A 116,905-nucleotide genomic window follows, 5' to 3' on the forward strand; every position below is an offset into this window, starting at 1 on the left:
CGCGTGTGATGCATCGTGCGCCATCTGACGCAGCGCCTCCGCTCGCCGTGAGCGTGCACCTGTTGTTTTGCTCAGCGCGCACAACAAGCGCCGGGAGCTTCACCTGGTGGTGACGGTGAGGGCGGAGGGCCGGTCTAGGTAGCTTTGCTCCTACAAACGCAAGAAATAATAAACTCGCGAGAACAGCTAAGAGAGTGAAGCTCTTGAGCTGCTGGCTAAAGTTTCCTTTGTCTGTTAAGAGACCAGTCAACTCAAGTATAACTCGGAAGTACAGCATGACAAGATGTGCAATCACGACTGCCTTCGAATTACGTACCTGCGTTGACCATAGCTTGTAAGTCGTGCTGGTTACAGTCATCAATATAGCACACTCCCAATCGACCAAGGGGATCCCCTGGAACAGCGCCATATTTGCCGAAATAGAGTAGCTGGAAGAAACGTCAATGATGCAGCGGATGAAGCGGTCACGTAAAGAACGCTGACCGTAAGAAAACTGGAATGCATTGAGTAGGAAAATTGGCATAGATAGGTAAAATTCACGAGCAAGTGATGCGGATGTTAACACTCCCAGTAGGTCGGGTTATTCGATGGCAATAACATCGACTACTAACATGTCTGCTGCGAAACAATTGCTATGTAATATTACAGGAAATAAAGAGCTACTTTCAGTTGAAATCGCGAAATAGATTTTAGAAGCAAGAAATAGTCGGTCCATGTGGTCGTTCCAGGGAATGACCAGGAAACTAAAATGATGCGACGAAAATATTCAAATGCCTACTTAGGGCAGCTGTAAAAATGAGGAACCCTCGTCATGTGGTGAATCATTCTTGGGACGCTTGTTTTTATCTTTACCTTGAATGGGAAGTCTTTGTAATCGTAACCATTAGTTAACTGTCGGAGGATTTAAAGGGAATCACCTTGCCCGACGAGTACGAGAACTCAACACACACTAGGTGACTAGGGGACGCTACACTGAGTAGCTTGGCTAGAAGCGTAATAAATACTTAGCATTAGACAGTTATGACTGTACGCTGCCGCTAAGTACACACCATGTGAACGTCCCCAAACGATGCAACTAGATTTTTTAAATAAAAACAGCTCCTCCATTAACTCGACGAGATACACATAAAACTAAGAACCACGTAAATCTTCATCGCTTGTTCTCGGGTGTGTTCTGCAATGGAATGCAGCGGGCATCTCTATACATTCGTGAAGAAATCACAGTGGCTCAAGACTTATGCATGATGAAAGACAAAAATAAAAACTTGTCATCGAGTTGACCAACTTGTGATGCACAATATCTTATGTACCCGTTTTCAGCAGGTAATTTCATACGTTCACTCACATTTATTCGTTAGATTGTCTTAGAAATATCCAAAGAAAGATACATACATCTACTTTAAACTATAGGGCAACTGAAGGAACCATCCAGCCGTCATCCAATGCTTTGCGTTGGCATCACGCTGATCCCACTTTTGATACACTAAGCCAAGTCAACCATTCCTAATAAAAATTAGAAGGCTTTACGAATGCCGCACTGCTAAAACACCAGAGATCATTTGTCACTGAACGCTGACGTCGTTGAAGGGCTGCTTCATCTATGGGAGCCACCGCAATGACAGAAAAACACCTACAGTATCCACAGCAAAGGGAGGCGAAGGCGAAGTGCCTGTGACGGAAATTAGACGCACCACGCCGGAAGGAGCAAACAGTAGAAAATATTAGAAAGCACATCACAGAACTCAAAATATGTAATCGCGAAGTAAATCAGGTGTTTGCCAGAACAGATAACCAAAATAGATGAAAGACATCGCATAATCCCGTGAAAAAAGCATGAAAAATCTCGAAAGAGCTGATAAACACAACACAGAGACAACAGAAACGAAAAATATTCACTGCACCAATAATTGTGTAGCTCCTACTTGAGCTGTGAATATATGCGAATAAACGTACCCTAGGGGATAGCGTATCCGAAATGGAGTTCAAAATCGCTTGCTGTGCCGTGGCACTGTCAACGTAGATGAGCAAGTTGCAGTACTGGCCCCGTGAAAGTACGTCCCCGTTGCGGTCTCGCACAGTGGTTTCGAGGCACTCGTCGAATGCTCCCAGGTCGACGCGGGAAACCTCGAAGGCTCCGGAAGGGTACTTTCCTGTAGCGTCAATAACTGCAACACACAGTTACCAAAAAGTGTATCTTAGAATATAGGAAATGAGTGGCCAAGCGATGCTGTTTCACGCTATATTGCCTATGATAAAAAGCAAAAGTATACCGCGCCTACAAGTGTCGAGAGTTGCAGTTGCACTTAATTTACGCCGTATTACTCATTATCGAGAACGTTCGTGGCAGTGGAACACTGGTTATGTTGCGTGCCTAATTGCTGACCCAAAAGATGCAGGTTTGCTCCAGCCAGGTCACGATTGTCTCATTTCTACATACCCGAAATGCTAGAGGTTCGTGTACTGGGCGCTGTCTATTTAGGTTAACGAAACCCCCACGCTTGTAATCATCCGTAGCCCTACAGTACGGCGTCTTATGACCTGAGTCACTTCAGGACCATAAAGGGCCCACATATACATCAACAGACGCAGGAGTTCTCCTTTTTCATATCTTTCCAATATAATTAGCTGTCGACGTCACGTCATATGCCCGGTTAAGTCTTGTCGTGCGCTAAATATGGTGTCGAATAGGCGCACACGAACATCCTTGTCTACTATGAAAGACGATCAAGAAGTGTAGCAACTTTGTTTTAACCACTTATCTTCAGTGAAATCTCTCCACCTTTTCTTCAGTTCAACTCTGAAGCAAGGTCTGAATATGAAGACTTATGGTTCCCTACTTGGTCTGCATCAGTCAGCTAAGTATAACTTCCTTCTTATACTTGGAGATGCAGTTGCCAGACCATATGCAGTTTTTGTGCAAAGAAGGAAGTTCTACAGGAGAAATCGACGGTAAAGCGGTCAAAGTATATCGCTGTGAATGTCCTTCATACTATAGAGCACCTTCGCTCTAACGAAACCCTGCTAAAGGGCCTCAGTCACGCAATTCAGTTGCGTGGCTGAATTTTGCAGCTTCAAAAACTTGTAGACTTCTGCGTGAGGCAGCTTAAGATGCTCGTTTTTACAGCACGCGTATATGCAGCTATGTATGAAGACTTTCATATTTGTACTACTCTATAGGGTAGGACAGTGTGCAGTGGTTTACCATAGTCACCTCTCTTCCTGCCTCCCTTTCTTTCTCTTTCCATTACCCCTAAAGCATGTGAACAGTGGCAGGCTACAAACCCCCTTTTGAGGCTAAGATTTCCTTCTTATTCTCATTAAACATCTTAGTCTTTTTCTTGAATAAAAGTTTTTCCAATTTATCGAATACAGATTATTACTAGTAGAGATCTGGCGAAACATGTCAAAATCATCGCCAAAATGGCTAAATCTGGACGGCCAATCTGAAACACACTTTCTGCTTAAAGGTTGTGGTTCAACACAGGTTGACCGCATCGGGCGCCTCACGAAAAAAAAAAATGCTTTAGACTAGTAATGCCTGTCTAGTTCGTGGCATACTTGTTAAAAAATCACACAAACTTGATATGGGATAGATACAGCTCTAAGTGCTTCTCATTCAAAAATTTTGGTAAAAAAATTGCACAATTTAGTAACGCAAGAATTGAAAGCAACTTTGGGTAGTCAGAGTAAGAAGAGACAGGTGTAACATTGTGACAGTGGAAAACATTGTGAAATGTCATCCCTGAGCTGTCATCACTGAAGGCACTGAAGGTGGTGCCTCAACTTCTTACACTCATCAGACTTGTACCGGCGATTGTAGACTGACGTAGTTATAAAGTTGGTGAGCTGTGCGACAGTGTGTGCATGTTCTTCTTTCTCTATTTCTCCATGTTCAAAAATCCGTCATCATTTTTTCAAGTGTAGGGTACCATGCCGATCCTTCTAGGCTGGTTGACATACCTGCCTTTTCTTTTTCTCCCATTCTTTATTTGAAATGAATGAGTGCATGAACAGGGATATAGGATATTCTACCTAACAATGCGCAGACCACATGAAGCGTAGAATAGACAACCAGGGTAGAGCAAAGGAGTCGTTGCCAAGAGATGGGGAACAGAAGCAGTGAGCCGGAGGGGGGGGGGGGTACGAAATATTTGAACAGGGATTGCGTTGAATCATTTCATACAGTACAGAGCAAAATTTAGATTGTTGAGACAGACTTCGTTCATCGTTGGACATAAAACAGGCATCATGATATGTTGAACAGGGAACAGAAAGTGTGGAGAAGCAAATACTCAGACAAAATTATCGGATACTGCTAATAATGTCATCAGCGGTTTAACATCCCAAAACTGTGATCATATTATCGAAGACGCCACTACAGGGCTCCGGAAATTTCGACCATCTGATGTTCCTTACTTGAACTGGCGTTGTACGGTGCCTGGGCTTATACTATTTAAACTCTATCGTAATGTGACCAGCACGGGCGGGATTGAATTCACGGCCTTCGGATCACCAGCCGAGTAACGTAATTGCTACACCTCCGCGGTAGACTATCAGATACTAAGTCTATCCTACAGCAATTTAAGGGTGTCTATAACGACCACTTTGAAATTTACTGAAGCGATTGTTACTACACTGACCGACGCCGAGCTGATATGGGCTTAACAGATCATACCCTACAGCGATTATATTACTACCGCAAGTAAGTGCAAAGACTATACGCCTTTCAGTCGAAGACATGGTTTGCTACGCTATATTTTTAATTATGCAATGGTTAAAAATATATAGCCAGGGAAGTAAACCACCTTCGTCAAGTCTCTTGGCTACTGCCCGCTCTCAATCCTGAATCTGATCGAACGTACACTGGGGAAAGTAAATAAGGGGCAAAAAAGAAAGAAAGAAGATGCTAGAAGGTGTTGTCAGGATGGAAGGCCCGTGCATATGCTATGCATGCTATATACAACCTACTGAGCCCAGTCAAATGAAAAAAAAATGCTACCAATAGCCATCTGGAGTTCATAGCTTTGTGACACGTATGGCCATTGTTCAAGGATGTGCTATTCGGAAAAAAGCTGGTAGTTGAGTAGATTCGCCGCAGTGTGGAAAGCATCGCCTTTGCTGGCAAAGCCACCTCAAAGAAAAATAGGTATGTGTTCTATTCTCTTGTGCGGGCTGCAGGATTACCCTTTAGATGTGTTTACCATCGTAATTAAAGAAAAGTGAGCCTTCATGGAAGTCTATGATAGGCACGGGCGGAGAAGTATAGATGATTAGTCCGAAGTGTCCATAGTAAAAAAAAGCTTTGAAAGAGAAAGGAAACATGGCTTAAATTTCTTGGACGCTGTTTGTCCTGTATAACAGGTTTGCACCGTTCTCAAATGTAAATGTTTTACTGAGTTCTGAACGGTGTTCTATTTTTTTCATTGAACCTATCTACAAATAGTAATTTTAGATGAGGTCGAAAAGCCCTCCAGAAAATTTACTGTTACGAAAAATTGCATTCGATATACCATAAAGAAATGTCCACACGCTGTAGTATTTACAACCTACAGGGACTATGTTGTAACAAGACTGTTTGCTGGCCTGTTTGGTATTTGACTGCGCATGTGTGTATGTTGTATATTGGTTTCTAGGTTTGTGTTCAGTGTTTTTTGGCTGGAAGTGTTGCCTACCCTTGTCGTCATGTGTTTCTTCACTTTGTGTTTTTGTTATTTTGCGGATATTATATGCCATGCAACTCCCACAAAGCCTGGGTTACGTACTATTAATAAAGGCGACACATGTTTGGACTAGAAAAAAAACAACTAACCATCTTCTTCGCGCCCACACATATGGCTACAAAGAGATTGTTTGTTGTTACAGTAGCCTCACTGGTCGTACGTGCCTACCTGGTGTCGTGGACTGCTCCACTACATACCTTCTTACCCTGCCCCGCCGCGGTGGTCAAGTGGCTAAGGTATTCGGCTGCTGACCCGCAGGTCGCGGGTTCAAATCCCGGCTGCGGCGGCTGCATTTACGATGGAGGCGTAAATGCTGTAGGCCGTGTGATCAGATTTGGGTGTACGTTAAAGAATTCCGGGTGGTCGAAATCTCCGGAGCCCTCCACTACGGCGTCTCTCATAATTATATGGTGACTTTGGGACGTGAAACCGCACATATCAGTCATCAATTACCTTCTCACCCTAAACATGTGTTATGTATATATACCAACAGGGATAACATTGAATTCACATTTGGTCCAGAATTAAGCTCCACCGTTTACGCTTGAGTAAAAAAAATCATTTAGGAACATTACTCTGTTTGACTATGAATGCTGAAGAATTGTTCCAGGAACATAATGAGATGTGACCACATATGAAGTATTTGAGCGTACGCAAACATTAGAGAAACTGTAATCTGCGTACCTGCATATGGCGGACGCATTTATGATCTTCTCTGAAGTAATCATAGCGCATAAAATAAGCCGACCCTTCTATACAAAACTTAGCAGCGCATGCAAATACTCACTTCTTAGCGCCCATGGCTCCAGGTTCTGGAGGGCCTTCATGGTTCTCAACAGCGCCGTGCTGCACTCAAACCGCACGTCGGCTGCTAGGAGCTTCCGCACCAAAGAGCGCGGTACTTTGGAAAGTCCTGCGGCCACCACGTCTCTAAGGACTTGCTGGTAGTTTATCTCCTCCATCGCGCCGGCACTGCTGTTCAGACTTGCAGGCGCCACTGTATCCGATACATTGTGACCTAAAGTGATGGACACATTGTGAGCCGTCGCAGCATGGGCGAAAGATTCCAGCAGAATGCTCATTGACACGAATGCTTTCCAAACAGCGCCTATTCTACCCTGCTTTCCGAGCGCCATAATGTGACGTGCAGTTGACCTGAAGGTGCACTGACGAGAAAGTCCACGTTAGATAACCATAACTCGGAGCTGTTCGTACAAAACGAGATTGCTGGGCTAAAATAAAAAAAGCGGCTACAATAAAAAAAAGATATATGCTTCAAGTTTAGGTTTCGCAATAGCGGGGTCCCTTATTTGCATACCGGCAACGAATTACGCCCATTACTGGCAAAAAAGACCAATACTGACAAGCTTACACACACACACACACACACACACACACACACACACACACACACACACACACACACACACACACACACACACACACACACACACACACACACACACACACACACACAAAAGAAAAAAAAACGCTGAATAGAATTATTACGCAAAAACTTATAGGGAAAAAGTGTTTCGTAGCGTCGCACGAAAATTACGAAAGGAATCGAAGTGAGCTATTCGAGGAAAAAGAGAAGCTTATTCTGCAATGCGATATTCGCACGAGCAAGTAGACTCAAGGGGCCCTATTCATAGCAGTGACTTTATGCAATCCGCGTCCGTTTAGTGAATGGATGAAAAGACGGCCTGCGGCGGTGGTCGTGACGCATATGGATTTCCATTAAAACAGGTTAGGTACCGACTGCACGCCGTCAAAAGCAGAACCGAAATTGCAGCCTATAGAGGCACATACAACGAAGGTGAAAGTAGCTGCGGGATCGCGCTTTTAATCTGCTATTTCTTGCACTTGGGCGTGTTGACGCAAGCAAAGGTTACTGACTCACTCTTGCTCACCGCGACATTTTTGAATTTCACGGCTGAAGTTATTGTGAACTATAAACGGTATGGCGAAAATTATTGCGCTCCATCTTGGCGAGCTTACTTTCCCACATATAAACATTAACTGGGTCACAAATAAAAAGAAAAGCCTGTGCAGTATTTTGTGAAATTCATTTTCTCATAAAGGCAGCGTAAGGAAATCGATTGAGAGCAAAAAAAGCATTTTTTAAAATAAATAAACACTCGTTTCGATTCTGATGACAATTTTTCATCAAAGATGGCTGTTGTGAGTGAATGCATGGTTCTAATATGATACGTCCTCATTACCTTTGTTACCAAGATTTGGTGGGCCGAAACAATCCCTGCTGCGTGTTCCCATTTCAGTGTTTTAAATGATTTTTATCAGCCTGCAATGGGGGTAAGTTCACTGCGCGAATCATTCCTGCTGCGAAACTTCTCTCTGGTGGCCTGACTTCAGTAAAAATGAATTGTCATATTTTATTTTTGTCTAACGTCCACGGGAGTGGGCTGATTGTGTTATCAAAGCGCCTGTGCGTACACAGTTTGCATCCTGGCCGACAACGACGAGGAGAAAGATCAGTGCACTTCTTTAAAATATCGATCGCTTCTGCTTCTTAAAGAAATGCTTGGTCTACTCTATTGCGATTCTTTCTTACAGATGTAGACCAGTTTATTCCTCGAGGCACGTAAAAAATAGCACACCTCTCTGTGAACTGACAACTGTTTCTGTGAACAGTTTTTTTGAGACGCTTCACGCGTTCTACTTTTGTACTTTTGTTTACTTTTGTATTTGTGTACTTTTGTACTTTTGCTTACTTTTGTAGTTTTGTATTTGTGTACTTTTGTATTTTTTGCTTACTTCTGTATTTTTGTATTTGCTGTACTTTTGTCGTCTGCGCGTTTGTGCGTTCAAATATTAGTTTGTATGCCATGCGAGTGGCGTCCTCTTTCTGGGTTTCCAAACGGGCATATCTAACCCCATAGAGCACGCCTGCTGCCCGAACTATATCGCAACAACAATTTCGCATAGAAACATTGATTGATATTGTTACGTTTAAAAGAGACTGGTAGACGTTGAAACGGGCCGATTATTAGGTCGTGAGGGGCAGCTCAGAAGCGGCCGATTGGTTAAAGATCCTCCTGATCCTCTTCTTCTCTCGCTCTGGGCCACCAGTGCGTTCACTGTATACGCTTCTTTTTCTTCGTGTATGTACGCAACATTCCTCTCCGCGCAGACGAAGGCCGCTGGACGAGTCAGACGAGTTGTCGTGGCGTGTACAGTTTCAGGCGCGCAACATGAACCACTTGAGTTTAGGCAGCTCGTCGACCACTCGCCGTGAGACGAGCTATTACATAGTTGACCTCTGTAAGTCTGTCGACGATGACAAAAGGTCCATCGTAAGTGGCCAAAAACTTTTGGCATAACCCGCGCTTGCGTATCGGAGTCCACAACCACACCAGATCACCACGGTAATAAATCACTGGTCGATGGTGAATGTCATAGCGTGCCTTCGCTTTGTCTTACGATGCCAATGTGCGTAGTCGAGCTATTGTCACAGAATGAGCGCTCAAAATGGGCGCGCCGCCAAATTCTTGCGATAACGCGCTGGAGTGACGCCGCGAGGTCAACGGAAAAAAAAGAAAATAAACATCTAAAGGCTCCCCGGGCGCGCGCGCTCTCCCCTCGGAAGCGTTGCTTCGCCGACGAACCTCCTCACCCCACATCGGCGGCCGAGCAAGGCCGCGAAATTTCTAGAACGAAAGAGGCGTGGTCACGCCGGGTTGAGTCATCCATGGCGGAGAGCATTCGTACAGTCTCGCGCCTCTCCCCAGCCTTCGCTGCGTATCGCGCCGACGAAATGACGAGAACTTTCTGGAATGTCGTGTGGAAGGTATGTAACCGAGCAGCGGAGACGAGAGATCAGGAGAAGACGGAAGTTAGCGCCAGAGCGCGAGGGTATACCGCCGTGTAGTCGGCGAAGGTTTTGTCTGTAGAGACAAAGCGGGAGAAGAAGACGATTTCCACCTGAGGGGTGATGACTCGAGCTACAGGCAAGAGTGTGTGTTTACTGCTATCGAGCGAAGACGCGTGGCGGCAGCTGCGTGTGTGAAGCCGACGTGTTCGGGCGAAGAAGTTCGAAGCTTGGAGAGTGGCCAATTGAAGACGCGAAGTTTCCTGGAAGAGAAACTTCAGGGGCAGCGGAACGACAACAACACTGGACTTTGAGTGAGTGATTCTCGGAAGAGTATCATCCCGACTTTTGTTCCAAGAACTTTGGACTGGATAGGTTTTCTATCTCTTTAGTCTTTAAGTGTCTTGGTTGTTCAATGCATGCGACTGCATTGTAGTGCGTATCGTTGTATGTGTCCGTTGTTTTGAGTGTGGCTGATTGTACTGTGTAGTACGTCGTTTGATTGGTGACGTATTGTATGTAACTATTGTGGAGTGTGCATTCTTGTGTATTGTTTTCGATCTGCCATTTTTGAGAATATAATATTTGTTTTGTTTATCAACTCTCGGCTCTGACTTGTTCTTTGGGCCACAGCCGGCGTCCGCTGGCGCGCCAAAAAGGACCACTTCTAAATTGTCCACGCTTTCGTGGTGCGGTTCGGGGGGCTGATACTTCGGCCCTTGGAATTAGCCCGGCGATAGCCTCCCTAATTACCGGGACCGGTGTGACAATTAATCTGGCGTCCGTGACACAGGACCTTTTGGTGCACAGTGTGTCCAAAGTAGTGAGAAAGAGCCTCGAGTTGTTGAGAGTGCTATCGGAACGATTTTGTGTGTTGTTCAGTGTTCTCGTTAACGAGTGCAGGGGAGTGTTCCGATAGACTGATTTAGGCAGATAATTTTTACACGCGGCAAGACTTTATTTGCGAGACACCATGGATCTCGAAAAGTGAGTAGCTCTTGGTGAGAAGATGGGTCTTTCTGGCGCCGAACTACGGAAGTGGGTCACACAGAAGGAAAAAGAAAAAAAAGAGAGGGTCAAAGAAGAAAAGGCAGCTGAGCTGGAAAAAGAAAGGCTGGTGGTTGAAAGAGCCAAAGCGGAAAAAGAAGCTGAGTTGGAACGAGAGAGGTTGGCAGCTGAAATGGCGAGAGAAGAAAGAGAAGCAAAGGAGCGACAGCTGAAAGAAGAAAGAGAGCAGCAGTTGAAGTTGGAGCTGGAGAGAGAAAAGCTGGCCGCAGAGAGGGCGAGAGAAGAAAGAGAGGCAAAGGAGCGACAACTGAAAGAAGAAAGAGAGGAAAGGGAACGGCAGCGGCAGCATGAGATGGAACTCGAGCGGCTCCGGTTGCAACAGCGAAGTGAAACTCCCGTCCTATCTAGAGTTGAAAGCAGCGAACGGGAAGATCATGGCTTCCGCTTGAACCCAAGCAAGCTGCTCGTGGCGTTTGATGAAAGGAAGGACGACCTTGACGCGTACCTTCACCAATTCGGGACGATTGCGAAGAGCCAGAATTGGCCGGAACATCAATGGGCAACTGCTTTGAGTACTTGCTTGAGTGGTGAAGCGCTCAGTGTGTACGGCAGGCTGACGCCGACCGATGCAGCCAACTACGCAAAGGTGAAAGCTGCTTTGCTGAAGCGATTTAGATTTATCGTGGAAGGATTTAGGGACAGATTTAGGACAGGAAAGCCAGCTGATGGTGAGACGGCTATGCAGTATGCCGCCCGACTTTGTCATTATTTCGACAGATGGATTGAACTCTCAGGGACACCGCAGGAGTACGATGAGCTTAGAGAGCTCCTAATTAGAGAACAATTTCTTACTAGTTGCCACCCAAGCCTGTCGCTGTACTTGAAAGAGAGGAAGGCTGAGTCACTTGAAGAAATGCTTGAATTGGCTGATCAATTCTTGGAAGCGCAAGGTGGAACTAATTTGGCCAAGGTCAAGAAGGATTGTCCTGATGATTCGAAGAAATTGGCTCCCGATGAAAAGAAGCGTGCACCAGAGAGCATTCCGCGATGTTTTCTGTGCAACCGAGTGGGTCATCGCGCGAAAAACTGTCGAACGATCTTTACGAGCCCTACGGCAGTAAAATGTTTTAAGTGTGGTCAGACTGGACACAAAGCAGACGCATGTCGAAACGGAGCGAGTCAAACTCACCAGGTATCCTGTGTGCTAGCAGCACCGAAATCCGATGATAATGCCGTCACAGATGGATTCGTAGAGTTGAAAAGTGGGCAGAAAATTCCTATTGTGGGTGCGGTAATGGCAAAACAGCCAACCGGTGTTTCGAAGGGAATGCCAACGCTGCCTGGAAAAGTTGCGGGCAAAAAGATTACGGTGTTAAGAGATACCGGCAGCTCCACTGTTATCGTGTGGAGAAACCTGGTACGGGAAAGTGAGTTAACAGGCAAAACGAAACCGGTTTGCCTAATTGACCGTACAGTTGAGGATGCTTCCCGAAGCAGAAATTGAGGTTGAAACCCCGTACTTCAGCGGGAAGGTTACCGCTTTATGCATGACGACCCCCCTGTACGACCTTGTCATCGGAAACATCAACGGGGCGCGAGGGCCGAATGATCCAGAACGTTTGGGGTAAGACCCGAAGATAGAGCCCTCGCCAACCCAGCGGCCGCGAGATACAGTGGAGGGGCATCCCGTGACGGATCTCACTAGAGCCCAAGGTGAAGCCGCGGTGCAAGAGACAGTGAAGGAGAAAATGATCGTGTCGAACGAGTTCACGGGCAGGGCAACTGGACTTACGTCGGCACGACCTCAACCGACCGACAGTGCAAAGGAGACGGAGTTGGCCTGCCAGGCCAAATGTCGGGACGTGAATAAGCGGGTGAATAACCAGGCAGAATCGGTTGAGCGTCATGACCCGTTAACGGTGTCAGAAGTGACAACGATGGCTTAGACGCCGCCTCAGATACCGTCGTTGGAAAAGGCTCGCCGAAAAGGAACAAGGAAACACAAGAAGAGATCGAGCGAGCACCGCAAGAGAGGGCGCAAGCGCCGCTCGGAATGCACCGGATAGGTGTCGAGGTCGAATCTGAATGTGTTTGGCAGTGCTGAGTGCCATATGTTATGTTAATGTTGTGTTATCCTGTGTCACAAGTGTCGAAGTGTTTGTGCTGTGATGTATAGTGTTGTATATTTGTTGTAAAGCCAGAACCTTGTACGTTTGTATTGTTTGGAATGGGTGATGAAGCGTTGTACTCATGTACCTGCGGTTATATTTCATGTGTGTGAGATTGAATTGTAATGTCCAATCGTATTGAGTGATATATTGTGAATGTGACGTGTCATGAGCGACGGACTATGTTACAGTCTTTGAGAGTGTGGGGACTGTTCACGCTCGTTTGTGTGGTTTTGAATATTATGAGATAATATTCATAAAGTGGGGGGCAGTGTCACAGAACGAGCGCTCAAAATGGGCGCGCCGCCAAATTCTTGCGATAACGCGATGGAGTGACACCGCGAGGTCAACGGAAAAAAAAGAAAACAAACATCTAAATGCTCCCCGGGCGCGCGCACTCTCCCCTCGGAAGCGTGGCTTCGCCGACGAACCTCCTCACCCCACATCGGGGGCCGAGCAAGGCCGCGAAATTTCTAGAACGAAAGAGGCGTGGTCACGCCGGGTTGAGTCATCCATGGCGGAGGGCATTCGTACAGTCTCGCGCCTCTCCCCAGCCTTCGCTGCGTATCGCGCCGACGAAATGACGAGAACTTTCTGGAATGTCGTGTGGAAGGTATGTAACCGAGCAGCGGAGACGAGAGATCAGGAGAAGACGGAAGTTAGCGCCAGAGCGCGAGGGTATACCGCCGTGTAGTCGGCGAAGGTTTTGTCTGTAGAGACAAAGCGGGAGAAGAAGACGATTTCCACCTGAGGGGTGATGACTCGAGCTACAGGCAAGAGTGTGTGTTTACTGCTATCGAGCGAAGACGCGTGGCGGCAGCTGCGTGTGTGAAGCCGACGTGTTCGGGCGAAGAAGTTCGAAGCTTGGAGAGTGGCCAATTGAAGACGCGAAGTTTCCTGGAAGAGAAACTTCAGGGGCAGCGGAACGACAACAACGCTGGACTTTGAGTGAGTGATTCTCGGAAGAGTATCATCCCGACTTTTGTTCCAAGAACTTTGGACTGGATAGGTTTTCTATCTCTTTAGTCTTTAAGTGTCTTGGTTGTTCAATGCACGCGACTGCATTGTAGTGCGTATCGTTGTATGTGTCCGTTGTTTTGAGTGTGGCTGATTGTACTGTGTAGTACGTCGTTTGATTGGTGACGTATTGTATGTAACTATTGTGGAGTGTGCATTCTTGTGTATTGTTTTCGATCTGCCATTTTTGAGAATATAATATTTGTTTTGTTTATCAACTCTCGGCTCTGACTTGTTCTTTGGGCCACAGCCGGCGTCCGCTGGCGCGCCAAAAAGGACCACTTCTAAATTGTCCACGCTTTCGTGGTGCGGTTCGGGGGGCTGATACTTCGGCCCTTGGAATTAGCCCGGCGATAGCCTCCCTAATTAACGGGACCGGTGTGACAGCTATGCGACGCGCCTCTTCGGCGAGGCAGAGAGTCTCGGCGACAGTGACGTTGTCGTAATCACAGAAAGGCAATATTGTGTCGATTGTGTGCTGGGGCGAACGTGCATAAAGCAAAAAGAAAGGGCTATAGCCTGTAATCTCATGCTTCGCGGTGTTGAACGCGTAAGTAATGAACGGGAGTACGTCATCCCAGTTCTTGTGGTCGCATGAGACATACATCGACAACATGTTGATAATGGTGTGGTTGGTACGCTCCATCAGCCCATTAGTTTGGGGGTGGTATGGTGTCGAGTGACGCAGGCGGGATTCACATAAACGGAGTAGCTCCTCCACGACATCCGCTGTGAATTGTCGCCCACGATCACTGATGATCAGGCGAGGTGGGCCATGTCGGAAGATGACGTACTGTAACAAAAACGACGAGACTTCACTGGCAGTTGCGGAGGGAACGGCTGCCGTCTCGCAGTAGCGTGTGTGGTAGTCGACGCAAACAATTATCCATCGGTTGCCCTTAGCCAATTTTGGGAAGGGGCCCAGAGAGTCAATGCCCACTTGTTCGAAAGGTGCGCTTGGAGTAGGCATCGGCTGTAGAAGACCAGCTGGACCAGTTGATGGACGTTTGGGACGCTGACATTGCATGCAGCTTGCCACATAACTCTCAACAGACTTCTGCATACCAGGCCAATAAAAGCGCTCATTAGTTTGGTGAAGCGTCCGTGCCAAACCTAAATGTCCAGATGTAGGGTCATCGTGCATGACACTCATAATAACTGTTCGCAGGCTCTCCGGGACCACTAGAAGGAAACGCGCGCCACTTCTGGAGAGCTTCCTTTTGAACAACAGTCCATCATGCATACAGAAACGGCGTGCACTAGTGGAAGCGGATGCAGCGGCGAATAGTGGTGCTAGTTTAGCATCTTTCCGCTGTTCTGCTCTGAAACTGGGATAGTCCGGGAACGTAGGCGACACAGACGCTACAAGCTGGTCAAGGTCATCGGATTCACAATCTGTTGTGCTAAGTGGCATACGTGAAAGACAGTCCGCGTCAGCATGTCAACGACCACTCTTGTAAGCGACGGTAAAACTGTATTTTTGTAGCCGGAGTGCCCAGCGCGCAAGGCGGCCACAAGGGTCACGAAGGTTGACAAGCCAACACAACGAGTGGTGGACGGTTACGACTGTGAATGGGCGTCCGTACAGGTAAGACCTAAACGCTGCATTGCAAATAATACCGCCAGGCATTCTTGTTCGGTAACAGCGTAGTTTTGTTCCGGCCCGCTTAGGGAGCGACTTGCGTATGCGATGACGTGTTCGCGGTTGCCGTAACGTTGTACTAGGACGGCTGCAATACCTATGCCGCAAGCATACGTATGAAGCTCTGTCGGAGCAGAAGGACTGAAGTACTGAAGGACGGGTCGTGACATCAACAAAAACTTCAATTGACGGAATGAAGAATCGCACTCCGGAGTCCACTCAAAGGAATTGTACTTTCGTAAGAGGCATGTGAGAGGGTACGCAATGTCGGCAAACTTTGGAATAAAGCGGCGGAAGTATGAACAAAGCCCCAGGAAACTACGAAGCTCCTTGACGGAACGCGGCGCATTGAACGCCTCAACTGCTGCTGTCTTCTGGGGGTCAGGGCGGATGCCATCCTTGTCAACAAGATGCCCGAGCACAAGCGTCTGGCGGTCTCCGAAGTGGCATTTCTTCGAGTTTAAAATTAGGCCAGCGTTTCGGATGCAGTTCAAAACAGTATCCAGACGAGAGTTGTGTTCACTGAACGTGCGGCCAAAGATGACGACATCGTCGAGGTAGCACATGCAGATGTTCAACTTCAAGCCACGCAGGATGGTGTCCATAAATCTCTCGAACGTGGCCGGTGCATTGCACAGTCCAAATGGCACCACGTTGAATTCAAAGAGCCCATCAGGGGTTACAAAGGCAGTCTTTTCCTTGTCCTCTGGGTGCATCGGAATTTGCCAATAACCGTATCGTAAGTCTACGGAGGAAAAATAAGTAGCCGAATGTAAGCAGTCTATTGCGTCCTCTATACGTGGCAGCGGGTATACGTCCTTTTTTGTCACGGCATTTAGTCGGCGATAGTCGACGCAAAATGTCCAAGATCCATCTTTCTTCTTAACGAGGATTACCGGTGCTGCCCACGGACTGGCTGACTCTTGTACCACTCCCTTTTGCATCATTTCCTGCTCTTGGTCGTTGATACTTTGTCTTTCTGACGGGGAAACACGATATGGTTTTTGGTGAATCGGACTTGCCGCGCCAGTGTTGATGGTATGGCGCGTTCGAGACAGGGGGATAGGGATTACTTTGCCCTTCTGCGCAAAGTCAAATACCGAAACGTGCTTCAACAGCACATTCAATAAATTTCGGCGCTCGCTTGAGCTAAGCGACTTATTTATCGTTGCCATAAGCGCTCCATCCAAATTGTGACATTCAGTTCCGTCACGTTCTTCCGGCACGTCTGTGAGCTCGACCATTGATAAGGTCACGTGTTCTTTGCTGACCGAAGCTAATTTCAAACCGTTGGGTAGTGTCACGGGCTCAGAGGAACAGTTTACAGTCCATAGGCCAGTTCGTCCGCCATCAATCGACACCACACAATGGGGAACCAACACATTCTTCTTCACGCAGTTTATGTGCATTGGTTCTACGCTCGCATCGAAGCTGTCAGAATCCGCGCCGCGACAAACAACAGGAACACGTACGGTAGACAACGCAGGTATGAACGTATCGCCACAGACACACAGCGTAGTTTGGACATTTGCCGGAGTGTCCAGAACTTCTGAAGGCATCTGGCCACTCACAAAGACTTTCCCCGTGCGACAGTCTACAGTGGCACCACATTTTCGCAAGAAGTCCATGCCGAGAATGACATCATGTGTCCGCCGAGGAATAATCGCAAACTCTGTCGTTATCATAAGGCCTCCCAAAATACCTCAGCACTACACACACCAATAGCGCGCAATGGCTCTCCACTCACTCCACAAAACGTCGAGGTTTCATCCCAGGTAAAAACAACTTTCCGCCCTAACACGTCTTTAAAGGAAGCACTCGTCACGGAAATCGTTGCACCTGTGTCCAGCAAGGCCATCACAGGCACATGATCCACCAAAACACGCACTTTGTTTTTAAACATACGCACAGGAGGTATTTCTCTCAGTAGCACGTTTCCAGCGACCTCACCCCCATTGGCCGCGCTGGCTAGTTTTTCGGTGGCGAAGAGGGCGCTTTGCGACGCAGCGGTGAAGGAGAACGATGAGCACGAGGTCGTGGTGGGGGCGTTAAACTCCTGTCAGATGCCGGGGAGTGGTTGCGGAAGCTGCTGGGCCAATAGTTGTCATCAGGTGGTATGTTGGCCGGCCGCCGGACACCATGAGGCTGTTCGAAGGGTCGTTAAAAGTCAGATGGTTGGTGATACCGAGGAGTCACCCAACGGTTGCAAAATCGCGATATGTGGCCTCGCACACCGCAGAAATAGCACACCGGCTGAGGTCGAAACGTTGGTCGCTCGTCGATGAATAGAGCATCATCATTTGCTCTTGTGTGACGGATGTACTGGTTGGGTGAGTCGTACCGAGACGTCGGGTGTCGAGAAGGCATGCGCTGAGAGCGTCGGTCATACCGTGATGCGGGAAGTCTGGTTGTCATCCTTGACTGTGGGGCTGGGCTGTCTCCACAGTTGCCGCACTCATCGTCGGTTGCCATGGGGTCAAAGGAGGCACATCCATAGCCTCACGTGGCAGACACAACTCGCGATGGTCAGCTGTCGAACACGACACTTCTCGGTGGGACAGTTCCTCACGAACAATCTGTCGAATTGTAGAAAAAAGGTCGAGGCCAGGATTCGTGTCCACACTGGCAACAGTTGTAACGTTAGCCATCCGACCAAACTTGGTCGCAATTAGACGCATCTTGAGCGTTTCAAACGTTCGGCAATGCTGAATGACGTCGGACACAGAACTGAGGCTTTCTTTTCCAATTACAAAATTATACACGTCCTCAGCTATCCCTTTGAGCAGATGCCCAACTTTGTCCTCTTCCGACATGGTAGCACAGACCACATTGCACAGCCTTAACACTTCTTCTATGTAAGTGGTGCATGTCTCACCTGGTAGCTGTGCCCGTTGCGACAGTGTTTGCTCAGCCCGCTTCTTTCTAGCAACCGAGTCGCCGAAACACGCCCTGAGCTCTTCAACAAAAAGATCCCACGTCGTGAGTGCGTCCTCGTGGTTCTCGTACCATACCAGTGCGGTGTCGGTAAGGGAGAACACTACGTTGGCTAGCATAGCGGCTGCATCCCAACCGTTGGACTTGCCCACACGTTTGTACTTGGTGAGCCAGGCGTCGACATCTTCTTCGGCTTTTCCTCCGAAGGGCGGTGGAACTCGGTAGTACGGAAGCGGGCCAGATGGTGCCGTCCTGGAAACACCTGCTTCTTCGGGCATGTCGAAGTCACTCACGGCAGATGGTGGGAGACCGGCAAGTCGACGGCTTCGTCGAAGCTGTGGCAGCGATCGTTCCGTAGTTGAAGCGCTTACCCAGCTCCTCCACCACTCTGTTACGTTTGAAAGAGACTGGTAGACGCTGAAACGGGCCGTTTATTAGGTCGTGAGGGGCAGCTCAGAAGCGGCCGACTGGTTAAAGATCCTCCTGATCCTCTTCTTCTCTCGCTCTGGGCCACCAGTGCGTTCACCGTATACGCTTCTTTTTCTTCGTGCATGTACGCAACAATATGTAAGGTTTAACGTCCCGAAACCACCATATGTTATGGGAGACGCCGTAGTGGAGGGCTCCAGAAATTTTGATCACCTGGGGTTCTTTAACGTGCACCCAAATCTGAGCAAATGGGTCTACAACATGTCCGCCTCCATCAGAAATGCAGCCGCCGCAGCCGGGATTCGATCCCGCGACCTACGGATCAGCAGCCGAGTACCATAGCCACTAAACCACCGCGGCGAGGCTGCACAGAAACATTCATCATCTTGAACGAATTAGTGGTGCGAAAATTGGGTGAGTCCCACAACTTGACCCTGCTTCAATAAAATTGAAGATTGATATAGACCCCTTGTAAAAACGAGTGCAACACTAGGCGACGGCGTCCATGGTAAAGGAAGAAACTACCACAAAAGCGTGCAAAATATTCGGGTTCTTGGCCTTCACCTCACATCGTCCTTGGATCCCAAGGGCACAATAGCAGGCCTCAGATGCACCAGCGAACAGGTGAGCCGCATGATACGGCGAGTGTCTACCAAGCGCGGCGGCCTCCGCGGGTCTCAGTCCCTCCGATTGGCCCACGCGTTTGTGACCAGTCGCGTCCTCTACGCCTTGCCTTATCTTCGCCTGCGTCGTCGACACGAGCACCAGATGGACGTCCTTCTTCGTTCAGTGTACAAACGCGCTCTGGACCTACCTATTGCAACTTCCAACAGCCGATTCGCGGCTCTGGGGGTACACAACACCTTTGCAGAGGTGCGCGAAGCTCATCGCGTTAACCAAATCAACCGACTGCCGCAGACGCCTTCAGAACGCCGTCTTCTACACAGACTTGGCCTTAACCCGATATATTACCAAGACCCACTGCAGCCGGTACCAGAGCTCTGGCGTCAAAAGCTATGGCTGGAACCACTACCTCGTAATATGAACCCCGACCTTCATCCTGGCCGTAGACTAGCACGCGCCGCGGCCCTCCATACGTGACACTCCGATCGTCCTGGTGTTTTCTACGTAGACGTCTCGGGTCCCTCCTTCTCGGGTCACTTCACGGCTGCCGTGATTACAGAGGGCAAACACGTCGATGGCTTCTCCTTTCGAGCAGACCCAGTAACGCACGCTGAAGAGGTTGCCATAGCTTTGGCCGCCTCTCCCCCTGCCTCACGCACCATCATGACGGACTCGCGCTCGCCCTGTTCTCAGTACCTTCAGAGTTCCATTGCCCCGCTGGCGGCTAGCATACTACAGGCAGCCTCTTGGCGCTTTAACCCTCATCCCATTCGTATAGTCTGGACCCCAGGTCACTGGGGCCTGCCCGGCAACGAGGTGGCAAATGCCGCTGCCCGCGCTTCTCCTGTCCGGGCCGTTGTCCCTCAATGTCCCGAGACGGAATCTGGCAATACCAACGTGACGCGCTTTCGCGAAATTTTGGCTTATTACCGGGCTTCGCGCCGCCTCTACCCGGACCCCGCATGACGTGGTTTGGAGAAAGCGGACGAACGACTGCTACGCCACCTGCAGACGAACACCTTTATGAGTCCAGCGGTCGCCAGGCACTTTTTGCCGGAAATCAATGGCAAATGCTCGACCTGTCATGTCCTCGCCGACACATATCACGTCGTAGAATCGTGCCCAGTTAATCCCGTCCCTTTCTCATCCCCTTTTCCTATCCCAACTAGAGAGGCTTGGGAGGAGCACCTGCTCGGCTGCTCTACCTTGGCTGCACAACGCTCCTTGGTGGAGCGTGCACGGGCAGCTTCCAGCTCCACTGGCGTCCTGGAATAGGGTCTTGCCATTCTAGCACGCCGATGGGCCACGTCAGCACTCTCCAGTAGACTTCTGAAATAAATGTTTTTTATCACCACCACCACCACCAGGCTCTGTTTTTTTATATTCCGCCTTCGTTATGGCAGCGGCGTCCCAGGCAATTCTACGCTGAAGTTGTAGCTGCGTTCGCAGGAACGCTCTGTCGTCGACTTGATTTGGTAAAACTCAACTAGCCTGTCTGCATTTAGAGGCAGAAGGCAAAAATATTACTTTCTCACCCGTTCGTGGGGAAAATAGTCGCAAAAAACGCCGCTTGCATAACGAAGGCGGAATAGAAGAGGACGTAGCCCAGCGGACGCGCGCTTTTCGTGGTCGTTTCTTCCTTTACTATGGACGCCACCGCCCAGTGTTGCCGTAGTTTTTGCAAGGGGTCTAAGCATTCGCAAGAAGTGGTTCAATGGTGTGTACAACGATAGAATACTAGCTTGAACGGGTAGCGCAATGACGGCTGCAAAAAAAAACCCCGAAGCGACGAAAGATCTATCCAAACGATGATGTGTCCGTGCATCTATGGGAAAAGCAACTTTCAGTTTCAGCGCAAGTTTCTGTCTCTAAAGTATCAGAATCTGTGTCGTGTCTGTTACTGTATGTGGTTTTAATCGAACATCCTTGCACCGGAAAGCAACCTAGCATGACTTATAGCTTAAGTGGAGCAACAATCTAGTAACGATCAGATAGAACATCAGAATTGTCCGGATTTTCGGCCGGAAGCCTTGCGCGGCTCGCTGCAATATTTGACATTTAAGGCAGATTCACACGAGTGAATGGAGGAGGAATTTTCGCAGCGGACGGCGCAGTGACAGGCGCGTCATCGAAACGTGCCGTCCTCGCTACATGCGCTCTCCTTTACTCTCGGCAGGGAATAAAATGTGTCGACGCTATTTCAATCCCTCCGTTTGATGGTCGTGTGCTCTCAATCTAACGAATGCAGCGTGAAATCTGTCAACATTGGTCGGATTTTCGTGGCTAGGAAACATGCTGCCGGCTTAAAATCAACATGTTTTAGTTGTACGGCAACGGCCGAATGTTTTTCGCGTGACAGAGGAAGAGGCGAGTGGTTTTTGGTTGTTTTGGTGGTGGATTGGTGGCTTTTATTCACAGCACAGCGCGTGACCTGCATGACCACATGAGCGCGCTGCATAGGAGTGACAGTATGCACGAAAATTCCGTGAGAAATTCTCCGGCTTTGTGCGTGAGGCGTCTCCGCTGAAACTAATGACGTGACTATTCGGTCCACGGAGCAGCGGTATTTAGCTCTCGCATGTGAATATCGCTTTAAGCTTCTTTGCTGTATATCTCTCTCGATTTTTCACATTCGCGTACTACGCCAATTTTTTGTACTCTCGGCGTCAAATGAAACCCGAACAGCGGAGTGCCTGTTTCAAGCATTAAAAACAGTATAGTGTTGGTCGTCCAGTCATCACCATTGACAGGCGGGCACATCCAGTTTGACAGCGCTGCGCAATCTCCCTACAGTGCGTTATCTCCGTTTCTGCTCTAGTTTTTGTATGGTGGTAATGGTGGCCATCGTCGGCGTGCCAAGCACTTTTAATCGTATCACTCGCAATTCCTTGCTTTTACTTCAGCGTCGCAGTGCAATCGGCAACTTGGCACGATGAAAAAAAGAGAGAAATATAATCATTTTGCGGTTGATTTTCAAACGATCGTTGCATCTCATTCACCAGGGCTGCTTCACCTACATCCTTCTTTCAGAGACCGACTCGAAAATGCGTCACATTAACTGGAAACGCCGAGCGTTTCTTCGGAAGAGAGAGCGCAAATTGTTTCGCTTTACCGGCACGAAGTGAAACAGCCTGGAATTGCCAGCATTATGAACCGACTTTTGTCATAAATAGAATTAGCCAAGAATTCCATGATGATGAACTCCGTGATGACAAATCATGCTACAATACTTGTCTTCAGCTGCAGTAGTTTAACCTTTGTTTTTTTATTTTGTTCCTTTTAAATACCGTACCTGCAACACAAGTAGACATATTGCACTATAGGGAGATCGCACAGTGCTGCCACACCGGATGTGTAGGCCTGTCTGTGCCAATGACTGGTCGACGGCACGCGCTATGCCATTGATAAGGCTTGTGCCACGCGCTCCGCTGTACGCGTTTCATTTGATGCCAACAGTACGCAGCTAACGACACAAACCCTGACGCCGGAATTCCAACGAAGCAAGATCTTTACGCTGTCGCGCTAAAATTGCTGAAATTTCCAGAGTCAATAATGCGTCCTTTGTCAAAGCCTTTCACATGTGCGTCACAAGTCGCTTGATTGGCTTAAGCGCTGATAATATACATATCTTACGTAAGATATATAGTAAGATACAATTTGCGTCATTGTTATGTTGGTGGTTTTCTTTTTGTCTTCTGCTACACCTGAAGACGCGAATGCAAGTGCAAAATATCAAAATATACACATGCAGTGAACTAACTAAGATAAGAAGGCTGCACGACAAAAATGCACGGAGTTGCACAAAAACGCAAAAGAAAACAGTATGATAGCATGCTTTTTCTCAATGATTAACATGTGGAACGCACGCTAAAGATGTCAGTTTTGCGCAAGTTGTGTTCTGTGCAGACATTCGTGGACGTGCAGTATATTACGCTTAAGCAATGAACAGTTATTTTCCCACAAATACCGGTGTCTACAGGAGTTTGTTCTCCATTAAAAAAACAACAACAGGCCTGCGTGGACGGCACAGCACACAAACAGCGAAATCTATAAAAGCGGCCTTTAAGAGCCTTTTCTAAACATTCATTGAGTAACTGCAACAAGCACACTTGCTCGATACCCACTACGGCAATAAAATTAAAAGTTTTTGGGTAGTAGGCCGGCATTCGCTATGCTATTTTTTGTGGCTCTTTTGAGAAGCGTGATATCCGCTAAGTACTTGCAAGAAATTTGTTGCCAGTTGTTGATGCAGTGGCTGACGACGATGGGGAATCATGCCTGAAGTTAGTATGCGCCACAGTTAATAGCTGAACGAAAAAAGGGCTTTTGTGATGCTTTGGAGCGTTGCACGACCAACTCGTTACACTATTCGCATTGTGCTATGACTGCATGTTATTTCGCTGTTTTAAAACGCCTTATAGGTCCTATTACCGAGATTGCTTTCCCGACACCAAGCCTGCCTAAGGCAAGTTTGCCAACAAATCCGAAGCACCGGCGTGGCTCAGTGGTAGAATATTGGGTTGCCACCCAGCGGATCTGGTTTGAACCCCACTGTGTCATCTGTGCTAGGGATTTTCGTTTTTCCAATTTCGCGTGATGTAGTTACGGACACCGGCGGCGGCGGCGGACAACCGCACGTGACCCGAGGTGTGATCTCATTACAGCTTTCGCTGTAATACAGTTGAAGTGCAACTATCAGAGTTCAGAGTGAGTGAACAATTGAGGCAAGTGGAAATAAGCGAATAAAAACAGTCAGTTTTAGAGCTAATCGGGCCCATTTAAATCTTGTGTGAGGTATGCAAGTGTTCTACCATAGAGCGACACCACTGATTCCATCTATTCCAACGCGGGATAGGGGGCGTTCGAACAACATGCCATTGGCGTCTGGTGCAACGAGTCATCTCAACGAATGTGATTTTGTGAGGTAAATGTGTAGAATATGTACACGATGTGAACAATCTGCGCAACGAGCAGGTGGCTTCAAAGCTGACGTGTTACAGAGCGTTTTTCCACAATTTTTATAATGATCTACACATTATCAGTGAATTGCGCTGGTGCGCGTTTTGCCTTATGAACACGTAGTGGTTATGTGGTCAATACGCGAAAAGAAGAGTTACGAGTAGTGGGCACTCCTCAACTGTACCGGCAGTAAGAAGGGATAACTTGCAACTTGCAATGCTACACGGGGACAGACATCTTTTTCGTGATGGCTTGGTTGCAATGTCCACCAAAAAACGAAGCTAGTCTAAGAATTCATAAAAAATATTTGAACTGGCTGTGAATATGTTGTCGCATTCTACCATTGAAGGCGAATCTCAAGTGTCCTGAAGTTTTAGCCTTTGCGCACTTTTTATATAGAGCAAAAGCTCGGTAATCCTGATTCGGCGGAGCCGTGGAAGAACTGTCGAAATAAAGCGAATTCCGGTTTTAGAAATCGCCAGGATAACAACCTACAAAGTTGTGATCTTGATAACACTACATGATAAGAAAATGTTGTTTCTTGCCATAACATCAAGAATGTGCCATGAGTGCGCCTTTGTTGTCGAGTGAGATAGGGTGTACATATTTATTTTCGCATGATTCCTTCAGCCGAGATTGCATGTAGTATATCAGTTCCACTTCTGAATTGATTGATGATTGATATGTGGGGTTTAACGTCCCAAAACCACTATATGAATATGAGAGACGCCGTAGTGGAGGGCTCCGGAAATTCATACCTCCTGGGGTTCTTTAATGTGCACCCAAATCTGAGCACACGGGCCTACAACATTTCCGCCTCCATCGGAAATGCAGCCGCCGCAGCCGGGATTCGAACCCGCGCCCTGCGGGTTTCCACTTCTGAATTGAAAAGAATGTTAGTGGACAGTCAGAGCTTGTTTTCGTCAATTATTCTTGTGTGTCCGTCATGTTTTTTTTGGGCTGCTTGTTACCATAGGTATACAAGCCCCATACTCACTGCGAAAAGATGGCGTAAATATGGCAGCTAGTACTATACGGACGAGCCATCGATACTGATTTTCAGAAAGACTCAAACATGGATGGCCATTGTAAAACGTAATGATTTCGTTCCACGGTTATGTTCTGGTGCCTCACGTGCGGTAGATGGCAAATGTCATAAGCGTCTCTCTCTTCGTCTGTCTCTCCAATGCCTTCTAGAAAAACTATGCCTGGAACGTCGCTATCTTCTCAATTGGGAGCTTTCTGCCAGAGCGAAATCTCGGAGACTATGCCTCTTGCCGTGTGAGACCGCTCGCCTCCATACCGCTCAGTCACGTGAAATTACGGTAGCACTGTGTTACGTGACATCACAGCTGCTCGGAGGCAACTGTGATGTTGGCAACTGTGATGGAAACATCACAGTTGGTGGCAACTGTTGGTGGCATCTGTTGGTGGCACAGTTGGTGGCATCACTCGGTGGCAACTGTGATGGCAACTGTGATGCTCGGAGGCAACGTTCGCAAGGGGCGGCCGTCAAAGGCGTTGGCCTTGGTACTGAAGGGGAAGGTAAAATTCGAGGGTAGGGTGGTACGTTCGCGGCTCACGTTCCTGGCATAAATTTTTCTGGGAGGCTTTGGTCTGTCACTCGGTACAGCCACCCAGTGAAAGTTGAAGCCCTTTCGCAATGCCCAGCCATCGTGGTCCGGTGACTGCGTTCTGACTTGTGAACAATGTCGACGAAAAAGAAGATAATATGCCTATATTTATTTATTTATTTATTCAAAATACCTTACAGACCCAACAGGGCATTGTGTAAGGGGAGAATAAAGGGAATACATACATAAATTGGTACACTTTCCATACAAACAATAACAGGAACTAAATGTCCATTATTATACAAATCCTAACAGGAAAAAGAATGAGAAAATATTAATAATAATTTTAATAGGAATAGAACGGCAATGAACATCAGATGAGTATACGTGTGAGATAATGATTTAAAACAAGCTTAAAAAACAAGCACAAATTGTGAAAAGACTTTTCATTATTCAAAATAAAACATCACTGAATAAAACACAACAGAACTGAATGGCTTGTTTGTATTCAAACCATCAAACAAAATAAGTTTAAAGTAAGAGAAAAAAAGCGAGATACTAGTAGTGGATAAACGCGTAGGTCCTGATTTTGATATGAATAAAACGTGCAGTTAATCTTGTAAATGGGTGAGTAAAAGGTGCCGGAATTTTTCCCGATTGCGTTCTGCAACGATTTCATTTGGAAGGCTGTTCCACATGCGGATGACACGGGGGAGGGCAGATGAGTTAAAAATGTGCGTTTTACCGTATATGCGTGTGAATAAAAGATGATTATTTAGTCTCTTTGATGTGAATGCAGATGTTTGCAATGTCAATGATAATGGCCTTGTTTCATGTACGTATTCATGAGTTGCAATATCAATGCGTGAGGGTTAGAGGTGGAAAATGCGCTGACAAGTAATTATAAAGATTCTGGTGCTTCTTACTATGAGCTGACATTGCGACGCTATGCAGGGCAAAGCAGGTGTTTCCTATGCTTTGCTAAGACAATACGGTGCTGCCACCTACCACTGGCTTGGCATGCGTGTTTTTGGTTTCCTGACTTTACTGCGAAATGGCGCCCATATCTCACGCAGCACCTCCAGACAAAAGGTTATCGTTTTTCGATGACGTTTTCAGCTCAGCGCGCAAATGCATTGCTGATTTTTCTAGTCTTTTTGCTAATATATGCAGAATATTGGCGCAGGCGTACATCAGTGCGCGAAGAAACAAAACCAATGTGAATATCTATAACGTGCTCAAGTATTACACAAGAGAATCATTAAAAAATATAATGCAATTTCTTGTGACGCCTAGGAACGCTGCGAAGCACCCACGGGCCGTGCGTTTGATACAACTGACATTAGGCATCCCATCCTTGTAGCAGCTCCGTAAACGATCCCGCTACAAGCGGAGTTGCGCCAGGCTTTTGTGGCGCTGACCGCGCCACCAAAACATTTTGCAAAATGACATTAAATGTTCAACTGCATCGTAGCCAAGCCACCTTTACGGACGCCACGCCCATTCGTACTCTGCGTCAGTGCCATAAATATTACAAGCCCCCAAACCAAGGGGAGTGCGCTTCAACTATCGCCGTCGTATCGGTGCTCGCACTCGAGTATTACGGAGCCCAACGTGCCACGCTATACTATACACGCCACACGGTAGGAGGAAAGAGGATTCACACGGTTGCGGGCGTGCACCATTGCCCCAGAATGACTCCTCCGAATCGACCGAGAGCAGCCGCCCTTTGACAACGATTAGGATGTCCGAAGTTAGTTTCCCTTGTTTATAGAAAAACCAAAGTTTCATTTTCAGTTTCAGAATCAGTTTTTATTCATTCAAAAAGCAAATGTCACAGTTAAAATATGCAGACGAGGGTGCTGAAGTCAAGCGACTGCAGTGGGACCCTCGGTTAACAATAACAATAAAATGCTCGATTGCAATAGCATGTGATGTTACACAATTAAGGTGAAAGTGAACAGTGGAAGTACAAAAAAACTACAACAAAATAAGTGAAAGAGCAAAAAACATGGTCAAAGCAAGACAAGTACATAATACACAGTTATACAAGTGGATTAAGCAAACCAAAGAAGAAAACCCACACTAAAATTTCAAATTACTTACACTTTACATTATGAAATAGTATTGTTTTCAGGCAAGTTACGTAAAGTGAAATTTTTTAAGTGCATGTTTGAATGAATGTAATGATGACAATGATTTTACTGAGTACGGTAAATCATTTCAAAATTTATTCACCGCGAAACAGGAAGTAATTTTGCCATACTTGGTGTTACATTTAGGTAATAGAAAGTTATGACTATGGGTGAACCTGTAATGCTGTTGGTGTTAGTGAGTAACACTACAGAATGCGCCGAGACCCGTACGACTATAGCTTTGTGGACACTTGTTTTGGCAAATATGCACAGCCCAGCGCAGACGAGGGCGGAATAATGAAGAGAGCATCCGCATCGCGCTCCTCGTACACGCCAAGCACGTTAACCCATTAGCTCGCCAAGTTTGTTGTGCTGCTTTTACGGCTGTTCTGACTACGCGGGTGCGTTAAAAACAGAGCAAAAATAGTGTCCTGTCTTCCTACTACTTCCTACCCTCCCCACACAAATGTGCTCATGGAGCGCCTATATGGCACCCTCAAAGACATACTCTCGATGTATGTGTCCTTCGACGACCATTACTGAAACCTGGCGCTATCTCACGTGACCTTCACGTACTGTTATTCGTGACATGTCACCATTAGTTATTCAACTTTTTGTTTGCACTATGGCTGTGATCCGACGTTACCACTGGACATGCTACTTTCGACCACTGCATGCCCGCCTAGTGAATATGCACGCGACGCTATTGCTCGTGCCGACCACGCACGTCAGACTGACCGCTCTAGACTTTCGGATTAGCAAGCTACCCAGAAAGTACTCTACGACTGCCGACAGGTCAAGGTTCACTTCTTACTCGGATTATCTGAGAAATGGCTATCTCACTAGATGGGCCTTTACTGTATCGTCTGCCAGGTAATGACGTCACCTATCAGATCAATTCTGCTTCGGAGACCACCCGGCCTGCTACCACGCCCAGTGATGAATCGCACGCTGTGGTATATCCTTTACTGAAAAAAAAACTAAATCTGTTACTCGTTACTCCAACAAAAAGGAAAGTGTTACTACCACCTAAGTTACCAACAAACAAAGAGTAACGCGTTACCATTACCTCTACTGAAAAAAAAGTAATGAACGTTACCTCTGCCGCTACTACACGTGTCATCAACTTGAATGAATGTGTCTTTGGTACATGATTTCATATTATGAATTTGTTATATCTCAAGTTTGTGTTTCTTATAAAACTTCTAACCTAAAAAAGGATTGTATTCATTACGTTCACTTAAATATTTCGTTACCATGCCTATTGGAATCTATCCCCGGTGACCGACGCTTTTGATATAGAGTTTAGCATGTTCAATTTGTTTCTCGTGCACCCAGTACTTTCTAGTAGTAAGTACGCTTACTTACTTTTTGAATCAATCTGAATTTGTTAGTTTTGGCAACATAGTAATTTTTTACAGACCTTTGCGCGAACCAATGTTACAGAACTTTGCGCGAACTAAGAAGGGCGTGCCCCCTGTGGTTATGCTACACTAACATAAATGGTTTGTAATCAAAAGAACCTTTGCAGGTCAAATATCAAAGTAAGGTGTCAGCTTCACAATTTAGCAGATTTGAGCAGCAATATTTGCAGAAATTTATTGCAGCTATTCAATAGGAACCTGTTGCTAGGAGTCAACAGGGAAAATTTATTCAACAGAAATATTTCCGACGGTCTGCCGCATGTGTAAAGTATGGAGGTGGCCCTCTAAGCCAGTTTACAGTAGCTTTGGCTTCGGTTGTGTAATTACATCAGACACAGGGCCACATAAAGTGCCCCTATGGGTCCTATGGCATCGTCGTCACATGCATATGGGTGTACACCAGCGTGAAGAAAAAAAAAACACGCACCACTCAAAAATCTTTTCAACTGCACCTGAATTGAGGGAGGACGAGCTTGGGGTCGGAGGATTGCAGCACCTCAGCTTCAAGTTTTATGGAGATGATGTTTTGCATCGGCCTGAGAACTCCGCAGCCGTTCATGGTTTTGCTTTGTGTACGGCCTCAAGTTGTCTCCTCGGCTGCAAGTACGTAAGTAGCTGCTGATTTTTGTGCTCAGTATTACAGCTACTCTGGTTACGTGCGAGGTCCACACGTCGCTGAGGGGCGGTGTCCTGGTGCCAGCTGCAGAGCTTCTCCTCGCGAAAAAGAAGGCCACCGGACTATGTTTTGGCTCTGACTACGAAGCAGCGTGAAATGTTTTTAAAACTGCGAGCGATATTGTTGTTTTTAATACAATGTGAAAAAATACAAATATATACGCTTTGATGCGTATATTGACGGAAAAAGGGGACGCAAGACGAAATAGCGAGGTTCATTAGAAGTCTGAGTTGTAGAGAAATTGTTGACATTACGGGCACCCATTTTTATTGGAACACCTGCAGGCTCTTATCGAAAAAAAAAAAAGAAAGCACTGAGGAAATTGTACGAATTCGCTTGTCTCACGAAAAACAAACCAACGCTTTACCGCAAACCAGGAGCGATGAAGAAGTGACCCGGTATCTCTATGTGAATAGAAAAACTTTGTACAACATTTGTTATTTGTTATACTATTGGTGGGTCATTTATCTTTAGAATATATATTCAGATTTTTTGTTTCGACTATTTATGTATACATTGGGTTGGTTTTTGCACTGTTTACCATCTGGCAATTAAAAAATCACACTTTTTTCACATTTTTGTTTATTCCAAAATATTTTTGTTGCGCTACAAAATATATTTTTTTTGGCAACAGCATTGCATTGTACAAAGTTTGTTATGCTGCAATGCGTACTGGAGTACACTTCAAACTTGCAAAGACTATATTCTCGGGGCATATGAAAGAAAAATGCTATTTTTACGTGGTAACACAAGAGCTGAGTAGTCTTGCTTGAACAGATGTATCGGACTTCAGCAATGTTATAGTGGCTGAAAGGTTCTTGATACATCCGATGGCTCGTGACACAGTGGTGCATGGTTAACATTATGCAGTATGTCAGACGCAATCATCAGCGCTAGCCACAAAAAAAAAAGCATTTCTGAACTATAGAGAAATTTACAGTAATGGGCGTTTTCTGGCTCCGAACAGCCCCTCCAGTGGAAATCGTCGAAGTCGAAACTGGTGTTCCTTGTTTCATTTCGTTTCATTTTATTTGCTTAAAGACTCGAGAGGGGGTATTACATAAGGGGTGGAATTGTCATCTGGAATTGCCCACTATGTACCAGTAGGCAATCACGAAAGCCTGCATTCACTTCCTTTATGGGGGGGGGGGGGGCATTTCTACGTTTGTGACACCAAATGTTCTTCGATCCACTCCAGTCGTCTCGTTTGGGCCACCAACACTTATGCCTGCCTGCACAGAAAAGGCTTATTCTGACAGTGCGCTAAAGAAATGCTTTATGGCATCGTCACAGAAAAAAAAATTGCGCACAAACATTTCTTGTTTACTTTAGCCTGTATAATTGCCGCAAAAGTTTGGGAATGTTTTGTGAGCAGGTTCAAGAACGGCCTCGTTGGCTTAGGAGTTCGACAACCAAAAACGTAGCTGTCATTGTGGAGAGAAAGAAGCGAAACTTGTTTAACGAACTAAGTTGACAAGTCTTGTCAACTTAATAGCAACTATTAGGTAGCAAGTGTAATGAAACATCCTATATTTAGATGTTATTGAAAAGTAGCTTTTTTCACTCCGCAAGTTTCAAACAATGTTCTTTCACTGTTTGTTCCTCCACTGTTCATTCACAGTTCGATCCGAGTCTGCGTGACTCGACTTCCACATTGCTCTTGACTTCGGCAGCATCAGTGACATCACACTATCTTCGTAAACAAGGGCTCGAGATCACAAGCGGAAAGTGTGAAGTCATGGCTGTCACCAGAATGCCAATGTCGCTTACGGCATATCAATTATCGGGCAATTGGTGTCATCCAGCCAGAGTCACAGGTTCTTGAGTGTCCTAATCGACCGGGACCTGTCTCCACCACACACACGAAAGCTATGTGAAAAAGCGGCTGACTGCCATTTGCCACTTGTTGAGGTTTCTTGGCGTAAGAACTTGGGGGGTGTTCGTCCAATCTATGCAACAGCTGTACAAGGTATTCTTTGTTCGTTTCCAGTGGTACAGCCTACCTCTAATATCTAGCCCGTGCAAGACTGGCCTGCCCACACTCCAAAGCATTCAAGCTCTTAGGCTATGCCTTGGTTTACCCCTTTGTGCATCGACGGCTGAAACCGTTACCATGGCGCAGGACTACCCTATCATGACGCTCATCAATACAGGCTGGATTTTCGGGCACTAAAAGTGTGTTTTAGGCGCCAAATACAGGTAGGTAAAACACCATATTAAGCCTTTAGAATCATAAATATAGGCACAATAAATTTATACGAAAATTGAAATAATTTAAAACATAGACGTGGGTGACTTGCATTTACCACAGGCAGCAAAAATATGATATTGTATAAGATAGCCGAAAGGCACCAAAGTTTGAACGTAGGCATGCATTACCCGCGCGATTTACTGATTACAGTCTTTTGTTTTATTGTCTGGCATTGTGAGTCAAGTGTTCACCGTCAAATCAACGCTCTCCCATGTTTCTTTTGTTTTGTCGTGGCTGAGAAGAGAGAGAGAAATAAATAAAAGGAAGAAACAGGGAGGTTAACCTAGATGAACTGGTTTGCTACCCTGTACGTGGGTGGGGAAAAGGGTAGAAAAGAGGATAGATAGGGCAGTGTAAGAGAAAATAACCTGACCACTGACACCACATAAGGGAGGGATGCGAGGTACAATCACGTAGGATCAATTTTTCCGCAGTCGGTGAACACCTTAGAGGGCCCCTCACTAGGTTTGGGCATTTCTAGCTGACAAGCGTAATTGATGTACTGGGCACTCAGGATCATGCTTGATAAGACTCGCAACACTACGTATCTCAGAAAAACGCTAACTTTCTACTGAATACCACTTACCCTTCTCGCGGGCATGTACCCCAAGATGGAGGGGGTGACATACAGCAAGGAATGGTCCTGCTTTTACGTCGCTCGTTTACGTTGACATTGGTGCTGTCACGTCACTCACCGTACACTCTTCATCGAAACTTGGTTAAACGCTAGCTATTTAAAAAAACTGATGAAAAATGTCCCACTTCGTGATTATAACCTGCATTTTAAAGGGTGCCTTATTGAGAGCTTCGCCGAAGACAATATTTTACGTAGCTTGTCGCGTGTTATGTTATGAAGCATGAATGAGGTGTACTTTAATTTGGACTAGCTGCCTCTTATCATTTGGAAAGGAGCACGCAATGACAGAGGGAAAAGAAAGACAGCGCTCTTTATCTCTATGCCTTTCTTATTCCTGTGTTTTTGGCGCTGCCCTTTCAAAATATTGTGTTGAACTAAAGCTGAGGAAAATAATAAAATACACACAGAAAATGTCAGATAGTTATTATTTTTATTTTGTTTTAATGGCCGCAAAATGCTATACACTAATCGGCCCCCATTTCGCGTCTGCCTGCGTCAACTAGTGGCTAGGGTGCTCACTGGCCCGAGGGTCGCGGGTTCGATTCCAGTTGCGGCGGTCGCATCTAGATGGAGGCACTGAGGCGGGTGCCCACGTACTGCGAGATCTCGGTGCACGTTAAAGACCACCACATGGTATAAATGTCCGGAGACCTCCTCTATACGGCATCCCCATAATCATAGTGTGTTTTTCTCTCTCTCTTCTCCTTTAATCCCCGCACCCCTTCCCCCAGTGCAGGATAGCAAAGCGGACGTGTGTCTGGTTGACCTCCCTGCCTTTCATTTCTTCTCTTCCTCCTCCTCCTCCTTTTTCACGTAAAACCAATCATACTGCCACTACTACTACTACTATGTACTATTACGACTACTAGTACTACTACTACTGCTACTACTACTTCCACTGCTACTACTACTACCCCATTTTGCTTGCGTTCGTCTTCTCGTCGTTCCTGCATTGTGCCTTCGCCAACTCTGACAAAGCTTAGCTCGTGTTTGGTGCGCCGTCTCTGAGCACAGTTTGAGAAGAGCCACGCCGTGTATCCCGGTCACGATACATGATCCATGCCAGCCTCTCCAAAAGGGCGTGCACTGACTGATCCATCCCACACAAATGGGTAACACACAGACAAGAACGCCGAAACGACACAACATAGGCTGGGGCACGTCATGCACGCGTGACCTTGCATACGCATGATGTTGTTAGTGTTTATGCACCATGTGATGCTCCAGCCTCGATACCGAAGAGGGCGGGGATGGAATTAGGCTTGCGATGGCTACATGGGGCGAGAGACAAAGAATTCAAGCTTGCCTCTTCGCATCATTGGTTTGTGGCTCGTTGCGAACCAATTTCAAAAACCACCGTGGTAGTACACTCTTCGTTGGGCACGCAAGAACTTCTCATGTCTAACTACCACTTTTTATGTCACCTACAGATGGGTTCATAAGATGCTGCAGCAGATGGGTTACAATGTCAAAGAAAACGCGCCTTTACCAATACAGCCCATTTGCTCTCCTTATAAGCCATTTCATTCAGTCACAAAACAAACAAAAAACGTAATAATATAACAATGGATATAATACGACATTCTACAATCTTAATTACCAATGCGCAAAAAGCACTGTTTAGACACATTCTTCTCGAATGCGATCTTTACCATGAAATGCTTGAAATATGAGCTTTAATCGCAGTTTTGTTCGACGCAATGATAGCAATTTCCATCCTAGTTCATTTTTATTATTAGTACCACTGTCATTTTTTGAGCAATGATTTAAGACAAATGCTACAGCCCTGTTCTGTATTATTTTCATGTTTGTCACTTGAAGACATATGCCAATGGATCTCACACGGCACAAGCGTATTCAGGCATAGGGTGAAATGCTAAATACACCGTTGATTGTAAACATGCCACCGCATGTCTCAAGCCTCGCTGTATCAGGTGTGGCAATTAGGCGGCCTTCGTCACCACTGAAACATCATGAGCACTCCTTGAGTGGCCCTCCATGGTTTTTCATCCATTCTCCACCTGCCTGTGGCGCACAGAAAAACCTGTTGTTCCTTTCCAACCGCAACACCCAGGTTTCAAGGGCTGTTCCTCAGTTCCTCCAGGACACTGGACAGGTGTTTTTAGAAGACGGCCGCCGCGTTTTTGGCCATAGACGCCGCTCTCATTTGCTTATCCCATCTTTAATTCCCTCTCCTCGTTTCACTGCACAAGCTGAGACGTGCTTCCACTTAGGTCTGAAGAAAAAGCGCCTTTTGCACTCCTCATGCTCCTCCTCAGATCACTCGCAGCAAGCTAGCTCTGGGGCGTATGGTGGCCAGCGAGTGCTATTTCATTGCGGTTAGCGGTTGTTTTGCGGAGGTTTCCAGAACTAGAAGACTTCGTTGAACTTCATAGTGTTTGTAAATAATAATACTGATCTTTTCACACTAATAAAGGTTTCAAGATGCGCTTGAAAACAAAGTTTGCGCTCAAATAGCGCTCATTTAGGCGCTTCTTCGAAAAATAGGCATTTATAGGTACTCATACGGATTTGAACGCAGACACCAAAAATAGGCATTTATAAGCACTATAAAAACTCTATAAAATCCCTTTTTAAACTCTAATTTATGGTCATATATCAAAACGGCATGATAGGAACGCAAGGAACAAAATAGGCATTTGCCTATAATTTTGAAACGATGCGTGCGTACCTCAAGGAATATGCTAGGAACACTCCTTACCACTTGGCGAGCCTCGCTTCTGAGAGGCCCCACACGAAATTCAGTGCAGTTATCTGGCAGTTATCTGGCAGTTATTCAGTGCAGTTATCTGGCAGAGATCTTCAAAAACGAAGGCGTGCGCGACCGCGGAGAAAGATGCTCGGAGGCGATAATGAGTAGAACGCAAAGCGACGGGCAGGTGCCACCACCGTGTCGTCGTAGTAACTTCGTTGGAAACACCTTCTTGAGCATCGCGTCGCACTGTCAGCGCAGCGCGTAGAACGCTACAGTCCTTAGCGTTACTTGTGTGTGCCTCTTCTAGTTTGAAGACAGACATACAAAACATAGACATGTTGTTATGGTGCCTCAGATATCTGCAATATTTGCTTTTTTAATTGACAATCGCAGAACTATGAACGCTAAACCTTGAGCAATATTGGTGGGCGCTGCGGATGGGGTTGTCCGTTTGATGCCGTTTGAGGTATCGTTAGGGCGGACAAACAGACCATTACTTTTCAGATAGACAGCCCAAATTTTTTCCGTCGAAGGTCCTCAAGAAAGACTATCGTCTTTAAAAAGCAAACGCACCCTTGGAGCGCCGCTGTCCCGCCGCTGCTCCGATACTCTGAAAAAATTACGCTGGTGGCCGTAGGCGGCGTGACAGTCTACGGAGCTTGCGTATACCGACCGCACTTTGAATGCATTTTAATGGTTCACGTGTGTACATTTAGTATTATTGTTCTTCTGCGAGCGATTTTTTTCTGCAAACTTAAGGAGTGATCCGTAGGAGCAAATTTGTAAGCAGCAAACGACGCAAGAAGTAGGACTTAAAAAATAATTTCGTACAAATAAATGGACTCATATTATCTGCTGGCCATGTGGAAAAAGCTGCGGTTCTCGGAGAATGCTACGGCAGAGTTGAATGCATTTCGAAAAGCACATGACCTCCCTAATAGTAACAACATGTCCCTCTTATTTAATTGTTCACATCAAGACAGAAGACAGGAAATGCCCGTCTTCTCTGCTTTGAACACAACCGCGTAATCAGAACAGTCACGAAAGCAACACAGTAAGCTTGGCGAGTTGATAAGCTGCCGTCCTTGGCGTATACGTGGAACGTGACGCGAATGCTTTCTTTGTTACTTCTTGTTTCATGTCAGAGCCATTCTGCGGAGATTCGCCACAACAAGTGGCTGCTAATAGGCTTCCACGCCAGGCGTACCCATCTCGGCGTAAGCAGGCGTGTCACTTTCCGCAAATGCTGCTTTTCGCGTAAACACGGCGGACGAACCTCGCATTTGCTGATCGCTTTCCGAGTCGGCTGGTCTCAATCAATGGTGATGAGCCATTCTAAGATGCCGGCGCGCACACATAACTGCGTAAACATTCCCCCCCCCCCCCCCCCTTTCGTGTCGCCTGTTGTACAGTATGGCTTGCTGCGCAACGTACTACTGGAATGCAAGTGCCGAGACGTTGTGTGTCATGTAAATAGTTGAAACGCATTCTCAATGATCCGGTGATTACGATGTTTATGCTACCGACGCGAATGACGAATAAACGTGCAGTCCTTATTGTTGGTTTTGCCGCGACGCTGCTGACCGTTGAGCGCCATTTTACTCCACGTTATACAGTGTTGGGAGCGGTGCCAGGAAAGATTGGTACAATACTGCTTTTTTGTTTATGAGGTGCATAGAGAGGCGCTATGGCGACGCGATTTCTCATGTTTTATTGTATTATAATATATATGAACTACAACTCAAAGCCGCAGATCTTGTCGATTAGGCTGACGGACCGTTGATCTCTCCATGGTTAAATGCGACAAGAACAGAAAGCATTGACATAGCGAATGGCATTGTAGCCTATTAATAGCGTTTATGCTTGTTACGTTGGGTAGCCAACCGAGCCAAGCTTGGTTAACCTCCCTGCCTTTCCTCTCTATTTATCTCGCTTACTCTCTCTTATGCTTGTTTGCTATTACCACATTGTACTAAAATTTTGGTTTTATGTTGCTATAGGTATATGATATATGCTGTTATTCTGATTTTGTGTCCGATAAAAAGAAAATAAACTTTTATTTGAGCAAGTGCACTCTGCGCACAAGGCCGGCAGCCTCCTTTTTCCAGGTAGCGGGGGGTATTCTTCATCTCCCACGGCCGTTGAACAAGGATTCATTGGTTATACAGTATATAACAAGGACTCCTACTGCTATATATATAACAAGGACTCCTACTGCTCTTCGGTTAGTGTATCAGTCCCAGGCATTTGCGGCATCTGCATACCATGTCACATGGGTGTCCGGGACGTCACAGAACTAGAAATGTCAGTAACTATATGTAACCAAATAAATTCATCGCCCAACTTAATGCGCTTTATCCCAGGTTAATTTTTGTATTGCGAACTTTTTCAACACAAAACTGTTCTTTTCCGGGCCCACCAGAACTTCAGCAACCTAGTTCCGTCACGGAAGTGATGTAGAAAAATTTACACGATGAAATAGCAAAGAAAAAAGCTGCATCAACGGACATCAAACCCACGACTTCTTGGTCCTCAACAACACATCCCGTGCACGCTACCTCCTGCGTCATGGTCACCTACTTTGACGGGCTCTACAAGCACGGCTTTTGTATTTCACAATTTGCTCTCGCAGGACTCTTGGTCGGCATGTGGTGTCATACTTTGGGAGAGGTTACTACATGAAATTTTTCCTAGCAACGCGAAAACAATACCAAATCTTGCTGATTCTTGGAGGAGCGATTATTCAACGATCTCCATTGCGATCGGCACGAGCGTTGTGGCATTTTCGCGCAGTTCGGAGCCGTCAAGGTTAAAGGAGCACTAACATCAAATTTAAGAATCGAGACTACGTTGGTCTTCTTGGCCATACTTGAATCGTGTCTGTCGCGCGGAAGTCATTTTATTTAGACGGCAAACAGCGTACGAGAGCTTAATAAAAAACGGAGTGCCCTTGCGATATTTACAGTGGTGCTACGTGTTCGGTGTGACATATTTCACAAATACAATCCTGAGTCAAGATGCGCTAGCAGCGATGACGTCTACGATACGCGCGCGTACTACGCGGACGTGGCAATGTATCCCCACCGGTCAACCACGTATGCAGCAGCAGTCATTGCAGCAGACACCAGAGTACTCACAACGTCGGGAAGCATACGATGCAAGTCACCGACCAAAGGCGAGGAGTTTGCAATCGCACTGACACTGGCGATCTTGGATTGGCACGTGGTCCTCAGTGACTCAAAGCCGGCAATAGTCGATTTTGCTACAAACAATGTGCATGGAACCACCACACGAGTATGTTCAACAATAACAAAACTGAAAACCAACATTACCGTCAATTGGTTTCCTGCGCTTGCTGGGGAGCTGTACGCGGGTCCGAACCGCATCGAGGAGGCAGATACGGAGGCACACGCGCTAACTAGCCGAGGGTCTTCAACACATTCCTCGGAGCCGGAAGGAGCTTATGCCGAAGACCAAGAGTATTTCATCACAACCTACGGCGACGTTCTGCAATGGTACAGAACGAGCCGACACCTCTACCCACCGCCTCACCAGGACCTACAACGCAGCGAAGCAGCCACTTTACGGCAGTTGCAAGTACAGGCCATATGGACCCTCGTCTGGGCAAACCACGTCGGCCCGGAGGTGTATTCGAAAGATATATGCCAACACTGCAAGAAGGCGTGAGACACACAGAGACACCTTGTCTGGAACGGTTTGTCATCGCCAAGTAACCAAGAAGCAATGCCAACTAACATCAGCAGCAAAATCATGAGCTAAAAGCCAGGCAAACAAAGAGACGTGGTCCAGCATGTGCTTGACATCCTGGAACGCCAGCGACCGAAAGCGGCGCCGCCTCCCCCGGGTTTGACGCGAGTAGGTTGCTGCTCCAGGACGTCCAAGCACGCTGGAGTCTTGCTTTATTTCCCTTACCTCTTCCCCCTTTATACCGGATGAGCACTAAAATAATTTCACTCACTACGACCTCCAGTGTTTTTATCATAGAGCCTACAGGCGCCGAAGCCTAGAAACGCCGTCACTCGTCATGTCGGATCTTCGTCGCACCTTTCTGAATGATTTCATGAATTTACCAAAATCCAAACCACCTACAAAGAACAGCAAACGAAAAGAGCATGACTCAACATGTGCTCGTCAGTCAGCATGTTGGGGAACAGTTGTTACTGGCCATCGTCTAGTTCGAAGCGCCGGAAGAGCGCTATGAGGGTGTCTTATGCTATGAGGGTGCACGTATGTTTCACGCCAACACGACCACAAGCTATCGAAAGTCGAGTAGCGTAAAACAGACATCATTGCTAACAAGCCACACGGAGGTATCGTTAATAGTAAATTCTAATTTATTCGTAGGCTTCTTTGTGTCCGCGTAATACCGGGTTACTGGCGCCGCCACCGTGACAGGCCAGTTCGGTAGGCTTATCTGGAGGCGCAAAGAAAAACCTTGACAGCAGGAAACGATTTCTAATTATCTGCTGGTACCAATTCACTATACCGATATTCCATTTACTACTGTGCGCATACCTGAATGTTGTGTACACCAAAACACACCAATATAGAAAATTTAGGCGCACGAGTAAGCATGAAGGAAGCATGCATCCTCGAGCAGCCCCAGATTGCTGCTTGGAACCGCGTCCATTTTGGAATCGCTGTTCTGCAAAGCATTGATCAAAGCAAAAATAATTCGCGAGGTCATGAACCGAGGTGAATACGAAATACAGGCTGTCGTATTCAACTCTAGTCTACAATTTTCACAGCGATGATGAAAATGCAGCTTACAAGGCATAACTGAATGTGCGCGTCCAGCAGACTAGATGTTTGCGGAGCAGCTAATGTAGTGTAAGTGTAGGATAATGGACAAAGTTTTGCTGTAAAGTAGAGTAGTCGTTACAAGGAAGTAGGGTATTCTTCAAGCATTGATTATCAATGTCGGCTTGGTGCGCTTCATAAGTGCATATTGTCTCCAGCAGGTAAAAAAAAAACTCTTGCTATTATTAAGAAAAAGGAAGAAACATGTTATTTCGGCGGGGATGTCACATATTATGTTAATTATTACCTCTTACTTGCGGCATGAGCTACGGAGTAGATGAGGAATAATGGCAATGCTTCATTTTTACAGGTGCCCACTCGCTATGAAGAACGGGTGAAAAATTAGGTAGTAGATCGTATACGACCATAATATACTGAGCTAAACTGAAGAAAAAATAAAATTTAATTGATACATATAATAACAAAATATAGTGAAAAGGGTCACTTGTTGGTCTTTTGGCTAAGATTAAAGTAAAATGGCATATATAGACACACGAGAATGTATAGCAAGTATGCAAGAGATAGCACGTCAAGACGGTCGACCTTCGTCTTGAAGAGTAAAACGCGGTGGCTTAATTGCGCCCCGTTCACAGATCATTCAGAATTACAAATATGGCTTCGGTTCTGGGTGGACATGCCGACCGGACTCAGTGCGTGTACGCGCAAAAAAAAAAATGACGGCAAATCCACGAGGTGAATGATGATGATATTGGGCGAAGCTCCTGGAAGTAATACCGTGAAATTTTCTTCCGTTAATTCGCTTGGCGATATGCGCACTTCCTCGCCGCTTCCCATTGTCGAACGTTTTCAAGATCTGCTTCGCGACGTTAACGTGCTGCCTCGGCCTCTCGTTCCCGTACGGAAGGATTTTGCCGACGCTGACGTGCCGCTGCAGCTTCTTGTTAACGTACGGCGGGACCTTGCTGACGCTGCCTTGCTGATGTGGCTTCTTGTTCCCGTACAGCAGGATCTTGCCGACGCTGCCTTGCTCATGTGGCCACTCGTTCCCGTACGGAAGGACCTTGCCGACGCTGACGTGCCACTGCAGCTTCTTGTTAACGTACGGCGGGACCTTGCCGACGCTGCCTTGCTGATGTGGCTCCTTGTTCCCATACAGCAGGATCTTGCCGACGCTGCCTTGCTCATGTGGCCTCTCGTTCCCGTACGGAAGGACCTTGCCGACGCTGACGTGCCCCTGCAGCTTCTTGTTAACGTACGGCGGGACCTTGCCGACGCTGCCTTGCTGATGTGGCTTCTTGTTCCCATACAGCAGGATCTTGCCGACGCTGCCTTGCTCATGTGGCCTCTCGTTCCCGTACGGAAGGACCTTGCCGACGCTGACGTGCCACTGCAGCTTCTTGTTAACGTACGGCGGGACCTTGCCGACGCTGCCTTGCTGATGTGGCTTCTTGTTCCCATACAGCAGGATCTTGCCGACGCTGCCTTGCTCATGTGGCCTCTCGTTCCCGTACGGAAGGATCTTGCCGACGCTGACGTGCCACTGCAGCGACGCCGACGTGCCGCTGCAGACGACGCTGATCGCGCCACCGCTGCCCTGCGCGCCCGCCTTTCGGCATCCTTATCCATACGAGCACACACCGACGGCAACGAGCATCGGCAACTACAAACCTGTATCGATATGGTTTTGATTATAAAACTATTGCTTTAGAAAACACCTGGCCTCTTTCGTTAATCAGCTGGCGTCTTCTTTTTGTTTTGCTTCAGAAACATCTGGCGTCTTTTCGTTTTGCTTTTAGAAAGCATCTGGCGTCTTTCGTTGGTTTATTTCATCAATCAACGACGTTTTGAACAAATATTTTTTTATTGTTTATTCACGCAAAGGAGAAATCTCACCAGGCACTACCTTGGAGGTAAACAATGGCTGCTACTGGGAAGGAGAGACAGCAGAAGTCGGCTTTTGCCACTTCTACTTCTACTAGCGTTTCCTACTGGAACATGCCAATGGCTGATAATGGGGAATGAGAGACAGAAGAATTCGGCTTTTAGTTAACGCGCATGCTGCGAATTTTTTTATTGTTCAACAACGCACAGGAGAAATCTCTCACCAGCCCCACCTTGGAGGTCAAAGCGTAAGACTGTTTACACACTCCGACTACGACTCCGACTACGAAGGACGAACGGGTGCCGCTATAAGGAGCTTCGCCCCTAAATGTCTTGTTCCTCTAGCTCTTGAAGCTCCTTAAATGTGATAAGAAGCTTGGAGCAAGTTCTTGGGGCCCGGGCTCGTGGGATGTCGTATGCTGTTGATGTGTGGGTCAATGCAAACAAAACCAGATGTAAAATAGCGATAACAAGAGGAGTCAAGCGGCAGATAGAATAAGAAAGGGGGGAATGGAACAAAAATAAAACAGCAATAACGCGAAAAAAAACTACATAACCGAAAGAAAAGAACAAGAAAGAAATAGAGGAAGAAAAATGGAGAGAGAGAGAAAGAAAGAAGCAGAGAAGCGATAAGAAAGAAAGAAGGCACCTCAGCGGCGCTCTTCCTTTAGCCACCAACTCACCATGGCCCATCCCCCGGGGTGGGTTGCGCCAGATCTTTAACCCTTTCGGCGCTGCCGTTGTCAATTGAGGAAACCACAGACAATTTCTCCTAGCAACGCAAAAACAGTACCACACCTTGATAATTCTTGGAGGAGTGTTTCTTCAACAATCCACATTGCGAGCGGCACGAGCTTTGTGGCATTTTCGCGGAGTTAGGAACCGTCAAGAAGTGGAAGCTTGACCGAACTTGTGGGAGCGACTAAGGTGCCAAAGTGGGGTTTTTAGAATGAAGTTCTGAAGTTGTTTTAAAAGCTTCCGTACTACCAAATACTGCGTTGGTTCAGGTTTTTGGGGAACTTTAGTTACTAGAAGAAATAACTTGGCAATTTTCGTCATTTTACTACCACAGCGCGGCGATGACGGAAGTTTATGTCATGTCTTCATCCTAAATACTTACATTGTTGGCTCAATCTTTTGTGTGTGGTATTGGAAAGTCCTAGCAGTTAGAAAAATAAGGACTAAAATGTCTATAACAAAAATTAAAATTTAGGGACTGAAACATTCCAAAAACAACCAATCAAGCAATTTTTTTTCGGGAATGGAACCGCTAGTGACGAGCTTGAAGCCTTAATTTTTCAAATTTCTTCATTCGCATCTACTTCAGTTTTTGGCTGATGGACGAAGCCTACTTTTCCCTCATAACCGGAATTTAGTTGAAAGATATTACTGCAGACACCGGAATCGGTACGAAGTCATCCGTACAAAGCCATCGCGTTTTGCACTGTGAAACCTTGAACGTCTGCGCAAACAAATCTTTCATAAAACTGACACAATGAACGCACATTCGGAACGCTAAAATCTGGAGAAAATCTCGCTATTAAACTTTTATTTTTTCCAATCTTGTGTATTTCTTTGAATGCTTGTGGTGCCGTTTTCTTAGATTGTTTTAAACACGTACTTTTTTGTGAATTTACTCTGACTGACTGCAAGCGTGTGTTTACTGTGCCATATGTGCTACGTTTCTTCCACTGATCACTCTTATCCGGTTCTCTTTTAATCGTTTTTATACCGTTCTCACGTATAAACTGTGGAAACGATTATTGTGGACTGGTTAAGCTCTCTACCTTCCCTTATCTAGCATTTCTTCTCTATTTTTTCCCTCTCTCTTGTACATTTCACTTTAGTATTTTCCGGCCATTCCGAGAGCGAAATAATCGTCGACCTAAAGATGACACAGGCAGTATCTAATGTAAAAGAAAGTGCGATATTAACAGTTTAAGAGACGCCATTCATTCGACTTGTGACGCACGCATTAAATGCCCAGAGAAGGGAGAATATTTCCAGCCCTGTAGAATTGAGTCATATTTGCGTGATAGCGCAAAGATGTTGTTTCGCAGGAATTTCCTCGTCGGCGTCGGGGCGTTGGCGTTGGCTGTGAGCGAAGACTCGGCTTCGCCCGTAAGCGAAAAATTGCGATAGATGCAATTAGGTATAAAAGTCTTCCCTCGAGTATGATGCAAGACATTCTGCGTGACCTTCAGGTGTTTTGCTACAAAACCACGCCCGTAAGCGTAGCTCCTGCGAACAACTGCAAAAAGGGTATATTGGAAAGCGCCGTGTGGGGCGACAAGAGTACTGCGTGGCAGAAGGTTATACAATCGCAAAAGGCGTCACACTCTGTGAAATGCACAGTGAGTCAGGAGCTTCAAAACCCACCTATCACAAATCGCTTTGGTTTAAGTATTCGTAAACAATACCACCATCAGTATTCGCAAAGCGTGCAGGAAGCTTGTCGCAGGAAGAGACTGCATTTACAACTAACCGCTGCGTTTCCCTACTGCCCTGTTCCAATGATGCAAGCAGGTCTATACCGTTTTATTATGAACACGTCGAGGATTACAAAGGTAACATTCGTGCTTGCTATACTTCAAACCGGCCTTCGCTTTAGTGATACAACCAATTACGAAAGCTTGATTGATGACAAAAGGCTACACAACACACTGGATCACTTCATCCACAATGGCCGTGTAGTGCCCTAAAGCAGCCCGGCATGCTTTCAGTTGCTGATCAGTTTCTCGTAGGCTTGGTTTTCTGAGGCACAAATTTAAAGCGTTCCAAGTTGATAGAAAATGCTCTCGTAAAAAATTGGTTCCAAATCTCCATGTTACACCACAAATGTTGCGTCTGGAGAGAGTGAACAAAACGTTTATTTGATGTTCTGCGCAAGAAAATCAGTGAACGGTATTCTGCAGGCGCTGCGTAAGAGTGCCTCGAGCGTGTAGCAGAGGCGAACGAGCGCATCGAGGCACGTTAGACACAAGTGCCATCTGGCAGTCATCTTCGAAAACGAAGGCGTGCAGCCCGCAGAGAAAGATGCGCGCCAGTCTCGGAGGTGATAAGGTGTAGAACGCAAAGCGACGGGCAGGTGCCTCCACCGTGACGCCGTAGCAAAGCGTTGAAACAACTTTCTGAGCATCGCATTGCACTGTCAGCGCAGCGCGATAAATGCTACATTCCTTAGAGTTACTTGTGTGTGCCTCTTCTAGTATAAAGGCAGACATACAAAAAATCCAAGCGTTGTTGTGGCGCCTCAGATATGCGCAATAACTACTTTTTAATTACCAATCGCACAGCTATGAACGCTAAACTTTGAGCATTATTGGTGGGCGCTGCGGATGGGGTTGGTTGTTTGGTGCCTTTTGAGGTATCGTTAGGGCAGACAAACAGACAAATTTACAGAAACACAGACAGACAGACAGACAGACAGACAGACAGACAGACAGACAGGCCAAAATTTTTCCGTCGAAGGTCCCCAAGAAAGATTATGGTCTTTAAAAGCTTTTTATATCATTTGAGCTGGTATATGCGTCTGTGATGTGGAACCGCATACAAAAAAAAAGTATCCAAAAACTTAAAATGGTGGAAACTTGCTCTGTAGGTTTTATTTTTATAAGTTTCAATCAAGTGATTCATCTACAAAATTAATCAGAGACAATGATATCTTAATGCTCGAATACTGTCGCCAAATCACACGCCAGAAATTCCCGCATAGGGTTTATAACGGTGGATAGATTCCTGCACAGTAACACATTAAGCTATTTTTTCCTTCTTCATCCAGGCATCGTCTTATGCGTACTTTGCCCCTGTAACCACTCAGAGAACAAAATACAACAAAAACTTTTATCTCCCGAACACTGAGGCAGATGAATATTTTTCCTCTTGATGTCATTTGATCAGACGACATTGAGAAAGTATTGGTTGCAGAATCTCAACGATGACATAACTCGGATACTGCAAAGTTTTAGGGGCGAAACTCTTTATGGCGGCACCCGTTCGTCCCCTGTAGTATGTAACAAGTATAACATTTTGACCTCCAAGGTGGTGCCGGTGAGAGACTTCTGTGCATTGTTGAACAATAAAAAACAGTGCTTAATGTACATGTCAATGGCTACTAATGGGGAATGAGAGACAGGAGCATTCGGCTTTTAGTTAACGCGCAGGCTGCGATCATCATTAGCTGCCATTGGCATGTACATTGAGCACTATCTGACAAGAAAGGGTTGCTACGTTATACTCGCTGGGTGTAACCTCCTTAGCTTTAGAAAGGTTTAGCGAGCGTTGAGCCGCAGTGCCATGAATACAATGAACTTGTATATACCATGAATAAACTCGAGGTGGTTAAAAATGGGAAGTAGATACGAAGCACAAGCCGTAAGAAAGTAAAAGCCGAATTCTCCGCCACTCATTTCCTATTAGCAGTCATTGGCATATACATTGAGCACTATCTGACAGAAAAAGTTTGCTACGCCATACTCGCTGGGCGTAACCTCCTTGGTTTTCGAAAGGTTTAGCGAGCGTTCGGCCGCAGTGCCATGAATACAGTGAACTAGTATATACCATGAACTCGAGGTGGTTAAAGGTGGGAAGTGGACCCGAAGCGCAAGCCGTAAGAAGGTGTGCGTGTGCCACCTCTCGTTTAGTCCTTGGAATGTCCGCTGGATGGCGGTGCTTCTATATGGGGAATATATGATGAAAAGATGCGAGATGGTGGTACTTGGAGTGTTGAATAGATGGACGAACGGACACATAGACAGATGCATGGATGGACGCATGAACAGACGCAAGGGTGGCTGCATGGACGAACGCAGGGACGGACGCACGAACAGACGCACGCACGGACGGGCTGATGGACGCATGGACGGTCACACCGACGGACGCATGGACGGACGGAAGCAAGAACGAATGGACGGAGGAATTCTTCGCCCCACTCTCCATCATTTACTCCGGGGATATGCTGCCATTTTTTTATTGTTTCTAACTGTAGCATTCCTTGTACGGATTGTTATCACCCAACATTATGCTTTATTTGAAGAATGTGTGTGCGTAAGTAAAACATATGCGTATGTATATGTTTATTCGCTTAATTTGTGCTTTAAGACACTGCTTCATTTGTGCAATTGTTTATTTGGGTACGTTTTTTGTTGTACATGTGTATATTTTTGTAATTTTTTCACGTTTATTACACCTTTATTTTTCAAAAGTTTCTGGTTCTGTTCTTCACCCACTCGATATTCAGTGATGGCAATGTTTCTCAAATAAGTAAATAAAAAGGTAAATAGATAAATACATAAATAAATATATAAATGAATACATTTATCTAACATGGCTCTTTCGTGCACAGATGAAGAAGAACGCCCTCGACGCTGTCGAAACGACGCGTCAATGTTACGCAACGCCAATCACGGAAGACAGTTCCTTCAGGGTCACGGTGCCGGTACTCTTCGGTCTGATGCCCCTCTTAGTCTGTTTTTTTTTGTGATTCTTGTATTTTGTTCTACTTGGCGTTTCTATTATTACTAGCGTTGCAGCACAAACCTTCAATTTTGCTTTCACGCTCAAACAGACGCCTTTGCTCACCTTGTCATTTTTAGTACGAGCTCGCCAAGAGCGTAAACAACGAATGGACTAGTAGTAAAAACACAAGCGAGGAAAAACACTCGCCCACCTCAACAATTCCCGGAAAAAAGACGCATAGAGCGTAATCGCACGGTAGCTCTCGCCTTTCTATATGGTTCGATATGATGTCCGCTATAACGATGACTCTCTGACTTGGCCGACAAACCTGTGTACTTATCCGACCATCGGGAATATTCGGATGCGTCACAAATATCGGCATCAGCTGCGGCTTCATGTCTGCACCCAGTGGACGCCGTTTTAGCTCTACTCACTAGTAACATCACCGTGACTATTCCCTCGTGTGTACAGGAGATCGCAGGTTAAACCTCTTTCATCCTTAAGCAGTTCTATCGTATTCCACACGCAATGATTGTGTAAGTTTACCGAACGCTCTAGGTTCCCATTAATTTTGCGCAACCATCGTATTCGGTTATAACGAAAAAGGAAATATCATTCATGGAGGCTATGCGTGAGTTACGGTCCTCTGTAGCATTCAAAAGGTTGCGCCTTTGGAGCTATTAGCTATAAAAGGAATCCTGATTTCTAGCAAAAGTTAATAGATAATTTGTAAAATATTTCGTTCGAGTACGAGAAGTTGCTTCTCGCAGGTTGTCACGTGCGCAAACGGCTAGCGCTTTAGGGCTATTGTTTCACCACAGTAGAACGTAATGCAAAGGGGTTTGTGTGCCTTTTCGATTATTTGAGAAAAAATGTCACCGTGCATTATAGTCTGTTCGCTTCGCACGACCAACTAGTCGCGACAAAGGTATGTGAACTGCAACTTCTGGTCATGGTGCTTTTTAGCTCGCTGTTTAACGTTATGACGCCCGCAAAGTCAATAAGAAGAAGTAGTCTGGGACCACGGGTCATGCTACGAGCATTTATGTCACTGGTAATTCTGCTGCCATCTTTAGTTCATGCTTCGACAGCTCAAATTGTGTCGGTAACTCCCGGACGAAATGGGTCGGATACAGTAGTGTCTGCACGTCCGAACAACAATGTCGGGGAGACGGAAGAAATCAATTACGCGCAAGTTTTTAGAGACGTGGTGGCCGCAGGACTGTCCAAAGTGCCGCGATCTTTAGTGCGCAAACTTTTGGCAGCTGATGTGCGGTTAGAGTGCAGCGCGGCGCTGTTACGGACTATGAGAGCCTTCCAAAACTTCGAGCCGTGGATGATAAGACGTGAGTATTGACATACGTTGTTTCATTGAGCGTGAAAGAGATTAGCGAATTTATGCGTTATAACTAGGACGCACACCAGTCTACTAAATATCTATATACGTGAGATAAGGGTACGCAAATAATGGTTGTTACACTGTTCGACTACGTTTGAAAATTCCATGCGTTTTTCTGCTTGATTCCGTGCACGCGTGAAAATATCAGTAATAGTTGTTAATGCGAACAGCGTTGCAACTGATTGCTCGGATTTCTTGAGATGTCAGCTGTAAGAGATTAAACTTAAATTTGAAGAAAAATTAATATTAGTACATTGAACGGCGGTATTGTGCGCAAATGTGACAAATGTTACAATTTAGTCCCAGTTGCCTAAAGCTGGTTGATTATAGATAGCTATCATCTTAAGTAGTGTGCAATGTAATCGCTTTGTAATACTATTAGTTTGAGGGTGGTATGCTGATGTTGTCTTGTGAACTATGCCGCAACTTTTGAGCACTTCTTCAATTACTGCGGACAAAAAAGTCTTGTCTTGATCGCCTAAAAAGACGAGGGGCGCACCATGACGCAAGACTATCGCTTCCAGAAAGAACGTGGCCACGTCAGATGCAGAATTGGAGCGCAAAGAAGCGGCTTCCGCTTAGCACGTGAGGTGCTCAACTGCCGTCGCGATCCATCGGTATCCTGAGAACGTTACGGGAAAAGTTTCGACAATGTCAATGCTAACAACGGCAAAAGGTTCCTCGACATGTGATTAGTTGTAGCAAGCAAGCAGGAGGCGAAGTTAGCCATTTGCGCCATTAGCATAGTACAAAAAAAAAAGAAACGTACTTTGCGACAGAGGTGCAGAACCAAGGCGGGAATACGTGCCTCCTAATGGGGCTGTATGTTTTGTTGAATCCCAAGTGACCGGTCTTGAAATGCTTCAAGGACCTGTGTACGAAGTGAACTTGGTGGGACGGGAACCCATCGGCGTCCATTATTATTTTAAACGTATCCATGGAGTAATTCGTTTTCAATCTTAAATTGTCAGAGTTGTTGGAGTAACCTTGAATAATTGATTGATTGATTGATATGTGGGGTTTAACGTCCCAAAACCACTATATGATTATGAGAGACGCCGTAGTGGAGAGCTCCGGAAATTTAGACCACCTGGGGTTCTTTAACGTGCACCCAAATCTGAGCACACGGGCCTACAACATTTCCGCCTCCATCGGAAATGCAGCCGCCGCAGCCGGGATTCGAACCCGCGCCCTGCGGGTCAGCAGCCGAGTACCTTAGCCACTAGACCACCGCGGCGGGGCTAACCTTGAATAAGGTGGTGTGCACTTTCCGCAGAATCGTTCAAACATGCAAGAGGAGTATGAATCTTTTGGTTGGTAGGAGGCCAACTGAGTGTAGTGATTGGGCAGCACTAATTAAGCGACCGCTATTTTTGACAACATTGGTGGACCTATATCCTTGTTGGTGGACCTATAGCCCCGTGTGCAGATGAAAATTTTGTGTCCGCCATGTGAATGATTCGCTGTTGACAAGAGATCACGGCCGATGCTAAAGACAGAAAATACTTTCCTAAAATAAGTGCGTGTGTGCATGAAGACAATACGAGGAACTGAATGTGATGGAGAATCGATAAAAACTTGCGCAGTGGACACACCAATAGGCCGAACAAGAACAGCATTTCCACGCCATAGAGGGGATCTAGTATACGCTGGTTTCATTTTCCACAAACTAGATAATAATTGACCACTAATGGCAGAAAGCGCTGCACACCCATGTCCACTACTGCTTCAATCCTTATACCTTAAACACATACGAACAGTAAGTTTAAGGGCCGCTTCAGAGGAGTTTGTATTAGCCCAAAAGATGCAGCTTTCCCTCCTGAAGCTGAACTATTTAGTGCAGCTTTGGGAGAAATGGGAAGCACGTGCTCCGTCGGCGCTCGGCGGACATGGTGAGCAGTGGTCATAACGTTGTTATGGGAGATTTTGTTGAGGAACCGGACCAACAACCTCGTCTCTCTCACCGAATTCTTAACCTCGTCATTCATCTTGTAGACGACGTCGGCAAAATCGAGAATTATGACCAAGCACTCCACAATAATAACATACTGGACGGCGCCAGGCGTTGGGAGGTGAATGCAACATTCGTGAAGAGAGAAGATTCAGTGAACCTTGCCCCGCGGGCGTGCGGAATGGTATCTGCTGAAGGGGTGCTAAGGCCCCCCCCCCACCTGAGCGTATATGTTCGCACCGACGTAGGGTCAGGCTTGGGAACTTCTGCGCACCCTATGTCATCAAGTTCCTCTTTGATGGTCTTCCAGTGACTGCTCCTAGAAGACGCCATCCGGAGCTCAAGTGGGCAAGCCGCAGCTTGTGCTTTAAGTTCCTCTTGTATGAGCAAACGAATCAGTGCGCGTAGGTCACTGTCATAGGTTGCGCTCAGATAGGTGTGTCAGGATGCAACCATAAGCAGATGGAGCTCATCAAGTACCTCACAGATGCTGACAATCCCCTATACAGTCGAGGAGCTCTGCACCGCAATGACTTTGAAAGCAGGAGCACTGCTACCTTAGAGAAGGTAGCGCACCCTGTCAGTGTCCGTCATGAAGCTGTTCACCCGGTGACATAGAGCGACCACACCTTCTATGTATTATAAGTGTAAGACTCGCCGTCCTGCTGAACATGCTTCGATAACTTTCTTTAGCGATGTCTGAGCGGGAGGAACGGTTGATGAAAATCTATCTGAGCTGACGCTTAGATGTGGACTAGTCAAGAAATTTCCGCTCGTGGTTAAAAAACCACGCCTTGGCTACCGCGGTATGGTAGAAGGCGAAGACGGTGAACTTCGCAGCGTCGTCCCAGTGGTTAAGGGCACCCACTTGGCCATGCTCCTGCAACCAGTCAGTCTTTAACGTTGTCCCCACGAAGGCCAACAAACACTGGTAGATCTAGCTGAGGTGCGGTAATCACGCATGAAGGGACCTCACTCGCAGCCAGCGTCGTGGGTTGTCAAGTGGTAGAGGGCTCGTCTTGAGACATGGCTGAGTTGTGTTGGTACAAACGATGACCACAACGGAGCTCCAGGGGTGTATTGAAGTAAGTGTGAAGGACCAGTTAGAGCCAGAGGGCTGGTCGACCGTACAGCACAATCCACCACTTGTCAGACAACAATGAAGCCTCAAGACTCTCCTTTAATCGCAGTTTAGCCAGAGCCCGCTGCTCAAACCAAAGCGATGAGGATGGTTATTTACAAATAAATTGATGAAGCATATGAACAATGCTCGCAATATTTATGTAGCAGACATTCAAGTTGTGAAAGCACGTAGTGGTTCATCGCACGGCAGCAAGGAAAAAAACATACAAATGGTCAAGTCACAGCAATGTTACGCAATTTCTTAGTGGACGTGTGTGTTAGGCAAATGTGTTTAGGTTGCTTTGCTTATTTAGGAACACGAGTATTTTTCAACGGCAGCATCTTGTGCCTTGCTGTACAATGAGTCTGGATTGCTAAAATTTAAGGTTTTATATGGTGTCAACATAACTCAACGTTGTTGCACAATTATAGCAAATACTCGCAGTCTATTTGATTTTATCCGATACATAGCTATTCGCACAAAACTCCGGCGACAAGAAAAAACCGTGAGATAAAAAGTAATGAATGTTGAGAGATTTTGGAAGACCACTAACGTTGATTAACCCAACAAATTTCTCGTATTAGCCAAAATGGCTTTATGTAAACGTGTTCAAGAAAAGTGTACGTCCTTAAGAAAACTTAAGCTTTGGTACTCAAAACTACAATTCTGAAACTAGCTTAGACTTTCTTGCTGCTTAAAATTGGAGTTCATAATTAATAGTGGTATTTTGCCTATAAAGTTAGTTTCCACCACAGACAGGAGTTTCTTTAGCCTTCGAACTTCTTAGCTTATGCGAGATCCACGTACACATGACGTGACTTTGACTGTATCTCAGCAGCGATTGCCCAACTAAGTTTAAAAATTCTTACTAAGGCCACTATATACTGACGATATACCATACAGCACACACTAAATTCAAGCCTGAACGTTTCCTTCTCCGAGCAACCTAGTCACAATTATGTGCACTTACTGTAGATAGTGTTCTAAATATATTTATAGTACTCATTACGCACAAGATACTCAAGTAATATGTATTAAGGTTGAGGTTGAGGTTTGAGGTTTATTTTATTTTCTTGCACATAGGAAAAAACGAAGCAAAAGCAAAAAGCTCTGAAGCCTGACGGAGGCTTTTGCTCTGAAATACAGTCTGGTACACAACTTAGATGCATATAAGAACTTTTTTACACAAAGACCAACAAGCTGCAAATTATAATCATACAAATAATTGCTACAATATTAAAAAAGAACACAACAATATGCATAATAAATAACAAAATACCATTAAAGAAAAACATCATTACCACAATATGTAGCATAGCTGAGACCAAAAACACAATTGCAGACGTATACATTTCTAAAGCAAACAACAACATTAAAACTATACAGTTAACAACTAGTACACATAAACTAATAACTAATGGAAATATTATATTAAACATATTTTGTGCAATTATAAAGAAGAATTTTCTTGAATGTATTTCTGAAAAGTTCCTTAGTTAGGTCAACTACATTTTCAAGTTCATTGAGGAGACTGGGTATTTGATAGTACGTGCAGAACTAGTTAGTATGTCCTATATAAGAACTGGGACCACATAGGTGGTCCTAGTTCTCGGTGTTCTTATGCCAGGTGTGCGGAGGCAGTACTCAGTACACAGAGAAGAATCAATCAAGGTGTATAGTTTGTTATTTTTATGTACAAACTTAACTTACACCAATGATCTGGTTACAAGCATTACTGGTGAATGCTTCATTCAGATGCTTCATTCCTCTAATGCTCTCGTGTAAGTAGTCGGTAGTATGAATTTCCTCGCCCCGCCACGGTGGTCTAGTGGCTAAGGTACTCGGCTGCTGACCTGCATGTCGCGGGATCGAATCCCGGCTGTGGGGGCTGCATTTCCAATGGAGGCGGAAATGTTGTAGGCCCGTGTGCTCAGATTTGGGTGCACGTTAAAGAACCCCAGGTGGTCAAAATTTTCCGGAGCCCTCCACTACGGCGTCTCTCATAATCAAATTGTGGTTTTGGGACTTTAAACCCCACAAATCAATCAGTATGAATTTTCTCCAAGGCACTGAGGTCAGTAGCGTTTAGACTATCGGTTGCCTCACTGCTGCCATCTTTTTCGCTTTGAACCAAGAATAAATTGAACATATTCAAGTTGACTGGTGGTAGATAACTCCATATCATGACTATTCCGTGCAAAAATGCAATAGGTCGAAATCGGCAATTGCCTAGTTCGGTCATGTTAATATTAATGTGAACACAGTTGATGTGTGCGCTCAATATTAGAGGATAAACTGACGACAATCACAACTTTGCACTTCCGATAACTCGCTTTCATGATAAGCTATATGAGACCGTTGAACAGCACACATTGACAATTCATCTTCTGCAATTATGCGACCCGTTTCTTTCAATTTCGTGACGCAGTTTTCGACGCGACAGGAAAGTACCCCACGGGGTTCTTGGAAGCCTCCCGCGTAGACGTGGGAGCGTTCGACGAGTGCCTTCAAACCACTGTGCGGGACCGCCACGGGAACGTATTGTCAAGGGGTCAGTACTGCAGCCTGCTTGCCTACGTTGATAATGCAACAGCGCTGCAAACGATTATGAGCTACTTTGAGGACGTCATGCACCCCAAGGTATCTATCTATCTATCTATCTATCTATCTATCTATCTATCTATCTATCTATCTATCTATCTATCTATCTATCTATCTATCTATCTATCTATCTATCTATCTATCTATCTATCTATCTATCTATCTATCTATCTATCTATCTATCTATCTATCTATCTATCTATCTATCTATCTATCTGTCTGTCTGTCTGTCTGTCTGTCTGTCTGTCTGTCTGTCTGTCTGTCTGTCTGTCTGTCTGTCTGTCTGTCTGTCTGTCTGTCTGTCTGTCTGTCTGTCTGTCTGTCTATCTATCTATCTATCTATCTATCTATCTATCTATCTATCTATCTATCTATCTATCTATCTATCTATCTATCTATCTATCTATCTATCTATCTATCTATCTATCTATCTATCTATCTATCAATCTATCTGTCTCTTGTCTCTCTCTCTGTCTCTCTCTCTCTCAATATATATATATGTATATATGATTGTATATTTATTTATTAATACAACATATTACAAACAACTTGAGCGAAAAAATTCATCATGCCCTGCCATCACGCCATGAAGGCCCTGAGTACATTTGCAACGATGCATTTGAGAAATATGCTTGACAGCATGGTGGAATAACATTCTTGCTCGTGATCAGCCATAGTTTTTCACGCACGTTGCTTTGCCTACAAAAAACGGAGCGACACACTGCAACACGGCATGCTCTGTGTGGAGTTCCAGCTGTAGAGTCCTGTGGTGGATCATGCCGGTTGGTGGAAATCGCACCGGCATTGGCCCGGACAAGGTGAACATTGAAGACGTTGTCGACAATTGCTCCCCCTGAAATACTATAATCATGGAGTATGTGTCACTCTGAATCACTCAAACCAGTCCCTCACGAAAAGAAAAAAAGCATAAAAAAACGGACACACCGTTGCGATTTGTCCACGTGCGTTTGCAGAAACACTATTTTGTGAGAAACTCGTGTTTTTTTAGTGTTGTTAACGATCGTGGTACTTTCATGTCAAAAACACTTCCGCAGAAAGTGGCCTATATTACCGTTTTAAGTTGCTATCATGGAGTTTGCATATGCTACGTCTCTCAAATGAAAAGTTACTAAGAGCACGGTTCGAGGAACGTCAAGTGGCATATACTTATTGAGAAGCAGCGTGCGACAAGTGCGCATAGTTTGGTAATCATGCAGCCTCTTTTTATCTATAAGACCTTAATTCAGAACCGAATAACATTTGTTGAGTTGACATATCCTTCTATTGCGAAAATAAACGATAGTAACTAGAAATCATCTCTCTCTGGAGATGGCTCCTAATGTTTCATGTGGCGGAATATAGACAAGTATGCCTTTTCAGGCCACCTTACTTCTTATGGTGGTCGCTATGGAAGTCTGGCGACGTTCGAACAAACGCATGGCCAACTTTTGCTTCGAATAACCGCTTAGCATTGTGATGAAAAGTCACTGTTTATGTCGTGTAACGTCGTATAAGAACACCTTCACAGCTGATTTTCAAGAAGCCAACGAAAGCCCCTCCGAGTAAAGACCCTTGCTTAAGAATGTGAATTACAAGGGAGTAGCATCACCTTCTGGTGAACGGGACTGCGTCAGTATATCTAAGTAGTTCTTTTTACTTTACTACGTGATAGTTTTCTTTACGAGGTTCATTTCTAATCTGCATTACTGCCTTGACACTTCCAGATTGCGTACTTCAGCAAACATGGCATTGTTCCAGGTGACCCACTTGCTCGACTGGCATTATGCTATATTGATGATTGTAACCAACACGACATACAAGCTTTGATAAACGCAGGTATGTCATTCGTTTTCTGCAGTGATTCTGCATTATGCTACTGTACACGTTCTAGATATTAATAATTCGGATCTCTTGAAAGTGAAAAAAAAAGTTTTGCGGACAGCTCAAGAGCTCCTTTATCTCTACCCCATTGCGTTCTTGTGTGTAATTGCACACTTGTTCATAATTTGTGCTTAAGGCAAACGCCACAGGAGAAATGTATTTGTAGATTTGTGGAAGGTCCAGAAGTTGTGTGTATATAGAACATATTCACGCCCGGCTCATTTCAGGCATGGTCGTGAGAACGGCTACACGAGCCGGGTGTTCTTTCTATGGCAATGTTCACTGCAATCATACCAGTCCTGTTGCATTTACACTGTGATAATACCGGATACCCTTGCTAGCTCTCGCCAGTGCTTTAAAACACACCGTTGCACAATAAGATTACGTAACTAATTGCATGTTGCTGACTATTGTTGCATTGAGTTTATGAGATCCTACTTTGTGCTCGGCTTAATGGCTTTGTGGAGCAGGTATAATTCACGTTTTCAGCAACAAAGCAACGCAGAAAAATTTCATTTTAAAGCTGTAGATATATAGTTAGTAAAACATATGATTAGGGAGTTTCCAACTTTCTCTCTGATGAGTGTTCATGTTTTTCTGCTTACTACAGATAACCCTGAAAAACACAAGAGTGCCACATGGCATGCCCCCCTGCGCAGCGTAGTAACAGTGTTCCCTAACACTCCTTGTGCAAGAAATCGTAGCACTTCACTGGATGTGCTGCTGTTTAAAATGCGCCGGGGCAGCGATGTAATGATGGCTGTCTAATGGTGCATGTGTCAATTGTAAAAACGCCTCCTCTATTTCTTAAAAGCCAGCCAGATGCACCTGATCACGTTGTTAACCGTGCACCCTCTTCTTTTGCCATTTCCCGTTTTCACCCATCAACTTCCGCGTACGCTTCGAGATCATGAGGGAGAGAGCACATAATGTTTGGCCACATGGCGGAAATCATAAGAAGTAATTTTTCGTTCAGTTGCGTAAACATCTGCGGGGTGGCGTCTTGCATTCTTCGTTCTCACAATGTTGGTGCTCATGCTGGCTCTGTGAGAGATGGAATGTTTTGAGATTGCGTGTCGCTCTTCGTAGTGCTATGCGGACAATGCAGTTAGAATTATCACTGCAATGCAGCTGCATGCGCTGACTTTAAGAACACTGTGAAGTGAGAGCGGTATTGCTTCGAGCAAGAAAGAAGCAGCTGGAAGGAACAAATATGGCGAACTTATGACATTGAAAAGAGAATCACGTGTATCAGGTCTCCGCGGGAAAGCTATGAGGTGCATGTGTGAGGCAAGTGGCCCTTCCGATTACGTGGAGTCGCATGGTGACCACTTCCTGAAGTAAGGTGGACTGACGGCTCTTGTTCAGGAGCGAGCGTTTGCACTGCCATTGCATAGAGGTAAAAGAGGTGTTGACTTGTGTCAGCTCAAGCGACTACGCCTGCGCTTCGTTATTGTGACCAGGTACATTCGTGCGTGGCACATTGAATAGCACTCCAGGCAGGGCGCAAGAATGTATCTGTCGTGTATTTTCGTATTTTCGAGCCATACGTATTGAGAAGAAAAACCATAATATTTAGTAGACAGAAATTCGGAATCTGTCTAACATAGGATTCCGCCAACTACCGAAGCTTTCCCATGGTAATTTTCACCCAGCCTGATAACTTCAAAAGTGAGTTGATTTATCTTGACTGACTGCATGGAGAGAAAAAAGAGACAATTTATGGGCTCGTTTTTCTTGTTTGACATACTGTCAACGAGAACTAGCAGAGAAAAATGCCAATAAATGTATAGGGAATGTTTTTTTCAAGTAATTGTGATATAAATGCGAAAAAATAAAGTGGATGAACGTTTAGGATGCCATCATCAGGATCCCAACATGCAACCTCCAAATGGCGCCTCCAGTGCTCTACCAAACGACATTTGTATCAGAATAATTGCGAATAACATTGTCGAGAAACTTCATGAGAACACACACACACAGAAATGGTGTGACTTGCTTTTTTCGACCGTAAGCAATGTGACTTGGTCGTGTCATCGTCGAGCGCGTCAGCATACTGTAAAACTTTCGTTAGAGTTATGAGGCCTCTGGCCTTTGTAAGGGGACATTTCGTTCCTGCAAGTCAAGTTGAGCCTCAACAATTTCTCTGCTACAATGTATGAATCCACTTTTCAATTTAACGGCACCTGCCTTTCATATGTCTCTATATTATATCGATGCAAATAATCAATTTGAGTAAAAATGCTTCCAGAGTATGTGGCCGTGGCGAAGTAGCATGCCCAGTCTTTGTTGTAGGTAACCTAAAGGTCGGAGGTTCGACTCCCATTGAATGAACATGCTTTGCTTCCTAATTGTCTGTATATTTGTCCTAATCTGTGACAGAAGTATGCTGAGGAAATTTCGGTAAACCCCTGAATAAAACGGTCATGTTGAAACACTATCTTCTCTACTGTTATTAATAAGCAAAAATGTGTTTTCTTGCAGTAAGGCCTCCAATCTTTAGGCTTGAAGTATCAAACTGCATGACAGCTGAACCCCGACCATGGAGCACCACACAGATAGCCATCACGTAGGTTATCAAGAAAACGCACTGTGTTTCTGAAATATTTCATTCACGTCTTTTTAAAACGGTTCTTTCACTTAAGTGTCATTGCAGGAAATGAGCGTCCTCCGATTATTTAAAAGTGGCATCACTAATTAGCCTTCAGACACTAATGTAACTTTTACGGCTCTCGATGCTGACTGGTAAGGCAAACTTTTTTTTCTATGAACCTATATATTTCAAGGAAATCAAATTTAAAGTGAACTGAAACTGAGTAGTGTCAGTGGGGATGTTTTTGAAGCAAGATAGTTCTCTATAGCGAAAACTGGTATAAGCAGTGTGAAATCTACTCGACTAGCCGTTTTACTATAATTGTTACTCAACGAACGGGAACAAAGTAAGGAAGTCGAAGTGGATGAATCACTTCTATAACATTCATTTTATGAAGCTGCAGTTTTGTGCTTTTTCATTAAAAAAGCAAGAATCTTCATTAGCAAGATTAAAAATAAAGGAAGCCCACAGCAAAATTATACGCCAGGGCTAGAGGTTTCTTTGGTAAACTTACAACCAAAAATTACGACAGTAAACTCAAACATTAATTCTTGACAATACTTTGAAATGACATTATAAATTTAATCTACGTAAAATACTACTAACATTATTGAGACTAAAATTTTCATTATCCTATTGATAACAGTATCGAGTCGGTTGTTATGTCTTTGTGAATCCTGTGCATGTAAACCCATGACCAGAAAGTATATGAATCATTGCTGTCGATGCAATTTTGCCGTCTGCACCGTCCAGTGGCGAGACGTGTGCTTCCGAGAGCGTTTCTCTGACGAAATCCATGATATCGATTCTCCGCAAGCTATTCGGCAAGAGCAATGCTCTCGACAAGCGGCGGTTTGTCACAAGAGGACGCAGACCGTGATTTCGGCAGGCTATCCCGTGATTAGTATACTTTTGAGCACGGTTGTGCAAATCCTGAATGCAAAATTGACGAATTATTTCATTCTAAGAACCTTGCACGGGAAATGAGTTTTCTCAAAACTTGCCTTAGGTAACGTAATAAATGTCACCAGTCACGTGCAAGAGGTCCACTCTTGGTAATGTTTTATCCCAGAATAATGGGGTGATTTAAATGAAACTTGAAATATTATGACCAAATGAACTGCCAGTAGCACTAACACTTTTCTCTTAGAGTTAGAGCGTGGTTTAAATGTACTTGCAAATACTAAGAATAAGCTGGCACTGGAGATTGAATCTCATCGCAGAAATTATTAGCGCTTTGGATTCAAGAAATAATTAGACAGAAACAAATAAAGTGTATCCAAATATAGTCCCACATATCACATAAGCCAGTATTCATCGAGTACTACAAGAGAACACTGCGTATTGTGAGTGTATCATGAAAATACCACGGAACTATCTGGGAAAATGTAGGAGTGGATTGAACCGCCTTTCTTTTTCTAAGCACTTCTGCATTTGTATATGGTTTAGCTTTAGGTTCATGCGATTTTTATTTTCCAGAACATTCGGATCAGTTCTGCTCTTCGTCATTCTTGTGTGCACCTTGGTCGACTATTTGGGAGGACAGCAATCCGAGTACAGAAAAAGTCATGGTAGGTTCTTTCAATAGTTATTAATTTGTTACTCTCATTCACTCGAAACAAGTGAAGATTATTGTGAAACAAAAACAAAGCTAGAGAAGGGTGAAGTATGTAGGAAAGGGGGTTTCAGCTCCACTGAAATAGAACTTAAGAAAGGGCTGAAGTACGATGCGATTTGTGATTTCTTCGATCAGGCACTAGTGTTGCCCAATCTGATATATGACATCTAGACAAAGCTAGGTGTTTCCATTTCCCAAACGTTGGTGAGAAACTACTTCGGTATGCAGCTTACCCGAGGATGCTGCTTTCTCTTCTTTCCAACAAGCAGGGTCCCAGTTCCTCAGGGCAAGTAGGGAACCGGGCTTGAACTCCACTAAAGTTGTCGGCGATTTCTAACTTGTGCTTTCTTCATTTTAGTGGGCCTGCGGCGAGTGTTGGGACTGAAAGTGATTTTTCAGGCACACGCTCGTTTATGGCAAATAAAAAACGATTACATGACAAACCATGATGACATTTCACGCCAACAAGCTGAGACACCCTAAGTTTATTAGCACCTAACAAGATCCTAGCCCATGGAGATTAACCGAATGAGTCCTAATCAACAGTTAGCGGATGCCAAATTTACGTGGATGTGATAAGGCCACGTATCATCAGATTGTAAGTGAACACCAAAGCACCTATATGAACTCCTAAGCTTAATTACGTTGTTACTTATTACGCAGAGTGTCGCAACATGGTCGTTGCTCCTTGTGATCGATAACAACATTATTTTACCTCCATTAAGAGCCATCAAGCACGTGGAACACCTTGTAGTATTGACGTTCAGATCAGCTTGATGAATAGTTTCGTCAATGTCACATGAATGTATTCTTTACTTTACGCAGTCATCCACAAAATATTTCATAGGGGGGACGCAATTACGTAAATCATTATTATAGATTAGAGAAAAGCATTGGGTAAGAAACATGGCCCTGCGAAACACTGCAGATTGGTAGATGAGGATGGGTGGTTTTTAGCTGGTACTCTGTGTGAGAGGTAATCTTTATTCTATTGAATAATTATAGGGTGAACGTGAAGATTAGCTAAAACATTTAATAGTCTCTGGTGAGGAACGTGATTGAAAGTTTTCGAAAAATGGACGTAGATAAAATGATGAAGAATCTCAGGTCTAGACACTAACGCAAGTAATTAAAGAAGCCGGCTAGGTGTGTTTTTGCGCCCTTACAGGCATTAGCATTTTATAACCTAACAAAATAATGCTTCACTTTACAGGTGTGTTGTTTCAAGTCATCTTGGCCTTCTCGGCGAAATCCCATAGTGAAATGCTAATGCGTGTCCCCGGAAAACACCAAGTTGACCAGCGCGCTCTGCAATTCTTCCACGGTGTGCGGTGCATAACCATTATGCACATTGTGCTCGGACACGTTCAAGTGACACCCACGGACACTTTGAGTGAGTGCCTAACGATTTGACTCTTTTCTCTGTAGGTAGTAGTGTATTAAAAAGAAAAAAAAGTTGTTGCGGAGCCACTAATCATGGGGCTGAGAAGTTCTCAAGCGCCAAGGTAGAGTGATATTTCTTTAAAAAAATATTAGACGCTTCCTTCGTGGTTCGTTATTCTTAGAAATCATAGCGCACAAACCTGTGCCTCAATACGTGTGCGAAGAGTGGATGAAGGCCTAGTCCAGACGGTTATTGTGAAAATGTACAAACGTCAAAGAATAAAATAGCCACCATTCGCTGCTGGCGTATCTCGCAACAACAAATAACCATCCAAAATGACCGACTTGCATTGTACACTAGATACCCACACGTTGGCTTAATAAAGCGAAGTGACAATGATGCCTTTGCAGCGCGAGTGCAGGGCTTGTTCGAAAGCTCAATAAAGTGGCAGAACATGATCGTACCCGCAGCATTCAATGGCGTTGACACGTTCTGCTTTCTCAGGTAGGTAATCGTTTCCTACTCCCTCAAATAGGTGTTTTTGTAAAGTTTTGTATATGCGGTGTGTTATACATTCAGCATTTGTTGAAGAGGGAAGGGAAGGTGGAGAGGCTTTCGTAATAGACACCCACATATTTGTACATGCTTCAAATTCCTTACCTACGTTCAAGGACTCTCCCATGTTTAATAACACCATTGCAATAAAGAAGCTGTTTGGAAAAAAATCCGGCTTTGGTGTCGGCGTCATTAGTTGTGAGCGAAAAATCACCTTTTTGAGCGTTACCGAAAAATCGAGAAAGATGCAAATAAAATAAAAACTAGTTTTGACTTAGTGGTCATCAAACCCGTGTCGTTTGCGTGGTAAGTGGCTGACTTACCGCACATCCACGCGTGTGCTTGTGAATACAGTGAAAACAACTTTGTCTGCTTGGAACGGAAGTGAAAGGAACTTTCACGCTTTACATCGTATCCTGTATACATGCTTCACAATAAAAATGAAATATTGTGTCAGTATATAGGATTATTGAAATGACTTCATAGTTTAAAGCTGGTCACTGACTACAAAGGGCACATGCGTTGCTGCGCCTATTCGCTTCAAGCCACGTAGTGGGTGTAAACGAAGTTCGAAAAGATTTCATGCACTACGTGTTTGAAGTACGCACTAAGAACGGGATATCGCCACAGCATTCAAATCTCAAAGACGAGGCTTAAGGGTCTCCCAATTTTTTTTACTCATCATTTGACAGGTTTCCTGTGTGCCTAATAGCAATCATTCGGATTGCCGCTGGAAATGATTGTCTCAGAGATGAAAACATTCATAACTTGTATGAAGCCATTCGACCGCTCTGGACAAAGTTTATATACTTGAATAATAATGAGAAACAGGCGTGGAGCTCTTAGCTGTACAGAATGAAAACTTGTTTGCATGTTTTTGAAACCAATAAGTTTTGTCTTACCCAGTAATCTATTGTCTCATTGATGGAAATCTTAAAAAAAACCGCAGCTTCGCCGCAAGAGGAAGCAATCAATGCGATAGCAACAATTTAAAATGCCAAAACAGAGAAATTAGCAACTGGTCATTTGTGGCAAAACGCCAGGAGAAATCATTCGAAATTTCTCCCAAAAAGACCGCTTAATTGCCGAAAAATGTTGTCCTGGTCCGTGGATCAAACTTAAGACCAACGTGATTGGTCTGCGATTTCAAATCGTTGCTATCGAGTTTATAGCTTTGCCTTTGCTGCGAAACTTGGACACACAGCCGGCGTCGTAAAAAGAGGTAGTATATTGTAAGGAACAAGAAATAATATGACAAGCGAAACCACTGACGTTTATGAATTCACATAATGGTACAGATCACTGTGGCATAAGCTGTAGTGTCCGCGAAGGTGCAACTGTGGATATGAAACAGGGAGTGATGTCAACATACTTTTGTAAGTAAAAACAGAAGGCGCCTTGAAAGCTGCTTCATTTCTGTAGGAATTGCACTATGGTAACACCACACATGGTTTGAACTCCCCAAAAGCGGCGTCAATACAGAGCGCACCTTATCGTTAAGGTGAAAGCCGTCAATGCCAAAGACCATAACACAAATTATGTAAAGTATTTTCATCACGGGATGGGGTAGTGATCGCCAAAACTTGTGACATCAAGTTGACTCCACGTAATTTGACCTCACGTGATGTCGGATCACAAAACGTTCGTTGTGGCCTGGTCAAACGCGGGACGAGCCAGAGGGCTCTGTAAAGCAGAAGACGCGACGAAGACTTTGAGAAACGCGAATGTATAGGTTACCACGCGATTTTTGTTAGTGATTTGACGTAGTAGGTTTCTTAGTCGAATAATTCAGGCTGCGTCAGTTTGGCCTGTAAGATCAGCCGTTACCACACCTTTGCCAACCACATATAGCGTGTATATTGTTGTCCATATTTTCCTTTGTATCATAGCTTAAAACACTCAGGCGGGAATCGGCTGGATAGCCATACACAGAAGTCCGCAATAATTTCTCTCTTCTTAGCGCGCCTTTCGATGTGCTTCGTTTCGGTTTGGGATGCTCCAGTTCGGAAACCAAGCCAGACGGCGTAATAACACATATTTCGACTGTAACAGATCCCTAGAATGGTTCTCATATTGTCTGAAAAATATTTTACGGGATGACAACAACTTCTGAAGGCCTTTCTATGAAATACATTTGAAAAGGTGAACACGTGTGCCAGCTTTACGCCACGCTATATATTTTTGATATGAATCACGTAACGTAGCATTTTCTTCTTAGTAGTATAATCACACGAGGTAGCGCTACACTCCACAAAAATTGAGTATTTGGGGAATGCTTCTTGCACGGAAATGTAATTATTTGCTCTGTTGCGCGAGTTTTCCTTCATAATAAGTCGGTGCTCGTCACATGAATTTCACTTCATTTCATTTTATTTTACCGTAAATGTCCGAATGCATTACAAAGGGGGGCAGGGGTCAAATTATATATATATATATGTATATATATATATATATATATATATATATATATATATATATATATATATATATATATATATATGGGATATGGCACAACGGGACTGTTGTCAACAAGGATAAATATATTTATTTCCCAACAGTTTCGGGAGGGGACCTCCCTTCATCAGGGGATGAGTTATACTAACATGAGTTTCCAAACTTCCTTGCTGCCGCGTCCCTCTCGCCTTGAAAGACGTTTGCGAGAGTGAGAGGGAACTGGAAGAAAGAAAAAAAAAGGAGAAAAAAGACGAAAAAAGAAAGAAAAGAAAGAAAGTAAAAAAGAGGAATATATATATATATATATATATATATATATATTTTACAATGAACACAAAACATTTGTCATAAAAACAAGAAAAATAGCAGTGTTCAATCATTGGTGCATATAGACATGTATGTGTTGTAAGGCACGTCCGTATGTAAAGTGAAAAATACAAGAGAGATAAAAAACACAGAATTTCTTCATAAATGCAGAAAAAACATTAATAAAGAGAAAACAGATATTAACAGAGAGCACTTGTGGAACAAAGTTTTTACAGAATTTACTTGCAAATATGGAAAAACTGGACGGAATGTAGAAGTACCTACAAAAAGCAATACAGTAATCTGGATATATATACTCAAACGTAAAATGATTTCTGTTATGCACTAGAATACCCTTTCATAAAATTAAAATATGTCAGAATCTCTAAGAGTGTAGTTGATCGTTCCTATGGTGGTTTTGGGACGTTACACTCAACATATCAACCAAGTTGATCGTTTGAATGAATTTCCAGGGGCAATAAGTACAGTTTAAAGCATTTGTGAGTATTTATCAGCATTTATTTTTTCAGTTATAGATTTGGCAACTGATTTTACTCCTGTATAGCCAAAAGAAGAATTGATGGATTTATATGTGGGGTTTAACTTCCCAAAACCACCATATGATTATGAGAGACGCCGTAGTGGAGAGCTCCGGAAATTTCGACCACCTGGGGTTCTTTAACGTGCACGCAAGTGTGAGTACACGGGCCTACAACATTGCCGCCTCCATCGGAAATGCAGCCGCCGCAGCCGGGATTGGAACCCGCGACCTGCGGGTCAGCAGCCGAGTACCTTAGCCACTAGACCACCGCGGCGGGGCCAAAAGAAGAATAGAAAAACCAAGTAGATCTGTACGGGCGAAAGATTGATGAACTTTAAAGGAATGGCCCAAGCGTGGAAATTTCTGAATTGGCGTCGTTATCAATGAGGTAGTAAAAGTTGGAGCGTTGTGGAAGAGTACACGCAACAGCTTTTATCCACATTATAGTGTTGCAAGATGAAGGCTCTCATTGAATATATATATATATATATATATATATATATATATATATATATATATATATATATATATATATATATTGTAACGTGGAGAAATAAGACAAAGAGACAACGCCTTTGCTGCAGGCCGGCTGTTCTTTATCTGCTTCCTCTTCGTCGTCTTCCGTCTCTCTGCCTGCGCCCTTGCCTGAGCCCCACTATTTAATATCATTACACTCGGCCCCGACTGCGAGCCTCGTGGGCTACCGACAATGTCTCCGGTGGGCGGCATTGACTATTCCGGGGTGGCCGGGCTCGGCCAAGCTGATATTTCACATGGAAGTTTGTTGAAGGAGATTCCGGAGGACGACACTGGCTGTGACGTGATGGTCGGTGCAGGCGTCGTCCACGATGGGGCCAACGCTGTTGACTTGGACAAGATGCCGCTAGCAGGAGATACAGACTCCTGCAAAGTGGCCGCGTTGGTTTAATCTCGTCGGTTTGAGCATCCTGTCGCAGTCGTGTTACAAATGCTGGAAATAGTCCACGCTGCACCGTCACCTGCTGCACTGAGCGTCGACGCCTGCGTTGCTTGCGGTGTGGCAAGGGGCGTCGGGGTGTCTTTGTAGTCATCTGAGAGCCGAGTTCAGGTTGCAGCTTGAGAGGCAACGCGTGCTCTTGCAGCACTGCCTTTGTCGGACTCATGCTCAAGCTGCTTATTCCTATAGTTTCACGTGCAGTAGAGCCTTCATTGTCAGATGACCTGTCACTAACCGGAAGTATTACCTTCTCTGGTAGGTCTTTGCTGACAGTGACTTTGAAGGAAGCGGCGCTTAGCGTGTGGCAGACGTCCGCACACTCGGCCACAGACTGACGTGATATCAGGAGATGTCGCTTCGAAGTGAGGGTCAGCACTGTAGGGTTGTTCGTCCCAGGGTAGGTGGTTAAATTGGCTGTCGGGAAGCTGCAAAATACAGCTGAAGCCGCGAGGGTGGTCTCCTTCTGGGATCTATTCTCGGTAGCGGTCGCGTAAGACTGGGTGGTCGTGGAGAGGTGATGGTGACTCCGTCCAAAAGCAGCTATGAGCTTGTCACTCCAGTCCACCCAGGACGTCTGCCGCACGCCTTCGTATCGATGCCAAGCCGCGGCAGCATTCCGAAGGCGGTCTATGGCCATGCCCCACTTCTTTTGGTCCGTCCACGCTGCGTGATCTCCGACAGCGTTGACGGTTGCCACCCATTCCTTGGCATCGTCCTGGAAGCCGCGAAACTCCGGTAGCTCGAAGGAAATCGGCGATGGCGGGACTGCGGGCAAAACTCCGAAATGTGCCCACGCCAAGCAGTTCACTTGCTCTGATACCTCCGTGAGAGAACGTCCGAGATTGCGACGGTTCTCGGGCGAGCTTACCTCGAAGTTTTGTGAGGCGGCCGCAGCCAACATGGCATTGAGTGCGCACAATGTTGGCAAGATGGCAGGACGTAGCTGGGAGCTCGACGCTATGAGGGCGTTGGTCGTGACGCGGAGTTGCGCGATGGTATGCTGCAGCTCCGCTGCGCTGTCGTGCGATCCGCACGAAGAGCCAAGGCCCGCCTCTGCGGAGGATACAGTGACTGCGGTACTCGAGGTGGTACAATTGCTGACCAAGGACGCGTGGACGGCGTCCCTTGGAAATCCAGCTGTGGTAGGAATCGTGGACATGGGTTCCAGGGCGCTGGAAGCGTCAACGACGTTCCCAGGCAAGCGGAACCCATGTGATGAGTTGTGACCTGGTACTGTGGCGTAGATGAAGCGGTCTTGCGCCGCCGGGTAGGCCTCGACGCCGTACACGGTGGGTGCTTGAAGCGCCGACAGGTTGCCAGGTATGGAGGAGGCATGTACGCCATCCCTAGGTGAGAGAGGCCCGTGCGCATGGTTGCCGCGACGTGTCGCGTCCCAGGACAAGTTTCCCGGAACCACAACGGAGGCCTGGACGCCATCCGTCGGTACTGGGATCGATGCTGGCCGCGACGGACGCCTTGCGGGTTCCATCAGCGAAGAAGCGTGACGGCGTTCCTTATGGTGAACTGGTACCGGTAACGGGTGCTGGAGCCGCCGAGGAGGCCTTGACGCCGTCCCCGAACGGTGGTGTCAGTAAACAGCTGCCGAGGAGGGCTTGACGCCGTCCTCAAGCGACGCTTACCGCGGCTGCACGTCGGCGGGCGTTGTGGATGACGAAACCGAGACGTAAGCCGTTTTCTTCGTCGACTGCGCCATTGTAGCGACGAGAAATAAGAGACAACGCCTTTGCTGCAGGCCGGCTGTTCTTATTCTGCTTCCTCTTCCTCCGCTTCCGTAACCCTGCCTGCGCCCTTGCCTGAGCCCCACTATTTAATATCATTACACTCGGCCCCGACTGCGAGCCTCGTGGGCTACCGACAATGTCTCCGGTGGGCGGCATTGACTATTCCGGGGTGGCCGGGCTCGGCCAAGCTGATATTTCACATGGAAGTTTGTTGAAGGAGATTCCGGAGGACGACACTGGCTGTGACGTGATGGTCGGTGCAGGCGTCGTCCACGATGGGGCCAACGCTGTTGACTTGGACAAGATGCCGCTAGCAGGAGATACAGACTCCTGCAAAGTGGCCGCGTTGGTTTAATCTCGTCGGTTTGAGCATCCTGTCGACTGCGCCATTGTAACGCGGAGAAATAAGACAAAGAGACAACGCCTTTGCTGCAGGCCGGCTGTTCTTTATCTGCTTCCTCTTCGTCGTCTTCCGTCTCTCCCAGGTATGCGCCGAGCACGATCGCCGCTTTGTCATCATTACACTCGGCCACGCTGCAGCTGGTCTACTCCTGTAAGAAAAACACAAACCAATGTCACGTTTGCCGCCGTATGCAGTTCTTCATCCGCGACACATGCACCGCAAAGTTATTCCGTTTTCTCTTGTCTCTGCGCGTATCAGAAGCTGTGGATCGTACTCGCCAAGTGTTATCTCCCAAGCGCTCAGAAATAATGTAAGGGCCGTCGTACTTTGGGTGCAGTTTGTTTGAAGACGATGGCGCACCTCGCTGTAGCCACACCTCATCACCTACACTGTATTTCGGCGCGGGACGGTGGCGTCGGTCGTAGTATCGCTTTTGTGCCTGTTGAGCATGCACAATCCTCCTACGCGCCTCCACACGGATATCGCGACAAAGTCTCTGGCGTGCAGCGGAACGCCCTACTTTAACGGGAGTGTCCAAACCGAACGTAGCATTCAGTTGCGGGAGCTGACCATAGACAATCTCGTAGGGGCAAATTCCTGTGGAGCTGTGTGCCGCCGTGTTCACTGCGTACGCAGCTGCTTGGAGATGATCATCCCAGTCGGCCTCACCTCGTTTGTGATTCTTACAGTACGGTGCGAGTCTAGCCTGGATAGTCTGGTTCGACCTTTCGGTCAGTCCGTTCGCCTGCGGATGGTATGCCGACGCGAAGTGATGGTCCACTCCAGCTTGTTGTAGGTAAGTGCGGAGCTCGCGACTGCGAAAGGTGGTCGACCGGTCGGAGATCAACTTGTTAGGAAGACCGTGTCGCCATTCGAAGCGATCTTTCAGGAATCGGATGACATGGCTAGCAGCAAGCGAAGGCACGGCCGCGACCTCTACGAACTTGGACAAGTAGTCCACAGCGAGTATAATGTAACGATTGCCCGCTGTCGTCATTGGAAGAGGCCCGATGTGATCTATGCCCAACGTGTGGAAAATTGTCTCTGGAGGCTTGATCGGCGTAAGAAGTCCATGTCGAGCTCCAGGACGTCGTTTGTGTTGCTGACAAATCTCGCAACTGGCAACGTATGAACGCACGCTTTTATCCATTTTCGGCCACCAAAAACGTTCTTGTGCCTTGCGTAAGGTGGCTCTGTAGCCAACATGGCCTCCCTCGGGAGTGTCATGGATGGCGCGTAGTACGCTCGATCTTAAGGTGTCAGGAATGACCAGGAGATGACACTCGGTGCTTTTATCGGCCCAGTGACGCCGATACAGCGTTCCATTACGTAAGACAAACTTGGCATTGCGTCCCGCATCGCCAATGGAGTCTATAACGGATGCGAGTCTTCCATCGGCTTGCTGAGCCTTGGTCACGTCCTGTTGAGAAAACAGGATCCAGGTTTCTCGATTTCGTGTGGAGAACTCCTCGATCGGATTTCGCGATAAAGCGTCCGCAAGCTGATTTTGTGCTCCAGCACGGTGACGGATGTCGTACGTATAGTCTTGGAGCCGAACAATCCATCGGGCAAACTTGTGCTTGAGGTGCTGCTTCTGGAACATCCACGCAATCGCGGAGTTGTCTGTTACTACCGTGAAGTGTCGGCCAAACAAGTAGTGGCGGAACTTTTCATCCACACTCCATACTACAGCCAAACACTCCAGTTCATTCGAATGATAATGCCGTTCTGCGTCCGATAGTTTACGACTGGCGTAGCAGATGACGTGCCCACGCCCACTCGAGTCACGTTGAAGTAAAACCGCCCCCAGGCCAATCTGACTCGCATCAGTATGGACTTCTGTCATCCAATCTTCATTAAAGTGGCAGAGCACCGGGCTATGTGTAAGCTGGTGTTTGAGGGTTTGGAAGGCGTTATCCTGCAAAGGTCCCCACTGAAATTGGGCGTTTTTCTTCAGTAAGTCCGTGAGTGGAGCAGCAGTTGACGCAAAGCTCGGTACAAACTTGCGCAAGTATGACGCCATTCCTAGGAATACCTGGAGCTGTTTTATAGATGTTGGTGCAGGGTATTTGGCAACGGCGTCTATGCGTTCAGGCAAGGGTCGTACGCCATTATGAGATATCTGATAACCAAGATAAGATATTGTCGTCAACCCAAACTGGCACTTCTCGCGGTTAAGTCGAAAGCCGGTGTTGTATAGCCTCTGCAGAACCGTGTCGAGATTTTGTAGATGTTGTTTTTCTGTTTCCCCGATGACTAGAACGTCATCGAGGTACACGACGCAGGCACGGTCTATCAGTGTGCCTAACACTGTGTTCATGGCACGCTGAAAGGTGCTTGGAGCAGTTCGCAGACCGAACGGCATCCGATTAAACTCGTACAAGCCAGATGGTGTTCGGAAGGCCGTCTTAAACTTATCTTCTTCAGCCACGTTGATCTGCCAATACCCTGCTTTTAAATCTAGCGACGAAAAGAACCTCGCTTTTCGTACGGCGTCAATAGCGTCGTCAATGCGTGGCAGCGGGTACGAGTCTGGTATGGTGTGCTTGTTCAGCTCTCGGTAGTCAACACAGAATCGGAGATTGCCGTCCTTTTTACGGACTAGGACAACAGGTGCTGCCCACGGGCTAGAAGATGGCCTGATTATGCTTGCGGCAAGCATTTCTTGCACCTGCTGGTCAATTAATATCCGCTCTCGTTCGGCATATCTACGTAACGGTATGGACACCGGCGGATGATTGTCGGTAGTAATATGGTGCACTAGCACGCTAGTTCCGGGAAGCTGAGTAGTAGTATCAGCGAAGAGCGATGCGTGCCTCTCGAGTATTGCGGGAAGTGTAAGTGGCGTCGTCAGCTCACCTTGGGATTGCGCCGGAGGCACACTTGGAGCCACAGGATGGAGGTTGACGGTACTTCCTTCCACCGTGAGGCGCACTTCCCCGGAGAGCAGGTAGTCGGCCCCTAAAACCATGTCTGTGGGCAGGTCGTCGAAGACGGGCACCGAGGACAAAAACTTGCTGCCGGCCTCGGTGTTGAGTTGCAGGTTTAGGGCACCGACCGGTAGTACGTCGCCACCGAGACCCCGCAGTGGTGGCTCAGTCCAAGGCTGGAGAGGTTCGGAGGCGTGGCGGCGAAGCAACGCCGTACGTTGAGCTCCGGTATCAACGAGAGCTGTCAGTTCTCCGATGCCGTCGACGCGGACCTTGAGGGTTGGAAGTGGGCGTGATTGATATTGCATCGCTTGAGGTTGGCTTTGTGGGCAGCTTTTATACCCATGCCCGATGCGGCCACACGTATAGCATCCGCGTCTCGGTGAAGCTGGCTCCTTTGGGCCAACTGCAGCCGCCCGGCGATGAGACGTGTCCTGCAACTCCATTGCCTGGCGTACGAAAGTGGAGATGTGGACTGGGTGGTTGTAGGCGGACAAGACGGCTGCGTGCGTCGAGTCATGGATCCCGTCGATGATGTACTGCCTGGCTGCGGAGGAGGTCCACTGTATATCGCAAGCTTGTAAAAGGTCCAGCTTGTCGTAGATGTAAGTCGCGACGTCCTCGGTTGCACCTTGCCGGCGTGACCGCATGGTCATGAAACGGTCGTCGTAAGCGCTCGGAAGCGGCGCAAACGCGGACATCAGGGCCGCGCTCCATGTTTGCCATGTAGCGTATGTACTGCCTTGGAAACGATGCCACGCTTGGGCAGATCCTCGCAAACGTCCTTCAGCGACCGACTTCTTAATCGTGTCGCTCCACGAGTATTTAAGGGCAACCGAGTTTATCACGCTTACCCAGTTGGTAGGGTCGTCCTTGAATCCATGAAAATATGGAATTTCGTTCTCGTTGAACGATCCAAAAGAGGCGCAGCCAAACCCGGATGTCTTGAGCTCTTGGGCGAACAGAGAGAAGCCTCGAGAAATGGCCTCGCTGCAGTCATGATGCGGTGCCGCCGTGGAGGCTTGGACGCCGTCCGTGATCGGTGGGGAGTTCGAGAGCACTCGTCCACTTCGAAGTGTAGTGGACGCAGGGATATCGGGGTCAGTAGTTCGCGACTGCGCCATTGTAACGTGGAGAAATAAGACAAAGAGACAACGCCTTTGCTGCAGGCCGGCTGTTCTTTATCTGCTTCCTCTTCGTCGTCTTCCGTCTCTCTGCCTGCGCCCTTGCCTGAGCCCCACTATTTAATATCATTACAATATATATATATATATACACTCGAATAGGAAGAATAATATCAGGCGATGAACCTAGCAGCTTTGTTTTGTAATAAATTTTGCCTCTTTATGAGGTATCACCAATACTGCGTCATGCTGGAAGCGTGAACGCCTTTCGTGGCCGAGAAACGCCGGGACTGTGGAGATAACATAGAAAATGGACGCGACATCGATGACGGCTTGAGTTGGGAGACAGGAATACGGGACAGGAGATTTGATCGTCGCCGTCAATATACATAGGATATCCGAATCAATAATATCACCACGCTCATCGTATGCTCTACACGCGTGAGTGAACATATGCAAGTACTAGCAAAGAACATGGCTGAAGCACAGATGGAAGAAGCCGGCCATATTTGCCACATAAAAGGCGCAATAGATAAATAACATTGTGCCTCAAATGAAGCCTGGCGTCGATAGCCCCTTTAGCAGAGAGAAAGCATCCGTGCTCTATTTCGCCGAGCAAAAGGCATCACTTAGTGGTCAAGAAATGGGACGCTTCTCACTCAAGCAGCCGCTACGCAAGTTTCTTACAAAGGTGTGGTGGTCAGCGTTGGAACGAGAACTATCTCGGCAGATACCAGCAGACAATTCAATAAATCAATTTATTCAGCTTCTTTAGATACAACACAACACATTTAGTGAAGTATTACATTCGGAGGTCCCATAGTTTCAAGAACTGACGGGGGAACCTCCTAATACTACAACATATGCATGTTAATTGTCGTGGGCAACATGAGAAAAAAATACATGTATAATGTTTACAGGAAAGCTAAAGAAGCTACATAAGAAAAATAAAAGCAAGAGATGAACGAAAAAGAAAGCAACAAACATCAATATGCTCTCATGGTATATAAATTTATGAACTGTAACATAAGGTAAAAAACAACACACAAAGTTGTATTGGAAATATTCATGGTACATGCGTCCTAAATTCATGAAAACAAAGTGAACGCATTAAGATTTACGACAAGAGCGGTATGTAAAAGATTGAATACCAAACGATATAAAAAGTTACGGCTACGAAACAGAAGGAAGATCAATTCATCAAAAAAATAAAGTATTCCGTGGTAATGAAAGAAAATCAAGCATGTGCGATGCCAAAAATAAAAAAGTGATAAAAAATTGAAATAAAAATAACACATCCCTAAGTTAGCGTGCGTGCTCACATAATTAGTCGAGACAGTATTTTTGTATTTTGAAATGCATGCACAGATGACGCTGATTTAATTTCGTATGGTATCAATATTCATACAGATATGCCTGAAAAAAAAAAGGGATGATAGTATTCCGTAATTTGTCCGAACGCCAGGAAGAAGTAGATTGTCATTAGAAAAGAACCTTGTAATGTTAGTGTTGACAAGAAATTCATTTGAGTAAGCCAGAATAAAGGTGTCGCATCGCTTTAGCCAAAAAATAATAAAGATAGTTTTCGTTTAAATAATTCACGGATTGGCAAGTATTTAGGTTAGGGTATAGCTATTTAAAGGGCGCAAAGACATTACTGAAGGTCATTAGTCGTACAGTTTAATTTTGCAGGCGTTAAAGATAATCGAGGTGACAAAAATAACCATCAGCCCAGGGTGATACACAGTAAAACAGATGGCTATGAATGTAAGAGTGGTAAAGCGAACGAATAATGGACCTTTCGAAATAGTTACGTGATTTAATTATCTCGTTTATGCCAAAAAAAAACTTTATGCATTAGTGAATGAACATGAAGGTTATATTTTAGGTGCTCATCTAACGCCACACCCAGAAATCTGGCGCTGTTAGTAACGAGTATTACATTGTTCCCATCGTGAGCAGCATGGGTGGCACATTTAATAATGGAGAATAAAATGCTACAAATGTAGTTTTAGTGGGGTCAATGTGCAGGCAATCACCACTGCAACAATAACTTGTGAACAGCTCGTGAACTTGCTCTGCTCTGAAAGCCTCGCGTTAGAAAACCGATTTTGCCTGTGGAGCGGTCAGTTCTGAAGTGGCCAATCTTTGAAGTTATACGAAATCAGATTTAATACAGTTTGCTGCTAGGCTTACCTCGTATATACAACATTCAGAAATGCTGCTGAGCAGCAGATCAGTGTTTCTTTTTCTCCTTTTTTTGCGTTATGCACTTTATTGGTGATGGGAGGAATCGCTGTGCATTGTCACCAATACCAAGATAATAGTTGAGCTCAATCTGAAAATTTACCGAATGTGAATTACTTTTTGGAACACTAAATGATGAAGCTCTAGTAAAATATTTGTCATCTGTAGTGCAAAATGTACGAGTTTTCTTTATTTTCCAGTGGATTTTTCCTACATCACATAATAAGTAAGCAAAAGGAGAATAGGACTGCTATTTTCATCATCGCCATGATTAGACGATTGATCAGGTGAGAAAGTTACCTTTCATTTGATTTTGAATATTTGAGCAAACTTTTTACTCGTTAGGCATGTACATCGTTAGTCTTGTGTAAGATAAGTCTGCCGAAGGAAGCAAGTTTTTGAAACTGTAATCAGCCTGTGATTGCTTGAAAAATGTTAAATTAAGTTATGGTCCACTTGCCTAAAATGGATTTCACCCAATCGTAATCCTGCTTTAACGTGCATCAAGAGGCAAGAATCCCAGTCAAAAGCAGAGCCGATGCCTTATTCAAGAGGAAACCTTAGATCAGTAGGTACATCCTATACGCTTGTTCATGTGCAGGCAATACGCACAAATATTCATTTTGACCTCAGGCAACCTCACGTGATTTGAATAAGTACTTTGCATTTCAGATAAAAGGGACATTTTTAGCACTTTCGGAAAAGTTGGTTACTGGTAACTATTGAAAATTTTCGAGACTCTTTGACAGGTAAAAAATGTGAAAGGGACAACAGCGCGAAAATGAAGTCACTTCTCCCGCCCCCACTGTATTTTAAAAAATGAAGTTCGGTCATCGGCCTCTAAAACATCATGTAAAGCCCTCAATATTGGTGTAAAACGTTGAAGTTTAACTGAAATCGCTTCATTTACCGATATTTGTTAATAGTGAGCAAGCGTAGGGTATCTCTAAACTTTATAATATATCAATGTATTCCACATGATATATATTGCTAGGTGGAATTCACAAATATGCAATATAGTTTTAATTCTTGAGTGCATAGATGCGTAAACATCGTGATCATTTTCACCCTAGAAAATTGCTGAGTTCACAAAAAATTTTCAATAGGTGTCATATTAATAAAAATGCAGCTTTTGAAATCGCGTTACGCTGATGTTTTCTTGCAAATGTAATAAACTCGTTCAAAATCAGTAGCGCAGATATCAGCAAACATCATTTACCTATTACCACCTTAAACTACATTGGGAACTACTGTTTTATTTAAAATCAGAAAATTTTTGCAAATAACTCCAGTTCACTTTGCGCAACATATGCGTATATACATGAAAAAGCGTTCAACGTCCTTTCTTGTCTAAGCCATCGTGTACTGCTCACCTAGTTCATTCCTTATTATACCGATGAGGTAAGCGGCATGTTGTATCTTGTTTTTACTGCTGCATTGCAGGTTGTGTGTCCCACTATTTTTCGTCATCATGTGTTTCTACATGCTTCCTCGTCTCGTCGATGGACCGGACACCGAGACGTTTTTCCAGAGATTTTATGCCGACGTGTCCGAACACTGGTGGCACTTGCTTCTCCAGATCAGAAACTTTTACGACATGAAGGTGAGCAGTGAGCGTGATGTACTCAAGTAAAATTTTTCTTACTATGCATTTACTAGCGCATGCATACCTTGAAGCACACATGTGAGTTCGAGAGAAGCATCCTGTGCATAAGTTCTAGCAGAGAGGTGTGGGCACCCTTATGGAAATTCATTTTAACTACCCACAAGATGATATTATGCATGCTGAAAATTGTCAACATTCTGGAACAAACGTCTTGCGTTACAGAAATCGCATAACAGTAAATAAATTTACCCACTTACTTGTGGTCGGCGCAAGTGATAACGTTTCCCTCGAAACCACACAAAAATCTCTTTTTGCGAGAAACAGCGAACTGAAAGTCTGTGTTTAGGAAGAATTACAACAGCTACACAAATGAACTTCACGTTCAAAAACATAAGCAGGTGCAGGAAGGGGGCAATCAGAGATAAAGAACCATGAAAAAGTCATATATGAATGACGCAGTTACTTGAATAATTGCATCATCGAAAATTCCTATTTGCTGTGAAGATTGAAAAAGAGTTTACCTTTATTTCCCAGACATCACGCACCTACGCTGGCAGCCCGCGTCCCAGCATCGGGGAGATAGCTATTTTAGAACACATGCTCTGGTGATGCCCCTCGTTACTGGGTATCGATCAAGCGAACCAAGCTAACTGATGCTTCACTTTCACGAGCCCCAATGACGGCGATCAGCTTTGAGCCTTCCAGCAAACCCAAGATGCAGTGGTCAGGCTTAGCAGTCCCGTTCTAACGTGGAAGGCACCGACTGAGTGCAAGTCAGGTCTCTCAAGAAAAGCAATGAAGTTTCACGAACCCATGATTACGATGGTGCATAATACGACTCTTACACACTAGGTCCCTGCGCATTTTTATTGATATATATAGTTGCTTGCGCAGACAATCTGTCCACTTCGACACGTTGCGAATGGAGCGAAGAGTAGGAAGACGGGCTCAGTGACCGGAAAATCGCGTGGTACAGTACGCAGGTGTGACTCGCGGCGTTGGAAGCCCAATGAGTTTGTGCAAATGTGCTCTAGACTCTGGCGCCATCTCATAGTCAGCAGGAATACTCTAGTTTACTCTGTCCTTTCGTCATCTTGTTTCGGCTTCACATTCACTGTCTTCGTTTGCTGTGTTACTTGGACTCGCTTGGTGGATTCCATGCAGAACGGTTGTGTCAACCGCAATCTCCGACACCCGCGTAGCTCTCGCCGTTCGGCCTATCGCCCACCATCTCCTGGTGCCGGGTAACTCTCGCCGATCAGTACCGCATCCAGCAATCCTTCGAGCGTGCCCTGCATTTTTCCTATCTCCACTCGTCTTTTTGAACTCTTTTGCGGCGAGTTCTTCGCCTTCTTTATATTTCTCTTCCTGTCATTTTTTTTCCCACCTTCCCTCCTCCCCAACCAGAAGCTTAGCCGTGTCGTCATATACGGCAAACGGAAACGAACTCATTTCTTTCCGTGAAAGACGACTTATTTCATTTTCTTGGACCCAGTGGACGAGGCACACCAGCAGTCGATGCAAACGTGGGTGTCTAAGAGCTATGCTCTGAATGTCAAAATAGTGCAAGTGAAGCTTGATGACATAAAAGAAAATTAAGTAAAGGAACTGCTACTCAGAAACGGCTTTGATGTAAGTGCGAGCTATTATTCGGTAAGGACGTGAGAATATTCTTGTGAATTCACAGGAACATTCTAGGCTACTACTGTTTGTTATAAAATCAATACATATAATCATTATTCTGGGCCCTCAATTGGTGAAGTTGGTGATACAATGGCAAAACCATTCAGAAAACAAAATGTATCTTTATTCAACCTTTGCTGTTTGATTGCTTGGCTCACGCGAATCTCTGAAAACTCTGTTTACGTATACATGTAGATTACACTAAGAATACGAGTGCATATCGAAGAGACTAATCAGAATGTTTTGCGTATACTGTATTGTTTGCGTCACCTCCAACAATAATATTTGTTACGTGCTTTTTTCTTTATCTTCAGCAAGTATTAGGCCATTTGTGGTACTTATCAGTGGACTCCCAACTCTTTGTGGTCTCAATTCTTACGTTGCTGATATTTAGAAGGTGAGTTCACATTGACATTTCTTTTGGTCTATCAGAGTTTTAAGGTATGTTGTAGGTACACACGAATTGAAATTGGACAATTCAGAGTGAAGCCATGTACCTACTTTGTTTTCCGCCATACCAAGTTCTGGTCCCAAAGGCACAATTTCGCTCATAAGCGCAGATCAGCGACAAGCTTATCTTTAGACGCTACATTTGTCCCGAGATGACGTGTCAACTTTTGTCTATTGCGCACACCAGTCATTATAGCAAAATATTGTTACGTTTCCAAGCGTGAATATTGTACCTATATTCTTTCGTAAAATAGTAAAATTTGGTAGCTGTTGCATTTCTTACTGTAATCGCAGCTAGAGACCCTGAGAGGTTTTTCTAAATGGGTGCCTCTTACGCACATATTACCCGTATGTCAGTAGTGTAGCCAGCAGGCGGCACAACAGGCTCGTACCAACCACTCTCGGAATGTTTTTAAAATTGTTGACCAAGGCACACAGAACAAAAAATTACCATTACAAGAGAGGCCAGCCCCCTTACCGATATCAAGAAGGTTCCCCTGAAAAATATTTCTGTCTACGCAAATGTGGTATCCTGGACATCATTGACATCATCATCAGTCTGACTACGCTTATTACAGTGCAAAGGCCTCTTCCCTGTTCAAATAATAAAGCCGGTCTTACGATTGCTGCAGGCACATTGCGCTTCCAAACATGTGTCTCCTCTTCGCCCTTAAAACCCACACTACTCTTCTCTTGCACGTTAAAGTTACCCCTATCATGTTCCTGTTCATTGCTCGCCTTGTTGTCCTCAATTTAAGTTGAAACTTTTTTGTAAGCCTCGAGAATTCTGCTCAGGAGACAAGTTCGGTAAGATGCAGCTGTTATAGGCCTTCAGAGCCCTAGACTGTAGAGCTGTGCATACCTTCATTTGGTTTGCAGAGCCCTAGATTGGTAATATTAAGGAATGCAGGTTCATGGAGACTGCTTTAATAATCTATGATTTGCTGATCAGGTTGCTTTGACAAATAAGACAGGGGACGAACCGTAGCTTTTCGTTACTGAATTGGGCAGGAACAGAAGAATGGTAGGTCTGAAAATCATTTTGCAGACAAATAAGGTAGTGTACAACAGTCTTGGCAGAGCACAGTACTTTAGATAGGTGGCATGGTACTGGACGTGGTAAAGGAAAACGTCCGCTTCTGACAGGTAGTTACTCCCGAGCGAAACCACGAGTCTGAACTAGAGCAAGAACAGAATAGAGCACATTCGGCAGACACTCTCAGATGTTGGACTTGATGTGCAGTAAATACTACATTTCATTGCAAGTGTCAGCAGAGAAAATGAACGCAGAAACGCCGTTTTGTGGAAGCGCGCTGGCTGAATTTGAATGAAGTTTATAGAATTTTAAGTGTAGGTTACATCACCCATCATATAGATAAACTTCATGTCGAATTGGTGGGAACATTATGCAATGTTCACTTTTTTGGCCAAAGCCTCGTCGTGGTATGTACACAGGGTAGTACTGATGGTAAAATCATTCCGCGGACAATGCATGGTTTATGAATGGTCGTGCGTTGTCCTTTCACAGGCACAAACGTCTGACCTTGGCAGTATTGGCCGTGCTTTCCTTGCTAGGATGTGCCATTGCAACGTGGACCATGGCCAGGTTGCATTTGCTACCATTCCTCATTGCTCCTTTCCCGGACATTGAGTAAGTACATTTGTAAACAATGAAAATGTAGTGCAGCGCCAAAAACAGACAACAAACGAGTGAGAAAACGAGGAAATTCTGTCGTTCGTTTGCTGCCTGTTTTTTGCGCTGCACTACATTATGATTGACTTGTTCCAACTCACCCAACAAGCAACGTTGCTAAGTTGCATGTCTACACAGAATGCCCTAAACAACTCTGCAGGCACAGACACCGATCAAACTGTTTTCCAAAATACATCAGTGCAAAACTAATTTGCTGTCATATGTTTTCTTTTCAATATACCTACAAGCTGTTGATTGCTGAGTGATGCTTCCCGTTCAGTATTTGGACTCAAATGCAGGCAGGGGGTTACGCGCAGCCACTGGGGGTCGCTAGAAGCAAGAACAATAATAACTGCGGTGTTTAGCCTTTTTAAACCTTGGTGTAATGAAGGGGTACGCCGCAGTTGAAGGCTTCAGAAATTTCGGCCATCTGGCGTTCTTTAACGTGCCCCTAATTCTACACATCCGGATTTCAGCCATTCTCGTCTCAATCGAATGTGTTGCCGCCGCGGCAGGGATCTAATACCGGGACAAACGTTCAGCAATTGAGCACCATAGCAACTGCATCACCATGGCAGATGTTGGTGGCAATGAGTCGCGATGCGTACCCCACACGACACTTTCACGGTGCCGGTGTTCGTTGGCATGTTGCCGGTTCGTCACTGCCAGAAGTCGCACTGCAGTAAGTCTCTCTCCTTGAAGGTGGTGTGAAGGTGTCTGGCAAACTGCAGGCGATCAGAAACGCTGATCACGCAAAGTCTGTTACTGACGAACTCCTACGTTTATATTGGATATTGACCAGGCTTCTATGAAACGCAAGTTTGGTGGGCAATGCATTTGCCAGTGTATTGCCAAAATCAACTGCATTTGGCAACTGCAATTGGCAATACCTCATGGCGGGCGATGAATTTGCGCTGAGCCTCTTTGGCCCTATCTTGATCAGTTATTTTAGCAACGTGGTGTCTCTTGTTATGTTGTCATGATAATCGTGCTAAAGTTCTTATATATATTCTTGAAGAAATTATAGGGATCCTGAACAAAGTCGCAGCTTTGCCGCAAAGGCGAAGCAATGAACGCGATAGCAATCAATTGGAAGATCACGCGCAGAATGACAAGCGCATCGAAACGTGCCCCTCGTTTCTCACGCACATTGAACGCACGAAACATACTCACAGGTACAGATTAACGCGAATAAGCATCTCAGTTGTTACTTCGCTGTGTTCGAAAAGCGCGCTCTTTTCGCAAGCGGAGGCTGTGCAACAATTCCAGTGATTATTGTGCGCCCGGTAACTACAACCAAATTGTTCCCACAAAACTCAAAGAATTGTGAAGAGGTACGATTCTCCCCACTGCAAAATAAGGGCGCGCGATCGAGCGTACATCCCCTTATTCTCTACGCGGGCAAAGGTGCGCATGAGAGCTCAGAGCCGCCGCGCGTTCACTGCCCCATCTTGCTGATAATGTGGAAAACACGATAGTTTCACCCTGAGATGCCCGCCAACGGTGGTAGCTGGCAGATATGAAGAGCTTGCTGTTTGAACGTTGAAGGAGGGACCTATCGGTCGCTGAACGTTTAACGCCTCGCATTCACGACGCGGAGGTCCCGCGTTCGATTCCGCGTGCCGGAGTCTTTTTCTCTGGGATTTATTTTTTCTTGCATTTTCATATATATAGATGCATATACATATACGGTGCATGACATTTACGTCGGCGCCGACGTCAACGTTGACGCCCACGCTGACGCTGGCGGCAAAATCCAGCCGAGAGTGTCCATATAATTGCTATCGCAATAACATAAAGGCCCTGATTTACGCGGTGTAGTCGCGCCATCTCTCCATGGTTGCACAAAAACCCTTGTGCATGGATTGTGCAGCGCTGGTTCTCATCCACCACCGAGCGATAGCGTGACCATGCCGTCAGGCTTAAAGATACTCTATATGCTACCTTTAGGTAGCAGAGTTGCGCCACTGATTTCCTGGCGCTGTTTGCTCAGCCTGCAGGAGTTCAGTAATACGGAAAGACGGGCTAGTTGGTTTGGCTGCATACTCAAGCTTCAGTGCACACACACACGTGTACACTTACGAAAGAGACACAAAGACCAATACACAGCATACACAATACACAACATACCTTGGGCATCATCGCCGACATACATCATCCGTATTAATGCATGCAATCGCACAGCTCTCTGGGTTCTGATAGAACGCACTCGGATGGGGCAAATAAATACGGCCCTAGAAGAAGCATATCAACTTTAGTGAGGGTAATGTTGACTATTGGGCATGTTTTGTTTAGTTGCTTAACTTTCCGTTGCCTACAAAGCCAGCTAGACAAACATTAGGGCCGTATAAGGTACAGATAAAAGTATGTACACACCGATTGAGTACACATGTGCTGTTTTGTGTAGAACCACGTTACACGACGGAGTAGTTTCCATAAAACAAACGCTAATGGGCCGCAGACCGTGAGGCGAGCTGTTTGGGAAGATTTCGCTTTGTAAAGGAATTGAACGCAGGACCAGCATCGTTACACAGAACTTACACATTGCTTATGCGTAAGCGCAAGACGACGGGCACGAAGAGCGTAGCATTGCGCAAGAGAACGAAGTTACTAAACTTTTCTCTCTATTGGCTCCATGTTCAGGCACAGATGCATATACAAACTCTTATTTTGTTTTTGTTTCTCTGTTTCGAGGCTTCAAGTAAGCATATGAACTTCAGACATGCCAACTTATCAAATGATCCGAAGTGTAAAAGTGCTATTTCGCTTTATTTATTTATCTATTTCGCTTTATTTAGCGTCTTGGTTATTTTTTCTTCCAGGCGAATGATGAGCACGGTCAGGGATTATTACTCTAAACCTTTTTATCACGCCGTGTGCTACTTCAGCGGCTGCATGACATCCCTCATCCTAGCTGACTTCAGAGAGCGTAAGATTTCTAAGGTGGGCTTCTGCTTTTAAACCGAAATTTTTCGAAGTGTGCGATATATGCAATGGAATACTTTAGCGCTTCTAAGGAAAGTGATCTAAACGAAGCCACTGACAATCACTTCCGTCTATTTTATCCTTCACTGACTAGCATCAATGAAAGCAAAGACCTGTTTCGGCGGCAGCAATGCAGATTAAAAAGTGGTGTAATGCAATTGACTCTATAAACACTAGCTCAAGTTACATGTCATGGTATATGAAATACTTTAGTACTACGTTTTCATGGCCTAGTGTGCTTAAAGGCCTACGAGAAGAATGCCAATCTTGAAAAGCACTGGTTCAACGCAGAACAAAGAAATAAGGCACACTCACAGCTCAACACAAGTGCCCGTGCCAACTTAGCTTCGTTAAAAAAATCACAGCAAATTCACGGAGTAAATGATGATGAGAGGGGCAAAGCGTCCATCTGTCTCTTCGTCCACGCATACGTCCATCCATCCGTCTTTGCGTGAGTGCGTGCGTGCGTCCGAGCGTCTGTCTGTCTGTCTGTCTGTCTGTCTGTCTGTCTGTCTGTCTCTCTGTCTGTCTGTCTGTCTGTCTGTCTGTCTGTCTGTCTGTCTGTCTGTCTGTCTGTTTGCCTGCCTGCCTGCCTGCCTGCCTGCCTGCCTGCCTGCCTGCCTGCCTGCCTGCCTGCCTGCCTGTGTGTTTGTCTGTGTCTGTCAGTCTCTCTGTGCACTCGTTCCCCACGCACGCAGGCACACACCGCACAGTAGCCAATCAGATGGTAGTAGTTAAGTGGCATCGAGAAATCTTCACTCAGTTGCACTTGTATATCTTATATGAGACAACGTCATCTATTATACTGTTCGGGCGATACTGCTGGTTAAGCCTGACAAGCGAGAATGTTAAACAAAAAGGAGCTTCGCTCCTAAAGAGTCCATGCATTCAATATGACATGGAATGCGGTGAGCAGGCGAAGCTCTGAGTATTGTGTGCTTGAGTAAACATATGTTGCCCAAGCGTTGTGGCTCACACAATGTCACCTAAATGGACATAAAGAGTCTACGGCAAAGCTGGAAACTAAGGTCCATAATGTCGACGTTGAAGTCACTGACTAGTATAAAGGGTTTGTGGTTGTAGGTGCTTGATTTTGCTTCGTCACAGTCGTGGTTGTTCTTCCTCTCTTGCAAACTTTTTTTATTCACCTACACACATATTTTTCGGCTGTAGCAATGGTTTTTCATATGCCATGGCAGCATACAGTGAGAGTCAACGACAAAGTTATGTTCTAAAGTCCATGGTGTGCACGATGATCTCGCTGACTAATATAGATGCATTGTGCTTCTGGATAGTTTACATTTATCTGTCACAATTATTATTGATGTTAGTCTATTGATAAATGTTTCTTGCGACCCACATCCACAGATGTGCGCGTGACGGACACCGCGGACGTAGACGACAAGCTTTAACCCTAAGGTGTTTTCACCCTAAAAGCTTCCCTAAACCCCAGCTGCCATAGCACGCACAGGCACGCTGCCCATTACAGCCACCGAGTAATCGTCATGATCGGGAGAACAAGACCGATACAGGCTAGAACCACCTATCTAAAAACAGTTTGTTGCGCAGCACCACGGAAAGGTCACTGACAGTTTTTCTTTTTTTCTTTCTAATGTAAAGAGCTTCCATAAGTAGCCTGGTAGGGAATTCGCACTTATTTTCATAGTTCCAACACAAATATTTAGCACCGGCTCATAGATGCCGGATCTACAATCCGCAAATAAAAGAAAAAATATTTGTAAATTGGCATTGTTCCTGTGCTCAATTGTTGACTCTAGTTATAGCTTAGATGCTAGAAAGATGGTTATAGCTTGAATAAGTCTTGTTCTTGCTATCTTCATCAAACATTTCTTTATTGTGTAAATAAATCCTATCCAGTACTTAGTACGATCAAAGAACTAGCCGTGATATTTGTTAATGCAAAAAAAAAATAGCGTGACGAATACAAAACCACAAACAACTGCATAAAATTTTCAGTTTAATCCATATTTTTTCCTCGACACGTCAAGAGGCAAGTAAGTACTAAAACTGAGGGCATAACATCTGCCTTAACTGATTACGTTTTCTACTTTAACAGTTTGAATGAAATTATTAAGGGTAGTAAAGTCAAATTGTAAAGGGTAGAGCATTTTTTCTATCATAGAACTGCCTCGCTTGCATGTCATTCATTGGCAATAATTTTTTATAAAAAAAAACTGCGACAGTAGCACATGAGTGCTACGAACACGAAAAACGGAGACCGCGCCAAATTTTTCTTTGGTTTCCTTTCCACCAATAAAGGAGTACGTTTTTTTTTTGTTTATAACCCTATGAAGAGAAATTATGAAAGTTCATAAAATCACAGCAGTGTGCAGGCGCTCACAAAGAAGCTGTGGATATTATTCACAGAGTACACACATTGTTGTCAAGGAGTGTCAGTTGTGTATCAAGAAGTAATATTGATTGCATGTTGTCAAAGGTACGGCACCTTCATAATAGATATAATACTAATCTCTTTCCCCCAGCATTTGGTTTATTTTAATGTTTGCCTTATGAGCTGTGTGCAACAAAACCTTGCATAATGTGCTTAGTATTTGCAACGTGTGGCTACAAGACTACCAGACAGATTTTGACAATAAGTCGATGCTGTCTTATTCTCTCTATATATAGCACCTGCTTTTTAATTATGCGTACTATGGACAAGATGTTGAAGAGTTTGGCTATAATAGTTTGTGCGTGCAATCCATGCAGCTCCATCCTCAAAAGCAATACCGAGACTAATGTGTATGGCGCTGCACTACACGAAATATTGCTTAATAATTTCGTGCCATTTTAATTCCCAACGCTGCAGAACTTGATCGCAAAATACGCCGCAAGCTATGAAGCGATTGAATAGTGACAGGCCTTTGTAAGAAGTACGTAAGGGCAATGGAAGCTCTTTTTGCTTTTACATTGCAGACTGTTCTGCTGGCAGGCTGGTGTGCTTGTATCAGCTGCGGCGTCTTCTGTGTATTCATAAAGCTTCCCTGGTACTTGGAAGAGAATCCCACCACGAACTACGTGGAGATAACTCTGGCCTTCTTCGACAGAATTCTGTGGTCATTCTGCATTGGTTGGCTTACGCTGACGTGCTCAACCGGCCGAGGTGGTAAGAGCACCATTATTTCTTTATGTGCTGCATATTCGATGAAACTCGCTGTTTCCAAGAATGGTCAAAAGAGGCATGTTTTCTTTGTGCTTCAGCCTAAGTCCTGTATCCGTAATAAACCTCACATGTGCCAAGTAAACACTCAAACTCTAAGCGCGTTTGGTATGCGGTAACGTTTGTATCAAATTTTAAAGAATATCTCACTTTATTTTTGGAACAATTTGTTAAGATAAAGTATCGAAAACATGAATTGCTCTTTTTCTTAACCTGTCTACTTGCTTCCTGGGGGTAAAAGTGAACCTCGAAGGCCATCATTCTAATAAATACTCAGAGTGATTATAATTTTGAAGGCTTAATCAGAATGTCATCTCAACCATGCACTGTTTCTGTATTGCTGTTCGTTAGTTACAACACACATAATGGCAGGGCCTGAGAGAGACGTGGTCATCTACAAGTCATCATATCTGTAAATGAAACCTTGCAAAAATACCAGTTTTTGCAAAGCTATCTCAAGTCGTTTTCTGTGAACGATATATATTTCTTCGACCAAACAGGAAAAAAATTGAAATTCTTCAAAGAGAGGTCAAACTTTCGGTATTTTCGATTGGTGTAAACCACGTTTTTTATATAGGCTTTTTCAGATTTAAATAAATTTTTTGGTTCAAGGCACTGAATGAATGGGAACGACATAGACATAGCTTCAATATACAGCCGGGGTATCATGTAAACAGTTTTTGGGTGTGCTTTAAATTTCTATGTGCGCGACCTATGCAGAATGGTGTGGAAATACAATTAGGTAATAAAATGGTGTTGGCTAAGAATTATGCAATCTTTTTTGTTAACGTGACCAATTTCTTGCAAAGCGTTATCATAATCTTCATGAGCATTTAGCACCATGCAGTTTTATAGCATTGTCAAGACATGACAATGACTATTTCATTGTTTTTAATAATGAATCTAACAATTCTGATTGAGTGGTTTCAGGCACGTTATCTATATTCATGACTGAGTTATCTTATATAACCCGCATGCATGAAGTGCTTAAGGACCATTTCACAAGTTTTCTTGACTGAGGATCACCTTATTGTGATGCAATGTTTGCGGCAGTCACGAATCTCGCAACGAAAAGGCTGTATTTTCGTTTTGTTCCGTAGATTGAAAAGTAGTAAATTGCTGCTATAAGTTCATGTCAAGAAAATTCATTGAAGAAGTCCTGTGAACACAACTTTGAGACGAGCTAGTGGTATCAAGGGAATCCTCCACAGGACACTAGCTACACTCTAAGCCTATCGGCTCTCGCACTGAAAAAGGAAATTATAGAAAATGCAGGGCAAACAGTGATAAAAAAAAACCAACAAGCATGATGAAAGCTAAAAATGTCGCCATGGTGTTTTACATGCACATAGCTAAAACAACTTGAGATGTATACCATAAAATTATAGACCATCTTCACGAAGGAAACCCTCATGAGATGCTAAGTAGTAGTGGTGCGCACGGCGTTGACCTGGTTTAAACGGGCGTCGACGATTGTACTAGAAGCGCAGTTTGAAGCGAAACTCGGTGTAGCGTTTACTGGAGTAAACGTTTGTTTGAAACGTAAAGACAGAGGGGATGGGCTAGGTTTTCTGTGAGTTTCATCGCTCATAAACGAGGCGAAAGAGTGTTTCCACTCGACGTGTGGTCGAGCATTGTGGGCGGTGGAGAGGGTGAAGCGAGAGAGAAGTGTGTTGCAAGTGGACGGAGGAGCCAGCCTCTGCATGCGCTGTGGCGAGCGTGGCGTGGGTGAGGGAGAGAGTTACGGCCGCACGCACCTGCGATGGAAGCACGCGAGGGGAGTACGACGTCAACGTGGAACTATGGTGTGACCTACTTGGCACCGCTCCAACACCTGCAGCAAGGAAACGCATTTCAGTGCGTTCGTACGCACTCACGCACTTACGGCGTGTTATGCCAGCGAGTCCTCGTCAAACGTCCGTGCCTCTGAAAAAGGCAATCTGGGTCAAGGCCGGCCCGCAGTCCGCCTGACGCGAACAACTCAACGGCGTGAACACGCGCGGCGCCTCTCTGGCCCACGTGCATTGAGTCAGCAGCGCACGTGACAGCGAGCCGGCGTCCTCGTGTCTGGGGGTCTGACGTGGCCCAGCGGCGACCCCATTGGAGGAATCTGCCCCGACGACCAGCGGCGCTTCTGATTGGACATTTTGGTTGGACCCGGTGCAAATAAAAGAAGCCCTGTGGCGCGTCGCGATCGGCGGTCCTATGTGAGAGGAGTCCCCGTGTCGGAGAGCCGACATGTGCGTGAGTCGGCGGTCTTAGGCGAAAAAATGACCTATGTGTTAGAGAGGAGAGCTCGGTTCTTCGAGTCTCTGTCGGCCCCAGTGCCGAAATTGTAACGCCTCTGTATATATGCTGTACATAAACCTTATTTAACTCACCGTCGTCTCGTCCGCTCGTCTTATCAGCTCTGCGCAGAAGCAGTCGCGAGCTGAGAAACTTACGCGACCAAACGGCTGGTGACCTTCCCGGCGGAGTTGAAAGCAGTGGCGCCTTCGGGACCATGTTGGCGTCGCCGTCTTTCGCAACAGTGGTGGCAGCGGTGGGATAGGCCCGTCTTTCGCAACAGTGGTTGGCAGCTGTGGGATCGGCCGGCGTCAGCGACATCGATGCGGTGAGTGCCTGATGTTTTCCCCTCAGTTCACCAGACTACTCTAGCTCAGGTTGTAGTAGTTTAGAGAAGGGCTGTGTGAAGCATTAGAGTGAGCTTTGATCGTTTCAAGCAAAGTCGAAGTGCTTTGAAACCAAAGTTATAGCGGAGGGGGTAAACACGGGAGAGTGAAAAATTGCTTGCGCGTCTTGCTAGTTGACTTATAGTGGGTACGGCAAGTAAATTGTTAACAGGGGCAAACAGCAAGAGGCTAGTGTGAACGATGGAGAACCTTAAAGTGAAGGAACTCATCGAAATTTGTGAGGAACTCGGCATTACTTTGGGCCGTGCGAAACGAAAGCAAGCGATCCTTGAGATCATGAAGGATGAGGGAGTGTCGGCTGAGGAAGTCGATGAGGCCTGGGTGGATATTAAAGCACGCCGCGAAGAGGCTGAAAGGCGCGAAGCTCGCGAAGAAGCTGAAAGGCGCGAAGCTCGCGAAGAAGCTGAAAGGCGCTAAGCTCGCGAACGTGAAGAAGCTGAAAGGCGCGAACGTCGCGAGGAGGCCGAGAGACAGGAGCGTCTCGAGTTGAAACGACTAGAATTGGCAATCCTACAGTGTTCGCAGGCGCCTAGCGTAGCTTCTCCAACAGTACAGGTCAGCGGTTTTAGAATTCGGGACCAACTGCCACCGTTCGTAGTCGGCGAGGAGATGGCGAAGTATCTCGTCAAGTTTGAACACGTCTGTGAGCGAAACGTTTTGGAGCGGCCTCTTTGGGCGCGGAACCTGCTAGCTCTTCTTCCCGCCGAAGTGTCCGACGCGATAACTTGCTTGTCGAGGGAAGCGTTTGAGAGCTATGACGAGGTTAAGGGAGTGCTCTTGAGACGTTATAAGTTGTCACCCGAGGCTTTCAGGCAAAGGTTCCGGTATGCTAGAAAGGGGAATGAGTCACACGTTGACTTCGCGTTTCGTCTTAAAGCCGATTTGATTGAATGGCTCAAAGGCGAAGGTGTTTATGACGACCGCGATAAAGTGGTGGAATGCGTTGCATTGGAGCAATTCTACCGCTGCATCGAGGAGGATGTCAAACTTTGGCTGCAGGACAGACTTGGGGACGTACAGTTAAACAAGGCAGCTGAGTTAGCTGAGGAGTATTATGCTCGCCGAAAGTTGCATAGCAGGGCAGTGCGCGTTGAAAAGGATGAAAGGAAAGAGGGCTTTTCAAAGAAACCTGATCAACGGAGACCCGATCCGCACCGTAATTTCAAGAAGGACCCGTCTCTTACGAAGGACAGTGTAGGGGAAGGGCAAACAGAAGCGGAGAAATCGAGTGAGGTTTCTACCACACAGGCATTTGAATCGGAAAACAAACGGAAGCCGCTAATCTGCTACAACTGCAAAAAGGAAGGACACATCGCGAGAAACTGTCAGGAAAAGTTTGCCTTCGCAACGATCCAAGAATCAGAAAAAAACATTCGGTTGTTGGAGCCGTATCTCCAAGAAATTAGGGTGAATGAGAAAACGTGCCGAGCACTTAGAGACTCAGCGGCAACCATGGACGTTGTCCATTCTTCATTGGTGTCTCCGGATGACTTCACAGGAGAATGCGCGTGGATCAGGCAGGTCGCCGAGGAGCAGAGTGTTCGCTTACCAATCGCCACGGTTGTCATTAAAGGCCCGTTCGGGGAGCTTCGCACCGAAGCGGCGGTGTCTGCCGCGCTAAATGATCGTTTTCCTTATCTTTTCTCCAACAACTCAGAGCAGCTTCTCAAAGAGCAGGGCAAATCGTTCTTCCCCAACTTAGCGTGCATGGCTCTCACGCGATCGCAAGCGCGGAAGCTATCGCGGCAGCTTGATCTGGTTCAATGCGGTGAACTCTCAAGTGACCTTGTCGGCGGGTCGACGGAACCCCAGAAAGGAAAGTTTCCGCATGAGTCATGTGAGCAGTCACGCGAGCGGCCCGTCGCCGAACCGACCGGCGCGGTTACCGTAGAAAGGGGAGACGACATGGCGCCATTGAGTCAGAGTGAGAGGGTTGCAACGCTCTCGCCTGTAGCGGAAAGTTGGAGCGAGCTGCCGAGAGTTGATCGAGAGACGCTCATTCGAGAGCAGCGTGAGGATCTCTCGATTGAAGCGCTAGTGGAAAGCCAAATTGAAGCGCTAGTGGAAAGCCAGAAAAACGTGGCAAAAGTGCTGTCGAAGGAGCACTACGAGGAATCGGTGAAGAAGCGTGCTTTTGAAGTAGGGAGTCAGGTAATGCTGCTGCAGCCGTTCAAAAAGAACAAGCTTGAGGTTGATTGGGAAGGGCCCGCCAAAGTATTATCGAAGCCTTGCGATACAAATTATGAAGTGAAATTAGGAAGGCGGCCGGACAAAATTTACAACTTGATGAAACCATACGTTCAACATCAAGCGGTCGTAAATCTGTTGTTGAATGCTTCAAAGGAAGAAGAAGCAGAAATTTTGAGTTCTAGTGAGGTAATTGAAGGGGGATCGAAAGTAATCCGGGAGCAGATAAACCTAGAGCCTAGCTTAAGTGAAGGAGGACCTGAGAAAGAGGACCTGAGAAAGATTGGTTCCGAGGTGAAGACGTGTTTTCGGACCGCCCCGGAAACACGAAGGTGATCGAACACGATATCGAGCTAAGCGGTGAGGAGTCAATCCGTAGCAAGCCGTATCGTTGTTCCCCTGTGCAACGTCGAAAGTGTGAGCCGCTCTTGGTGCCGCATAGGTATCGTCGCCTAAAAGTGGCCGGTTACTGAAGTGGAGCATGTTGCTCCACAGCGCAACTTTGACGTTCGCTATCAAAAAAAAATAAAGGAAAGGTAAACGCTAATGCAGGTGCATTGAGCAGTGCGTTCCAGCTAGTAACTTCTCAACCTTTCGGTTTCTCGCTGGCGATTCGGGGCAAAATTTTGACCTCATCACGACCTGGGCTGAGCGCTCTCGTTCAGAGTGATCTCAAGGGGCCATTTTTATGTGGTATTCTAATTCGTTGCGTTGTTGTAATTGTGAAAAATTCAAGTTCTTACTTTAAGAGTCTTGTGTCCCACATGTGCCTCTTGATGTAGAGGGAACAAAATTCCTTTAGACACGTAGATAGGTATATAATGTACTATACTTTGTCTGGTGTTCTGTCGGGTGACCGAGGGCACTTGCTTGTGTCGTGTGTTGTTTGTTGTCGAACCGTTCTTAGCAAGTTGCAGAATTATCGACAAGTGCTGAAACCGAAGGTGGTCAGAAGAGACGAGTGAAGCTGGTCGACAAGTTGTGGCGACAAGCCAGTGGAGCTGGGATCCGTCGTCAAAAATGGGATGTGTTTCCGGCCCTGGAGGCGAACCTGAAGGGACCTGGCGAACGAGCGCACCTGACATCCGAGCCCCGTGGAAGCAGCTCGTCTTTCCGGTGCATTGTCTGGCGGCGGGAGTGCTGTTATGCCAGCGAGTCCTCGTCAAACGTCCGTGCCTCTGAAAAAGGCAATCTGGGTCAAGGCCGGCCCGCAGTCCACCTGACGCGAACAACTCAACGGCGTGAACACGCGCGGCGCCTCTCTGGCCCACGTGCATTGAGTCAGCAGCGCACGTGACAGCGAGCCGGCGTCCTCGTGTCTGGGGGTCCGACGTGGCCCAGCGGCGACCCCATTGGAGGAATCTGCCCCGACGACCAGCGGCGCTTCTGATTGGACATTTTGGTTGGACCCGGTGCAAATAAAAGAAGCCCTGCGGCGCGTCGCGATCGGCGGTCCTATGTGAGAGGAGTCCCCGTGTCGGAGAGCCGACATGTGTGTGAGTCGGCGGTCTTAGGCGAAAAGCTGACCTATGTGTTAGAGAGGAGAGCTCGGCTCTTCGAGTCTCTGTCGGCCCCAGTGCCGAAATTGTAACGCCTCTGTATATATGCTGTACATAAACCTTATTTAACTCACCGTCGTCTCGTCCGCTCGTCTTATCAGCTCTGCGCAGAAGCAGTCGCGAGCTGAGAAACATACGCTACCAAACGGCTGGTGACCTTCCCGGCGGAGTTGAAAGCAGTGGCGCCTTCGGGACCGTGTTGGCGTCGCCGTCTTTCGCAACAGGCGTTACACACGTGACTCAAAGAGCTGCTTTGCATCTAAAAGACCAGACGTAGATATGTTTTTGCATTCGCAGCTATCATGAGGTCACACCAACCGATTTTTGGTCACTACAGGTGTAGTTGTCCGCCAACGGTGATGTCCGTGACCCCTCTAATGCGAAATAAGAAAAAAAGGCAAAGATAAAGTATCTCGTTTTGAAGGACGTGTGATCCCAGACACTCTGCGGGGGAGCCGAATATTCTACCACTCAGCCACAGTGGTGCCAAAACTCCTTCGCAAAAATAACTCGTCAGGTGCCCCGTCGGGCAAGGATATGCATTAACATTTATGATAAATCGTGGTAGAATAGTAAACTGATAACCACGGCATTAATGTCGCAGTTAGTGTGTTTTTGAGAGCTTCTAATGCAATACAGCGCGATCAGTCATAAGTCTTCATCTCCAAAAAAGACACAACCTGTCTTGGTAGTTCAGCGGTTACGGTGCTAGGCTGCTGATGCGAGGTTTGCAAGTTCGATTCTGGTTGCGGTGGATCCATTTGGATGGAGGCAAAATGGTAGATAGTGTTGTACTGAGTGATGTAAGAACATCAGATGATGATGAATCACACTTTATTTCGGTTCAGAGAAGAAGATTTAACGAAGGACATCAAATAGTCAAAACTTCTGGAGCCCTCCACTAAAATGTCTCTCATCATCATATCATGGTTTGCAATGTGAAACAGCACATAATACTAATACAGTAACCAAAAACAACAGGACAAAGCACAGGACAAATACAGCGCGCTGGACACCTTACGAATGTATAGGGCGCAGATTGATGATGAATTACGAAGAATGTAGAATAATGACATAGTAGGTGCTTGCTACTTTACTTGAACTATGATAGGTGGCGTGGTGCAAATCTTGCAAGTGTAGATGCATTCTTCGGCTCAAGATATTTCACAGCAAACTTTAGAAAGGCGACATTTGCAGATTTTAGTGTGAATTTGCTGCATGTCCGCGCAGGCCTGGCAATTTTTACGTTTCACAGCACTTGAAAGCGCTCTACAAAGAAGGTTCGGATACACAGAATAAGACGCATGTTTCAGAAATCTCTGTGAAGGATTCGCAAACATTTGTGAGCGCGTTTTAAATGCGAAGCATTTCTTGCGAACTTCGGCGACCTTGAGCGCATCTATCTATCTATCTATCTATCTATCTATCTATCTATCTATCTATCTATCTATCTATCTATCTATCTATCTATCTATCTATCTATCTATCTATCTATCTATCTATCTATCTATCTATCTATCTATCTATCTATCTATCTATCTATCTATCTATCTAGCCACCTACGACTTTAGCTTTCCTGGCCATTTCGGTGATGGCATCAATATCAAATTTGGTATGATTTAACATGTCTGTATGGCGAATATAACTGTTTAGTCATAACATGAAAATCATGACATGTGTGTTATGAATAACATCATTTACATTTCATGGTCTTGCTGATCTTGCGGTGGTTCCGTTCACATATGTTGCAAAACTGGTATAATATGGCATGATTGCAAGGCGAACTCAAGCGGCAGACTGTAACATGAAAATTATCACATGCATGTCTTGTAACAACATGACTACATGCCACGCTCATGATGCACTGGCGGCCGTTTCGCTAGCTTCACTTATACCAAATTTGGAATTACGGGACGTGAATGGATGATGAAGGTATGATACTGGTGCTAGCATGATAAACATGAGATGTGTGTCATGTGAGAAAATGACTACATGCCACAGTCAACGCGCCAATACATTTCGACGTGACGCGGTGCGCGTAATCGCCGGCGTTCATTTTGACGTGTCACGCCGGCGTTGCGACGCCAGGTGCCGGTCCTGCCATATACTCGAAGGCGCGTGCCGCGCTTCGTGCCTTGACGCATGCGCGTTTTAGCGCGTCCGGCGTCCCTCCATCACGAAAAGAGGGAGACGCAGTGCTGTCTAGGTAACGCGTCGGCGCTAATTGCAGCATGTCGCATTTCGCACCAGTTGCCGTCGGGCCGTGCCGATGGACGCTGGTCACGCATGGCGTCTAACTACAGTGTGCTCGTGGTTTGTGAACGTAGCGTCGCTGTGTCCAGCGTGCGCGCACGTCAACGCTACATTGGAGTATATTGTGCTCTTCATGATGCGCTTGCGGCCATTTCGCTAGCTCCACATATAAAAAATTCTGTGTTAAGTGACGTCAATGAATAACGAAATACATGACATGTGCAAACATGATATTCCTGACACGCGTGTCATGTGAGAACATGACAGCATACAACACTCATATATTGCTCACGGACGTTTCGCTAGCTCCACATATACTAATTTTGGTATCGCATGACGTGAATAGATGACGAAGGTAAACGACACAACCAAACGTGATAATCCTGACACGGAAGTTATGTACGGCATCATTCATCTCCACCTCGTAACGTTGTGCTGATTTTAAAGTGACATATCAACATTTCTCATTCGTACTTCGCATATCATCGATTCCCCCTGTACGTGGGATCTGCCAGTTTTTTTCTTACAACGTTACTGGAATAAACTCAGTCAGAAAGCTGCACCATGGAGGGGGGCCGCGTGGCAGTCACGAGAACTAGTGGGAATCTGACCGCGAGAGCCTGCCTACAACGAGAATGCTCTGGTCCGATTTTGCTCCCGCGACCGTTGCATGCTGGGATCGGTGGTGGCGACGTGCAAGCGGTCACCGCGAACGGTGCGCCATGTTCACGCGTCACTTCTATGACTGTTTTTGAGACTGCACACTTTCTTGTACAAAAACGGTTTTGTCATGTATGGAGCGTGTACGATAGCTGGGAAGAGCAGATTTGTCTACAGTGCGGTGTGCCTACTTGCTTCGCGCGGGGCTCCAAAAGCAGCGACCGCAATGACAATTTCACTTCCCGAATTCTTTTATTTAGTTATCTATCTTCATTCAATCACTTGTTTGTTTGTTTGTTTCGTTTGAAAACATAGTTACACAGTCAAGATGAAAGCTGTTATAAGCAGCTTGCTTTTGTTTTAGGCCCTGTGAACAAGCTTCTGTCCTGGAATGCATTCGTTCCTTTGAGCAAGCTTTCGTACGGCGTGTACCTGATACATCTGCCGTTTCTTGAACTCGTGATGCACTCCTCGAGAGAAAGAGTCTACTTTTCCGAGTTTAATCAGGTAAGTTTAATAGGCTGTAATTTGTGTAATATATATCGCAGTACCGCCCAAAAGGCACCCAGGCTAAAGGCATTCATTTAAATGAAGATGCTTTCTGAGGTTTTTTTTTTCGTTGTGCAGTTGATCGCAAGACAGAATATTATATGAAAAGTTTATTGCTTCTAATTTCAGTGTATTTAGCTACACAGAACATTACAAATTTTCAGCCTCTGGCTTATCACGTTTTCTTGAGAATATGTAATGGGCCGCCGGTACTCATTTAAGCAGGAAGACGAAATGGGTGACTAGATTATCAAGTTTTCCAACTGTTCTCATGAAAAGCATTCGTCTACGGCTTTATACTGCTTGAGGTAATATTAATACTGAATCATTCTAAAGCCTAACATCTAGATGAAGAGTCAAATTTCGAACTGTCTCATTGATATCTGACGGTATTTTTGTTTTTCACCAGGGTTCAGAACAGTGGACGTATACTTTTGCTCAGGTCTCATTAGTATTTTGTATTCTGTAGAAAATAAATTAGGAGCCATTTTATGACAAGGTATGTGGGAGTGATATATTCCTTATGGTTCTGTATCTGAAAATCTTTAACATATCTCATGAAGGAGCTAGAGGCGAAAGAAGAATCAAGTCAGCTATGTCAGGCCCTGAAAAACAAACAAACAAGACCAACATCATTTAAAAAGGAAAATCCATAAATACAGTTGAAACTTGTCTATGGGCGTGCTCTTTCGTTTGTCTGCATTCTTCATGCCTGATGATGTTCCTTCACGTCTCCTGTAATTATTCATGAAGCGTGACATACGGTCAATTGATTTTAATATTTAAAAAAATTGCTTGAAGGTGATATATGAATGCTTATTAGAGTAAACATGAGTTTATTCGCTTTAGCTGTAAGGCACACGTACTGACTGTCATCATCAGATGCGATTGGATTGCACCAGGTCAGTTCACGAAGAATATAAACGATGATATTGCTGCGTGCCAAATGTATTGAGGAGTTGACAGCTTCAAACCAGATAATCAGGGTAGTTTTGATGCGTTGAGTTGACCAATGATGACTGTTTGAAGCGCGTTAGTTTAGGAAACACGAAAACCAGAAAGGTTTCATCTTGGTCTCATCGCATTTCACAGGATGAGTGAAGTGACCTTGACGTTTGATTAAAAATAACGATAGATGGTTGCTAGCCATGGCTGTGCTAACTGGCATAAAAGGCTAGGTTCGCGGCATCCAGAGTATCGAGTGCACTTCGGGCAGGCGTTGTTCCCAAGTATAAAAATACATTTTGAATAATGCCCGTGTGGGAACGAAGCATATCAAATACTTGCCGATGTGTCTTAGGTACTCCATGAGCCAGCGGTGGGTGCAATCTCTAGAAGGTACGTCACGTCCTCTGGTTCCTTGGTAAGAAAGAGGCCCAGAAGCAAAGTGCATTTCTTCGGAGAAATATTTCTATCTGCTGTCGTTCTTGAGCTGATTAGCCGTTTTATATTGAGTGGTTTCATTATGTAGGGGGGCTGTACCGTATTGGAAAGCTTAAGGTTTATCTGACAGATGCGTGCACGGCAATCGTAGCCTATATAGTTAAGGGCCCTGTCCGCCACCGAGCAACATATATAGGCTGATAGCTTTCTTACCATGGTAGACTTGAAGTTTGTACTTAAAAGGGCCCTCAAATACATTTTGGGTAACCATGGAATGGATTCATTGAAAGAGCATATTGCCTCATGAGTTCAATGCTACAAAAATTTCAAGAATCTATCCAGTACGAATAGAGTTGCAGTGACTTGTCACAGGCTGCAATCACATTCCCACTTTTATAGTCCCAATGAAAGGGCTGGAAGCTTATTGATGATGATTGATATGTATAGTTTAACGTCCCAAAACCACCATAGGATCATGTGAGACGCCGTAGTGGAGGGCTCCGGAAATTTCGACCACCTGGGGTTCTTTAACATGCACCCAAATCTGAACACATGGGCCTACAGCATTTTCACCAGCATCGAAAATCCATCGAAAATGTAGCTGCCGCCGTCGGGATTCGATCCCGCGATCTGCGGGTCAGCAGCCGAGTACCTTAGCCACAAGACCATCGCGGCGGGGTCAAAGGGCTGGGAGCTGAGCAGGGAGAGATGACATGTGCAAAAAGAAAAAAAAAACGCTAGGCATGTCTTGTGAACTTTATCACTTTCTCACTTATTTTTTTTTTTTCGAATACACTCTTTTTTCACGGTTACCGCGCATGCACACGTGGACAAGTCACGGCCTCCCGCGGCGATCCTTGTAACGACCAAGCACGCTATGTTCAAATCAGCCAATGCTGATAGATGGCCGTCTACGAGTGAGTTTTAGTTTGCTTCGTCAGTTCTCGAGAGAAGAGAAAGCAATATCCAGCTGACTTTGATATGTTATTGTGAATTGCAGGCTGCGTTCTGCGCTATAGTATTTGGCTCACGTGTTCTCGGAAGCCTCTATAACTAATCGGCAGCGTTTCCTGACCATGCGCAAAAAGTGTTGCAGGGACCCATTAAAGTATCTTGTAAATAAAGCTTGATCGAACTGGCTTGATGTCAGCGCCATTTATTGACGTGACTCAAACACTGCTTAGCGTAAGCTACTGGCTAAAAATGAAATAATTGTTGTCACCTACTATTGTTGAATTCCCCATCTGGTATAGTCACGATGTAATGAAATATCATGTGTGGTGCCCCTGCCTCAGTCATTTAAATGCTTCGTGTGCAATGAGAATGAAAAGGTTCCCCAATGATTTTCACCCGCCATTGGTGAATACTGAAAGACGGAACACGCGTAGGTTGTGGACGTTTGCCTATGTCCAGGATATTATATTTTACTCGGTAAAGCTCCATACTTACCAACATCCTCTTGTGTTCCTTGTCCACTGCGAAAACCGCCTATACAGGTTAGCGGTCATGGTGCAGTGCTTAGGACGTCAAAAAAGCGAATTCGTTGACCGTCCATGACTGGCCGCATTATAAAATATGCGGCTATATATTCAAAGAACATTCATGTACTTGTTGTAAGGTGTACGCTAAGGAATAACGAAGCGGTCTGAGCTATTCTGAAGTCCCATTCCGAAATACATGCTGGCTTTATCACCTGAACCTTACAACTTCAAATTTCCGATTCCTAATTGACTGTGGGCCACTTCATTTGAAATGAAGGTATTGATGATATTTTAGGGTGGTGTGAAAAAAAGAGCACACAAGAAAAAGAGCACACCACGACAACGCTGGTGTTTTTACTTGTGGGCTGTATTTTTTTCGCCACCCTAAGTTATCGTGAAGCAACTCCAACTCACCCAACATTTCATTTTACTGAAGTCATACTTACTTGACGGTTTTCTTCTGATGTGTGGAATGACAGGCACCCGATAATATTTTTGCAGGCCACGCGTTTCTTCGGTGCGCTCGTGTGGTGCTTCGTGCTGTCGTACTTGGTCTTCGTGATGTGCGAAGCTCCAACTGCAGCACTCGACAGACTCACTTTCGGCAGGCTGATGAGACGCGCAAGTGCCCGAGAACAGTCACAAGAGCAACTCAAAAGTGTTGACTCGAAGACAAAGACTGGTGGTGGAGAAGGCAACCATGTTTCACTGCACTTATCTAAGCATGGGACTTTCACACTTGTCAAGATATAGATGTATACTGTGTACTTACAACTTATAAATATAATTCATTAGTAAAAGATATGACTTGGAGGCTGTTATAGGCACCGCAAGACCAACAAAGCTAATAACACTTAGTAAACACGTTATTTAGCAAGCTTGTTCATCTGTAACATCTGTGAGGGGGGCTTCGGCCGACGAATTTGATTAAGATATGCAATAAATGGAAACTAAAAAAAATGACTGTTCTGGAAACTTTTTCTTAGGATAAATGCTGCTCTTCAAAATTATTCCGGAAATAAACAATTTGTGAAGATTTTTGTGTAAGTTGTGTCCGTTTCCTATGCACTCCGTCGCATTGTCTCCAATCTGGCAGGAGGGATAATAATATTGCGGGTAGTCAAAGAAAGTACATAAGAAGTTCAATGTTTTCTAAGTCGTAGAAAGCTTGGCAAACCAGAGATGGGCTTGTCGCTCCTCCTACTACAGGTCGACCGACACTTCCACCTTCAAAATGTGGGGCTCCTCGAGTTCACTTAGCTTCCCACCCCATTGCTACATGATACTCTACAAGAATTTACTACTTGCTGTGTGCGAGGACAGTTGAGTGGTTAGGACAGTTGTCTTCGGAACTAGGGCCCGCGGGTGATGATCCTACCTCATGAAGTATTTTGTTTTAGGGCAATAATGTTTTGCTTCTCTTTCTTTATATGTTTCTTTCCGTCTCACTGTTACCTTTTAGGGTCGATGCTCCTGATGGCGTGGGTCTGTCACTACTCCGTATGTATGTATGTACGTAGCCACCGGTGGCACATACCGCTCTAGAGCGGTATGTGCCACAGGGGTGGGAGATGGGAGATGGCGGTACTTGGAGTGTTCATTATATGGACGCATGGACGGACGCATGAACGGACGGACAGACAGATTATCAGGCGGACGGATGGGTGGATGGATGCGCGTACGTACGGATGAAAGGACGCACGAATGGACGGACAGACGGATGAACGGACTCACGGACGGACGCATGGACAGACTGACAGATGGTCACGCGGACGGATGAAATCAAGAACGAACAGACGGACGGAAGCAGGGACGGGCTGACGGACGCTTCGCCCCACTCAACATTCACTCCATGAATATGCTGTGATTTTTTTCTTTCTTCGTACTTGTTCACTCAACCATCACGGTGATTAACCACCGTGCCATAGCGTTGAGCAGTGTGTTTTTGTCCGAAATTCGTGGCATGTACCCGTTCACCAAAAAGCTTCATGATTAAAAAAACGATATTGCATAATCTTCATCGACGACAGCAGAATGGGTGGCTATATCTTTGAAGCAGTTAAGCTTATCTGTGAGAATTCTGAGCCATGAAAGTGGGTGATATGCGCGGATAGCAAACCTGCCCTTCAGCTAATCAAAAATGCGAGATCACTTTAAAAATGATGAAATAGCACAATGTGTTGCAGAAACTGTGGAATATGCCTCAGCCCAGGGTCACAACCTCGTATTAAAATGGCTACCCAGTCACATTGGAATAAAGCGAAAGGAAGAGATCGACAGCCTCGCTAAGAAAGCATTGAATAAAGGACGTGATGGCGCGATCCCTATGTCTGTGGTGGATATTCGACATTTTATAACGAAAGAAGCTAACCGTTGTTAAGGGAGAAGTGGTTCGATAACCCTAAATCAAAGGAATTAGTACTTTATGAGGTTAGTCTACACGGAACATTTTTCATAGCGACAGATCTCCAACGGCACTTAGAGTCATTAATCTACAGGCTTCGATTGGAAGTAGCCTACACAAACAGCTTGCTGCACAAACTACATCAATCCAACTCCCCAGAATGCCATTGTGGTTATGCAGAAGAAAATGTTTGCCATATTATTTTGGAGTGCGTTAAATACGTGAATGAAAGATAAAAGCTAATGAATAAATTATGAAGTTTGGACAGATGGCTCCTCGCATTAAAGAAATTACTCGGACCATGGCCTCAGATGCATTTTCAGAAGAAGGCAAACGTCGTCCTGACAGACTTTTAGTGGAGACCGGACGGGATAAGCACCTGTGCCTGTGATTGAAAGCCAGGAATTGACCAGGGATATGTATAAAAGCCAGGAATATATATATATATATATATATATATATATATATATATATATATATATATATATATATATATATATATATATATATATATATATATATATATATATATATATTTATATATATATATATATATATATCAGTGTTCTATTATGTTTTTGAAGACGATTGTCTTCCTTGGGGACTTTCGACGCAAAACTTTTGGTCTGTCTGTCTGTACATTTGTCTGTTTGTCCGCTTTTAACAATACCCTAATTGACACCAGACGATACCCCAAACGGCCGACCCATCCGCAGTGGCCACCAATATTCCTTAAGGCTCAACGTTGATACTTGTGCGATTGTCAATTAAAAATCAGTTATTGCGCAAATCTGAGGCATCATAACAAACGTCAATATTTCTGTGTGTGTCTTTTACTAAAAAAGGCATACATAAGTAATACCTAAGGACCGTAGCGTTTATCACGCTGCGCTGACCATGCAACGCTTGAACGAAAAGGCAAGTGTTTCCAGCTTTGCTAAGACGACCCGGTGGTGGCACCTACCCGTAGCCTTGCGTTCTACACCTTACCACCTCCGAGACGGGCGTGCACGCCACGCACTTCGTTTTCCAAGATAACTGCCAGATAGCGCTCATGTCTCACGTGTGACGTGACTTGATGTGCTCGTTCGCCTCCACCGCACGCTCGAGGCACTTTAACACAGCGCCCCCAGAATACCACTCGCCGATTTTCTTGCACAAAACATCAAGTAAACGTTTTGTTCACTCTCTGCAAGTGCAAGACTGTCGTCTTTAGACGACATTTGCAGTGTAAAATGCAGATACGGGGCCATTTTTTTTTCGGATTGTTCATTCTTGGGTACTGTTCAGCATAATTATTTCTTTTTCGCTGCAGAACTTATTGATATGGAGTAGCCGAGGCAATATGGACCTCAACTTCTCCACAGCCCAACAGTTACAGCAAAACAGAAAAAATATCAATAAAGAGCCACACACTGAGATGTGGGGTGCTTCGATGAATGAAAGAGATGTGTTCTTTAGGTTAGTCTTCTGAATGCCTGATTTATTCCACCGCAAAAGTAATGAGAGTAACCCTGACGTTACCGTCAAAAACTAAAACTAACGACAGTGAATCATTTGTCAAGTTAACTGCCGTTCATTGTCAGTGAGTAAGCAAATCAAAATGAATTTGATTTTATTGTAAGAAATATTTTAGTTGAATAGCAAACAGCCAGTACAACGTGAAAGAATTCCATCTCATAGGCAACATACTGAAATGCACATTCCATTGCGGTTTTCCTCAGAACGACTAAAGGGGTGTGTGCGCAAAGGCTGGTATTTCTGTTTTTTTTTGTTAGACACAACCTAATGCAGTGAACAAACACTGAAGCCATGGAAAGCATATAGGTTGGAATTTTTAACTGCGGTGCAGTAAATACGACATAAGTGCCAAAAATGTTAAGTGTAAGCAAAAGCAGCTTGCTGACGGTAGGTATAAAAGGTTTTACATACTTCAAGCAGTGAAGACCCCAGGTGCTGGCGGCAAGCTTAAAACGATGAAGCATCCTCTGCAGCAGCGCCTACGAGTTCTCGCATTTGAAGAATTTCGGGAGCATGTAATCTTCGACAGCGACGACAAGATGTTGTCAGGCGGCCACGCACTCAGCGCGGCGACAGCCATACCAGGGTTTCAGCTTTACGAACAGAAACAAGCGAGGCATCAGGAGTTGGCCACGACCACTGAGCTCCGAAACGTATATGCGTAGGACGAAACTTTTTTCTGGAGGCGTCACCAGCCCCAACGTAGAGAGTAGCGGTGTGTCACTCACTCGTTGAGCTCACTCACATCAGGAGACAGGTGTACGGCTCTCCGATAAAGCACACATACGCAGGAAACTCGCCGCGCTTCTCTGAAGAGGTGCCAAATTTCGACGGTGGCGGGTTTCGCGCCACTGTTGCGTGCCTCGCAGTGAAGTCGACGATGAGCTAGCGCAAGTGCACATCCACTGCTTCCCGTCTACGTATCGCTCACTAGTGAAGACATGCTTCTTGCTATCCCATGACATGAACAGACGCAGCACCCTGGCTCACGTATAGCGAGCGCGGTGAGGCAGCCGGAGAACACCGAGTGCTTCACGCCACAGAGTCACATACACAACTCAGAGGACATCCACGGTGTGAATTATGATTAGTGGGCTGAAGCTTCGGAGAATTTTATCGGTGCACCATGAATCGTTCGTTCACCCGTCCGTCCGTCTGTCCACATGTCCGTCTGTTTGATTGTCTGTCCGTCCACTCATCCATCTAGTGATCACTCCAAGTACCGCCATCTCGCATATTTTCATCATTTATTCGTCATATACAAGTACCGCCATCCAGTGGACATTCCAGGGACTAAACGAGAGGTGCTAACTACCACTACCACATACATCGAGCACGCACGACCCACGGCTTAAGGAGCTTCGCCCCTAAAGAAATCTCCGCCTAATCACTTCGTACAAATGATTAACCAGCCAAAGCTGAAATGGACAGACCCGGTGTTTAGCAGTGGGCTCTACGCTACGTGGCATTGAAGCGTTTGACAATTATTGGTTACATCTTCGTGCTTCCTAGTGGGCTTACGCAAACGTTTGGCTTGGATTTACCACTTGGTGTTTTTCACATGCCACTGCTGTTTTTCACATGCCACTGCTTGTGGCTCGCAAGACCGTGGTCATGGAGGAGTATAATGAGCGGTTAAATGCATTTTGCAATGTGTTAATCACAGTGGTTGTTCTTGAACCATTGGCAGTCACAGAAATCGCAGCCGAAGCCAACGTGCCGCTGGAGAAGCTCCCACCGAAAGCGGGTGCTCGCCCCTTCATACGCACTCCCGCAGTCATCACATTGACGCCGCAACGCCACGCACTTTCAAGCGTTTGAAATTGTGAGCTAACATGTTGGCGTCGTTTGCGTGATCCGCCCACCACCAGTGCCTCTATTCCCGTTCGCGATTTATCGCGGCTTAGAAGGCTGCCGCATCATCGGTACGAGGTAGCTCCCGGCACTCGGCGGCCCGGGCCTGCTTTTGTGTCCGGACTGCGCCATTGGCCCGGCGAATGTGAGCACTCAGACAGAGATCAATCCGTGAGACTGAGTGAGTGAGTGACTAACATTTTGGTTAGTTTCAGCCATTGTGATTCCGGTTGAAGACGATTTTCGTGAGTGTGAATGCGGGCGAGTCCTGCTCAGGAAATTTTAGCTGAGTCTTATTTCGAGTGACTTATAAGCTCAAAATGCATTTTTGAGTGAGTTTGAGTCAGTTCCACAGTTCTCGCCGACCTATGCTGGCGACAAATGGCGAAATCTGAATGAAGGTGCGTCGCCGCCGTATCTGCTTGTAAAAAAACGGCCAGTCTTCTCGCTTGCGCATGCGTATCGTCTTACCTTTGCTTATACTGTTTGTTGCTTTTCCTGTTTCTTTTGAGCTGTGCGGAAGAAAACCGTACTGTTCGTTTTTTTTTCTTTGTGAAGCATGGCAATCAGGTTCAACCAACGTGGTGCTTCTCCTTGCAGAAGTGCGAAATAGTTTTTCGCTTATGGTGCGTAAAGGCAGTTTCGCATGACACGAGAATTAGCGATATTCAGGCTGTGAATTTGCTCGCAGACAAAATAAAAAAAAAAGATCAGTTTGCTCCCACCGCAGCAGTCGGCGGCGAGCTACCAACATTTTGGAATGGTTCTCTCTGATTGCAACGGTGGGAGCGATTTTTGTTAATAATTTGGGCCACTGCAGAATACGTGCAGTTTTCGTTCGGGACCAGTCAAAATGGTACCGGGCTGGCTAAGCCATCGAAATTGCGTTGACCTGTTTGTTTTGGGGATGGCGATGCTGTGAATTTGAAAATGAACTTACATTATAAAGCGTTCATAAATGACAAAACACGCGGGCCTTTGTTACTGTTCAAGAAAAATTAATATCATTATGCACAAATCATGACATTACATTACATTAAAAAAACTATGCAGCCTCTGCCACAAAGAACGGTGCCAAGAACTCGCCACTCCATTCGCACAGCGAAAATTGCGGAGAATTTGCAGGCCATGTGAAACGAAACTGCCATTAGCGATGGTTGCGAACAGGGTAAATAAAGCGAATGGAAGGATTTATTTTTGCTGCAATCGCGGCATTTGATACATCCTTAAAACACATGGACGTGCTAGCTTAGGATGTTAAATGAACACTTTATTTCTTTTGTATATAGCCGAACCCGCTTATAACGATACTGGTTTTAACAATATATCGGGTATAACAATGAGATGCTGCTGCACCGTCAACTTTTGTAAGATTTTTGTGGTGAAATAACCCGCGAACAGCAATGCTCGCAATCCGAATTATTGAAAAAAAAAAACAAGTTGTGGTTGTTGGGTGCCCGCGTAGAGAAACAATGGAACGTGAATTTATTGGAAACAGGCAAGAAACACAAAATTCAAGTGGCTGAAGCCCTACCCACAACTGTCACGCCTCCCTGTATCCCTTCGAATTTGAAATATTCATTATGACATAATGGGTCGGCATTGTGATAAGATAACTTTTAAGACACACAAAAGTGGGAGAGACGCGGTGGCTTATGTTACTGCACTTTCGAACATGGAGTTTGAGTAATGCACTAGACACTTCAAAGAGTTTCGGCATCTGAAACATGCGCCGTTATCGCGTGTTGACTCTGTGGGGCTCGTGGTGGTCCTGTGAAAGCTTCCGAACTGTCAAGCATCCGAAAAATCGGCAGATTTATCAACCTTATCACTGATGTGTCTTAGCTTATTCCATCCCATATTATAATTTTCTCGCAGCCCGCCCCGCCGTGGTGGTCTAACGGTTAAGGTACTCGGCTGCTGACCCGCAGGTCACGGGATCGAATCCCGGCTGCGGCGGCTGCATTTCTGATGGAGGCGGAAATGTTGTAGGCCCGTGTGCTCAGATTTGGGAGCACATTACAGAACCCCTGGTGGTCGAAATTTCCGGAGCCCTCCTCTACGGCGTCTCTCATAATCAAATGGTGGTTTTGAGACATTAAACCCCACATATCAATCAATCGAAGCAGCCTTACACACCCACATTTCACTTTTCTTGCGCTATCTGTTTATAACTATTATCAGTTATAACAATAAAATTTTGGGGGCACTTGTCTGTTGTTATAAGTGGGTTCGGCTGTATCGCGACGTGAATCACCAAGATTATGAAGCACCGAATGCAATGATCCAGCCATTCCCAAGCGTGTGCGTCCACTGTAACATTCATTTGCTCAAGATATGAAATGGCAAGAACGACAACCCATTGTGGTGACACCCAATCCACCAAGTTGTCTATATTTTCAGAAAAAAAACAAGCAAACAGACAAACACATCGCGTTGCACACGAGCCTTCTCGTGTACTGCAGAATGTCTGCCCCTTTTCCTGACCGGGTCCTGCTTCGATGCGCCTCGATTTAATTTTCGTTATTTCTTTGTCACGGGTATTTTTGGTGTGACGTGACCGAGAGGCTGCGTTTTCTGGGCGCCGGGCGCGATCAATATTGCGCTTGAAGCTTGATAACCGATTCTCAAAAGATATCACGATTTACGAAAAAAAAAAGATGGGTACGCCGTAATTTCTAAAAACTGCTTACAGAAGCCACTGACATGAAGACTGTAATTAAAAAGTTATTTATGCAACAGTTTGTTCATTAGTCACGTCAACTTTGCTTTAGCTGCGGCAAAGTATTCCGGCTTCATCGTGGAAATGACAAGAACCTTGCTTTTGCAAGATTTTTATTTCAAAGTTGTGTTTTCTGAAATATAGGTTGTATTTTATTATTCTAGAAACAATTTATGGGGGTAGCATTGGCAGGTCAATATGTCACCTCACAAAACACTGCGCTGTCTGTGGTTTTTTGATTGTCACTTTTAAATTGATAGGAGTCGCTGCTCTGTTTGTCGTTGAGCTAGTGCATTGCCATTTAATTACAAGAGCGCCAAAATGAAGCCACTCCACGATCAAGTCAGGACAGTTGCGGAATCTCACTTTCTCCGTAAATGTATTACATTTACGCAACACAGATACGCCAGACCCAGTGCAACAGCAGCAGTGCTATAGTGGCGACCATTTTTTTTTCAATGACGCATCCAATCTGGGAAAAGAACATAAGACCCGTATGAAGTTTATTATTCTACTCGTCATGCTGATGTAATGAATTCAATGTAGACATATTCCCTGAAGTACATCAGCGGAAACAACAATAAGAACCATTGCCGTTCGCATGTCTTTACCGTCTGCGTCAACTAGTGGCAACCATGCATTGTCGCGAGTATTTACCTAACAAATTCTGTCATAGTAATGCTGTAGACTGCTAGCAATGTTCTCGACACCAGATGGCTCTCAAACCGACGGCGTAGACAGAATGGTCCATAAACATTTGCTCACGGCCGGGTGAACATTGTTTTCACTTCATGCTTCCAATGGCAGATTCTTCTGCAGCCAAGTCACAGGACACCATCACGTCCACACGTCACTTACTTATAGGCTCCCAGACAACCAAAACAAATGCGTGTTTGTAAAATAGAAAGGTAGCTCCTGTAATAAACCTCAGAAAGCGCCACACGAGAGAAAACAACAAGCATGAAAAGACGGTCTCTCCAAGAACTGCAAACTGCGAAAACGGAACCGTTGACATACGAGAGCCAGACTGTTCGAGGAGTGTGAACCGAGACAGGGGAGAGTGTGCTGCTTTCTCCCTAATCAAAGAATTTGGTTCTGTGGGGTAGTCTGAACATTGAACTTGAGCAAAAAAGAAAAAAAAAACGTGTTCTTATTTACTTGTGCGTGTAATAGTTTTTCCAATATATCTTCAGTCACGTGTAGACCTTGATTATATCAAACTATTCAAACAGTTCAAAAATAACAGTCCCGCATCCAACATGAGCAGTAAATACCCCTGAAAGAGCGATAAATTTTGTACCACTAATGATTGTGATAATTAGGCATGAAATCAGTTTAACTTACGTGTTAATGTCAGGGAATAGAAGAGCTAGTTCCTATAGAAAGTGGTCCCAGGGTCCGATATGTGCAGACCGAAAAAGACTGGAAAGTAGAATTCATGCTAATTTTTTTCTCAGCCGATGCATAGTTTTCGCACCGCCGCCGTCCTACTGTAGTTTAGCATTGACTCCAGGATCACAGTCCCCTAATTTGGTTTTGCACTGCCTCGGAGATGGGCCCACGTTTGACCGAGGAATGATGTCTTGAGATGACGTAGTCGTGTCACGTCAGTTGCGACCCTAGAGTTTTATAAATTTAACTATAGAGAGTCGGGAACTGCGATCGTTCAGCCAAGACCGCAATAATAAGGAGTACCCAACTTTGCCCAGTCTTCGTTCTTGCGGGCACAAAAGAGAAAGAGTGCTTCCAAGTGTATTTAGATGAAACTCTATGAGTTGAGATGACTTAATAGTGATGCCCAGTAGTGCCAGGAGGACGTCGCAGAATTCTGCAACGTGTAAAGTATTGTTGCTGTCGCAGCGTGACGTCTTCACGTGATGATTTCTTGCATATACAAGCGTCTATATCACCCTCACTCCCTATTCGACCCCTAGCTTTATTAGAAACTCGAGTTCTCCAACACATCCAGCTGAATAACTTGATCACCCTCTGTTGCTTTTTTCTCTATAAACACAGATCTCACCCTTGCTGTGCCAATCGCACCTCCGCATATGCTGACCTCCCGTACTGCCTCGTTTACTTCCGAACTGCTCAGTAATGAAGCTTTTATCCTCCCCTTTCCACTTGCATCACCACCAGGCGTGACTGGATCCACTACGAAAGGGACAAAAACAAATTTCGGTGGTTGCGCACGCGTCCGAAATGCCCGGCCTTTAGCTTGTGGCTGAAATAAAGTCTATTGATTTTACTACTTGAATCATTCTTGTTGATGCCGGCGAGCGACACCAGTGCTGGACGTTGGTCAATTTTGCGTTTCAGGAGGTGCACAAGTCATTTCTTTCATTATACATGAACCAGTTCTGAGTGGCTCACACGAGAAAAACGTAGCAGTGGAACCCATTTGATGCAATACCAGTTTTAACAAAATACCGGTTATAACAATGAGGAGCTGATTCACGGTAATTTTTCGTATGTTTTCTGTGCTGAAATAACTCGCTTATGCAATGCCCCCATGCCCTGTTATCAGTCATAGCAGTTAATCCTGTGTGTTGGGTGTGCATACGGAAAGATAATGTAACGCGATATCCTTAATAATAAAGCAAAACGAGAAAATTCCATCTAGTTAATCCGGTTCACAACCCCATCGTCCTCCAGCACCTCTTCACACTTGTAGTATGCTATTTCGCTATGCTTTATGGTAATGCGAGAAAGCAAAATTTTGAGATATGCTACGGCACGGTAGTTGCAGTTATTTTTGTCAATGCACTTTCAGAGAAGAAGTTCGAATAAAAAGTTGAGACTCGGATGAGTTTCCGTGTCCGAAACTTCAGATGCTGTCATACGTTGGCCGTATGGGACTTGTGGCGCTTGGGGGAAGGTGTGAGAACTTTTGAGCACGTCCGAAAACTCATCAGCTTCGTTATTATTGCCACTGATGTACTTTTACATATCTCATCCTACCATCCACCTATTTCTTTTTTTTTTTGTGCAACCCGTTTACAGCATTTATCGGTTCGAAGAGTGAAGTTTTCCTGGCACATTAGTGTTCTTATAGGTGTGTCTCAGTGTATTTTGTGTAACAATTTTTTTCAAATGCCTTTTTACATCTTGAAGATATTTCTGATTGCATTTCATGATTCAATTTTTACAATGTAAACACTATTTTGCCATTTCGCAAAGAGGTATGCAGAATTTTGGTCTCTTAGCAATGTGAGCAGCAGACAGGGCCCAAAGAAGCTCGTTTCAGTCGTTCTTTGTGTACCGCCCGCCGCGCTGTTTGCTAGAAGAACTCTTACCGACTCACCCAGCTTTAAACGCTTATTACGTGTATTTTGGTCTCTGAATAGATCAGGCGTGACCGGATTTGTTTATTTCTGTCTTGAACATCCCCTTGTCATAGCACAATTCTCAGGTTGATGCTGCCAGTTAAAAGAGAATAAAGCAGAAAAGTTCCTTGGGCATCACGTTAAAAAAGGAAATATTTTATGAAATGAGCCTAAAACAGAAAAAAAGTCAAAGAATCATAGAAAATGCATCTGTGCAAAGTGTGCAACACACAAATTATGAGTTTGAGAACTATTTTATTAAAGATATTATGAAGGATAAAAGCAAGAGCATAAAGACATATTCCGCTGGATGACTGCTTGTTATATTACTCCAAGCTTCGATACCGGAGATGCCGCAATTGTTAAAATTTAATCTCGATATTTGCATATTGCCTAATTGTCACATAGATTCAGGCTGCCACTTTTACAATACTTTCTCAAGCATTTCCTATAATTTTTTATTACCGTATGTACTTTCCATTTAACGTAAATATATTTATTTTCATTCAACAGTGAGCACTATTTTATAAACCGTTAGAAATTACAGAAAAATAGACGCTTTAAGTGGCATGGTGCGAATGCGGCGCTGTCCTGCGACAGTGTCTGCCTTAATACAAAAGATTTGAGACGTTTCTTGGCTGCAGAAGTTTTGTCACCATAAGTTTTGTCCGCACTAAACATGTCTCTATAGAAGGCTTGATACCACAATGGTATCTAGTAAATTAAATGTCACTGCAGTTTCATATTACCGATGTATTGTCGATGCGTCATGAAGAAAAAAATGTGACCTTTGGCGCTGTTGCTCTTGTATGCATGTCTGGTGCTGCCGTACTGCAGAAAAAGTAATACTATTTGCAGAAATGAAAACTTCAAAGCCGTTTTTGCGCCGTCGTGCAGCGTCTTTTTATTGAAGTTCTTGTAATTAAATGGCGATCCAGCAGCTGACAGGCAAGCAGAGCAGCTAGCACCATCAAATACAAAAATGCAAGCAGGAATCGCAGAGAGTCCAGCGTGTCAGGAGCTGTCATATAAGCCGGCCGAAGCAAAGCCTATATAGTTTCAGTATGAAATGCAAGTTTTCAGAGACTAACAGACATTTCACTCTAATGAGACCAATTTGGTCACCGTTAAAAATTCGCAAATCCGTTTGTGCCAAGACGTGTGCTGCTGCATCATATGCCGGTTGTCTCAGCAATCACCGAGCCCAATTTGTCAGCATCATTGACATTATAAAGTGCCGATACCGTTGAGAAGTACTATGGCATGCGCGGAAACAGTTCATTGGTAGCTACTTGACAGTTAGTTCTAATGTACGTATTGATATGAATGGACGTATTAAATGGCCAGAGACAGCTTTCCGTTTGAGCGTTTAGGTCCTCAACGCTCCTGAAAATGCTACGTGCGTTCTAATGACATGCCATTTAAAGTAGTCTCGTACTACTAGCTATCCTAATACATTACTCGGTGTGGTGACAGGTGAGCCAACGCGTGAAAATGCAAGCGGCGTTTGTAAAATGCAAAATGCGCAGTTAGTGCCAAGGAATTGTGAGAAAGGTTTTCCTTCAGTTACCTGCCCTTGGAGTGACGTTCACGCCGTCTAATCAATGTATCTGATTTTGCTCAATATCGAGAGCACCCTCTCATCAAATCTTTAAATCTCAGGTCCCCACCGTGGTTTCGGTGGACGTTGCTTCAAAAAAAAAAAAAAAAGATCCACTTATGACATTGACTACTCGTGGAATTGATGTATAACACCAAAATAGCATCCTTTGTGTTCTTTTTGCTTCAGGGCGTAGCGACGACAAATAAAAAAAGTAATGTAACGTCATAAATGATCAGGTAGTTCAACATTGGTATGCAGGAGCAGTAGACAGATGATATTCGTAGAGAGGTCCTAGCTGAACGCATAACTACATGACTAAATACGCACAAATATCAGAGATCATATATGTTACACCCTATCACACATTTTACGTGAATAGTGCTGATACGACGCAGGTAGGAAGCTAAACTGTGAGGCCCATGAACTCGTCACGGTGATTGATGTGACGTAACAACTTTAGCCATGAGCATCCTCTCACACAAGCGCCCATATGGGGTGCTCGAGCGCTTGAAAAAAAAAGTTTTCAGCAAAAAAATTGTTCTGAATAAAATATTGGTACACCTTCTTCCTGTTTCTGAAATACTTTTAGTGAATGTTCGCGCTTTTTGAGGACTATAGGCCTATGTGAACACCTTCAACTTGTGCGTAGTGGCACCACTACATACGCATCGGCCCATTGACTGACAATCTTATTTCTTTTTTTCCCTCTTTCACTTCTATTTCCTCTCTCTGTCTCTCTCTCATCTTATAATCCCCCTTCCCATTCATCCAGCGTATGGTAGCAAACAGTGCATGTGCCTGGTTAACCTCCCTGCCTTCTCTCTTGTTGCTCTTGTCTTCCTCATGCTTCCAATGTCGCATAACGTTACAATTTCAAAGTGTCCCAGCCGTGACTGGGGTGCGCAAATGCCTCAAAATCACACGCCTACACTGTGGCATGTCTGCGGGTACTGAGCAGATAACTCGTGCTATACGCAACGCGTGCCGGCGCACGAGGAGAATCAAGTAGAATAGAAAACGCGCTAGAAGATAAGAGACACGCTACTTTCCTAGATCACTAAGATCAGGTTGCTTTATTTAACCAAACAGCGGACGCCGATGGCATCTGGAGTCTTGGTACATTTGGGAGACAGTAGGAAATGACTATTCTACCGGAAGAGAGAGTGTCAAAGCTTGCATGCGTTTACGAACGTTGCCACACGTACAGTATGCAGGAGCACCGAAAGCGTGGTTGAACCCTTAAGAAGAAGAACCGGTCAGGCTTTTAAGCTTCGGGAATGGGAAATTGAATAAATTTAACTGAAGTTTCATTTTCATTTACAACCTAGTGGTCCACAACCAAGGAAATAAATGCGGCATCTTTGCCTTGGGTTACGAAGTACACTGAAACTTGTTGCGAAAGTTTGGTAACATTTTAGATGTAAAAAAAGGGGGCAAGCTTTTTGAACCAAAAAATAATTGACAGGGTCTAAGTCCCGAAATCACAACATGACTATGAGACATGGCGTAGTGTAGGGCTCTGGAAATTTTGAACTAATGTGCTTCTTCAACGTGCACCAGAAAAGACCTACACGGACCACAAGTTTTTTCACTTCCATCAAAAATATGGGCGTCGCGACCGCAATTCTATTTCGAAATCGGCGGCTCAGCTGTCAACAGGGCCTCATGAAGTGTGAGGTGCACGGGATGGCCTCATGCTCTCCCATAGTAGAGTACGAGGTACTTCAAATTGTTACCGGCTTTTTTTTTAACACGGCAATCGAGCACCAACACTACTAGAGGGCCATGGAGGGTTTCTTTTGTATAGTCTGGGTCCGAGACGAAAGAAGGTAAAAAAATTGAACTAAAAATATGTATCACCCCCTTCAACTGTTTGTGATAGCTGAAGATCAAGAACATTATTGGGTGTGTATTTTTTGAACTCCAGCGCGACTGTGTCATCTTGCATCTTGCAATTAGAGACGTAAAATCGATGTTTAAGGGTTACGAGGTAAAAGACGTCGCCAACGTATCTGGCTTCTTTTCCGCGGACCTCTTCGGTGGCATTTACTTCATGGCGACTCACCCTCGCACACTTAGTGCACGCCGACGTTACTTTTTTTTTACCTCTTGGGAGCGTACAACAGGCGTCCGTCTGATGGCGAGTCCAACGGGTAACGGAAGAAGTCGTCAGCGTAATGACTTACGTCGCGCTACAATAGAAAAATGCGATTGCTTGACAAGACGTATCGGATAAAGAATATGATGTCTTACAATAAGATGGCGGCATTAATCACAGGGTGGACGCTAGCGCGGACGCATCCGCGTGGCTTGCCGTGTAAGCTGAGTCATGTGCATGAGAAGAAAAACTGGAAGGTTTTGTGAAAATAGGGGTGTAATGCTCGTTTTTTTTTTTCAAAAGCTTCAGGTCAGAAACGTAGCTAACTGAATATTGCGCTCGACGACATGAGATGGCACGAAGTGTCTCTCGAATAAGGACACTCTAATAAGAGTGCCCTCAATAAGGGTATCCCTAGGCTCGAAGGGAGTGCGTCCTTGCTCGAGAGCCTGGCGCGAAAACCCTTTGTCCTAACGAGCGGCATCATGAGTCAAACGCGTTGACACGAACACCGTATTTTATTACGGCGACTTATAATCATGATGATGGCATGTAGCTTTTATAGAAAATAAACAAACTCAGATTATTTTCAAAGTATCTGCTACGACACGACTCTGCCTCCTTCAACACAACACGGTGCTTCTGTCGGACGTGTTGTCTCACTAAAAGCTGTCCTAATGAGTATTCTTCGATGCTAGCCCATGACATCTGCGCTGTAAGACATGCGACGCTTAATTAGAAAGTAGAAGTGACGTCGCCAAGTCATGCTCATTGGCGCAAACGTTTCAGTGCGTTTAGTATAATGGAGATTGACAGCAATTTCTATGTCAATAAATTCAAAGCGAACTGCCTTCGCGAAAGTATAGATAGATAGATAGCTAGATAGATAGATAGATAGATAGATAGATAGATAGATAGATAGATAGATAGATAGATAGATAGATAGATAGATAGATAGATAGATAGATAGATAGATAGATGAAAAAATTGTTCGCAAATAAACTATTTGCATTGAAACTCCCGATTCAAGCCGTGGAATGATATAACGATGCCGGTTACTGGATAAAAGGTCACGCAAAATAACGTAAAAGTAGTCACGCAACTACTTTCACGTAAAACAAGTCACGTAACACCAATTAACAACCAGACACATGAAAACCTCACGCAACATTCATCAGTACACTGATGCATGTTGCGTGATTCTTTCATGCGAGATTTTCATTGAAGCTATAGCTTGAATTTCATGTTTTCTTATTTCTTTTCCAGAATTTTCATTTCCGTTATTTTTCAGCATGGAGACCCACCAGTCAGTATTTACTG

At 45.3% G+C, this 116,905-nt stretch overlaps 2 protein-coding genes across 2 annotated transcripts in view; one reads left to right on the top strand and one right to left on the bottom strand.

Moving 5' to 3' along the window:
* Positions 1 to 6,875, bottom strand: part of LOC119160075 (nose resistant to fluoxetine protein 6) — a 51,931-nt gene extending 45,056 nt beyond the window's left edge. The window contains exons 1-3 of the mRNA XM_075888376.1: positions 6,508 to 6,875; positions 1,954 to 2,165; positions 317 to 428 (exon numbers count right to left, since the gene is read on the bottom strand). Of these exons, the coding sequence (XP_075744491.1) occupies positions 317 to 428; positions 1,954 to 2,165; positions 6,508 to 6,856 (673 nt within the window). The 5' untranslated portion in view covers positions 6,857 to 6,875. The remainder of the gene's footprint in view (positions 1 to 316; positions 429 to 1,953; positions 2,166 to 6,507) is intronic.
* A 41,305-nt stretch (positions 6,876 to 48,180) lies between these two features.
* LOC119160063 (nose resistant to fluoxetine protein 6-like) lies at positions 48,181 to 101,104 on the top strand. The gene is made up of 15 exons (XM_075888377.1): positions 48,181 to 49,212; positions 54,768 to 54,979; positions 56,665 to 56,776; positions 59,306 to 59,390; positions 60,894 to 60,985; positions 62,246 to 62,425; positions 62,827 to 62,920; positions 75,895 to 75,981; positions 77,138 to 77,297; positions 79,298 to 79,380; positions 80,962 to 81,084; positions 83,949 to 84,069; positions 87,049 to 87,238; positions 97,009 to 97,151; positions 100,559 to 101,104. Exons 1-15 carry the CDS (start codon positions 48,819 to 48,821, stop codon positions 100,808 to 100,810), a joined length of 2,328 nt encoding a protein of 775 aa, XP_075744492.1. The 5' UTR covers positions 48,181 to 48,818; the 3' UTR covers positions 100,811 to 101,104.
* Positions 101,105 to 116,905: the final 15,801 nt, after the last annotated feature.

The sequence above is a fragment of the Rhipicephalus microplus genome, chromosome 3, assembly GCF_043290135.1.
Source record: "Rhipicephalus microplus isolate Deutch F79 chromosome 3, USDA_Rmic, whole genome shotgun sequence".
Taxonomy (NCBI): domain Eukaryota; kingdom Metazoa; phylum Arthropoda; class Arachnida; order Ixodida; family Ixodidae; genus Rhipicephalus; species Rhipicephalus microplus.

Coding starts and splice junctions, on each gene's coding strand:
- LOC119160063 (XM_075888377.1), top strand. CDS start 48,819: ATGGTGCTTTTTAGCTCGCTGTTTAACGTTATGACGCCCGCAAAGTCA. Junction 62,426..62,826: donor GACACCCACGGACACTTTGA/GTGAGTGCCTAA, acceptor ATGCCTTTGCAG/CGCGAGTGCAGGGCTTGTTC. Junction 79,381..80,961: donor ACGTTGCTGATATTTAGAAG/GTGAGTTCACAT, acceptor GTCCTTTCACAG/GCACAAACGTCTGACCTTGG.